Source organism: Leishmania martiniquensis, chromosome 36, assembly GCF_017916325.1.
Source record: "Leishmania martiniquensis isolate LSCM1 chromosome 36, whole genome shotgun sequence".
NCBI lineage: Eukaryota > Euglenozoa > Kinetoplastea > Trypanosomatida > Trypanosomatidae > Leishmania > Leishmania martiniquensis.
In genome coordinates, this window is record NC_090171.1 from 2,263,904 (window position 1) to 2,373,437 (window position 109,534).

The 109,534-nt window shown below is 58.2% G+C and overlaps 28 protein-coding genes across 28 annotated transcripts; all 28 read right to left on the reverse strand.

Moving 5' to 3' along the window:
• Positions 1 to 4,805: 4,805 nt before the first annotated feature.
• Positions 4,806 to 7,178, reverse strand: LSCM1_00621 (uncharacterized protein; the record flags this gene model as incomplete). Its single annotated transcript, XM_067318266.1, has 1 exon — positions 4,806 to 7,178. The coding sequence occupies one exon, from the start codon at positions 7,176 to 7,178 to the stop codon at positions 4,806 to 4,808; it is 2,373 nt and encodes a 790-aa protein (XP_067174371.1).
• Positions 7,179 to 8,043: 865 nt separating this feature from the next.
• On the reverse strand, positions 8,044 to 9,141 carry LSCM1_00622 (uncharacterized protein; the record flags this gene model as incomplete). The annotated part of the gene is made up of 1 exon (XM_067318267.1): positions 8,044 to 9,141. One exon carries the CDS (start codon positions 9,139 to 9,141, stop codon positions 8,044 to 8,046), a length of 1,098 nt encoding a protein of 365 aa, XP_067174372.1.
• Positions 9,142 to 10,187: 1,046 nt separating this feature from the next.
• LSCM1_00623 (uncharacterized protein) lies at positions 10,188 to 16,256 on the reverse strand (the record flags this gene model as incomplete). The annotated part of the gene is made up of 1 exon (XM_067318268.1): positions 10,188 to 16,256. One exon carries the CDS (start codon positions 16,254 to 16,256, stop codon positions 10,188 to 10,190), a length of 6,069 nt encoding a protein of 2,022 aa, XP_067174373.1.
• Positions 16,257 to 18,241: 1,985 nt separating this feature from the next.
• LSCM1_00624 (uncharacterized protein) lies at positions 18,242 to 19,495 on the reverse strand (the record flags this gene model as incomplete). The annotated part of the gene is made up of 1 exon (XM_067318269.1): positions 18,242 to 19,495. The coding sequence occupies one exon, from the start codon at positions 19,493 to 19,495 to the stop codon at positions 18,242 to 18,244; it is 1,254 nt and encodes a 417-aa protein (XP_067174374.1).
• A 3,516-nt stretch (positions 19,496 to 23,011) lies between these two features.
• On the reverse strand, positions 23,012 to 24,136 carry LSCM1_00625 (uncharacterized protein; the record flags this gene model as incomplete). Its single annotated transcript, XM_067318270.1, has 1 exon — positions 23,012 to 24,136. The coding sequence occupies one exon, from the start codon at positions 24,134 to 24,136 to the stop codon at positions 23,012 to 23,014; it is 1,125 nt and encodes a 374-aa protein (XP_067174375.1).
• A 6,200-nt stretch (positions 24,137 to 30,336) lies between these two features.
• On the reverse strand, positions 30,337 to 30,822 carry LSCM1_00626 (uncharacterized protein; the record flags this gene model as incomplete). The annotated part of the gene is made up of 1 exon (XM_067318271.1): positions 30,337 to 30,822. One exon carries the CDS (start codon positions 30,820 to 30,822, stop codon positions 30,337 to 30,339), a length of 486 nt encoding a protein of 161 aa, XP_067174376.1.
• Positions 30,823 to 31,822: 1,000 nt separating this feature from the next.
• On the reverse strand, positions 31,823 to 33,415 carry LSCM1_00627 (uncharacterized protein; the record flags this gene model as incomplete). Its single annotated transcript, XM_067318272.1, has 1 exon — positions 31,823 to 33,415. One exon carries the CDS (start codon positions 33,413 to 33,415, stop codon positions 31,823 to 31,825), a length of 1,593 nt encoding a protein of 530 aa, XP_067174377.1.
• Positions 33,416 to 34,484: 1,069 nt separating this feature from the next.
• LSCM1_00628 (uncharacterized protein) lies at positions 34,485 to 35,363 on the reverse strand (the record flags this gene model as incomplete). The annotated part of the gene is made up of 1 exon (XM_067318273.1): positions 34,485 to 35,363. One exon carries the CDS (start codon positions 35,361 to 35,363, stop codon positions 34,485 to 34,487), a length of 879 nt encoding a protein of 292 aa, XP_067174378.1.
• A 1,332-nt stretch (positions 35,364 to 36,695) lies between these two features.
• On the reverse strand, positions 36,696 to 38,612 carry LSCM1_00629 (uncharacterized protein; the record flags this gene model as incomplete). The annotated part of the gene is made up of 1 exon (XM_067318274.1): positions 36,696 to 38,612. The coding sequence occupies one exon, from the start codon at positions 38,610 to 38,612 to the stop codon at positions 36,696 to 36,698; it is 1,917 nt and encodes a 638-aa protein (XP_067174379.1).
• A 520-nt stretch (positions 38,613 to 39,132) lies between these two features.
• LSCM1_00630 (uncharacterized protein) lies at positions 39,133 to 40,302 on the reverse strand (the record flags this gene model as incomplete). The annotated part of the gene is made up of 1 exon (XM_067318275.1): positions 39,133 to 40,302. One exon carries the CDS (start codon positions 40,300 to 40,302, stop codon positions 39,133 to 39,135), a length of 1,170 nt encoding a protein of 389 aa, XP_067174380.1.
• A 6,696-nt stretch (positions 40,303 to 46,998) lies between these two features.
• LSCM1_00631 (uncharacterized protein) lies at positions 46,999 to 47,949 on the reverse strand (the record flags this gene model as incomplete). The annotated part of the gene is made up of 1 exon (XM_067318276.1): positions 46,999 to 47,949. One exon carries the CDS (start codon positions 47,947 to 47,949, stop codon positions 46,999 to 47,001), a length of 951 nt encoding a protein of 316 aa, XP_067174381.1.
• Positions 47,950 to 50,408: 2,459 nt separating this feature from the next.
• On the reverse strand, positions 50,409 to 52,298 carry LSCM1_00632 (uncharacterized protein; the record flags this gene model as incomplete). The annotated part of the gene is made up of 1 exon (XM_067318277.1): positions 50,409 to 52,298. The coding sequence occupies one exon, from the start codon at positions 52,296 to 52,298 to the stop codon at positions 50,409 to 50,411; it is 1,890 nt and encodes a 629-aa protein (XP_067174382.1).
• Positions 52,299 to 53,650: 1,352 nt separating this feature from the next.
• On the reverse strand, positions 53,651 to 55,501 carry LSCM1_00633 (uncharacterized protein; the record flags this gene model as incomplete). The annotated part of the gene is made up of 1 exon (XM_067318278.1): positions 53,651 to 55,501. The coding sequence occupies one exon, from the start codon at positions 55,499 to 55,501 to the stop codon at positions 53,651 to 53,653; it is 1,851 nt and encodes a 616-aa protein (XP_067174383.1).
• An 827-nt stretch (positions 55,502 to 56,328) lies between these two features.
• Positions 56,329 to 58,359, reverse strand: LSCM1_00634 (uncharacterized protein; the record flags this gene model as incomplete). The annotated part of the gene is made up of 1 exon (XM_067318279.1): positions 56,329 to 58,359. One exon carries the CDS (start codon positions 58,357 to 58,359, stop codon positions 56,329 to 56,331), a length of 2,031 nt encoding a protein of 676 aa, XP_067174384.1.
• A 5,130-nt stretch (positions 58,360 to 63,489) lies between these two features.
• Positions 63,490 to 65,412, reverse strand: LSCM1_00636 (uncharacterized protein; the record flags this gene model as incomplete). The annotated part of the gene is made up of 1 exon (XM_067318280.1): positions 63,490 to 65,412. One exon carries the CDS (start codon positions 65,410 to 65,412, stop codon positions 63,490 to 63,492), a length of 1,923 nt encoding a protein of 640 aa, XP_067174385.1.
• Positions 65,413 to 66,498: 1,086 nt separating this feature from the next.
• On the reverse strand, positions 66,499 to 67,305 carry LSCM1_00637 (uncharacterized protein; the record flags this gene model as incomplete). The annotated part of the gene is made up of 1 exon (XM_067318281.1): positions 66,499 to 67,305. One exon carries the CDS (start codon positions 67,303 to 67,305, stop codon positions 66,499 to 66,501), a length of 807 nt encoding a protein of 268 aa, XP_067174386.1.
• Positions 67,306 to 68,417: 1,112 nt separating this feature from the next.
• On the reverse strand, positions 68,418 to 75,344 carry LSCM1_00638 (uncharacterized protein; the record flags this gene model as incomplete). The annotated part of the gene is made up of 1 exon (XM_067318282.1): positions 68,418 to 75,344. The coding sequence occupies one exon, from the start codon at positions 75,342 to 75,344 to the stop codon at positions 68,418 to 68,420; it is 6,927 nt and encodes a 2,308-aa protein (XP_067174387.1).
• A 948-nt stretch (positions 75,345 to 76,292) lies between these two features.
• On the reverse strand, positions 76,293 to 79,226 carry LSCM1_00639 (uncharacterized protein; the record flags this gene model as incomplete). The annotated part of the gene is made up of 1 exon (XM_067318283.1): positions 76,293 to 79,226. The coding sequence occupies one exon, from the start codon at positions 79,224 to 79,226 to the stop codon at positions 76,293 to 76,295; it is 2,934 nt and encodes a 977-aa protein (XP_067174388.1).
• A 1,163-nt stretch (positions 79,227 to 80,389) lies between these two features.
• LSCM1_00640 (uncharacterized protein) lies at positions 80,390 to 81,385 on the reverse strand (the record flags this gene model as incomplete). Its single annotated transcript, XM_067318284.1, has 1 exon — positions 80,390 to 81,385. The coding sequence occupies one exon, from the start codon at positions 81,383 to 81,385 to the stop codon at positions 80,390 to 80,392; it is 996 nt and encodes a 331-aa protein (XP_067174389.1).
• Positions 81,386 to 83,056: 1,671 nt separating this feature from the next.
• LSCM1_00641 (uncharacterized protein) lies at positions 83,057 to 85,342 on the reverse strand (the record flags this gene model as incomplete). Its single annotated transcript, XM_067318285.1, has 1 exon — positions 83,057 to 85,342. The coding sequence occupies one exon, from the start codon at positions 85,340 to 85,342 to the stop codon at positions 83,057 to 83,059; it is 2,286 nt and encodes a 761-aa protein (XP_067174390.1).
• Positions 85,343 to 86,969: 1,627 nt separating this feature from the next.
• LSCM1_00642 (uncharacterized protein) lies at positions 86,970 to 87,410 on the reverse strand (the record flags this gene model as incomplete). The annotated part of the gene is made up of 1 exon (XM_067318286.1): positions 86,970 to 87,410. The coding sequence occupies one exon, from the start codon at positions 87,408 to 87,410 to the stop codon at positions 86,970 to 86,972; it is 441 nt and encodes a 146-aa protein (XP_067174391.1).
• A 1,142-nt stretch (positions 87,411 to 88,552) lies between these two features.
• LSCM1_00643 (uncharacterized protein) lies at positions 88,553 to 90,235 on the reverse strand (the record flags this gene model as incomplete). The annotated part of the gene is made up of 1 exon (XM_067318287.1): positions 88,553 to 90,235. The coding sequence occupies one exon, from the start codon at positions 90,233 to 90,235 to the stop codon at positions 88,553 to 88,555; it is 1,683 nt and encodes a 560-aa protein (XP_067174392.1).
• Positions 90,236 to 92,181: 1,946 nt separating this feature from the next.
• On the reverse strand, positions 92,182 to 93,483 carry LSCM1_00644 (uncharacterized protein; the record flags this gene model as incomplete). Its single annotated transcript, XM_067318288.1, has 1 exon — positions 92,182 to 93,483. One exon carries the CDS (start codon positions 93,481 to 93,483, stop codon positions 92,182 to 92,184), a length of 1,302 nt encoding a protein of 433 aa, XP_067174393.1.
• Positions 93,484 to 96,121: 2,638 nt separating this feature from the next.
• LSCM1_00645 (uncharacterized protein) lies at positions 96,122 to 97,717 on the reverse strand (the record flags this gene model as incomplete). The annotated part of the gene is made up of 1 exon (XM_067318289.1): positions 96,122 to 97,717. The coding sequence occupies one exon, from the start codon at positions 97,715 to 97,717 to the stop codon at positions 96,122 to 96,124; it is 1,596 nt and encodes a 531-aa protein (XP_067174394.1).
• A 2,598-nt stretch (positions 97,718 to 100,315) lies between these two features.
• On the reverse strand, positions 100,316 to 101,989 carry LSCM1_00646 (uncharacterized protein; the record flags this gene model as incomplete). The annotated part of the gene is made up of 1 exon (XM_067318290.1): positions 100,316 to 101,989. One exon carries the CDS (start codon positions 101,987 to 101,989, stop codon positions 100,316 to 100,318), a length of 1,674 nt encoding a protein of 557 aa, XP_067174395.1.
• Positions 101,990 to 104,223: 2,234 nt separating this feature from the next.
• LSCM1_00647 (uncharacterized protein) lies at positions 104,224 to 104,721 on the reverse strand (the record flags this gene model as incomplete). The annotated part of the gene is made up of 1 exon (XM_067318291.1): positions 104,224 to 104,721. The coding sequence occupies one exon, from the start codon at positions 104,719 to 104,721 to the stop codon at positions 104,224 to 104,226; it is 498 nt and encodes a 165-aa protein (XP_067174396.1).
• A 2,267-nt stretch (positions 104,722 to 106,988) lies between these two features.
• On the reverse strand, positions 106,989 to 107,342 carry LSCM1_00648 (uncharacterized protein; the record flags this gene model as incomplete). Its single annotated transcript, XM_067318292.1, has 1 exon — positions 106,989 to 107,342. The coding sequence occupies one exon, from the start codon at positions 107,340 to 107,342 to the stop codon at positions 106,989 to 106,991; it is 354 nt and encodes a 117-aa protein (XP_067174397.1).
• Positions 107,343 to 107,979: 637 nt separating this feature from the next.
• LSCM1_00649 (uncharacterized protein) lies at positions 107,980 to 108,948 on the reverse strand (the record flags this gene model as incomplete). Its single annotated transcript, XM_067318293.1, has 1 exon — positions 107,980 to 108,948. The coding sequence occupies one exon, from the start codon at positions 108,946 to 108,948 to the stop codon at positions 107,980 to 107,982; it is 969 nt and encodes a 322-aa protein (XP_067174398.1).
• Between the last annotated feature and the right edge of the window lie 586 nt (positions 108,949 to 109,534).

Sequence of the window (109,534 nt, forward strand, 5' to 3'; positions counted from 1 at the left end):
CGTATTGCTACAAGGCTGTTCGATCATGCACAGGCCAACGCACACACACACATAAATATATATGTACGTGTTGGCCTGTCTATTCTGTTGTTTAGAACAAGTAGGGTGTCATCATGCCTTTTCGACCAACGGCTGCTCCAGCCCGCTCATGCGTGCTTCCTGAAGAGCAGCGACACATACGCCCACACACATGCACCCAGAGACCCGCACATACGATTATGGTGACGCCCTGGGTGAGAGCGTGTAAGAAGTGAGACGGAGATGAGGTTCAAAGATGAAGTGCGTATAATAGCGAGGTAGGCGGTCGAGCAGCTGCGCAGAAGGTTCGAGATGCCAGCGCAAACGGAAGACGACAGAGTTACCGCTGTTAGGCGTCACGCCGTTCAGCGACTCCGCTGTGAACGATAGGCGCGCTATGCACGCGCAGCGAGAGCGGAAGGCAAGCCGGGCTCAGCCTTTTCCCAAACAGCGATGCTTAAAAAACCTCTCACGCTCTAAGGACGCTTTTTCTTTTAAAAATCGTTGCCTTTTTTCCTCCTCTTTTTTGGTGATACCCATCACTCTGTGTGAGACAAGTGCGTCCTCCCTTCAAGAAAAAACCTCAGTGAAAGCGCATGTGCAGCCAAATCGTGATATCCACACCCATGCACACGCACTCAGAGCGAAAGAGGCGCAGAACGGTTATCGGCCTTCATGCCTTTCTCTCTCTCGTGTGCGCGCGCGTGTGTGTGTATGTGCCCAATCAAGGAAACGCAAAATCACTAGCAGCGCCCTCATGGGGAAGGAGGCAACTTGACCAGGCAGGCCACCAACACAGCCAAAAAGAAAGGTTCGGGACGAAGAAGCCGGTGTGAGGAGGAGGTGGTGGGTGTTGGAGGGATGCCATGCACTCCGTCCGCCCACAGCATGAGGAAATGTAGTAAACAGCACATCCAAAAAGCGGCGATGGAACGCGTGAGGGACCACAAAACGACATAGACGAAGCGGTGCCTGGCCGTCCACGTGTGTGTGTGTGTGTCTGTCTGTGCTAGTGCAGGGAGCCCGCCACTCAGACTAACACTCAAACGAAGCGCTTAGCAGACAGAGTAGGCCGGAAAAAAAATCGCCACATCGCAATCGCATATTCAGCACACATCCCGGAGCGCGCGTCATTTCTGCCTAGTCTGCACAGGTCTCGTGGTAAGTCCCGCTGCCGCTTCCCTTTCGAATATATGCAGAGAGTGCATCGAGAAAGGAGCTGAGATTTGTGGCGCGCATACACAGGTGATGCACATGCGAAGGGGTTATCAGAAAATTGTACGGGGTTCTCTGTCGCAGGTCAGAGTCGTTTGAGAACGCCTCTTTCTCCAAAGCTGCAATACATGAGCGCACCTGTGCCGCTTGCTTCTCGGAGAGTTGACGTAAAGCCTTCGCCTTGGCTGGGGCATCCACCCCCGACACGGCGAACTCGTGACGCTGCCACCCAAGGAGGCGCGCCGTGTTCTCTGCGTCTTTGGAAACGCCTTCAACAAGGCAGTGCTGTTCGGAGCGGTGGTGCTCAGTTGCCTCCATCTTCTCAACATAGACCTGCTGGGGTGGCGTGGTGACAGACGCCTCCACGAGGCCGTAGCTGAAGGTGCCTCCCTGTCTCAGGGGGGCGGCGGCGCGGGCGAGGCTCGGAACCACGCGCTCTTCGCTACACTCGGTACCAAAGAAGAGTCCACAAAGACGGAGCAGGTCATCCAGCTCGATGTAGTCAAATCGCAGATGCGTCGTGAGACGCCCTGGACGAAGCAGAGCTGGGTCGAGCCGCTCCGGGTGGTCCACTATCATCGCCACGATCCGCTCCGGGTCCTCCACGGCGCCGTCGAGAACGTTCAGCAACGAGGAGAGATTGGACTTGTCCATTCCACCCTCTTGGCTCAAAAGCCATTCGTTCCATCCATGCGCCTCTGCCGCCAACGACGGTGGCGGGGCTCGTACGACCCGCCGCGTGATTACCTCTACGCTTTCCTGGGCCCTTGAGTGGGAGCGATAGCGGTGCGATGCTGACGCCGCAGTAACGCACTCCTTGCTGTGGCCGCTTTCTCCGGTCGCTTGCCCCGCGCCTCGAGTTGTCAGGCCGCGAGACCGCCGCACGCGCACGACATGCTCGCTGCCTCGCGCGCGCACAAGGTCGTCATTGGTGTTGACGTCCTCGAGGAGAAAGATGACTTTATTGCTGCTGAGGAGCTTCCACTCACTCGCGCTGCCCGCCTGCACGGGCTCAAAGAAGAAGATGTTGAAGAGCTGGTCGCTCCGGGTCAAGCGAGAGAGGGAAACGCGGACGATGTGGCGGCGGGTGTGGTATGCGAGAGCACGCACGAAGGAGCGCTTGCCTGTGCCGCGGGGACCATACAGCAGAAACCCGAGCTTGTGAGGGAAGCCCTGAATTGCGTAGCGTCCCTCTTTCTCCGCAAAGCGCTGAAGCAGCGCCTTGGCCTGCTCACGTTGTGGAAAGAAGACAGTGTCCAGCGTCGGCCCTAGGGTAAGCGGCACGCTGCGCACCATCATCTTTCCCCCTGCCACCGTGACGCGGAACATACGCAGCGTGTGGTTTTCCTGGTCGGCGTAGCCGTTGTCAAAGTAGAAGTTCATCGCGTCTTCCACAAAGTGCCGCAGCGCGGCGTCTGCTGCGGCGCCACCACCTGGGGAGCCATCTTTGCGCACGCGAAGAAACACACTGCGGCGCACCTCGGGGTCACAGTTCTTGGCACGCTGAGTCGCCATCCATGTACACACCTCGATTCTATCTTGATGCGTTGGCGTCCAGAAGGGGTGAATCGGCATCTTCACCGGCACCATCAGCGTCTCGTTTTCCCGAAAGGCGAACTGCTCCTCCTCGCTATCTGAGTAGCGATCGCCCCCCTCGTCCCTAGAGTAGAGGGAGAGCAGGTTGATCATGAACGATTTATTCCGCAGTTCCGCTGCGGTGAGCGGCTTGTCTCGCCAGAGCTTCTGCGTCACGTACACTATCACTGCCGTGCACAGGTGCTGCCCAGGGAGGTACGCGCTATCGTACGCCGTTTGAATGAGATCGGTAAGCTTCCAGTAGACGTATGCGTGCTGTGGAGGGCCACCGAGCGCGTACCAGAGCGCCACTTGGCGTATCGCGATGAAGCCGAACACGAAAAAAGCTACCGTGACCTCGAAAGAGAACGGCGAGTACGTTCCCAACAGCTTGCAGAGGACCTCGGCTAGCGCGTTCACGCGGGCTTCAAAGTCCCATAGCAAGGTGAGTAGGTGGCTGCCCTCCAGCGACGACCTCCACACAGGCGAGGGAACCACCTCAGCGCCCGACAGGGCCAACATGAAGAAAACGCCAAGCGTCAAGTCGATATGCTGTGAGAGAAATGGCCGACGGCACCTGCGACGAGCCGCACGGGCCACCAGAGAAGGCGTGGGCCGAGGGTGCCACTCACGCCGAGGGAGCCGGCAAACCTGTCCAGGTCCCGTTCCTTGCAGAAGAACGACGAGGGCTGGAGAAGGTGAGGGGCGCCGAAAACGTGAGGCTCGTACGCGTACGGATTTGAGGAGGAAAGGCGCAGAGGATAGATGGGAGGAGTTGAAGAGCACATGGGGAAAAAAGGCCCTGCCGAGCAGTCTCTGTGCCTGGTCGAAAGATCGCTCGTCCCTCTCGCATAACAGATGCGAGTGAGGGCGAGAAATGGTGAGCTGTACCTGCACACAACACCATGCTCGAAGTTGCCGAGAGGTACGTATTCGCTCCTATCCCCCTTCACGACCACGGAGCGCTGTGTGAATGATAGGAAGCAGCGTCTCCATGTGCATCGCCACTAGCGATGTTCAGAAAAGAAAGAGAGAGAGAAAGCGAGGATAGCCTTAAGCAAAGGGCAGGAGGGGGGTCCGTCAGTGTTCTGAAGAAGGCGGTTAAGGCTGCACCGCCATAGAGTGCGGAGTGGCTAAATCGATTACGCAGCTGACCTCGGAAAAGCACACGAGCGGTGGCATCACTCATTCTCTTTTATTTCCATCGTTCCGAGGCGCTATGTCACATGTGAAAGTTTTCCAAGAGGAGCTGGGCGATTTTTGTTCGACATGAAGCGCGCAGGCATGTCGAAGGAAACAGATGCAGGCATAATCAGCTCGATCGAGCCGCAGTCTACCTCGGGGGCGTGTCGAGTTAGACCCCACCGAAGCAAACAAAAAAAGAGATGTACTTTACATGGTATTGAAGATGGAGAAAAGGTGAAGAGAGGGGAGGGGTAGACGAGGAGTTCACTCATGCGCGTCCCGCTCGCCTTACGTGGACCGCTCCACAGAAATAGTGAAGCGACAAGTCCCTCAGCCACGCATACACATACCCACGCTTGGTCAGGGAGGCAAGTGAGCAGTTCCACTAGAAGTAAAGAACGAAAAACAAAAAGAACCTCACGAAAGCTTATGAACGCAGAGCGGGCAGTGCTACGTGAGGTAGTGTACATGCGCAGCTGCGCGCCTTCCGAGTCAAGGGACGTGAAGAAACAAAGCATGGTGAGAGTCGGTACAGGCTGCGACGTCATGGGTGCAGGAGCAAGGGAGCACGCGAGAAGCCGGAGACGGCTGGTCGTCTTTCTTCGTCTGCTGGCGAAGGAAGAAGTAGAGAGTGCAATAGTGTGGCCTAAAAACGTAGCGTCCGGATGACGACTGCTGTAGATGCACCAGCGCGTGCGTGCGCATTCCCCTCCCTCGAAAGATTCACCGAAAGAAGACGTCTGCCTGAAGGTCCACGTGAAGATAACCGTGCGGTGGCTAACAGACACATACCCATGGCAACGCAGGCCATCTCACATCTTCGCAATGGCAAGCATAATCATCGAGAACTGGGCGTAGTTGACCGTTCTGGCAGCGTCGTCATCCGCAAGCGGTGTTGGGGATTCAGTCCCTACGCTGACAGCGCCCCTCATCACCTGCAGGAAGGGTCGCAGAAAGCGCTTTACCCGGGAGCGGTCGAGAGGGACGCCGCAGCTGTCAAGCGGACACATGAGCCGGGTAGGTGAATAGCGGCGCCACTTTACAGAATCTCCAGTCCACTCCTCCAGCAAGAGATCCACCAAAGCCGAAACCGGCAGGACGTCTTTCTGCCGCGCAGCCGTGCAAAGCACCCTGAAGAGGGGATACATGGCGTCATCGCTAACCGTCACGCCGGCGGCCTTCGCTTGTGCAGCGATGTACGGTAGCTCAGTCGCCGCCACCCCCGCTGCACGCTCCGCTAATACGACCAGCTTCCTCTCCGCATTCTCCTTCAGAGGCACAACAAGCTGCGTCGACGAGTCTGGTTGCACAATCAGAGTGTTTGTCTGCACGTCGTTCGCGAGGGCTGACTCCACCGCAGCGCCCTCGTCGCCCGCTGCCTTCTCGCCGTCGTCCACAAAAGATAAGGTATTGCGAGCCCAACTCAACTCCTCGGCGACGGCTGCGTTGCGAATTACGTCGAGGATTTCGCAGCACCACATCGTAAAAGGTACGTTGGTGTAGCCCACCTCTCCGGTGCCTGTGGGGACAGCAACGTACTGGGAGCTCTTATACCCAGATGCGGACCTTCCGCCGCCGAGCTCTCTCACCGCCACGGTCACCTTCCAGACACGCCCGCTGCAGCGCAAAAAGCGCTCCACCGTTTCCATGACAACCTGACACACTAAAAAGAGAGCGTGACGGTAGCGCAGCTGCGCCTCCGACGCGCCGCAGGCCTCGTTGAGGCGACGTTCGCCCTCTGCGCAGCCGACATACTCGTCGTCATCCTCCTCGAAGAGAAGCTCGACGCACGGGGTGAGGAGTTCGACAGGGTCCACGTTGAGCAGCACGGCATGTACCTCATGTGCCTCGGCGCAAACAAGTCCTTTTAGGACCCACCGCCGCAGTCGCTCCGCTCCTGCGTTAGCGTACACCACCCCCCACGACTTGTTCCCTGCCTCGTCGTGTACCTCACCTCTTGGAAGGAATGAGGACACTTCGTTGCCGACCAAAAACGTCGACAACTCACGGTGCGTGGGCAGCAGCAGTAATCGCGCGCACGGCACATTCCTGCGCTCGAGTGAGAGAAGGGGGTGTGTGCTCTTGTGAGGATCTACACAGGCCTGAGACATGTCAGCAGCCTTCATGCGCGTCACCTGGAACTCGGAAAGATCCATTTCGCCGTCACGCCACGCCGAAAGTATGGCAGGGGTACTCTGAATCACGCCGATGCGTCTCCGAAGGCGCAGCCCTTCTCGCGTGTAGTAGAACGTCCACGGGTCCCTTGCCTGGATCCCGCTCGGTTCTGGCGCAACGGAGCCGCACACCGCCTCGGCACCATCGCCGTTCGTAACGTTTGCACAAACAGCGCCTGCAAAGTCCGCGGCCGTCCCCTCAGGGTTAAAGCGCTCAAGCACGTGAGCGAAGCACGTACACAGCTGCGATAGCGGCGAAGAAGCGCGCCACTCACGCGCCACCGCCTCTGGTACCACTGTGGGAGAAGAGTACGGTGCGGAGACCGACAAGGAGGAGGCGGCGGAAAGTAAGGGGTTGCACGCGCGCGTGGAGGCTGTGTGGGTGCGCCACTCGGTGTGGTAGTGGATGCCACGCTGGAGCTCCGCGTAATACGCGGCTGAAGAGGTGAGCACCGCTACAAGCTTGAAACGCGCCGATGCACTCGTGTTTGCATTGCCGGTCTCCTCCTCAGCGGAAACGTTTCGGAAAACGAGACGGAAGAGGGCTGCGGGGGCTTCGCCGCCGGGTACGTGGTCGTCAGTAGGAGCAGCAGGAAGCCGGTACACGATGAAGGTGTACTCCGGCAGAAGCGAGTGGTTGGCCACGTGGCTCTCCATGGCGTGTGCGAAAACCTGTTCGTACGAGGCGGCGATGCAGGCCCCCGAGTCGCCGCAGGACGGCGATACCGCCACCATCACTAGCTGCTCTTCTGGGTGCACCACCACGCCATACTGAAGCAGCTGCAGCTGCCGCAGCGACATGGTAGTGTGCAGCAGCGGATGATCAGCGTATATGCGGTGCACCGGGTGATTGAAAGGAACAGCGAACTCCGCGAGAACGAGTTCAAATCGCAGGTCCAGACGCGCAATGTCGTGAAGAACGACGTTTGCTGAACCCGGCCTCGTTGCCTTCTCCTCCGGGACCCACGAGAAAGGACTCAGCGGCGCGATCGACTGCTGCACAGACTCCATTGGTGTATGGGGGCGAGACTGAGTCGTTGTGACCGCTGCCCAGTGCGGCGAGTAAAAGAGTAGGCGCGTGAGGAAGGGACGGGAGGGGATGCGCACCTGAGCAGCGGATGTGACGACTGCGCTCGCATGTGTGCGAAGCGACAGTCAATAGGGCGCGGCAAAGAAAGGAAAAGGGGAGGTTTCGGAGAGACGAGCTTTTGGAGGTGAGGTAAAGCCCGGTTCCCCTCCGCTTTCCTCTGCTCGCAGAAATCTGCGAAGAAAAAAAAACTACGGAACATGTGCGCCTCAGGTGGCTACACAGCCCCCATCGACGAAAAATAGCGCCAACAACAAAAAGACCTCTCGTCGACGCGCGCAGCTGTCGAGGAAGCGACGTTTCCATGTCGTGCCCCCCTCCCTCCACGCACACACAATGCTGGCGAGAGAAAGAGAGGGAGTGGCAGATGCCACGCGATTGGGTGCTCCGACTCCTTCGTCGCGGGTACTCTTTTTTTCTGACCTTATGTTTTCGTATCGGGAAAGAGACGGGAGGGATGCTCGAATGCACCGCAAGACAACGCAACGGCATCCGCCGCACACCGCAAAAGAGTCCAAAGCCATCAGGTGCGTCTCCCTCAACACCCCCACCCTCTTCTCCCAAACGATAACACACAGACACACAAGCAGAGAAAGGGGGAGTAGAGGGGGGAGGGGGAAAGCGCTGTTCGAGTAATGGGTCATACACAAGAGGAAAGATGGAAGCAAGAGGCAGGAGGCAAGGCGCGGCGCGCTTCATTGGAAACAAAAAAAGAAAAGGCACTCGCCGTGTAACGTCGCTGGCAGTGACGCCTTCCTATGTGGGCCTCACGCTAGCTCCGTTCCGCCTTCATGACGTGCTCGTGTTGAAGATGTCAAAGGCAGCCCTGTAGAATATATCCACGTTTCGGTCAATCAGTGCTCGATTTTCGAGGTGCGACTGCTTCATCATCAGTACCAGCGTCAAGGAGCTCGGCAGCTCGCGGACGTAGATGCAGTCCTCGTTGCTCAGTTGAATGACCGCCGTAGCGCCGCGGTACAAGTCGGACTCGTCGGTGGCGCCTCCATCTCTGCTGCTAGAGGACAAGTCTGTGGCAGTGCCGTTGACCGCTTTCGCAGCCAAGGCGTGGGCCGAGTCCGCCGCAGGCTCCGTTTCCGCTGGCGCAGCGCTGTCTCGGCGCTGCTTGTAAATGCAACTCATCTTCACGACGACTTCAATGGCGTCGCTGCAGAGGTCGTACGTGCGGGATTTAAGGCGGTTGCGCTCGTCCACCGCGACGTAGATCTTCGAGTGACTGAGAAAGAGATACGCAAGATCGATGTTGCTGTTGGAGTTGAGCATCTGCAGGAGCTCTGCGATGTAGGGCGTCTTGGACTTGATGAGCTTCTGCACCACCAGTGAAAACGCCTGAAAAACGGAGTGGTCATAGATGGAGGTGAGGTTGAAGTTGAGACGCAGCGGCTGCACATTCTCCAGCAACTGCTTCGCCTCCTCCTCCACACGACGCTGCAGGCTCGCCAGCAAGTCGGCCTGGTGATCTTCGCTCAGAGCGTCAACTTTGTGAATAAACACCTCAACGCAGAGTTCGGGATTGTACCGATAGGCGGCGCTGATTGTGTCGAGCAATCGCGCACGGGCGTCTTCGATGAGCTCGCGGCAGTCGAGCACATAGACGATCGCACCGCAGTTCTCGAGCAGCTGACTCACATCGTAGCGACTGGCGTTGTTGGGGTCGAATGGGTCATTCTGGCCGGGAAAGTCCCACACTTCAAAATTTACAAAATCGTTCGAGTGCACTGTGCTCTTTTCTGGCTGCACGGTAGTCGCCAAGGTAACGGAGTCGTGGGGCTGCATACCTTCGAAGACGACCTTCTGGATGCTGCTTTTGCCCGACTTGCGGAGCCCCATGAGCAGCACCTTGGGCAGCGCCAGCATATGGTTGGACATGAGGCCTTGTTGCAGTATAAAGAGGAAACGCGTACGCAACTGCTAAAGCGTCGTCGTCCAGCAGCCCTACGATACCTCCCCACTCGTTCCCCCCTCGCCTCTCTCAGGCCCACAGACTTCGATACAGAGAGGCGCAGAGGGACGCTTGAGAAACACAAAATGATTTGCGCACGAAAAAGACGCCCTGTCGTGAGGTTCCGCACACACGGAGAAAAAAACGTTCAGAGCATCAGGGGAGGTTGGACGGCATTGCGGCGTCATGGTTCAGCGAGAGAAAGTGGAAGAGGGCGTACATCGAGGGGGGAGGTATGGGAAGCTCACGGTGATGACATTCAGGAAAATGCCTATTCATGTGTGCATTTAGGCATCGGAGGAAGGTTGCGCCGGCGAGGAGCCTCAGGAGACCAGCGAGAGGCAGGCGGGGCCTTCTCCTCTTCAGGTACTGCGAAGGCGCTCAGTGGAAGGAGTTCGAGAGAAGAGGAGTGTGCATGTGTGTGTGGGGGGGGGGCATGCAGCGCAAGTGCACTCACCCGTGCCCCTCATCCTATTTGCCTGCCTCATTGCCGACAGTTGTGCTGGGCTTCGCTGTCTTTCGCCACGCGCTGAAGCCGCAAGGGAGTGCGTCAGTGCACTTTCCTCGCACAGGAGCGAAGAGCCGCTCCCCCTCTCTCTGCCTCTTGATGCCCTCTTTTCTTTCACCCGCCCACACGCTGTCTTTCGATCCCCCCACGTTTGCCCTCGGGAGCGTTGAGAGTGCGCTGCGAGTGCCGCCTTTGCACTTTGGGGCTATTCCGCTTTCGTTAGTGCATTTATGTGCCTCCGGTGTGACGCGTCCCCCTACGATGGAGTCCGCCACATGACGTCATCGCGCATCGAACCATTCACATACACACACACACGGTGCTTCTTTGTGTCACCCAATCACCCACACAACAAGCGGTGAAGGCGGAACACACAACACACACACGCACGCCTACACCCGATAGGCGATCCTCCTCTCGTACGACAGAGAACAGACAAACACAGGCGTCCACACGCAACTACCTTCACAGGCACTCGATAAAATGCTGCAGCTGCGCAGTCTGTACGCGCACTACCCAACTTAGCTGTGGCCACCGCACTTCGGTGAGGTCTTTTAGGAGGCTTCGAAGTGTGCGAACGAGGCGCTCCGTCGAGTGTCGCACCTCCTGCACCACGGCTGCTGTGTAGAAAGCACCGGGTGCCGTTCTCGCGCTGCGGATCAAGTCCTGCACTGTGAGGGCGTAGGCCATTAAGGAGAGCTGCACAATTTCGAGGTGCACCGATAGCATGTCCTTTGCGACGTCGGCCTGGCCGTCGACGGTGAAGGAGTCATCAACGTCGGTTGCGGTGTCAGCATCGCCGGCAAGCGCTCCCCGGCTGGGGGACCGCGTCACGCTCGACTCACGCGACGCATAACCGGCGAGAGCCGCATCCGGAGATCGGTCGGTTCCACCACTGCCACCAGAGGCCGTCTCCGCAGTCACCTTTCGGAGAACCTGGAGCTCCCGCACCGCGAACTGGCGCAGTAGGTCGAGAGAGTACATGAGCGAGGTGGCTGAGGAGGCGGTGGCAACAGCGCCCTCGGTTCGGTTCAGAGCGCTCGATGTCTGCGTCGTCTGCCCCAGCAGCTCCATAGGAAACGCAAACGCCGCCAGCGCGGCACCGTCACGTGGAACAGCGTAAGATGGCTGTTTCAATAAGATCGCGAGCTCATTGCGTAGCACATACCTCTGGGCAACGGTGATGCGCTTGCCCTCACTGATCGCCGCGTCTGCGCTGGGCAGTGATGCGACGCATTGCCGCTGGAGGTGAAGCTGCCGGAAAAGCACAAAGCCTGCTTGAATGCACGGTGTGAGTGTCTCCAGGAGAACATTCTGCGCCGCCAGCACTGCTGCTAAGCGAGTGCACGCGTCCACCTCCTCGACCTCCCAGATGAGCAGTCGGCGACGGTCGGCTCCGCGTACACCGGCAAACGCGCTCAGTGCTGCAGCAAACCGCGGGGTACTCAGCAGTGCTGCTTTCAGCGATGGTGCCCAGCCTGACGCGACTGCGCTGTACGGCCCGCGAGCTGACATGATTGTGCACAGCAGGGAGAGCGTTGCGATCCAGCAAGCACTCCACCCCAGGCGCAAGTGCCGGTGTGCGGCGGTGTCGTACACTGAAGAGGCTGAAAACTGGCCTAGCGCCCGCAGAAAGCCCAGTACGACGTCTTCATCGACGAAGCCGACCGCTGCCGTCTGCCCGCCACAGTGAGCAATCACGCAGTTAACGCACTCAAGGGCTCGCACGAAGCGGAGGGCGTCAGCGTTGACCGGCTGTGTTGGCAGAACAAATTGTGCTAAGCGCGCCGCTGTCTGTACCAAGGTCGGTAGCAAGCGACTGATGAGTGTTACGTCGCTCACCCCCTCAGTGCGTGGCCGGCTGAAGACGCGCGTGCAGCCGTACACCAGCCTGTCCAACACTCTCAGCGTCTCTGACGTCCATGCTGATTGCTGCAGTATGCTGTGCAGGGTGATCTGCACGATTGACATCAATTCCTCCATCGCAGTGTAGGCGGCCAACGTGGCCGGCGGAAAAGCAGTGACAACCGGAAGCGCATCCTCAAGCACAAATGTATGGCGGCGATTCACTTTGACAAACGCCACCAGACGCCGCAGCACCTTCTGCATGACCGGGCACACCTCTGGCAGCTCTGCCACATCACCGACGAACGCGCTCTCCAAAATATTCGCAGCTGCCTTGGCGAGGCGCAGTTGCTGTTGCACCTGACGCGTGATCAGCGGGGCCAGCAGTGGCGGCCCCGCCTGACAGGACAGAAGAGCCTCCACGGCGCACTCTAGTAGTCGTTGAGTCCGCCTACCGAAAAGACCCGCTGTGCCCGTGTCGACGCCGCTGAGCCACAGCAGCTTCTCCAGCACCGTTGCCAAGTCCGCCATTGTGTCGAGCTGGGCGGCAAGGCTGTTGAGGCGGCGATCGTCACCGGTGCCGAGAAAAAAGCGCGTGGCGGAGGTGCCGACAGGGTAGAGCCGCCGAGGCGCTGCAGCAACATCGCTAACGTCGCCTGGGAGGGAGTGCAGGAAGGTTGTCGTGCTCCATAGCTCACCGGTGGCCTGGGCCGCAGAGGCGGCGGCAAGAGCCGTTGGCACGGGACAGCGGCGTCGCATGCTCGTCTGCGTTTCCCCCTGGAGAAGAATTTGGATGCTGTCGCGCTGATGACAACTTGCCAACTGCCCGGTTGAAATATTGGCGATCCTTCGGGGAAAGACAACACTGTCGCTGACGTTCGGGTGCTCGCCTAACGTCATGCTGGTAACCTGCCGTACGAGCCAGTTTGTCTGGTCGTCGTAGTCCACCTCGCGCCGCTCCGCATCGTAAACGCTGCACGCACGTTGCAGAGCAGCGGCTCCGCGACGCAAAAGCAGGTCCATCGAGTCAGTGAACGCAGAGAGCGCCTTGCTACGTACGGCCTGCAGTGGACGAGTCGCCGTCGTTCCAGGCGGCGACAGTGGCACCTGAGTCGACCGCCGCTGCTGCGTTGGTGAGGCGCTGGCGCCCTCTCGAGTCGACGCGGTGGCCTTGTTGCTGCCATTTACCTCTCCACCCCCACCGCTGCCATCACCGTTCTCCAGCGGGGATCCAGTCAACTTTGTCTTGGACAGCTCCACCGCGACTCGTGTATTCGCATAGGCAACACACGCCACCACGAGGGTCGCCTCCTCCCACTCGCCGCCTTTGCGGACAGCGCCGGCCTTTCTCGCGTCGTCGTCGTGGAACGGCACGAGCGACAGAATCTCGTGCATCGGAACGAGTCTCGTCATACCGCTGCACCGTAGAATGTTCAGCGCCAGTGCCTTCTCGTACAGGGCAGACTTGTCTGAGCGTATCGTTGCCAGCAGCAACTGCATGAGTGGTAAATCCGCTGGCTGTGTGACAGTGCTGCCGCCGTCGCTGATAACGTCATCCTCATAAGCGCCGCCGTCCTCGCCCACCTCACGCTTCTCTGGTCCAAACAGCGAGAGGAATAGCGCAGGACACCACATTGCCATTGCCTGCATCACCTCTAACCGCATGGCGTTCGATGGTGACCCCAGGTTCTCCCGCTGCACCTGCAGCAGCCGCTTCGTGAGAGCGACGACCTCACTTACGGAGAGGTTCGAGCGAAACACCTGAAGCATCGAGTCCGAGGTGCGTTGGAGGGCCGTCGTGTGCAGAGATGCCACAAAGAGCTCCGTCACCGCGTGATGAGCCGGTGCGAGAGAGTCTTCGCAAAGCAGCTGCAAGAGTACGTGTGCCACGCTGCGCAATCGATGGCCGCTACCACTTCCAAACACGTCCGCCGCGACGCTCCCGCCGCGCCCTCGAGGACCACAAGACACAGGGAAGACGGCCGTCGCGACGAGCGCCGGCACGCGATAGAGCAGCACGACCTTGTAGAGCAGCGAGGCAGCGGCGCACACTGAGCACCACGTCGACTGTCCGCCGGCCAACCAGAATCCTGTAGTATACGCCTCTGCCAATGTGTGGAGTGCCTCACTGAGACGGTCAATAACCTGTGGCAGCTGCGGAGCGGTCAACCCGCCAAAGAGCGCCACGTTTTCGGGAAGATCCTCCATCAGGGTGAAAATCGTGTGCACCAGCGTAGCCGCCGTCGCCGCACCTCCGCAAGAGTTACTGAAGGCTCCTGCCGGCAGCTCCGCAAGCAGCGAGACGAGACGACCAGGCTCTGCTGGTGACAACTCGTACGTGGCACGGCACAGATGCTGGTAGAGCTGCACACAAGAACGAAAATCAGTCTCCACATACTCGTTGTCTGACGTCAGCGCTAACCAGTGCGACGGCGCCAAAAGCTGCGCCATGATATCCACCAAACACTCGACTGCAGATGCGTAGCGCTGCAATAGGTTGTAGGCGAGCCGCTTCATCCTCAGCGAAGGGTTTGGGGCCCTAATGATGGTTGTCGCGACATGGCTCACAAGACTGACGAGATGGCTGGTGCCGGTCTCCTGCTCGAGCTCCTGCAGGGAGTGCGGGAAGTGACACATGAAGGCGCATAAAAGCGTCGCTGTAGATTCGCAGAGCAGACGTCTCTGCCGATCTTGCGGGCTACGGCTGTCAGTGGCGTGCGCCATGGCGGCGGTGAGGCTTGTGCGCAGCAGATCCATGCAGAGGGCAAACAGGTGACGACGCGTTCCCGACGCCGCAGCAGGCGGGTCTGCGGCTTCCGCTAGTTGCACTGGAGGAGCTTTCTTTTCTATCGCCGCGGCGCGATCGAAGTGAGGCAGGTGAAAGAACAGGCGGAGCTCTCCCAGGCTGCTCAACAGAGGCGGCAGCGCCGACGTCACGTACGCCAGAAGAGAAAGGTAGAAGATGAAGTTGCGGGGCGATTGCGGCTCCGCCTCGCACCGTGCCAGGAAGGATTCCGGGGTCTCATCACTCGCGTGCAGCTTGCCATCGCCCTCCGCATGGCAACCGCCAAGGTCCGTCGCGGAGGAGGTGCCTCTGCCCCACTCTTGCTCTCGCTCCGACAAGCCGGCGTCCATGCCGGTGCCTGCTGCACCAAGAACAGCACGGCATATAAGCGACTCTATCGCCGGCCCGAGCGTCCGCGCGGTGGGCGAGCCTTCTAGCGGATGGCAGCAAGAAAGCGCGCTTGCCGATCCTGCCAGGGCGGACTTGGATACGCTGGTTTCGGGCATTCGCAACGCCGTCGACTCCTCCTGTGCGTGAAGGCGCTGGAATCGACTGAGGGCGCGATGTAAAAAACTGACAAGGTTCACGTAGCTCTCTGAGAAAGATGTCCACGTCGTCCCATATATGCTCACCGCCCTGCTGATGTGGAGGAGGGCATCAGCGGTACAGCAGCACCACGCTACCTCGGACATGATAGAGAGGAGACTCTGAATCGCGTATCCATGCGCCCACGTACTGATCCGGTCGATGACCGAGACGACGCCGACGCCCCCTATGCCGCTGGCAACGTCAGCAGCGGCGTCATACAGTGTGGCCTTGCGCACCACCTCGAGTGCACGGCACTGCCACGCCTGCGCCATTTGTGGACATGCCGTCGGCAGAGCAGCCATGAAAGCCATGTGCGCTGGGTTTGCCTGAGCTGCAGCACCCACTTCGAGGTCCTGCAGCGCGTCCTCGAGAGCCTTGACAGATAGATGGGGCGCTTGAAGAATCCCGAAAGCGGTGAGAGAGGCTACGCTGTGACGCCGGTAGGCCGGCAAATTCCCCGCGGCCCTGACGAGTGCATCCCCCATGTCCCTGTTGACGGCGTACAAGGACACAAGAACGTCTTTGGTGGCTGCCAGGCAGGACGATACTTGAACGCTGGGGCCGGCTATCTTGGCGTGGTACGCAAGGAGCAGCAGAACGTCGCCGTAGAGCGATAGCGCCACCTCTTCACCTGATCGGGTGCCGGCATCGGACGCACCCCCACTGCAGAGCTGCCACAGTGTCCGCACTTGCTCGGCGGCTGTAGCGGCGAAGCGCCCGTCCGACAGCAACACCAGTAGGCGTGCGAAATTGCGCGAGCGCTGGTGCGCTCGGGGAGATCGCTGCAGAATCGCGCTCAGTACACTTAGGACTTTTATCAGGGAAGGTAGCTCGCCGGTCGACGACTGCCGCTGCGCTGACTCCTCGAGCAACTGCACAACACTGGCATGCTTTTGCCGCTTCGCACTGGACGGCTGAATTGGCGAAGACGTCGCCGCTCTCTTCAGTCTTGGCAGCAACAAGACGGAGCTGCTGCTTAGCGGATCGCTCAAGAGGGAGTAGGGAGCTGCCGCGAGTGTTTCGACCACGTAGTCGCTCTCGTCAGCAAGGTTCTCTAGCGCGTCGGTATTCGCAGGCCTTTCCGAAGGAGGGAAAAGCGCGAATCCGGCACTCGGTGCCCTGACGTCTCGACAGTTAAAGAGCCTCGCAAGCGACTCAAGGACACTGATTTCTGTGGGCGGTCTATCCGCGGACGGCGTGCTGGATGCATGTGGCTGCTTCGACGATGCCGAGAAGGGGCCCGATGCAGCACGAGAGGCTGCCTGTGATACGGCCAAGGATGCAAGCGGCTCAGCCGCGGATACCGAGGTGGCCATATCCTTCTCGGGGGGGGGGGCGGGGGAAGAATACAGGGCACGCTTCTCTCGAGAATTAATGCCAATCGGGTTCGGCAACGCAACGTACACGCAAGTGTGCACGCCTAATCTTTCCGCGAAGAATCCACAAATAGTGCCTCCGCGCAGGTGCTTTGAGCTTGTGATGCCCAACTTGAATTTCGCGGCCACCTGCTTGAAGTTATGTCGACTTTTACGTGTAGAGAGAATGTGGAAGTGCGTCTGTGTGTGTGTGTGTCCATGTATGGAATCAAATAAGGCTGTGCGCAGTCAGCCAGCATCCACACCGTCCCTTCCTGCCGTTTTATTGAGATGAGGCGCGATACGGCAAAGTTGAAAAATAAGACGAAGCTGCAGCGTCGCCCGTGTGTCAAGCACGGGCCCTTGCTGGAGTGTGCGCCGGTCTCGTCGTCTCGTGCCCTTCACGCAGTGTGTAACTTTCTCTCTTCGCATGCTCAAATGAAGCGGAGACGCCAAGTCAATCTCGAGCAACGGCAGGGGCAACAGAAAGATTTTGGATGGGCGTCTGTATGTGGCATCATGTGAGGCGGAGGGCATCATGGTGACGGCGAGGCAATAGGCACACAAGCCAACAAACAACAAACAAAGAGAGAGAGGCTCGCTTGCCTACACGGAGAGTGGGTAAGGGCTGCCGTGATCGTGACGACGAACGCACGCGCACACGCGCACCAGTGACATACCAGTAAGGGGCAGACGTGCGGATCCTCTGTGTCATTTTCGTTTACAAAGCGATGTATTAAACACGTTCTACTGCATACGATGTCGTTCACCGTTCTGCGCGGTACGTACTTTGCTGTTTACTTCACTCCCACCCACAGGCCCAAGCTCCAGCGCCAGTCCCCTCCCCTCTCTGTCCCACGTCAGGCGAGGCAGCCTTGCTGAGAAGCGAACCCCTCCGCCTGCGGCACGAGGAGTGCACATGCCACCCCTGCAGGAAAGAGCAGTCCGTACTCCTGGCACAGCCAAGCTACTTCCCATACCGGCACAGGGTCAAGCACCTACGATGGGGTGAGAGCAGATGGATATATTCCTACCTCTGTCCGGCGCTGGGCCATGTGTGGAGTGGCGTCGGCCAGCCGTTAACAAGTGCGCAGGGTTGCGCCATGTACACCATGGGCGGTGTGCCGCGGAGACACGGGCACACCTTCCTCTACTCTCGCACTGCCTCCTGGTGTGGGGGACACCTGAGACATTCCGAGGGGTGCCACCAGGTGGCGATTCACATAGGTAAGGCGGTCGTGACGGCGGAGAGATCCCCTTCAGATGGACCACGTCGCCGCATCGTAATACGCCGCGTTCCTACGGCTGCTTCGCACCACGAAATGAAGCCTGTGTGGCAGGCCGCGCGATGCAGAGTAGTTCGACGTCTCTGCTCTTTGTGGTGGAACTTGAACACAACAGAAAAGAGGCACCGCCGAACAGGCGCAAGTCTTGCCAGCGATGACAGCGCTCCAGCTGTGCTAGCATCAGCCTTGCAGGGAACGCTGGGCAGTGGCGCGCGCAGAGAGAGAGAGGCACACACACACACACACAGACACGCACTTACACAAGGAAGGAAGAGATGCATCCTCGTCAGTTGAATTCTGCGGGGCACGGCCATCTGGCACCGTTCATTTGTAGCGTGCATGCGCCCCTTTGGAGCACCTTTCACATGGGCCGTGAAAAGAATAAAGCGATGCATTGCAGCACCGCCTCTTCTTCGTTTACATGACTGCAGCCTTCACTGCACACCGAGTGGAGCAAGTAGCGAAGCTGCGGAACGGCCACGTCTCGCAACTTCTCTTCCGCCTCAGTGCAGACTAATGCAAGAGAGAGCCGGGGATACGAGCAGGCCAAGGGACCGGAAAAAAAAAATCTGCTGGCCATCACTCTCCAATCCTGCTCGCTCAGCTCTGTTTTCTTCTGCGTCACCACACAGGCGCCCAAGGCCGGCTTCGCGGGCTGCGCTAATCTGATACCTTCGGTTTAATCGCCATGATAGAGATACCCAGGTAGCGAGATATCTGAGTGAACGCGGAGAGAATCATATGACCGTACTGCAAGGCCGCGAAGACGGACAGCCCTGTCAGCGCCGAGCCGAGGCCCGTCTCTACAACCTTGTGCGACACCGAAGAGTCGCCAGCGTAGTGCAACACTGACGCCAATGCCGAGACACCGAAGAGGAGACCTATGTGCCAGTTCAATGTCTTGTACGGCATCATACTCAGCCGCGCCAGCGTCATACGCGTTACGGTGATGGACATGAGCAGACCGTAGCACATCTCCAGCGCAAACGGAAAGCGCCTCGTCAGACCGGGATACAAGACAAACACGTGAACCATCAGTGCTATCATGACGACGATCGGCGCGGCCGCGAGCATGGGCGTCATCTTGGAAGTGTGCACGGTGGGCCGCACTGCTACATGCATGACGTTCACGAGGATCGTGAAGGGACAGGAGATCAGAAAAAAGGTAAAGAGGACACTGCGGGCGGACTCAATGTGAACAACACCGTTGCAACCAGGAAAGAGCGAGGCCAAGGCGGGCGGGTACCCTACGTTGTACGGCCCCGCAATCGGCGTGTCCCAGATTGACTTGCCATAGAAACCCGTGATGATGTATAGGATGCAGTTGAGAATGATGCCCTCCGTTGGGCCATTTACGTAGCCGAGCTCGAATGTTCCTGTGCTGAACTGCTCCCATATGGTGGTGAATAGGCTAATGGATGAGAAGCTCATCAGCCAGAAGCGCTCCAACGGCGGCATGCCAGTCACAAGGCTTACATTGAGCAACGCGAACGGGGTAAGGAAGGCGTCGCAGCCGTGGTCGAAGAGCTCGCCGAGCGGGCTACCGGTGCCGGTGCGCCGTGCCTGCTTGCCGTCGATCGCGTCTAAGGTTTGGTAGGTGAAGAGCGCAATCGCGCCGTAGTAGAGGGCCCAGCTGGGGTACACACCCTCCTCGAAGAAGAAGTAATACAGCAGCAAGAGCGTTGAGGACATCCCGATGAGAAACCCGGTGAACGTGATGCAGTTCGGCGCGACCGTCATGGGCACAAGGTTCACGACAAAGCTCCAGTAGCGCTGCAGCACATACCGGCTCATAATAGAGAAGTCCGTGCCGGCGTACTTGTACCTCTTCAAGTTCGGCAAGTACGCTGGAGGGATGCACTCGTTGATGAGCGGGTTGAGGCTTTCATGGCGCACATCCCTCTTTGTGGGCATCTTTTCTGTTTTCGCTTCTTCTCTTTCTGGCGCTCAGCGTGTACGGCTGGCGGCAGAGACCGTGTTGACGGCACGGTCGGGAGCGAGAGGGAGACGAGGAATGCCCGAGGAAACCCAAGGCACCAGAAATGGGGAGCGGTGGGGGCAACTAGGGAGGACACGTATGCAACCCAAGAAGGGAGAAGGGCGTTCGTGTGCGTGTGCACGTGTGTCAATCTCGGTGCTTACTGCATGACACGCAAAACCAGCGTTGGTAATGGAAAGAAACGAACAGGGCGGCGGGGGATAGAGTGAGTGCGGGAGAGCGAAACAGAGTGAGCATGAGATGGGAGAGAGCTGTAGAGAGGGAGGGAGAGAGGGGGGCTGAAGAGGCGCGGCCGACAACGGCATGGGAAAAGGGAAGTACAGCCGTTGCGAAAGACAACGAAAGGAGACGAAACGACAGAGAGAGGCTCTGGCGCCTAACTGCTCCCACCCCCTCTCCCTCCCTTTCAATCCGAACGCAGCCACTCATATTTGCTCTCGCCAGCTAGAGGGTTTCTCCAGAGCGTGCCGGTGCGTTTGGCGCTCCTGCAGCGCGCGCTGTGATGCTCTTAGATAAAAGAAAAATTCACACCTTTGAATAGATGCCAGCTTCCTCTTTCCTGACCACAAAGCTAAGGATCAAAGCAACAGCTGCTTCTTTACGCGGAGTAATTGCTAGTGCCGCAGAATGTGCCTGCTGCGGGTGTGCGCGCCTGGAACCCTCCTCGGTCGTGAAGGAACCGGCTGTGACAACATGCACCTCGTATACGACTGCGCCACCGAAATCACCTCTACGCGTGACGCTACGAGAGACTGAAGGAATCAACGCACGACAAAACACTTGCACTGCTCACAACGCGTTGCCATCACACACACATATATATATGCATATATATATGTGCGTGTGGATGCGTTAGGCAGAGAGTATGAAACGAATAATACTAAAACGAAAAAAAGGAAAGAGTTGCGCAGTGAACCGCCACCACACACACACACGCACACACGTACACACAGTCACACTCACTCACTCAGAGCCGGCAGAAAGACCACAGATTCTAGCAGGCGACGTTACGAAAAAAAAGAGGACGGTAAAGCACATTTTTACCGCACGCCGAAATAATACCGGAGAAGTCACGAGAAGGGAGGAGAAACCTCAGGAAGACACGTGACAGTGTGCCATCGACCTCACATCTATCGTCGGCCTCCGCATGTGTATGCGAATCGTTTGAGGATGACGGCGCGCGAACCGCACAGGAGCCGTCACTCTCCGGCTGACCCTCTCACAGCGCACGCCTCCGATATTTCTACGGCAGAGTCGATCATGCCATGGATTGCGGTCCCGCACCTCCTCCTTCCGCTGACTCCGTCTTCTTCCTTGCAAAGGGGACGTGCTGCACTGAATTTTTTGTATTTATGTACATCGAAGAAAAATGTCTGCACCTCTCCAGCGTGGACGCACCGCGCACGTGCATGTCCAGGAAAGCTATGCGCATACAACTGCAGACCACCTGACCCTGCGGCAGCACGGCTGAATCCTCGGCCTGGAGGGCGAGCCGTCGGCCGCGGATTCGGGACGTGCGTGTCGTCGGAGCTTCTAATCCTTTCTTGTCCCTTCGTTCAGCACCTTGCTGCGTAATCGCCCCCACATGACCGCAGCTGGTGCGCATGGACGAATCCGCGCGGGGAGGCTAACGCGGCCCTACTCGAACGCAAAAAGCGACTGCGTCGGTCGCGCGGGTAGCAGAAGGGTGTGCTCGGGGAGGGGGAGCGCTGGATAAGCTGAAGCAGAAGAAAAGCCCGCTGAAGGTCAGCGCCCTCGGTGGCCATTGTCCGATGACGGTATACCCATTCGTCGCCCTGCGTCGCCTCCAGCCGCGGAATTCGATATTAGGCTGTGGGCACGGTTCCACATGAGCGTTGGGAGGACCTGGAGGTGTAATCCGGGGTCCCCTCATTTGGCAATGCTGCTGCCACCTGTGACCCCAAGCCCGCCCGGTCAGATGCGGCAGGCGCCGCCCACGCCGCGCCCGCATGCGTTGGGAGTGATTTGGCCGCGCCACGCGCCGCCTTTGCCATCCATCACTCTTGCCCTTCTCCCCTCTGGCCGCACTGCATGGGCGCAGTACGCTATGCCAGTCATGCTTGGCAGCGCGTGTGCGCATCGCTCGCCTTTCACGAACGGCGGGGCCCATTTCTCGACGAGCGACGCTCCCGAGAGGGGAATGAGGGAGGCAGGGAGGGGGGAGGGCAAAGGCTCATCTGAATGACTTGCTCTCGTGCGCCGCGATAGGAGGGGAAGGGGGGCGCTGCTGTGCGTCTGTGTCCGCAGAGGCATTTCGCCCTTCCTCCAGTTTGAATACTCCTGGGAAGAGAGGGCGTGTCCGTCTATGTTGAGGTGCTTGCACGACAGAGAGATCACTGACGCAGACACAACTTCAACTTTGCGCCTCTGCGACTTGTGATCCACTCCATACGTGTCGACGGTCACCTATCGTCTCCTAGACTGTCCCTGGATGATGCAGGAGGGGTCAGGCTTCCACACAGAGAGGGCTGCTGGACCTCGACACCGCGTCGAAAAACCTCAACGCCCACTATCACGGTCGTGAAGAGGGCTATGAACGCTAAAAGGCGCAACACAGGGCGGCACAAAGAAAAAAAGCACCTCACAAGTAGCCAAGCATGCGCATGCCCACCAAGACGGATGTATTCCTCCCCGCAGGTGGGCGTACACGTGGTGATCGCAAGGAGAAGCGGGCAAAGATGCGGCTGCACATCAGCAACCGCATGCACAAATATGCGAATAGCAAAGTACACAGAGGGTATGTGTGCCGACAGTGTCACCGAGGGGGAAAAAAAGGATGAGGGTGATCGCCGAATGCCGTGAAAACGTTCCCACGAAGTCAACGGCTGCAGACGGCGACCGCCGCATTCCGAAGGGCGGAACTACTTTTTTCTTTTCGATTTCTCTGTCCCACACGCGTTTGTTTTCCGCGCATCTGATGCGGTGGGGGATTCACCTTGCGTTCTCCCCTCCGCTTCCCTCTACGCGCCTCTTTTGAGTCCGCGCTTCCTTGCCGGATAATAATGACGGGCCGCTCCGGTAAAGAATTCGGAGAGAGAGAGGGCGGGGTGATCGGCTGCAGAAGCACAGGAAGGTTTGCTATCGTCGTCCATCGGTGTGTGTGCAGGTATGCGAGGGTGACGAGGAGGATGCATACATGAAAAATAACCTAGTCGACCACCATGTGCCCCTTGCCCACAGTCGAGACAGCGTAGCGTAGGTGTCAGTCGCGGGGAAAGGCGCTTCAGCGAACGCGTGCTCGGGGGCGATGCGGTTGAAAGAAGGCAGGCGATAGGGATACCTTCCGTAGTCGGAGGAGTGGGTGTTGCAACTTGCTCACCCTCCTCCGCTGTGTTTCCTTTTGCCTATCATCGACCGCTTTCAATCTCTCTCGCTCTCTTCTTCATGGTGCCTCTCCTCCGCCTTCTCGATCAAGACACGTCCTGCTGCTTCAGGCACTCCTTCGTGTCGCGCACCAACTTTGCCATATTCACCTCACAATGACGCTGCATCAGCTGCTCAAAGGAAACGATGTACGGCACGTTGATAGAGAGTATGGTATCAAACGTAATCCACGTGTTTAGCGGGCGCACACACACAATGGAGCTGTCCACGGCCTCTGACGTCTCCGCCGCGGAGGCCTCACTTGTATCGTCTGTCACAAAGATGATGTGCATGTTCTCCGGCGAGATGCGCAGCTGCTCGACAAGAAGACTGCGGATCTTCATGTAGCTCTTTGGCGTCAGCTTTGTTCCAACAAGCGAGGGATCAAAATATGCTGTAATGAATGGGTTTAAATCACCATACGGTGTGTGACCCATGACGACTTTCTGCGACGCTATGCTGCCCGTGCTGTAAAGGGCGATGCGGGTCTTCTCTGACATGGCTGGACTACCTGCATAGCGAAAAAATGCGTTCACATCGGGAAAAACCTGTGACTGTAGCTTCCCTTCTGCAAACACTTCAGTCCAGATTGCGGCCTGCACTGCCTTTACTGCATTGTGCGCGGACCCTCGTTTCACCTCTTCATGAAAGAAGGCACAGAATTCGTCGCAAGCCGCTCTGTTAGCGGCTGCGTCTTTCCATTCGAGAGCCCTACACGCCTCCAGTGCGTCCGAGAACGCCTTCGAGGCTCTGGTAGGCGTTTTCGCCGTGGGTGAGGCCGGCTGCTCGGTAGCCGCGATGAGGGCGTTCACTAATTCCTCATCGTTAGGGAAGTGCGCTGTCATAAAGCTCTCCACGCGGGCGTCTGCAAGGGGCACCATGAATTGCCGCACAAAGGGAAGCGGTGTAGTGGTCCCCTCAACGTCAAAGAGGAAGACGGTGAGAGACTCAGATATGGGCGTGACGGCGTCGTTCGGATCGTCGAGCGCCGGCAGGTAAATCTGCTTCGTCTCGAGGATTCCAAACAGGTCCGGAGTTGCTCCAGGCGCCTGATGTAACTTCTCTTGAATCATCGCGTTCAGCTCCTCATCATTGATGTCGGCAGGGACTGTTTGCGTTAAGCGTGCCAGCTCCAGCTGCGCCGAGAAGCAAAGAAGCGCGTTCCGCAACATGTTCCTATAGAAGGTGAGAAAACGAGAACGGGACTGCGGCCTCCCCCCTAACGATGCGCACTCCAAAAGGCTGCTGTCTCGAACCCTGCAGGCACCACCAGAAAAAGCCTCAGACAGGTTCCTCTCGGAAGAGAGAAAAAAAAAGAAGAGCGCCAGGGGCAGACGCAAGGGGAAAGTTCCAGAAGAGAAAGTTGCGCTGGCGTTACGACCGGAGAGACGTCTGAGCGGCCGGAAAAAGAAAAGGGTGTGGACTAGGTCGGTGGGACCAGAGCAGCACGAACACTGAGAACGTCGCACGCGTACCACAAGAAAGAGAGAGAGATGCGAGAGGGGGAGGGGGACTGAAGCACGCACCTGTACAATGGAGTAGATCAAGTTGCTCTCGCGATACGGGCCGACGGGGATGCCCGTGTCTACGTGTGTGCGCGCTGCTGCTGCTGCTAAGGGTGCAGGAGAGATGCCGTTATTCTGACAAAGAAAAAGAATTTAAGGGCAGCGGCTGATAGACGAAGATGAGAAGAGGAAAAAAACAAAGAAGAGCACCCCTCACGTTTGTATAGGAAAAGTGTATGCGTTGAGATGTGAAGAGCTCAGTCAAACACGTCTTCTTTGCTTCTTTGCAATCAGCCTTCAATGCGCGAAAGTCGGGATAAAAGCGAAAAAGAACCGGCAGCTGAAGCTGAAGGCGTATCGGTGGCTGATCGGCGCTAAAAAAAAAAGAAAAAATTACCACTGCAGGCGTTTGTTGTTTTAAAAAAAGCGCCAACGAGAGGAAAAGGGAGGAAAGTGGCTGAAGAGGCAAAAACACGTAAGATCAATCATGCGCGCGCGTGTGTGTGTGGATCATTCCTGACCTCGTACCCGTAAGATGACGAAGGAGGGAGGGAGGGAGAGGGTGGTGAGAAGTTCATGGTCTAGCGGAGAAGGCTCTACCCCCCATTCTCTATACTCTGGGGGAGCCGTGCTTCACGACCGTGTTGAGCCCGGCCACGCAGAGGGAAGAGAGAGAGATGTATGCCACTGGCACAAGAATGTGGCTTCATGTTCCTTGATGACGACGGCGAACGGGCAGGGACCCCCCTCTTTCTTGCCCCGCCATGTCTCGCCCTTCTCCCATCCCTCCTACTCAGGCTTTTTTTTGTGTCTTGAATGTGTAGCAGAGACTCGGGCCGTCTCCAGTCGAAGCGACCGCCTAGATGCACTGAGTCGTGACTTTGCGCGGAAGAACAGTCGTGAATGCATATACGACAGCCTTGGTTACAGGGCCAGGCCTTGCGGCCGTGACTGATTCTAGAGAGGGGCGACGCGTTACCGATGTATCAGCGCACTGCTGCTCACCACCGTGCTAGTGGCATGAGCGTCACAGAAAAAGCAGGGCAATTCCTCCAGCTACCGGTGCTGTCGATCCCTACGCTCACCGGCATATCGGAAACGCGTCGTCGCTCGCCATATAAAGACTGGAAGACTAACGCTGCCAGCGCTGTCCGCATCGTCTCTGGCCTCACGTCCAAGCCCCTTGGGCACGGTCTTCGCCGACACGCAGGGCCGCCCCCTCATTCCTCAGCGAAAGAGCTACCGCAAGTCCACGAAGGGAAAGACAGTGCCCGAGAAAACAGCATCTTCGGGCCCATTCGTGCCCCACACTCGTCCATCGCGACGTTCACTTGGTTGTGCGCCCGAGTACACTAGGCACACAAACGCACACGCCTCTGCGGTGTAGTGGCATGGCCCTTCCAGCCGGCGCTGCACCGGCCGCGGTCAGAGAATGAATCGCTGCCTGAGGTGTCCCTTCTCCTCTTCCGCCGCGCTGAAGAGCGAACCAATGAGAAGGCTCGGTGCTGCGCTCAGCTCACACATGTTTGCTGCAGCCACATCCGCTGCGCCTTCCCACTGCTCACCTCGCCACACAAAACCCGGCAAAAAGTAGCGCTGTCCGCTCGCATCACCTGAAGAGCGGAGAGGGGCGCCCCGGCGCTCCTCCTTCGTAGCTCACAGGTGCGTGCGGGCTCGTCCCGGGGCAGCGCGTGTAAAACGGCCAACATCATTACCCCGTCACTCAAGCACCCGCGCTCGCAGCCGCGGCACGCGCCCGCTTGGCTTCTCAGTGCTGGCGGCGACCGCGACGCCGCCGAGGGATCGCTTTTCGCGTTGGCCCAGTGCCCGCCGCGCTTGTGGAGCGCGCGCCGTGCACGGCACGCCTTCCGCGCCCTCTGTGAGCCGGGGCTTGCGGGCTCGTGCGCAACCCGAGCGCTCTGAAGCGCATCACCGTCGTCTGTGGCTGGGGCAGCACCGTAAGGCGATGGCCACGGTTGGCGCAGGATGGCAGGCTGGGGTATCCGTGCGGCGTGTGCGCACAGTGCGGCCGTCTGCGCTGGCGCCTCTCCCGAGACGGAGCCCAGCAACTCACCTAGATCAACGTAGCTGGCGAGCGCCTTGTACGCCGCTGCCAAGAGACGTGGAGAGCGGTCTTCTGCCGTCTGCAGCGCTTTGGTCCCCGCACGGGGGCTCGCGGAAGGCGAGGCAGGAGTGCGGCTCTCTGGGCGCCATCACTGCTCCGTTGCATACACTCGTGGGGCGCTTCGCTTTTCTCACCCTCGCCCGTTCCGCCAGGCGAAAACCATTCTGAGGCTCCGCCCCGCAGGCGCCTCCCGAAAAGCTCGCCTGTTTCGTGTGGTGTGCCCTATGCGCGCATCGGGGTGATCGCCTTCCCTTCTCTCGATTTGTAGGATGACCACACTGAGTTGCGACGACCTACTCGACCTGGACTGCTAAATGGGTTACCGCTAGCCGTCTGTGATGCCCGAAGCCATTCAAAGGCGCTTGGTTCTCACTGAAGTCGTTGGGCAGCAGTGTGGCTGTGCTGTCACTGCACAGGACGAGCCAACGTGCAGGATGGACACGCGTACGCCTCCTACTGAAGCGGAGACGGGCCGGTTCGGCTCTTGTGTGAGAGCGAGCACTCGAGAGTGAAATGTGTATCTTCCCATCATTGGGCATTGCTGGTGAAACGATTGCTGAATTCCTGTGGTGTAGAGATGACCTCATCTCCCAACAACAGCGGGGAGAGGAGAGGATCGAAGAAGATAGAGACAATGCGCTTCCACAATGCGCATACTGAAGCCTAGGTGTCTGTGAGTGTGTCTGTGTGTGAGTGCCGTTACGGTTACGCGTCTTACTTCTTTCTTTTTTCGTTCGGTTTAGGTAGCGGTCGGCATCTAGCACAAGAGGAAGGAGGGGGCGCGGCGGGCACCAGAGTTCATAAAAGCGTCATGCCGCTTAGCTGTGCTATGGGGGGCGGTGATATCTTGTTGTAGTCATGTGTGTAGACATGCGGCTCCGGAGAGGGTGTGGCTGGCGTGGTCGACAGCGCCTTCGCGCACAAGAGCGTCTCTTGCACAGAAGGAGCCATCAAAAGAAGTGAAGAGAAAAGCGGTGCCATGGAAAAAGAAAGAAACGGCACCGGCAGCCGAACGGGCTGATGGGGCGGAGGCGTCACGGTTTCCCAAAGATGATATATACATATACACATATAGAGAGAAAAAGGCCTATGCTCAAGCGACACACGTATGCGAGGCAAGAGGAACTGCGCGGGAAAGAGGAGGAGAAGGGGGAAGGAAGAGGGGGGAGGGATGAGTTGTTCACGTCTTCGGTCTTGGCAAGACTCGTTCTTCCTCTCGTGCACAGAGGCACCTTTGACATCTCCCTTTCTCACGGGGGTGGGGGTGAGGGGGGTCAATTTTTATTTGGTGCTCGTTGCTGCTTCTCCCAAGAGAAGGGCATACAGGCGTGGAGAAGAGAAGCTGCTTTAACGTGCGAGGGCATAGCTCGCTTCTAAAAAGGTATAAATCATGGTCGATCTCGGTGACTTGTGTGTGCCGCAGAACTGAGTGGACATTGTGAGCCGCGCGGGCGCATGCGTGAGAGAGAAGGGGAGAGAAAAAGAAGGGGATGTGGCCGTGCCAGCCTTGAGTGAGAGGGGCGCGCGCCTGCACATACAGAGAGCAGATGCCGAGGAGAAAAAGATTGCGCTTTCTTTGATGAGGGGAGCCGATCAGAATTGCGTTTCAGCACCGTCTCGTTGCGAAGGCCTCAACGATATCGGATGCCGGCGTTGGGCCCTGCCCATTGACTGACAGCGGTGTCGTTGCTTCTCCCTTCGTCAAACCACCGACGCGTCACATTTGCCAGAGCACACCTGCCGGTTCAACGAAGATAAACCATGCCGCGCGCAACCGTGTGCATGTGTGCCTTCCAGGTCGATTTCTTCACGCGTCAGCCGGGATGGTCGTTGCATTTTTTTTCCTTCCCGTTTCTCGTACGAGTTTGTCACTCTCGTCGAGGAGTCCACCAGCCACAAAGGAAAAAAAAAGAAGCGGATACCTCAATCTAACGCGGAAGGCACCTCTTGTGCGCCCATACAGAGGGGAAGAAACGTCACGCACACGCACACGCACACTCACGCAAATCTATACCTGAAATACAACAGAGGATGGCGCTGCCGCACCACGACGTCACCGGCGTGTGAGGAAGGGGAAGGAGGCGGAGTCGAGGAAGAGGCGTTGGAGATGCACCGGCGCAGTCGGTAGTGTCTATAAGAAAAAAAGATAAGAAGAGAAATGTCATAGGAATACACCCACACACATACGTCTGTACACAGGAATGCGTGAGCGAAGTATAGAGTCGGAGTGAGCGGGAGAGGAAAAAAAGGTTGTATAGGGGGCGTGCAAGAGTCCCACCAGGCAAACGAGCACGTCCCTTGAGGCAGAGCGCACCGTGGGGGAGAATGGTACGTATGGATAAGGTGCTCCGTGCATGAGCCTTTTCTAGCGAGTGCACTCCTCCGCCGCGGCTCTTCGTGGCCATGGTTCATGCTGGGGTCTACTTGAAAAAAAAAGCATGCTTCTGAACGCTTACCGCATCCGTCAACGAGCCAACGCATCGTGCATTGATCTTGTGACGTCCTCCTTGCATCCCGTTCACTTTATCTCAATGCATCTAGGAATTTTCTGCGCACCGGCACAGCCCATTTAAAGGCCCCGTCCTGACTTTTACTTCGCCCCCCCTCCTCGTCCCCCCCACGCAGAGAGGGGCAACCTCTTTCTCTAAGGGAAGCACGCCCGGGTGCTCACCAGCGCCAACAGCGCCACCGCACTCCACTCCGACCATGCCTGCATCGATCTTCTATGGAAACGTCTACTGAGCGCATGTGCGGTTCCCTCACGGCCTGCAAAGCGTAACAGATGTGATCGTTCGTTGCCGCTAGAGAAACACCGACAACAACGTTAAACAGTGGAGGGAGGGAGGGGCGTTGATAGTGGCGGTCGTCGTGGTGGAGAAAGAGGTGGTAGTCATGGTCGTCCTTGTCGCCTCTCAGCGTCTACGTACAAATACACGCGGACCCTACAGGAAGGGCGAAACACATCAGAGGAGGAGAAGTGTGTGTGTGTGTGTGTTGGGGGGGGTGGGCGGTACGTCAAGAAAATCGACCTCGACTTAGAACCAACAACAGCTACAAACGACAGTACCTAGGCCGACAAAGACATGGCGCGTATACGTATTCTTCGCGCGCGCCACATACGACGAGGCGAGCGTAGGGGTGAGCGAAAAGGGGGAGGAGGGATAGGGCACAGGAAACCGATCCTCTGAGGCACACGCTCGCCCCACAAGGGCAAGGACGTGACACCGTGCACTCAGAGAGAGAGGGGGGAGAGGGAGTGAGACAAAGGGGGGAGAGCTCTTACGCATACACCAGCGGTACATCGACGCTCGTGTTCAGTGGAAACTGAACACGAATAAGCCAAGATCGTCTAACAATCGTAACACAACGGCAGGCCATGAAGGGGTAAGTCAAAGGTGGCAATGCCAGTACACACGGACGAGCGCATATGGGGAGAGGAGGAGGTGGGGAGCATGTGGAGAGGCGGCACGCACGCCCCGACTCTAATGGCTTCCAACCTCGGTCCTAAAGAAGCCGCATATATATATATATATATATTACTGAAAGCGGAGAAACGACCGGTGAGGGGTGTGCGAGCACGCGAGAATGGGCCCGGGAGAGAAAAAAGGTGCGTGCGAGCGGGAAGCCAGCGATCCCACGGTTGCGAGTTGTCATGTCGTGTAGCTGCTTTCCGGAACGAAGGAGGGCAACGAGAAGGGATAGAAGAAAAAAAAAGCAGCAGCGAGGAGGGATACCGCCCCTCTCACGCCTTGTGGACAGTCGCTTTTTTAGGGGTGGTCTTTCCTTTGGCAGCCTTTGCGGCCTTTGGCTTTGCAGCGGCCTTTTTCACTGCTTTCTTGGCTGCGGTTACCTTTTTGGCGTTGGCCTCCGTCAATGCCTTGGCAACCTGCACCTCGAGCGGCTTGTGGAGTTCGTACAGCTGCGACAAGGCAGAAAATCGCTTACGGTAGTTGAGGCCCTTCACCACCTTGTAGTTCTGGCGCACAAACTCGGCGAACTCGGTCTTCCGCGGTGGCCTGGCGCGCTTCGCCTTGCGCAGGCTTGGGTGCACCTCTGCCCTTTTCTTCAGATCACGGCGCTGCTGCTGTGAAAGTTCCTTGTACATTTTGGAGAGCATTTTTCCGCGCTTCGCAATCGACACGCCTTCCAGCGCCGGGTTGTTCTTCTGGTCCATCAGAAAGATGGAGAACGGGCTGACGCCGCGGAGAAGGCGAGCCGCGCGGAGCATGGCGTGACGGCAAGAGGGGGGAACGAAAAGGTGACACGCCTGAGAATAAAACAAGAACGGAAAAGAGTTTAGAGGTGTTGAAAAAGTGCGCCCCTACAGGAGGAAAGTGGAAACAGCGGATGACGGCGAGGTCGTCAACGTTGTGTTTGGATGTGGATGCGCGCACGGAAAGGCAAAGTTCAACGATGATGAGCGAGGCTGTCAAAGGAGGAGCTGAGACGAAGCAGAGAGAGGATGTCGTGGCGGGAGAGGAGTAAGGGGGCACTGTGTCTCTGTCTCCTTGTGTATAGCGCCGGGGCAACGGCCGTGCGGTGTATGTATGTGTGTGTGTGCGCGCGCGACTGTGGAGGGGGTCGGGGCTTTCTGGTCAAAGCACCGCATCAAAAAGGCAAAGCAAACGTGCTGCTCGCCAACAGATCAGCGGCAGTTCAAGGGTGAGGGGTGCGCGAGTACTCCGTTGAGAACGCGCACACAGAGGGGGAGAAAGAAAGGAAGAGAAAAAGAGGGAGAAGGTCATCCAGAAGGTGGAAAGTGGAGCAGAAGCGATGACGATGACGCGGTCGACAACCCGTAAGCGAAGCACACTGACAGGCACCCGATATGAAGTGCTGTAACCTCACTTTTTTCCATGAAATCACACGCTGAATGTACTTTTTAGAAATATACAGACATATGCCATGACACTTGCTAGGAGGTAGGCAACCCATGTCAACCTCTCTGTCTCTGAGTTGGCCGTGACACACCCGCGCGGCAATTACACTTTGCGACTTCTCTATTTCTCTTTACGAGTACGCCGATGCCGACGTCGGTGGATATGTAGCGGGGCAGCAAAGAAGGGAGCCCATCGTAGGGTGTGAGCCGCGCCCGAGAGAGAGAGGCAGAGAATGAAAGTGGCCATCTCGCACTAGCCCCGCACTCCTAGACTCGAAAGAACCACAGCACACGCGGCACATCAGTGGCGGGATGCGTTCACTAGGATACGCACGCGCCACCCACACATCTAGGCTGCTGGGGCAGGACGCCTTCTGCACAGGGCTGCCTCGATGCGATGTGCGAGCTCGTGGGCATCGCGCATGGCACAGTGTAAGCCACCCTCAATGATACCCCAATTCTCTGCTAGCGAGTGATACCAGCAGCACCCCGTCTCCTGATTCATACGGCCGCTGCTGTGTGCATCGGTCGTGAAAGGCGCGCTCGGTCCGCGATTCACCTCCCCATCTTCGGCAGCAGCCGCCTCCAGCACACTCACGTCAAAGCAGTAAATGTCATCTGCCTTTGGTACCCATTTCCCCACCTCCGCCACCCCGTCCTCCTCGTGCGCGGCCGGATTGTGGCTGCACTGCCCCTGGAGGACAGCGGCGGCGTAAAGCCATCGTAACGCCTGCATGTCCATCAACGTCGGAGACGAAGGGTCACCTTTATTGATGAGAACCACCTTGGGATGGCGCACGAAATGGCGGTCGACGTGGCTAGCCTGGGAGTAATAGTCCGTGGTGAGGAACGCGGCATTGCGGTACGGGATGAGGTGTGTGTGGAAACATGTGTAGAGCACCGCCGCCTCATTTTCCGGGGAGAGCTTGCCAGGGTGGCAGAAGAAGTGCAGCGGCGCAATGGCCGGCGCGGACCCGCGCGCACACGTGCCCTTGATGGGCACAAACGCGTACTCGGCCGGCACTGGCACGCTGTTCTCTGCCACCGCGTATGCCTCAACGTCCACAGCAACGAAGATGACCCTTTCCCAGCCGCCAGCTTCGGCGACGCGGGCGAGGAAACGCTCCTTGCTACGCATGAGGTTGGCGGCGCCACGCGTCCATGCTCGTCGTGCAGGTTGCCGCGAAACGTTTTTAGCAAAAACCGATGATGCAGCCGCACGCGGAGCCCTTGCCCAAAACTTCACGTCAGCGGGTGTCGCGACACGCCAGCCGGGATGCAAGCTTTTCAGAACATCAAGCACCGCAGGGTCTATCGTTAGCGGCAGCGCCCACCCAACAGCCTCCGAGCGGTCGTACCCAGGCACGATATCTAGTCCCTCCCCACTGACGCTCGCCTGCTCGCTAAACAGTCCCTGGTGGGTGGCACGCAGGGTGGCGCGGTTGGCGGCCTTGTCGACCGGAATCAGAATGCAAGCGTCACGGTGGGCACAGAGAAAACGCGAGGCAGGCGACGGCTTGCCATCCTCGGCCCACGGCTCACTGCTTTCTGATGCGTGCGAGGTGGTGTTCATCACTGCTTCGCCGTTTAGCAGCGCTGAAGGCAACGAAGAAGTTTCACTATCATCTGCAACGCTGTCAGCGACCTGTTCGCCGGCAGGCATGTTGAGCAGCTCTGCCACGTCGTCAGCCGCCGGTAGCCGAGCGGAGAAAGACAATATGGCTTCGTCCTCTGCCTCTGGGGTGAGGTACTGGCACGGCAGATGAGTGCGGAAGAGGCCGTCATCGGCTTCGAAGACATACGCATAAGACTGGAACCAAGTGCCGAGCGTCTGCTCACGCAGCCGAATCTGATGTTCCACCACATCCGAGCTTTCTGCTTCGTCGCTACTGCCGCTGATGACTTCCTGCTCGTAATGTTCCATGTCACTCTCACTGTACATTTTTTCTTTCTTCTCGCACCTCTATACTCTACCGATTACTCTTTGTTTTAACTTTTCGGTCCACTTCATATGCACTCATAGATGGGCCTGCGGCTGCTTCGAGAGCACTGCAGGAAGAGGGGGTAGACGAAAACCCGAAAAGGGCTAGGATGAGCGGCGAAGTGACCAGTGGTACGCACACGCACACGCACACACAGGGAGAAGAAAACCCATAGAAACGACAACTCACCCGTGGCGCCAGATGAAAGCTAATGTAGGCCCTTCACTCTCCTTCTCTCCGGACATATATACTTGTGTAAGCATACCTTTCAGCACATCGAATGCGTGCGACAAAGTAGCGGCGGAGACCATAAAAAACGCGTTCGAGGCAGAAGAAGGTTGAGGGCGTGTCATTCGCCTGTCCACATGAGGGCAGTGTCGTGTGGATCGCCAGCCTCCCTTCGCCGACAGCGCTCAAGAAGCTTGCGAGGACACAAAGGGAGCTTAGGGGCGCCAGCAGAGCTCATGCAGAGAGCCTCTCCGACGAGGTGCAGCAGTGGTGCACGCTTTTCGTGAAAGCAAACACAACGCATACGCGAGAAGTGCCTTGTTCCCGCTGCCACGCCTACTTCCCCCTCCTCGGGCGTTCGCGTATTGCCCTCATCTCCTTCGAGTCACCCACATAAGATCGGGTCAGCAACGGAGAAAAAAAAACACAGTAATGGCGACGCTGCGGAACCGCGGCACCTCACCAAGACCGGGCAGCTCAGGTGCAGAGGCGCAGCAGAAGAAGGACTGCACAGAGAAAGGGGGAGAGCGACACTGAAGGCCTGCCATAGGTGCGTCTCCTCTGTTTGTGTTTCTTGTGGAGAAAATAAAACAAAACGGTCGTAATGTCAAGACCAGATGAGCGGGCGAGACTCGAGGACAGTGCGCGCTGGGGAAGACTGACTCGTTGCAGGAAGAAAATGCGTAACAGTTAGAGGCTGCTGAGAGGTGCTAGGAAGTACCCGCGACATGCGCGCTCCGTCAAGCTCCTTTTTTCCCTCCCCCCTCGCAATACCGCACCCCCGCACCGGAAGCCACCATATCACCTTCCCATTTTTGCAGCCTCGGTTGCCGCATCGCCGGCTGCAGATGCGGAGAGCATTTTCGTAATATTCTCAAAGGTGATGATTTGATTCCGCGTTGCTTCCACCTTTTCTTTCAGCGCATTGACCTTGGCGAGCTCCTTGTCTCGCTCAGCTCTACTCGTCGCTGCGCGGCGCCGCAGCATTTCGAGGTCGCTCTCTAGTGCCTTGAGGAGACGCGTGTCACGGTCTTTGTCTGACGAGGCAGACTCGTACACTTTTTTAGCCTCTTGCAGCTGAGCTTGAATCACAGCGAAGCGGGCGAGGAACTCGTCGACCTTCGCCTTGAGGTCTTCCTGTTCCGCCTTGGCGACTGCCAGCTGCTCTGTCTCTTCCTCCAACTGCTGCTGAAGCTTCGGCGCGCGGCGGAGGTTTTCCTCCTTCTTTTGATTGAGGGTCTCCATCTCGCCCTCGCGCTTTGCCACGAGCTCATCGAACTTCTCCTTGCCCGTGCTCGAGTGCTGATCGTAGATCTCCTGCTGCTTCAGAAGCAGCTCCTTGCGCGACTGTGCGTGCTGCTCGCGCTCTGCCAAAGCTCTCGACACTTCATCCACCTCGGCGATGCGCTTCTTGAGCTCGTCGGAGATTTGCTTCCGTTGCAGCTCATCTTCCTCCTTCACCGCCTTGAGCTTTGCCTCTGACCCGTCGTTTATCTTCTCGAGGGTCTCTTGCACGCTCCTCAACTTGGCCAGCTTCTCTTGCTCGACTTCCAGCCCCTTCCGGAGATCCTCCTCCTGCTTCAGCTTGCTGTCAAGGCCCCGCTGCGCTGTCTCTAGCGCAAGCTCGCGATCGTGAATGCGAAGCAGCTGCTTGACGAGTCGCTCGGAAAGTGCAGACATGCTGATGGAGAAGGACAAATGCGTCTGCGCGCCCCACCACCATCACCGCCGTATCCTTTTCGCGTTGTTGTCGCCCAACACAAGGCGAGAGCGGAAGACGAGTGGGCTTCGCCGCACACACGTACGAAAGGGAGAGGCGCAAAAAAGGGGGGGTGGAGCGGAGGAAGGGGGAGTCTAATCCTTTCTTTGCAACGCACTTGCGCCTCTACGGGATGGGGGATGGGAGGGGGGGTGATATCTCTGTGACGCGCTCTGAAGCGCGGGTCGCTGCTTTGTGGGCGGATATATCGATGCGTGTGCGAATCTGCGAGCCGGAGGAAGTTCTTCACTCTGTAATGGTGGGATGCCGACCGCCGACGCGAGGTAAGAAGAAGAAAAAGAAGGAGAAGAGAATTCGTGTAATGGTGCACAACATCAGTGCATGGGAGTCATCCATTGCAAACGTGAGGCGAGGGGCACTAAAAGGGGATGCGCATCGGCCTCCGCGCCTACTCTCTCTCTCTCTATTTAGGTGTGTGTACGCGCAAGAGCTGAGGGAGAAGCGGTCGCAGCGAGTGCCTGCGGCGAGTGTGTACATCCCAAGAGGTACAGTGTGTCCCCCGCCGCACATGCCACCCCCATCCTCGAACACGTTACATGTGCAGGCATGCCGACAAGGTGCCCTATAACGAATCGAATAAAAAGAAAAAGAGCCAGCCGTCACCACTTCACAAATGCATTACCGTTAGCGGGGGAGCCGACCAGTACGCGGGGAAAGCAAACGGCGCCGAGCAGACATGGGAAGAGCTAAGAGACGAGGACAGCGAGAGCCGACACTCAGGACTGCCGAGAACCATCATCCGCTTCTCACACGCGCTCATGCATGCGCGCAGTGGAGATGTGCAGAGGGCACTCTCACAATTCTTCCTCGGGCCTCTCCTGCCGCTCGGTTCCATCAACAGAGTTGCGGCCCTGTCATCCGAAGGTGACTTCTCCACGCCAGCGACCCGTGAGCACAGACGCGCCGGCCAGCGTGTCCGCACAAGCGACCGAAGAGCAACGCAATCGCGCCAGCGTGGAGGTCTGTTCCGTGCGAGGGAGAGAAGAGAGCGTAATGTAGCCTTGCCACACACCCACACGCACAGCGGAGGAGACACCAGACCAACGATAAAGCTGGCGTGCGACGCTCAAGAATGGTGATGGCAGTGTCCAGCGGTGCACGAGGTACACGGGAAAAAGGGGGAAAAAGTGGAGAGGGGAGGGGTCAGCCATGAAGGCGCAACAGCTACGCCATCGATCCAATCAGTTCCTCAAGCACGGGACAATGCAGCCGCCGTCATCCTTTTCGAGCCCTTAGGATGCCTCTCCCCCGAGACTCGCACCTCCGCCTTGAAATGAGTCACGCAGGTCTTCGGCTACGAACTTCTTGAAGTTTGCGCCGTCGCGGTTGGAGATTTCGGGGATCGTCAGGAAGACGATCTTGCGCGGGATTGTGGCGTCGAACATGTACAGCGTGACGTCGCCACTATAGTGCGATTGGACGTCCTTCGTAACTTTCTGCAGCATATTCTCGCAGACGCCGCACGGGAAGAGCGGGTTCGATTCCTTCATCAAGGAAGTTCCGTGCACAAATACCTCGCGCACACACCAGGTGGGTACCCCCAGCGAGGCAAGCTTGCCCATCGCATTCTGCTCGGAGCAGCGGGAGCCGCTTGGGGTACTGAGTTCGTAGTTGACTGCGATGACACCTCGCCGCATACACTGGCACCACGAGCCGCTCGGTATGCCCATCTCTTCAATGTCTGAGGGAATGGGTGCCGCGATGTACTCTTCATCTGTGTTGATTGGGTTGTCACCGTTGCGGTGGCAGTGGCACTTGTTTACATCCACAAAGGTAAGCACCGACGTGACGACCGGGCGTGTAGGGTCGTGCTTGCGCCAACTGCAGTGCGCGTGCGTGTGGCGGAAGTTCTGAATCATGCGGGTCACATTGCTGAAGAACGTGTTGGGTGGCTCCTTCTTCAGGTCAATGATGCTGAAGGCTTCGTCGGTGCCGTAGCGGGTGCGAATCAAAGCGCACGCGTCCATCACAAACGGGGCAACTTGCAGCTGCGAGAACGCAGACGCGGTCATGTTCAACAGGTCGCCGACGGTGCTCAAGAACCCTGGTAGTTTCACGGGGGCCTGGATGCGCGGGAACGCCATGAGCGCATTCTGAAGCAGCATCTTTGTGTCCAAGTCACGAAGTACCGAGAGCGTCAAGAATGCCTCGGCCCACGCTGACGGGATTCTGGAGGCCAGTGAGTCGAAGGCGGCGTTGCCCAGGACTTGCATGTCACCGACGGTACGAATGCCCTGTTCGTCGAGGAACTCATAGAAGGCCCGTTTCTCGTTGGGTGAGAGGGCGTCGTCTACTACATGGCGGCCCCACTCACGCAGGCTAATCTCTGACGCCTGCACCTGCTTGGGCGCCACTGGCTTATCGGCGTGAATGTAGAGACAGCTGATGCCGTTACGGCATGCTTTGTTGAAGCGGCACATTGTGGGCACCACAGCAGGCAGCACCTTTGCTGCCTTAAGGCCCAGGGCGAAGAAGTACCCGGCCGTCGGCTGTATCTGGTTCTGCGCTACACGCACGTTTTCACCGGCCTGGGCGACCGTGAGCGGCAGCCTCGGCAACGTTTCCAAACGCAGGCGCCACGCCCCAGGCTTGAAATGAATGCGCTCGCACGAACAGCCCAGCTTCTCGCACCCGAGGAAGCAACGATGCACCTTCTTGGGAGAAACGTAAAAGCGAATGGGCGGCGGTTGCACGTCCCGCTTGTGAAAAAGGTAAAACGAGACGCCGCTGCCGTAAGTGCTTGGCGCTGCTGCCGCATTGTGGGTTCCTGAAGACCCGATGCTGCCGCTGAGCGTGGGCGGCGACGCGCGGCTACGGTCGCTGGGAGACGGACAACGTTTTGTGGCCGGTGATCTCTCCAGGGGCGTTGCGGGCGACGCTGCAGGCGAGCGTAGGAAAGGGGACCGGTAAAACGCCTGCGGGCTTTCGGATGTTGCGGGACTTTGTGACCGAGTCGACAGCCCTTTCACCATCCGGTGCGTACTTCCCATCGAGCAGGCCGCAAAGGCGTCATCGTCGCAACGCAGCGACGCGTCGTCGACGTGGAGGGCGAGCACAACGTAAGACTGTGCCTGCTGCGCCTCCTTAAGGGGCAGATACCCCTTGTAGAAGCGGATGGAATTGAATGTTTGCGAGGCAATTTCAGACATGACTTGTGAGACGTGACGGGGGGAAGAGAGGGGGGCGGAGGACGTCCAACGAGAGAGAAGGGGAGAGAGAGAGAAGGCGGAGGGTGAGCGTGGCGGGTGCTGCTACCCTGAGAGGAGCGTCAAAGCAATGAGATCATTGAAAAAAAACAAGGTGCACGATCCCTCAATCTCTGGGAAGAGCTGACGAAGCAGATGCCCATGGCTCGGCGAAGACGCAGGCGAAAGATTGCGCATTCATGGTCGTCTATGGCTCATCGACACACGTACCTCTACTCCTGCTCCAAAGGGGGGGCGCCTTGGGCCGCCAACGCGTCAGCCGTTGCGCAGCTCTCCTCCTCTTTCATCGTGCGATTTGGCGCCTTGTGCTGAGCTGCGCAACATAGAAAGAGGGGGAGGGCAGTAGTGTAACCGCTTCGGGACAGCAGAGCACTCGTTGCGCTCTATCGTCCCGTATGCAGTTCCGAGGTTTGCGATGAGCCCACTGGCGTATGTGGGTGGGTGGGGGTGCGCATGGCGAGCCTCACTCCTGACGCCATCTAGCTCCGCTGCAGAATGCCTCGCCAAGGAGGTCGGCGTCGTAGTCAAATAAGGGATCCAGAACAAAAGCTTCCACGCAGCTGTCACAGTACTCAATGACCTCCTGCATCTGCGCAAATACATCCGTGCGGTATGCACTCAAAGAGGCTTTCCCGTGAGCATCCTTGCTCAAAGATGCGTCCTCCAGCCCAGGCAGCTCCACGCTCTCCGCAGAGGAGGTCAAGCTTGAGACAGTGCTCCCACCTCGACGCAGAGGCCGCTGCTCAGGTGCATGCAGTGTCACGTCGATCTCGCTAGCAGCCGTCGTTCGCCAACAGCACATTTTTTCACAGGAAGGTGCAGTCGGGTCTACTGGTTCCTCGGTATCGAGGCCAAGTATGCTGTCTAACGTTGGAAGGGTTCCAGGCGCGGGGTGGACGGATAGAAGATCACGCGCCTTCTCTGGAAGATTACCCATAGCCGCACGTGGAGCAGCGGCCGTATCGAAAAAGTTATCGAAGCTTGTGGGTACGTCCATAGCCCCCGTCCTAAGGAACGCAAGGAGACTGCCTGTGCGCGTGCCCTCCTCCAGCGCGATTGTTTCCACCTCCTCCTCTCCGCCATTCCAGGCCGCAGCCGACTGCGCTTCGACAGTTTCCGCGGATGCTGTGCCGTCACACAGCCTATGCCCTTTGTTGAAGGGGCGCTGATGGATCACAGAATAAGGTCCCTCCGCATTTCTCGGCGCGGTACTCGAGGGTTGACGCTCGGCGAGCGCACACTGCTCTGCACGCACCTCGTGACCTTGCAGGCGCTGACGCAGCTCTGCGACTGCAACCGCCAGCTTGCTCGGATCTGAGCGCTCCTTGGCTGCAATGGTGCTAAAAGCAGATCGGGTCCCCTCTTCGTCCTCGAGTCGAGCCAGCGCGGTCACCCTATCATCCTGGGTAAGCTGCAAGAAGCTCGCAACGAAGCTTACTGCGTTTTCCTCGCGACTGTTCATGAAAGCCTCCAGTGTCGCCTGGACCGTATCGCGAGGGGCCAGCGGATCACTGTGCACCACCCCCGGCCGCGGCACCAGGCCGACTGGTAGCTCCCAAGCTCTTTCGAGGCGCTGCGCCGCGTAAAAGCGCAGCGCAGCGCTGCTCACGCGGCTGTGCTCAGCCTCGGACATGGCACCAGCGCATGCATACGCCAAAGGAAGAAAGCGGCGGGGACACGCACGCGTTGAAAAGCTGCGTGGCGCAAAGTCGCTTTGGTGCGAATCGGACCTATTCCAGGGTCCACCTCAGTCCTCCGATCTCAGTATTGTGGGTGTGTGCTGGCGCTCCATCTGCATTGACGCTCAAGATGGCAAGGGAAGAGGAAGCCGGGGGGGGCGGGCGGGCGTTCCTCAATGAAGTATGCAGTACAGAAAGCGTAACAAAGTGCGTCAAACGGTGCGAGAGTGGTGAGAAAAGCAGCCATCGCCTGCCCACTGAAGGAAAGCCAACGCTGGCCGTGTACAGGCAATACATTTGTATCCATACGTCCTCTTTTTCCAACGCCTTCATCTCCTAACAACGTTAATGGGGTAGATGAGATGCGAAGCAGCGTCGCTTCCCGCTACTAGCCAACAGCACGCTGCGTGGCCTGCGTCGCACCACCTGAACACAGGTTACCGTGCATCTCTGAATGCGGACAAGCGATTGTGAAAGGGAGTTCCTAACAAAGATCTGCTGCCCCACCTGTCATTCACCCCTGTTTCAGCGAGGTGGCAGCGCGTCCGAGGTGGCCAGCCGCTTCACGTCTCAGTACATCGTGCATGAGAAAGAGGATACGCAAGGGGGGTTGGTGGAGGAAGTAGTAAGGGCTCATGCACTCAAGAAGAGCATGGCGCTCGTCACACAAAGCACAAAAGAAGTGAAGAGAGTACGAAAACCATAGCCAGCGCTACCATACCGCGGCGGAGGGGGGTGCGGTGCGGCAGTGATGGGGGAGGGGGGCACACGGATACCGGCCTCAGGACACCCCCTCCTTTAAAAAAGGATGGAGATGGATGAAAAACACACACACACACACGAACGGACAGACACACACCATGAGCGCGCGGGTACGCAGAGCCATGCACACAGGAGAGAGTACCCACCAGAGAGTCGCCTCTTTATACAGTAGTTCGATAGGCAGAGACTCGTCCCAACCACCAGTTGTCGAATGACTTCTTGCCCCACGCTGTCGCGTGTTGTTGCTTCCTCGCCTCGACACCCTTCCGCTTAGCCGTCACGACGATCACGACTATTGCCACTCTTTCTTTGGTGTGTGTGCATCCCCTTTTCCCATTCTTTTCTTCGCCCTCTGACTTTCGCTCCCACTTATCACGGTGAGCTACCGAGTGGAAAACGCAAAAAGAGAGCGAGAGAGAGAGGGGTCACACATAACAAAAGAGGGAGACCGCAGGAAAAAAAGGAAGACACTGACGGAGGCTGGCAGCGAGTGCAGGGGAGGGGAATGTGATGACACAGCAATAAGGCTGAGCAAGGGGCACGTATAGATCAGTATTGCTGCACGACGGCGCCAACGAGCACTAACAGAAGAACGACACCATCTGGATGTTGCAACCGAAGAATCCACACCCAGTCGGCGAAAGAGGGACAGCGGTTTAGGCAACCATGTCCACTGTAGGCCAATCATCAAAGACTCATAAGCACGAGGAGAGATCCTCTCGTGGCGCTGAGGGTGCGCCGTTTGAATGCAGCCGCGCCTGTACCGTTGTGGCCTTGTCTGCTCGTAAGGCCTGACGCTGCGCTGGCACGTCGCTCGCTGTCCGCTTTCATGCGCTTCAGCATCGCCAACCCTTCTGTGAAACTCCTTTTGCTTTAGGCTCGCCGCATTCCTTGAGCTTCAAAGCTGCTCGTCGCTCCACGCAGATGGGGACTCGTGGTGCCCCCCTCCCGCTTGGGTTGTTTCGTGAGTATTTCAGTCATCACTAGGCGTTGCGGTGATCGACATTCAAGCAGGCAAGAGAAAGACACAGCATGTGGAACACTAGCGAGGGGCAGAGGCACAGAGAGACAGAGATAGAGAGAGAGAGACAGACACACAGACGACACCGCCAGTTCTCCCAGAAGTGAGCTTTTGGCGGATGCCTTCCAACCACGTGCTCGTGATCCATGCCACGAACAAATTTACCCTGCTGCATTCGGGGCGTTCTCTTCTCTCCCCTGCCGCGATACACGTCATCGCCGTGGATCGTGCCCATGCGCTTCTTCACCGATTCCCAATACCCTTCGCGTCCGCGCGCGCTCGTGCCTCGCGCCAGCACGGTAGTCGACGCCACTGTCCCTGGTCCCTCGACATAGAATAAGAGCGGAGAAAAAAAAGAAAGATGAATATAAAAACAAAAAAGGAAAGAAGAAAACGAAACGAATTGGTAAGAGCCACGCAGACGAAGACAGACACACCTGGCAATGTCAAACAGAAGACGAAGAGAAAAAAAAGCAACAAAGCAGGCAGCGCCAAAGTAAGAGTAGTAAGGGGAAACAGAGATAGAGAGACTGAGACGGCCACAATAGACAGAGATGCGACGACGTATATCACTGAAACCCATGAGATGTGTAACGCAGCATACGCAGCGACACGACAGGAGAGAGGGATGGGGGGGAGCAGCAAAACACACACACACACATGCCAGCAAAGGAAAGAGACAACCAGATGGTCAGCATCAACACCGAACGCGTCACAAGTGGCAGACCGCTGGCAAAGCTCAAGCCCCAACCGTAAGCGAAGCAGTTCTTGTGTGAGGCGCCCCTTCTCAGCCATACGACACGCCAAGCGAGCTCTGCGTCAGCCCGGGCTGCCATAGGTCGATCCCCTTGGGCAACGCACCGAATCGGTGAACCGGGCACGCCCCTGCCTTAAACGCTGCTCACTTCTATGAGAAAAGAAAAGGTTGGGTGAGAAACGTTCAAGTCAAGCTAACACGTTGCGAATGATATGCATCGCACAAGCAGCCTTGGCGTCGCAGGTCTCTGCGATGCTATGCCGTTCCGCACCCAACTGCTGACATCCGCGGTGGGATATCACTTTTACTTCCCTTCCTGGTATGTGTCTGGCCCTGCGTCACCGCCCGAAATGGGTCGGCCTTGACAAGGATAAGGATACGGTTTGGGTTGCCTCATGGAGAGCTGGAGTGGTGGTGCCGGAGATACAACGCTGCGGTGCCCCCACATCATCAGAGGCACAATGGACAAGCGGAAAGAAGAAAAGAAGGCAAAGAAATCCGCGTGGGAAGCGGCGTTCTGGCCCAAACTTCATCATCGCCATCACGCACAAATCAAAGCAAAGAGAGGACTGAAATGAAGGGACGGGAACGTACGGGTGACATGCACCGATGCTCCAAGGACCACCACAGCCGCTGCCACCGACTACTGGTGGGGGCCGGTGCCATTGAAGAGCACACATGTATAGAAAAGCAGAGCAGAGAGAGAGGAAGCGAAGCGCCTCTCTGACCTTTGAGCGAAGAACGGAAAAGAATTCAGTTAAGTCCGCCCCCCCTCCCCCCTCTCCTCCCTCGTCAGAGAAGAAACGGTGAAGAGAGATACAAAGGGCAAAGAGAGGGGGAGGGGATGGCGATCTCGCCTTTGCTTTTCGGCCTTCAGTGTTCACTTTCGCACCTGTCAGCACCGGTGCAATGCTGACACAGAACGCGAAGGAGGCGTTGGTGAAGGTGGGCTGAGCAGCGGGCAGCGAGCCTGGACCTCAAGCCGGTCATGTGTCACGGGCACACGATGAATGGCGCACGCCCCGTGTGTCAATCGACGTACCTCAGCGAGCTCTCCCTTGTGCTCCTCGTCTGCCCTACCCCCACCAGAAGTACAGCTACGTGTGCTCGTGAATCGTCGCCCAAGCGCTCTCCAAGCCGAACTCCACGTACACAGGGCGGAGGTCACTGAGAGCCGCGCTTCATGCTGAGCGAAGGAAAGAGAAACGGGAAAACAGCGAAGGCAAAGTGTCCCAGCATCGCACGGTCAACAGTGGGAACGTGAGACGTGAAAAAAAACAAAAAAGGGGGCAGCCAAAAGGATGCGAAGTGTTTCTCGTCGTCGTCGAGGCATTACTCAAACAGCGAAATGAGCGAGAGAAGAAGCGACACAACGACTAAAGAAAGAAAATAAAAAATAAAAAGCGAAGCACACGTGACATACTCCGCTCAATGCCCCCTTACGAGGCGAGAGAGAGCGAGAGAACACAAAAATGTGGGGATCGGGTGCATCACACGTGCCACACGGCCATACATGGACCCCCTTCTTCTCCAAGCTGCTCTGCAAGATAGGATACGTCCAGAATGTCTCGTCCCTTTCGGAGTCCTCGCTTCTTCTATTCTACTCGCGCTTTTTTGTCGTTGTTCGCGGTCATTTTTTTTCGTGTGGTGGGAGATAGGACGTCGAGAAAGATTTGGCAGCATCTTATTTTGCAGCGAATCCGTTCCGCACAGAACACGGCCCCCACCACATAGTTGAAAGCACACCGTCACACTTCGAGCACCGCCGTTGCACGGCAGCTGATATCCTTGCCGAAACACAACGTCGACGGAAGAGAAAGAGAGGAAGAAAAGAAAGGAAGAGCAGGAGCCCTTCACTTTCGTTATCGCATCTCGACCGTTTCGGCTTCTTGTAGTGGACTTGGTAGGCCTTTGACAGAGGATGCCTCGTTGTTTCTCTTCTGTCAAAGGCGGATCACACATACACACACATACACACATTCACGGAATGATGCCCACTAATTAGATGCCATCTTTATCCAAAAAAAAAGGCGCGACTGGCAGACGGGGGAGTAATGCACTGCGAGTGCCTCTCAGGACGTCAAAGGGAGATAGAGAGAAGGGCAATACAAATAGAACAGCCGAGACGCGCGAATGCTAAGGGATGGTGCGTCAGGACACAGAGTTGAGTAGTGCGAAAGGAAGCGTGTGGGTGAGGGGGGGCCAACAGAAAAGAAAAAAGAAACAACGCACGCCATTGGCTTCGGGAGTTCCCTGTTTTTTTTTCCATCCTGTGGCACTGCGAACTGTTTGGGAGAGCTCTCAGAGTACAGGAAAGGAAAAATAGAAGATCCGCACCGGACAGCATCATGCACTTCATGTAATTTGGGAGGCGAGCGCGGAGGTGATGTTGCCGGGAGTCAGGGCGAGAAATAAGCACACGAGAAGTAGAGAGAGAGACAAGAAAAGAGGAGCACGCACACGCGACTCCGTATACCGAGCTTCATCGCTCCTGCGTAAAAACGTTCTCGTCTCCTATCTTGTGTGCTGTTCGCTGCACTTGCCTTGCCTCTTCTCACTCCTTTTCCGTGCCAATCGCATGTATATTTTCTCACTTTTTTTTTTGCGTCCTCTTCTTCTGCTGCTTTGCCACCGTCGCCTTTCGATTCTCCCCTGCCTCTTGTCCATTTCTAAAGACGTCGTGCTTGTGAATAAGTTCTTTTTGGTTTTCGTGTTTCCCATGCTGACGTCCCTCTTTTGGTATTTGTGTATGTGTGTCTGCGTAGACGGTTGCCTTTCTGCGTTCTTTTTCTTTTTTTCTTTTTTTTCTTTTTGATTGGTAAAACGAAGAAAAAGCCAATCGAAATAGAGCGCACAAACTGAAAAATAGTCCGCAAAAAAAAAAGAACGAACGTACATAGTAAACGCAAAAAAAAAAGAAATGCAATAAAACGCCCTGGAAAGATAAAAGAAGGGGCGAAAAGAGAAAAGGAGAGAGGAAGACGGAGGGGAATAGGGAGGGGGGAAGGGGAGGGAAGAGGGGAATCCGCAACAGAGCAAATAGGGGAGAAGAAAAAAACAAGCTGAAAAAGGTAAGAGAGATATCAAAGCACATTCGAAATACCCACACACACATAGAGAGAGAGAGCAGTGGTGCTCCCCCCTCTCTCTGTTTTTTTTCATTGCATACTTTTTGCCTTGTCGTTCCTTTTATTACTGTGTTTCTTGCAGTGGCTGTCAGCGCTAGTCTCGCGCTGCTTTTTTGAGAAACGGAGGAATCCAAGAGAGAGAGGGGGGAGGGGATGGAGAGAGGAGACGGCATCCTCAGACCAAAAAAAAAAAACTGACAAAGTTGAGAGGAGAAACAGAAGAACAAACAAAAAAACGGACAGGAGAAACATAAGCAAAGGGGAAGAAAACATATAGGACGGCGAAGAAAAAGGCGTGAAGCACACCAGGTGTGAACACACACACACACACGCTAAATAAAAATTGGGGCGATGTGAAGGGGTGGCGTAATAAAAAGGGGAAAAAGAGAGGTGTGTGTGAAGAGGACAAAGGAAGCGTCTCACGTACTCTCTCATTCCCTCTTGTTCACGGGCTCCGTTGGCCGTCTACAGCCAATTCTTCTTCGCCGCTATTGCTGATCCATCCCATTCACTGCTGCTCTTATTTGTTGTCGCCGCACGACCTACACCTTTGAATCTTTCTGTGAGTGGAGACGAGGAGAACGGAAAACTGAAAAAAAAGAGGCGGCGGAACGGTATTCTTAGGGAGGTCAGAGAAAGTGTGAATGACGTCAAAGAAGAAAAGAGAAGACGTCATCTCCGTTGAAACGACACATGGGAAAAAAATGCGGTAGCGTGACTTGTCTCAAAGGGAGAAAGGCAAGCGGAGAAATAGGAAGAGAGGGGGAGAGAGATGGAAACAAGCAAAGAAACGATGCTGCGTGAGAGCACGCACAGAGGCTTGTGCGTCTGGAGGATGTCATTGCTTCCTCCTTTCTTTTTTTCTTCTGTTGCCCGCTCACGCTCGCGGGTGCCGCGGAAAAAAACAATTGAGCGACCTCCAACGGCAAGAAAGGTGAACGGCAGCAATACGCGCATCATCCTCCGCGTTGTTTGAGTATTCTCACCGAGAGCCGCGCTCTTTAAGGTATGCGAGAAGCATCGCTGGTCGATCTGTCTGCATGACGCCGGCGCCGATGTGGTCCACGACGTAGCCCCAGTTGGCGTCCTTGTCGCGCAGCGCGTGATCGTCGCTGTAGCCGCCACAGGTGGTTGGCCAGATGGTGTTAATCCAGAGCGCCGCGCTGGATTCTTTGGCACTCTTCCGAATATACTGCAACACGTCGGCGTTTTCCTTGTGAAAGTTCACTTCGTACAGATCGTGGTTCTCGGCGAAGATGCGGTCGACGCTCTCGTATGTAGTTGTCTCTGTGACGTTCACAATAGGCATGAAAATAATGCGGTTGAGCACGTCCGTGGAGTACCGCTTGCACAGTTCATCGAAGGGGATCTCCGACTTTAAAATCGTCTGCTCCACCATGCCCGTCTTCACGAGGATTGGGTAGAGCTCATCCAGGTAGGCATCGGCTTTGTCCAGGTTGACAATAATGCGGTCCTTCGCGAGAAGCAGCACTTCCTCCACCGTCGGTACCGTGAACTCAGTCATGTTGCCAAGCCCATCCTTCAGACGCAACTCACGCACCTCGGCAAGGGTACGATCGCTGACTTTACCAGTACCGTTCGTCGTCCGATCCAGTGTCTCGTCGTGCATAAGGATAAGCGCGCCATCGCTCGTGCGCCAGACATCTACCTCGACAATGTCAGCACCCATTTGGATGCAGCTTTCCACGGCCTCAAGTGTGTTCTCTACGTAGTTGCGCCAGTCACCGCGGTGACAGGCGACGCAGACCGGGAAAGTGGAGTCAGGATAGTGGAGCGGGAGCCGCAAATGAGGGCGCCGGTTTACGGCATCTCGGATGAGCGACGGGTTGAGCAATTTGTTGTCGATCTGTCTTTCGCGAGGAGCACAGGCGCGCAGAAACCGCGGCTGAGACATAGCTGCTGTTGACGGCATTGCAACAAGGAAGGTTTCTGAGAGTCGATGCAGCGAAGTTAGGAAAAAATGACGTGAGAGAGCGGCCCAGACGCGAGGGTTTCGGCTCGGATAGGCGGCGGATGCGCTGTAATTGGCCTCAGTACGAAAAAGAGGAGAGGGGAGCGGCGTCTTTACCTTGGTGTACGAGAGGAGACTGCTGTGGGAAGGAGAAGGTGCTCGCGATGAGTGCGCTTCGTGGCTTCTTTTTCCTTGGTTCGGCGCGTTGGATTCACAGAGAGAGCGGCTCAGGAGGTATGTGAGCACGGCTTGCGTGACATTGCCTGTGCGAATGGTCGTCAAGGAAGCAGCACCGACGGAGAGAGAAGGTGCGCGGGAAGAGCGGGTGCGGGGAGGAGTGAGAGAGAAAGGATGGTGATGAAAGGGAAGACTTCAGGGCGCTGAGAAGAAAAATTTCGCGGGTGCGGGGTTGGGCAGCGTTCGTCAACGCAGTAAGGTGAGGTGGCGCCATCAAGCGCAACGGCATAACCAAGCGTATGTACGAAGGAGAGCGCGAAACAGGGGCGTACGTGAAGGTAGCGTGCATTTTCTGGCTAAGAAATACAACACAGCACCGCCAGAGGCGTGAGGCCCATGGTTGGATGTGCTTCTGCCGTGATGCGCCGCCCGAGCCCACGGCCAGCTGTAGAGCCCTCTCTCCCTTTCGAAAGAGGGATGCCGGATGCCGCTGAGGCCCGCCAAGGGCACCTTCCCACACGCGGCAGCCGAATAGACGCGAACGAACAAATATCTCTGTGTCTCAGAAGGGACATGCCCCACCGAGCGCCAGCACACAGTTAGCCTGCAGGTGTAGGATGGGCCAGTTGCTGAGTGACCTCTCTACCTGGACACTAAGAAAAGAAGTCTGCATGCTCTCCGGGTGAGGAGTGCGTGAAGCCGGGATGGGGTATCCAGACACATGCACGTCTCACGCGCGCACACACGAGCGCCGCAGGGAGGGTACACGAGCATAGGTGGAGTTAACGACTGAAGATGAGCGTGTATCGCCTCCCTCTCTCTGAGCGAACTTTTGTCGCTCACAAAGGTCCACACATTTATATACATATATGCACGCAGCTAGACATGCGTCTGAGCGCTAGGTGAATATGCAAGGATATTTTCGCCGCCACCGCCATGCCCTCACATACGTACCATGAAACCCGCAGAGACGCCTCCAGTACTCACACGCACGCGGACGCACCGTCCAACGTGGAAACGGAGTCCAATCAGCAAAAGGTCAAAGGAGGCGAAACAGCACACGAAAAAAAACGTCTACCTGCGCCATGGCGAATGCGAGCGGACAGCTAAACACACAGAGGGAGTCACTCATACGATCGCGTCGGGGCGTTCACAGATTTCGAGAATGAGCGAAGAAAAACGTTACACGGCCGCATAGCATCGACACCAATGCGTAGTGCACCCTCGCTGCGTTGATGCCCATCTGGCGAATGGCGCAGCACGTCAGCAATTCCTCCCTTTTGTTTTTCTTTTCCTCCGCCTATTCTTGACAATAAGGCGTCCTGCCAACCGATCGAAGTAAACGAAGACACATACAAAAATAAAAAAAAAAGAGCAGCAAAAACTCTAAGCACAATGCGGGAAGAGGTGAGGGCAACAAGGCAGCTCTCCACCCACCCCCAAAAGGGCAAATGGCACGAGCAGACACACACACACAGTGCGCCAGACTGGGACTTCGCTACCATCGCGCCAGGGAGGGGGCGAGCATGAAAGACTCGTGCGCGTGGAGTAGTAGGCGCGCCAGCAGGGAAAAATGACAGCAAGAAGGAAACTATGTGTTCCTCTGGCCTCCGCGCACTAGTTGCACCCGCCATGTCTTTCGCTCACCACCCCTCTCACCAACATATACGCACACAGGCATACTTTCATCCGCTGCCACCTCATATACTGCCTCGCTCGCCTTCTCTCGCATGCAGCACCCACCGCGTCATACCTCTCCTGAGATTAAACAGGATAAAGGAAAGAAGAGCGAAAAAAAAGGGGGCAAAGTGACGGCGATACAGTACACAAAAGTGAAACCGTACTTGCCAGATGCGCGATGAAGCGAGAAGACAGCGCAGCTTCTATCACCCCCGCACCCCCCCAGCTGCCCCTCTCTCTTTCTCTCTCTCTGACGTCCACCACTTCAGCGAGAAATGAAACAGACATCCATTTGCCGGAAGCGACGAGTCGTCAAGAGAGCCAGAGTCGACGAAGCGGGGGCAGTCGTACAATCTAGTATCTTTTTTTTGTAATTGTGGATGTATGTGCATGTTTATGTGTGTACGTGATCACAAATGCTTCACAATGGCACGCTCACATGTAGCCCCCGACGAGAGCACGGGTCATGCTCGCAGACAAGGGACGCGCTGATGATGTACTGCGCAACCCCCCCTCCCTCTCTCCACGCGAGAAAACCTTGCAGCATCTCTCAGCCCGCCTATCTAACGCTTCGCGTCTTTGGGGGCTGCAGAGGCTGAGGAGGCGCGAGACGAAAAAGAGCTGCTGCGCGTGTGAGAGGCGCTCTCACTACCGTCCGTGTACGCCGTCTCCTCATCCAAGTACGTCGTCTGGTCCGTGTAAAAGTAGCTCCCGGAGTAAGTGTCTTCCTCCTCGGTGTTCGACGTTCTCGTTCGATCGTCCATGTAGGTTGTGACCTCCGTGTACTCCACCGAGCTGGATATAGCACTCGCCCTCACGCCTGATAAGGCGGCTGCGGAGTAACGTTCAGGACTGAGGCCACGGTTTGACGAGCCCCCCGCTGCACGCTCGGTCGCGCGGCGCGAAGAACCCGCCACTGGGTCGTAGACGCGCCGCGACGTCGGCGTCGTGTGGCGCGACACCTCATAACTTCTCGAGCCGCCGCTCCTACTAACCGGCGCCATGTCGCTATACGTCGCCTCGCGGGCGTCGTCATCTCTGGGGCTGTCATCAGGCGCCTGTGGCCACGCCTGAGCGTCCTCCTCGTACACCGGCTCCTCTTCATCCGTCTCAAAGTCCTCATACTCCTCCTTGGCGTTTCGGTGATCAGCTTCAGCCGGAAAGGCGGAGAATGACGGCGACGCGGCATCCAAATCGGCCCAGCGCGGCTGCGATGTCAAGAGGCGCGCCGGAGCAGAGTCGGACGTGTCCGTGCCGCCCACGATCTGCACACCGTCCTCGTCCTTCTGCGGAGGCGTCCACAGGCTATTCACGCGGCGCTCTTCGCGACTGCAGCGACGGTAGAGGACGAGCAGCACAATCGTCGTTGCAATGAGGCAGAGAAAGATCCACACAAGGGTGAGGTAGACAGGAATCAGCGCATGGGCGAGGCGAACCCTCTTCCGGCCGCGCTCGATGCGCACAGCGACAAAGTAAAGAGAAACGAGCAGCATCCCGTTTGAAAAAAAGGAGCCGACTGTGTCGAACGCGACGCCGATCTCGGAGCGGACGCCGATGGTGTACTTCATCAAACTGCGCAGGCACGCCTCTACGACGCGGAGGCCGGCACGGATGCAGAAAGGGATGAAGACGATGTACCACGAGCGGTCTAGCTGTCCGTCAAGCTTGAAGCCAATGACCACCCACTGCGCGACGCCGCAGGCCATGTGGAGGAAGCCCATGACAAAGATTCCGTTGTAGATCACAGGACTCGGGCGGCTGTCGTTAACCTCCATCTGCCACCGCAGTCGCCTCGGCCAGCGCCAGATCAGCGACGTGGTATAGTAGAAGATGTCGCCCAAGATGGGCATGACCATATACAAGCGGTACCACCCCAACTTAGACGCCGGGTCATCGAAGATTTGGGTGCCGATCACAAAGGGGATACAGAAATAACATGCAGCTGCGAGGAAGTTGCCGACAGGGGACACGCGATCCACCTTGGGCATGCCTTCCCGGTATGTCCGTGCCGTGAGGACGTTCATCGCGACAGCGAGGATGGTGACCGCCACCATGATCGTGACAAAAGCCATAAGCGGCACCACAACTGTCTGCCAGCCCCACAAAATATCGCCGTCGTCCTTCGCTGCGAGGAAGGCGAAAAAGATAAGTAGCAGCGCCACTTCCACCAAGAGTACAAGCGCGTACAGCAGCACGGACCCGACAGCTCCGAGGACAGGGACAAACGGCCCCCACGCGCCGCTGGCGAGGAAGCCGTACGCATCCTCCCCTATGGAGTCGTACAGGTATTTGCGGCTGCGGTTGTACAAGATGAGATACGCCTCATAGTAATGGTGGCGCAGCGTCACCTTGCGGAAATTCCATTTCACCTGCCGCGCCGTCGTCGGCGGAATGAGGTCGAGGAGGTGGTAAAGCCTCCAGTTACGCTGCCGCGGCGGTTTATCGCAGCACATTAGTCTTCAACGACAGCAGTGATATATGGGGGCGGTGATACGAGGTACGCTCACGCGCGCACACAATGCACTGGCCTTCGCACAACGAGCCTTCACACCTCTTTTTTGCACAAGGATGTATGTGTCTCTTCGCGAGGCAGAAAAAAGGGGGAAGGTGTTTGTCACAGAAACAGAAGAAGCGAGGCGCAAGTGTACCAACTAGGGAAAGGGAGCAGGCAAAGGATGCTGTAGAAGGAGCAGAATCTGAACGGAAAAGAGACAGCTGGTGCAAACGTGCGCTGCTCGGTACAATAGGCAGCCCTGCACGAAGACGCTGAGAATGTCAATCAGATCAAGAAAGAAAAGGCCAAGATGAAAAAAGAGATGGAGGTCCTGCAGTCAGAAAGGCGGGGAAAGAAATGCTGGGTGACAATGTGATGCGCTTGGGTGTAGGCGTGGAGTGTCAGCACTAAACTAAAAAAAAACGGGGCAAGGGAGGAGGGCTGTGGCAGGGAGCGGTGGCAGCGACACTTTTCTCGGGATAGCCTCTTCAGCGCTTCATAATCCGCATGAACCCTTTCGACAGAAGACGACGAGAGAGAGTGTGTGTGTCGGCCTGACAGCCGTTGCGTACACGTTCTGCTCCGCTGAGGGACGGGGGGTGGCGTACCGCGAGAGGGTCAAAGCGCCGCGCGCCACGCCGGTGATGAGACACAGAGAAGGCGGGCGCAGCCGCACAGAAAAAAGAAAGCGAAGATAAACCAAAACACTCAGGCCCACTAAATTGCGGATGAAGCGCCGTTCCGTTGCCGATCCGACCGACAGGCAGGTTGAGAGGTATGCGAGATGTATGCGTGCGTGGCACTGTGATGCAAGAGGAAGGAGGGTGCAGAAGCAAGAGGTGATACGCATGCTTCTGCGGAGTGGCAGCGGAAGACCGCCCCAACCATACCACACACACGAGGAAAAAAAAGCACACGGCTCTCTAGCGACACTAAGAGACGGCCGTTGACAAGCGGTAGCCACCATCCCATCTCTAAAGAGAGAGAGAGTGCGCGCACGAGCTTCTGTTTGAGCTGCACACCACCATCACGACTGACTGTTGCCGGTTGGTTTGCTCGCGTTCTGTTCTTTTTTCGTTTCTTGCCACTTGAGAAGCGCGCCAGCGATGGAAAGAGCAAAAAAACGAAAAACGTTCTGAGAAGCGAAGGGGGTGGGGACTAAATGGGGAGCAGACGAAGGGGAAAAGGGAGGGTGCTCGACTCCTTCCATCCCAATCCGCCTTCTCTCACCTCTCCTCGAGTGTAACGCATTGCGTTCGATTCGAGGCGGCCATTCATCGACCAACAAGGCATGATCAGGGCACCAGGAAATCAGCGATATGCCTTGTACCGCTCCTGGGTCACAGGATGCTTCCACGTCGTTGACTTCTTGCCAGATTGAAGAAAAAAGTACTGCGTCGTGCGACGCGACAGCCCGTACTCCCAGCCGCCAGGAAGTGGCGGGAACGGGACATCTGGCGCGTGCGTCGCGGCCGTGGCGCTGGTACTGGGTGCCGCAACTGCACCATCGCCACTCGGCACAGGGTTGCTGGAGTTGTGATGAGACGATGCCGCAGCGAGGGGGGGCTGCTTGGTTGCTGCCTCGTCCATTGAAGCGGCCGAAGCTGCCGTGGTGTCGACAGTGCGTGCCCTCTCGCCCACGAAGCGCACAGGAAGCATAGATTGAGAGATGGCCTGCTGCCGCGCCCGCTGTGCCCTGGCGGCGTCCGCAAACTGAACGACACCGTACCGGATCGCATCCACCGTGCGTACCGTCTGCGCACGTAGAAAACCGTCGCACCACCGAAACATGTAGACAAAGGCGGCCTCGTCGATCTCAGGGGGAAGCGGCATCACCATGAGGGTATCCGCGCGTCTTGCCTCCTGCCATGCGCTTTCCGGCGGTGGGGTAACAGTGAACGTGGGTATGCCGGCAGTCACCCCAGCCTTCCTCGAGATGAGCACCGGTGGGACAAGTAGCCGCCACTGCTCGCAGGCGCGCAGGTGCACACCTCGGCACTGCCCACCAGCCTCGCACCTATCTGTGCCGCATTGAGGATCGAAGCTCGCGCAGACGTCGATGCCCGTGAAGTCGCCGACGCGGCGGTGTTGGAGATACGCCGCCAGCCCTGACGTTGGAAAGAGCCCTCCAGTCGACAGAACGCACCAGCCATAGGCGCTCTGCGCCAGAACGGTATCAGGGACGCCAGAGATGATCACGGCGGCTTCTGTCTTTGTGGCGTCAGTAGCGGCGGCGTTCATCTGGTAGATGTGCACCTGTACCCGTTGATCCTCCTCGGCAGTGTGCGGTTCCGTTACCGCTGATACAACGGGCAGCCGCTGAATACTCACGCGTGCCCACTTGGAGCGCCTTCCTGGCTGACACAGCAAGGCCGCACATAGGTCGGCAGCTTCAGCGCTCGAGAAGAACACGGTAGCCCACGCATATTCCTGCTCCTGCGGTGAAACACCTGGCGGCAGCGCGACCTGGTGGGGCGCTTCCAGCAGCACTCGCTCCACGTGGCTGGTCATGCGCACCGACTCGATCTCGTCCATCACCTGCTCCTTATTCAGTTGCCTGGCGGCTCGGAACACGCCGAGGCGTAACCCGGCGCGCACATCCATCTCACTGATGTCCTTGGCCGACGCGCTCAAGGTAGGCAGAGGCGGTGGCACGGCCCATGCGTCAGGTGGTGGGCGGGAAAAGACGGGGCCGTATCGCATCGCTGCGACAGGCGGCGCCGACGGAGCTGGAAAAATCGATGCCCCCTTTGGCGCCGATGGTTCCAGGGTGGAGACTCCTCCCATCGGCAACGAGTCATGTAGCCGCTGCTCCATCTCCTCCATGCGCCGGAGCTTGCGCGGCGCGCCTTCCGTGTCCTCAGGGTCACTGTCCCCTTCGTCCGAGTAGGCAGTCCCCCTGGACGCGGTGGTGGAGGTCGAGACGGATGCTGAGGTGGGCACGGCAGATGTGGCAGAGCAACCAGAGCCGTAATCGTCCGAGAGGTCTTCGCCAGATGCAGAAGAGGTGAAGTCGGACGACGTAGAGGCTGGTGTAGTCGTGTGCGATCCCTCACTTCGAGACAGCGACGAGTCGCAGCTCTCCTCCTCTTCGTCACTGCTGCTCCTCTTACCGCTTCCTTGGCTACCGCCACGAGACGCGCTCGGGGAGCGGCCCGACATCCGTTCTCTCACGGTGGATGCAAAAAAGGGGTCAGTGAATGGTGACTCTATGAAGCGATGAAAGCCTGTGAGTGAACGCACAGGCGCTTGTGTACTCCAGCCGGTGTGAGCTCCTTCGCTCACTACACGAAAAATAACAAGACAGAGCGCGCGCGCGCAAGAAGAAGCAGCAGCAGAAATCAAGAAGAGATCGCCTGCTGACGAGTGCTCTTGCACCACAGCCCTCACCCTCTGCATGCCAATCACACACCCCGCGCGGGGCTGCCACCATGCAGCGATGGCGGAAGCGGCCCTTCCGGGGGAGTGAGCAGGGGCAAAGGGAAGTGCATTCCTTCACCCTCGCTCTTGCGCGTCAGTAACGTTGGGGGAACGCAACGCTTGCCATCGTTGCTTCCGAATAAAGGCGAAAAGGGAGGGGGCGAAGGATGAGTGTGGCGCCCAGTAGCATTGCTGTTGCGGCCACGCACTCAGAATTCGATCGCCATTTCCTTCATCACAGATCTTCGTTCCCCCTTTCTTTTCGTTGTTGTCGCTGCTGCGTTTCTATCGGCTAAGGACTTCAACTGCCGCCATATCCCCCCTCCCCCGAGCGGGCCGCACTTGCACGGCAAAGAAGAAGTCATCGTCGCCAAGCAGCCCCACCCGGCGTGGGCTAAAAGCGAGCACACGTCCGCATAAACGTGCCCAGGCCCCTACACCGTGGGGCGCATATATATATATATTTACAAGAGGAAAGAAGAAACGAGCTGGTGGGACGGCGGACCCACGCTCTCTCTTCCCCTCTACAAAAAAAGCCCCTTCCGTCTCCCGCATGCGCATCCATAGATCTAAATGATAGGGCTGCATTCCACCGCACTTGAAAGCGAACGGCGGCGTCGGACGGCGCTCGTGTCCGGCGTGAAAGGGGTCATCACAGAGTTGTTGGCGTTGGACTTGGTCGGGCGCGGCGCTAAGGCGCGCCGCGAGACCGCTGATGCGAGCGAGTCTGCCCGGCTCACTGCGCTGCTCACAGAATATGATCGTTGGTGGATACTGGAGACGCTGTTGCAGCGGCTGCGTTCGCGTTCATGACGCCAACCGATCCATTCCTCTACGAGCGACGTCTGCGGCCGCGGCGCCTGCTGCTGGCGCTCGAGCCTGGCAAGCACCTCGGCAATGTACAGCTCGTGCTCGTCTGGTGGGCGTAGATCAGCTGGGAGATCGGCAAGGTTTGAGGTCAGAGGTGGTGGGCGCTGACGCATGGGTGTGCGTTCCCAACCACCGCGCGTGCCAGACGTCGCACGGACGTGGGTGCTGCGTTGGTCGGACACTCGTTGGCTCGAGTTCTCAGCGAAATGGTCAAAGTTGCTCAGCGGTGTGTTGGTGCGGCTGGCGTCCAGCGTGGCTCTTATCCCCGAGGTAACCGTGATGAAACGAGGTGGGGAGGAGCCGCCTCGGCGCGAAGAAGCGGACGCGTGCGTATGTGGTAGCGGGACTTCTTGCGAGGCGCGGTCGATGCCGACATACTGTTTTGGCGGCGTCGAGAAGCGCAGCGGCGTTTGCGCATGGGTGCCCCGCACGGCATACCTATTGAACGGATCGACACCGTGCGTCTCTTCTCGTGGCACGGTTTGTAGCGCGGTTGTGCTGTCTACGCCGGCCGCAGCACCACTAGAGATCAGCCCCGCGGATGGTCGACAAGACAGTGGCCTGTTGCTCAGAGGATGAGGATTGTCGCTTTCCTTCCGTCGTACCCGCACATCGAGTGCGGCTTGCTGCCCCGTAGGGTGATAGCGGAAGGGAATGGCGTACTCCTTCCACTCACCCGCGTGAGGCTTGAACTTCGCGGGGTCCAAAGAGAAGCCGGCAACCTGTCGCTTGTCCTCCCACACGGAGAACCGCAGCTTCTCTGCGCTGTCGGCTAGCTTGAGTGGGATGCGCAGCTGCTGCCCCTCGAGGTTCACCTCCTTGGGATTACAGCAGGCGATGCGCGTCGTGCTAAAGGTGGAGGAGCCGTAGCGAACCTTCATGCTGTAGCGACCACCAAGCAGCAGCGGTGCGGGATGATCAAGGTCGATGCTCTCTGTCTTGATGGCAACGCGCTCTAGCTCAATGTCCACGCTCTCCACCACAGCATAGTCACGTTGTGAGTGCGGCGAAGCTTGCCTGAGTGGTGGGGATCGTTGCGCGGTTGCGTTGCGCGTCTGCTGTGGCGGAGCCTCCTCCCTGGTCACCCCCTCAGCGACCTGGCGCAGCAGCCGCTCGCTACGTGGCGACGTCTTCAGTAGGCGGTCGCGCGACGGATTACGCTGCAGGACCATCTGACCGCGACTAGGGCTGTTGCTTCGCGGTGACCTCATCGCCGTTGAGGTCACCGTGTTGCTGCGCAGTGTCGCTCGTTCTTCTTCATCGATTTCATGCACACGCAAAGAGAAGAGGAGCTTCCCGGTGACCTCTCCGGCAGCATCTCGAAGCTTGATTGCGTAGTTCTTCATTGGTTTGTCAAAGTAAGGTGTTGGATCGAGGGAGCCTTTGGCTATGACGGGCAGGGGCCCAGCGGCGCTGTACTGCGACGGCCGAAAAGCAAATGTGATGACGTCCCGCTCGCCGTCCAAGATGAGCTGCTGCGGCTTCGGCGAAAATGTCAGTGCCATATCCGCACCAAGTGCCTTAAAATAGGTGTACTCTGTCGCGCCATCAACGCGGTGAGAAGCAAGGGCGCCACTCGAGGTGGGGTTGGCGCGTGGGGTGCGGCTCCAGGTGCAGCGGAAGGAGGCGACATCCGGAATTCGTCGCCCTTCCGCATCCTCCGAAAACAGTCCTGTGAAGGTTGAGACGTCGCACACAAAGCGGTACAGCACAACATCAAGCTGAATCATTGCGGCCCTCGAAGTGTGGAAGCGGGCGTGTAAGGGTGTGTGCGTGTATGTTAGGGAGAAGGGGGAATGATCTCCTAAACGCGTCGGCTTTTTTCTTTTTTTCGCTTTCTCTCGTTTAAGGCTCGTGTCGTTGCTGAGCCTTCCTGTGCAACAGCAGGGTGAAACGTGCGAGCGCCACTGGTGCGGATGTGAGGGACGAGACACCTTCCGTAGAGCAAAGGAGCCCGGTACGCCGATGAGCTTTTCACTGGTACAAATATATATGTTTGTATATATATGTCTCCATATATATATATATGTAACAAGACAGCTTACAGCAATCCCAACCACAGACAATCGAAGGTCAATGATAAGAGGAGGAAATAAACGAGCGGCGATAGAGGAACGGCCCCAATTGTGGGCGTGTGTGTGTGTGTTAGGGGGATGGGGGCGCCGTCGCAGCAGTGGGGCGATGGGCTCATACTTAGCGTGGTCAGCATCTGCGACGCATGTGTCAGCACAGGAGTCAACATCAGAGGCCACGCCTAGTACCGATTTTTCTGATTGTTGGAGCCGGTTCGACTCTTTTGGTGCATGTTTGTATGGCACTCTAACATGGGCAAGCCGTGAGGAAACCAAGACGCCTGAAACAGTTCAAAAGAATCTTCCCGTCTTGTTGGAGAGCGGATGAGGGATGTCGCCGCCGCCCTCGCGCGCGAGATCGGTCGACAAATCGGCATCCCTCTCCTCCTCCTCGCCCGTGTGCGCCTCGACAACAGTGTTCGAGCGATGTGCAGCAGGAAAGACGCACGAGTCTTCTTCGGCACTTCTGTGACGCCCATTCTCCTCCCTAGTGCCGTTCTCTTCGAGTGCTCGAGCAATAGGAGATGGAGAGCGGCTACCAAAAAGGCCCACGCCAGACTTGACTGACCCCGCAGTGACCGTTACACCATCGGTGGCGCAACGCCGACCCTCCATCGTGCCCTCGTTGACACAACGACTCACCGGACCGCTCGCATGTGTTATCAGAGAGGATGCAGTCACAGGAGACGGGCTCGTGTGCTGGAAGAAGTATGGAGGATTCTTCGCCGCCGCTAACCGTGGCGCCGCTCGCTGCCTCGCACGCTCCACCACTTGCCGGCCCGTATCGGATACCAGCGCCGTTACATCGGCAGGATATGCTGCGTCTCGAATCGTCCCAGCGCTCTTTGCATCGTGGAAAATCTGTGTCGCCTGCGCTCGGTGACCCTCGTGCCTCGGCGGCAGCAGTGGAGCATCGAGCTAGCATGAAGGCGTGTGCGAGAGATGGCAGCCGGCATGCGAGTATTTCACGACCGCGTCCATACACCGCTTGCGGAGGGCCAGGCGATTTGCTTCTCCCGCAACGTGCTGCTCCAGCTTGTCCACCTGCGCCTGCAGGGACTGCAACGTCCACTGGTCCACCTCAGCCTGCATGCTTTGTTCGCGGAGGAGATCGAGCTGCTGAAAAACATCGGAGAGAAGACGTTCCGTTTCGGCGCGGTAGTCGCCAAGAGTCTGCATCCACGTGGTTAGCTCTGCTGTGAAACTGGCGCGAGCCGCGCGCAGCGATTGCTGGGCGCGTAGGTTGTCACCGACACGTCGGCTCAAGTTTTCTAGAGTGCCGGTCGCAAGGCCAGCGTGGGCAGGCACCTGTGAGTTAGTTGCGGTTAGGCACCGTGACAGCTGCCCACGAATCGTCTGCTCCCATTCGGTGCGAATGGCCCTGACACTCTCCCGCTCCTGAGTAACCTGCGTGCGGCGTTGCTGCAACTGCGCGGCCCAGCCATGGCTCACCTCCTTGACATCAGAGATGCTTCGTCGCAATCCCTCACGGCTGAGCTGCAACGAGAGGAGCGAGCGCTGCCATTCTTCACTAATTCGCTCCACAGCTAAAGAAGAAGAGCGTGGCAGGTTTGCAGAGGCGTCGGCGCCGCCAGTGCAGCGGTGACCGGGAGCATCAGCGGCCCCCTGTGCGGACGAGGAGCAAGACTGTCGCTGCTGTTTGATGCGCAAAGACAGGGTAAGTTGTCCCATTCGAGCTCGCGCACGATCCATGTCACTACGCAGCGACTCTTGTGCTTGAGTGGTTGACGCCGGTCTCTGAGACGGAGCCCCAGAGGGTTTTCGCTGCATCTCGTGGCTGTCGCGCAACGCGCACAGCTCCCGCTCCGCACGCAAGCGAAACGCGCGGTGTTGAGCCTCCAGATCATCCTGGCGCGTCGATCGTTCCTTTTGCAGTGCGTCCTCCTGCGTGATGGCGATCGCACACTCCTGCTCCAGCCGCTGACGCAACTGTTGCTCCAGCATTTCACGGTTGCGTTCTGTGATGGACGCGAGCCGGCACTGGAATCCGGCGACGCGCTGACGGCGTTCAGTGTCATGGTGACGATGCGCTTTTTCAAAGGCGGCCTTGATGGCGCCAAAAGCGGCGTCTGCACGTTCTTGAAAGGTGCGGCGACACAGATCCTCGAATGCAGATGCCGCTGCCTCGGACTGTGCCCGGTGCGCTGCCAGCGCTCTTTCGCGCGCTGACACGTCGTTGGCAAAGATCTCGTCGCGCTGCCGCCGCGCAACAGCCAGGTGCTTACGGACACTCTCAGAGACTGCGTGACTGCATTGCAACGCCAGGCGTCGCTTCAGATGCTGCGCACCATCGCGCACATGATCCAGTAGAGCCTTCAGCGCGGAGTCCTGAAGGTCATCCTTCGCGTCACACGCAGCTGAGGCCTCCCATTCCGCGCGGAGGGCAGAATTGCGCGCCTGCTGATCCTGCACCGCTTGCGTCAGATCGTCTAGTTGCCGTTGGTGGTGTTGGACGCATTCGTCCCGGTACTCGCGCACCTCCTCCAGCGTGCCCCCGGGAGATCTACTCGAGAGGGCACTTTTACTGGCCACCTGCTCCCCTTCCGCCACCTCTATGGCCCTTTGCTGACGCATTGCAGCCTCCTTGATCCTGAGAGACGTAAGCCTACCCTCCAACTCTGACACCTCCACGGCGAGTGGATGGTGACCTTTCTGCAGTGAGTCTACGCCCTGCGCCGCCTCCTCCAGCTGCCGCTCCAGCTCAGAAAGTTCTTGACGGAGAGCAACCATGGGAGCCTGTTCCCTCTTTTCCTCCACACGGCATGAAGAAACAGCATCAGAGGCAGGGGCGGCAGTGGTGCTGTCACAGGGAAACGCGCCTGTCAGAGAGAAGGCCTGGGAGACTGCGGGCAAGTGATCCACATCGTCCCGCATAAAGGCTGGCACTGGTGTAGAGGACAGGGACGCCGGCCACACCGTCGGCCTCCGAGATGCGGCCAGATTATCGTGCGTGGCCACACCTTCAGCTGTTAGTCTTCTGTCTCGGGCGGGCAACTGTAGGTCCGCCCGAGGTCGCGCGCTGCTTGACGACGGTGATGTCTCGGCCACACACAAGAAAGCGAGCGGATCGCTCTCTGCCGCCTGTGCGACTGCGACGGCAGCTGCCGGTGGCTCGTGTAGAGCCGGTGTGGCGGCAGTCCCTGTCAACGGCGCGGCAGCGATGGGAGAGTGCGGCGCTGGTAGACTGGGGGACGCTTGGACGATAACAGGGAAGGCAGAGGGAGATGTGCTGCCATCCAGGTCGTCTAACCAGGAGGGAACACCTGCTTCCTGCGTTGCAGTGATTGAGACTCCAGAAGAGGGTGGGGAAGCAAGGTGAAGCCCTTTGCGTCGCCCCGCGACGGGCGCCGCCATGGAGCGCTGAATAAGCTGCTGTTGAAAACGGGAGGACGCAAAAGCGCTTTGGCAGGGCTTAGGTCGCCGCACAGGCGCGGAGACCCTGATCCTCCCACTCGAAAGGCTCCAAGTAAAACTAGGGGGCCTGCACTGGGCAGTGCGTGATGGGACAGGTTGCCAAGGGGAACCACGACGCCCCAAGTCATCTGCCACAGCACAGCCGCTGCTGAACGAGAGAGGAGGCGACCGCTAACGAAACCGTCATGAACGAACGAAAAGAAGCGATATTTCGCACGGCACTCCCGTCAGGTTGGTGTGCGCGCGTGCGCATTCACACACACACACACGTGAGAGCCAACGAGATCGAAACAAAGCGAAAACAAAACGAAAAAAAGCCGCCGCGGCGCGCAACGGTTGTGTTGAAGGGCGTTCTATTCACCGCCGCTGTTGTGAGACTCGGTGGAGGTGGTGGTCAGTAGCATCCGCGTAGACCTCGAAGACCCTGGAGGGAGGGCTCTGTGATGTGCGCGTAGGAGTGTTTGCTGGGATGGCAAAGAGCCCCCTCCCCGTTTGCTCCAGTAACGTTGACCTCCGCTATGAGGAGTTCGAGCAAGCGTGGCCGGGACCACAAGCCCGCAGCGCATGCGGTCTCGTCTTCTTTTCGGTTAATAACGGTGGCGGATTAGACATAGCAACGGGAGGGAAGACGTTAACGAGGCGACATTGCAGAGTAAAGCAGATTGCAGAGAGAGCGGCGGCCACTGAACAGCAAAGGGGGGAAGGGAGGCATTCTGTTCCAATCAGCAACACGACGAACGGCTGCCCGCAACGATTTTGCTTAGGCTTCTCGGCCACGGTGTCTGTTCGAGATCTGTGCCGGCGACGCCGCTAATGTCGTCCACAATGACGAAGCGCGGTCTCTCCTTCAAAGAGAAGTTCAAGTTGAGAGGGAAGGTGGGTAGCCGGGCTAATGCTCTGATGCACCCTCTCTCCAGCAGGACTCACAAAAACGATTCTGACATACACGTAAGCGCGCACACACACAAATATATATATATATTTGTAGGTGCACGTAGCAGCGGGGCGCTTACAGAATGGCGGTATGTACATGCACAACGTGGGCCAGTATCCTGTGATGCCACACACACACACACACACATGCACGGATCTCTTTACCTCTATATAATAGGAAGTGACCATGGGAGAGACGATTCGGCATGGAAGGAATACACACAAACGCACAGAGAGGGGCAGAAAAGAAACCTCTCCTTGAAAGGAGAGCTGTACATGCGATAAGCAGAGAGAGCGAGTAGACCGCACCAACAGAAAAGGGAAAGACAGCCTAAAGCACACGGCACACTAACGATGAAAGGCGGGGTGGCGGTGGGGGGAGAAGGAGTGAAAAAAGAGGCACCTCCAACTCGCGTGCCTCTATTGCTGTGTCAGAAATATCAGAGACTCACCGCTCACTTCTGCGGCAGAGACACGCCACTCTTCCCTCGGCGCGACGGCGTCGGCCTTCGTCGCTGATAGGACGCTTTCTTGGGTCTCGCGTTGCGTCATCGTTGCCTGTCGCCGACCCTCGTGTCGGATGCGTTTTAGCAGCAGTTGAATGACGCGCTCCTTGTCCACCCACCGAAGCTCACTCACATCCACCCTTTTCACGTCTCTCCACGTCGGCGCGTTGGGCAGCTTCTGCAGGAACGGGAGGTCGTTCATCACAGCCGTGTCCGATCCACTGAACACCTCCGATGGTGTCGGGGAGAGAGCGCGATCACCCTCTCTTCCAGTCGTTGTTCCAAGTCGAAAAGGGGCGCGGCCTCCTGAAGAGGCGCCTTGTGTCCTATTTTGTTCCAATGATGGAGTAACCACCGCGCAGCGGTCCCCTGCTAAGGATGAGAGATGCGACAACTCACGCCCGCTACTACGCAAGTAGGGAGGCGCTGCATGGGGTAGCGCAACGAGGGTGCCGCTCTCTTTGGTGCTGTCCGCGTATGGGGAGGATTTCGCATTCGACGACGACGCATCGTGCGGGGGCGCTGCAACGATCCGTTTGGGAAAACCCTTTCGATCTACAGTCCAGCACACCAGAGATGATGACGTCAAGAGCGGAGGACTGGCGCCATTCGTCAGCAGAAGCCGTTCCGGTCTCTCCAGTCGTAGCAATGACGAGTTGGTGTGCGCAGGTAAAACGCTTTTTGCGTTTGCGGCGCACGCTGCCGGCCTACTCTCCAATAGCTGCTGCCGGCGCTCCTCGATGACGCCTTGACGCACCTCCTCCAGGGCTGCATAAAAGAAGGCCTCAAGTTCGGTGCGCTGCGCTAGCACGTTACCCGCTGCGCTCCGCAGCTGCGCTAGCTCGCGCTGGAGCCGCAGTGCGTCTCGCCGTGCCGCATCACGCTCCCGCGTTAGTGACTGAATCGCAGCCTGGCGGGCCTTTTCTTCCGCATTGTGCTTCTTCTCATATTCATTGACAGCGGTGTTGAGAGCGTCCTCAGTGGCTTTCACCTGCCGGCGCAATGAGGCGATCTCGTCTTTTTGTGTGACACTGCGCTCGAGCAGCTGGCGTGCCGCGCTGCCGTGGAGGTCTGTCTCACGCTTCAGGCGCACGTACTGCTCGTACAGATCTTCGTATTCTGCGCGCAGCGTTGTCACCTCTCTCGCCAGTATCATCTTTTCCTTCAGAAGGTCAAAGTTCTTTGCGTGCACCTCCTTTGTGTGAGGGTCCAGCAGCTCCGTCGCCTTCGCGTGCACGTCGGCTTCGTAGGTGTTTGCGAGTTGCTCCTCCATGGAGCGGTATCTGACCCGGCTCTCCAGCATTTCCAGGCGAGCGTGCCTCATCCCATTCTCGTGCTGCTGCGCTTCCGCTTCACACGCCTTCTTCAGCGAGTGCAGCTCAGCCGATGTGTCAGCGCGCTGATCCAGGGTGGTAAGCGCGTTGTGGAGTTGGCTGCTAAGCTCCTGGACGGTGCGGCGCAGGTGAGCGATTTCGTTGTCCTTTGCACGCATCGCACGCTGTTGCACCGCGGCCGCAGAGCCCTCGCTCGTATTGCCGGCGGACTCTTTGCGCGCACCAGGCGTTGCTTGATCGCTTCCAGGCGAGTGCGATACTGTGGCTGCCGTGTCGATCAAGGGCGCGCTGCTTGGCGGCGTGGGCGAAGTTACCCCATCACCTTCAGCTGGGCTACTGGCTACCGTTGAAGAGTCTAGTCGAGAGGGAATGGAGGAAAGGGCGTCAGCACGCTGCAGTGCTTGGGTCAGGCGACGCTCGAAGCGAGAATGGTCCGCCGAAGTCTTTCCTGCCACCCCCGCGGCGGTGGCGTCGCCGGTGCTGCCGGAAAGGTTTGCAAGCATTAGTCCGTGTACCAGGTCCCTCTTTGCTATCTTGAGAGAAGGAGTATCAGAGGGCGAGGTCCACGTACCACTGCCGCCGACGTCGTCGCCGTGTGCCTGGGCAGGAGTGAGACGCCGTACGTGTGTTTCCTTCTGCCTGTTTAATTTGTCACATTTCCTCACGATGGGCCGGAAAGGGCCGTTGGTGCGCCACACACACACACACACAATTGCGCAGAGCATCGGTTGGGAGGGGGGAAGGAGGAAGAGGTTTTCACAAGAGGGGAGGGCGAAAGTGCGATGGAAGACGAATGAGATGACAAAAGCAGTCGCGTGATGGCCGTTCAAGTCGCTGGTGTCGGCACACGCGGGGAGATCGTGATGATGCGAAGGGAGGAAACGAAGGTCAGAGGGATGGGACAGGCACCATCTCCGCGACGGGATCACAGATACCCTTGCTGCCCCTTTCGCATGTGGTCTCTCCTCCCCCTGCTCACCTAACACTCTTTAACACGGCGCGTGACTTTCAAAAAGAGAGCCCTTGTGTAACTGCATCGTTCTTTTTGCTTTCCTTGGCTGCCTTTGAGAGACCTCCCGTCTTTGCGCATCGCACCTCACCGCCAATGAGATGCGAGGCTGCGGCGGCACACCGTATAGCACATACCCGCATACCCAGGCATGCATGCACCCTTGGAAGGGAGAGGGGGAAGGTTGAGAAAAGGCGATCAACGAGAGACCGCCATAGCCACCGCCCTACATGTGTGCTATCGGAGTAGACGACGAAGACACACCCGCTCACGTGCTTCCTTTAAAAAAGAGGGAGGGGACAGTCACCTCAACCTCGCACTTGAACCATCGGCGTTCCAGCAGAAAGCAAACGGCGAGAAGCGGCGGCGGGGGGGGGGAGATGAAGAAGCCGCGAATCCAATCGCAACGAGGCGCCAGCGGCGCCCCACACAGCACCTGTCCGCCGGACGTATCGTACAAGGCGTGAAAGAGAGATCCAACTTTTCGTCGCCCCGGATCGTCAGGCGACGGACAGCGGCCGCGGAGACGGAGAAGCCGCTCCGATGTATCAGGGTCACTTCGACTACCTGCGCGTCTCCTCTATACAAGTTTACCCTCCCTCATCTTCTGCCCCTCCTCTGCTACGAAGCGCTTGGCCCGCGCCAAGACGTTCTCGTCGCGGCTGTTGAAGAGCGTCTGATCCTCGCGCTCGGAGGCGGAGTTGTACACTGGATTCATGGCAATGCAGTCGTAGTGGTTGCCTGTGTAGACGAGAAACGCGCGAACGGGGTAGCCCATGTCTGTGCCGAAGCGCTGAATGGTGACCGATTGCAGGTCCAAAGCAAAGATCTCCGTCTTGTACAGAAAGGACAGTATCTCTAGCTCGATGGCGCCGCCCCATGTGTCTTTCTCCGAAAGCCATGACGCGTAGGCGAGTGGATCCATGCCCAGCGTGTTCACGTTGAACATCTCTGGGTGATCCAGTACGGCCTTCACGCACTCCTGTCGAACCAGCGGCCCCTCGGTGCGGCTCTTGTTGCGCAGGACGTAGGCGCAAGCGTGGAAGAGGCAGCTGTTGTCTGCTGGGCACTTCCGACGCGTGAAGTGGGCTCGCTCAGACGCGGGGGGCACATACTGCTCTCCTGTATTGCCGAGCTGCACTTTGCCTTCTCCTTCCTGGATAATTAGCATCTCGTTTGGGCGCAGTTTCAGAAAACTTAGAGGGGTGTCCGCGCTCAGCTCTACCGCCTTGGGGGGAAAGCCAGCGAGCACGCGGAGCTGCTCGAGCGCCACCGCCGATTTCTGCGACAGCACCGCAGCGGCCTCACCCCAGGTTCCGCTAGAGCTCAGCTCTACCTGTTCGGGCGTACTGCTCTTTGGTGTACGAATACGTACGGTAATGGACATTCTGAGCAGCGCCTATGTGTGCGGGTATGTGCGTGCGAGAGGTGAGAAGGAGCTTGAGGGGGAGTGGTGTAGGTATGCGTGCGTTGCACACACACACACTACGCTGCCCGAGGCGCTGTGATCGCGGGGTCCTTCGGTGAAAGCAAGAAATGCAAAAAAAATTCAGAATACGCTCAGCGGAAAGATTGCTCTTGGGGCACCCTCGGTGGCGCACGAGAAGCGGAGGTGAGGGAAAGGAGTGAGGCGGGGGGGGGTGTCACCCGCGTGCGGGCGCGCGAGAGAGAGGGAGGAAACGGTGAGCAAGGAGGGATGCGACGCGTCTAGATTACATCTTGTGCGCCGCTGGCACAAATACGGCAGCGCCAACGCCCCAGCAACTGCTTTTCTAGCCGGCCTGCTGTGGGGTGACGCTCAACGGCTTCCGTGACTCGCACAGCGCTGTTGCCCAGTCAGCTGGGCGCAAATTCATAGAGAGAAGCAGGCACGGCCAGTAGCTATGCTGACGCTCGACGGGGAAAGAGAAGGGGGAGGAGGGAGAGCTCAACTTGCTTGCTGGTCTCACATTTCCTCCTCTTTGATTTGAATGTTGGCAGTTTTGTCGAAGGGCCCCTCTGTACAGGCGAGGGGGTCGAGGGAGAGCGAGCAAATACATGGGAGCGAGGTATGGTACATCAGGGTCTCCCTCACCGGGCGCCCCTCCCCCTCCCCTGCGCTTCCTGCATGGCACCCCATTCGAAGGCGGACGCGATGGCACAAAGATGGGCCCACCCACCGAGCGGATGTAGCCAGGCCGAGTCGTGTCACAAAAGCCATCGCAGAAGAAAGATAGGCGAGGAGGGGGGCGGTTGCCCAAAACAGCATGGGCATCACCGATAAACACAGGAGGTACGCACACGCGAAAATATCCATGTAACTCCACACCACACACACACGCACACCGGTAGAGGCGATGGTGGAAGGCAGTCCACGACACATCCTCCAGCCTCATCACCTATTCCTGCCCCATACCTCACCAACAGCTAGGCTGGTTCGGGATCATGGAAGCATGCATGAAGTGCACGGACACAGAAACCGCCGTACAGAAGCCTCCAGGACTCGTCTACGAAGTGCCGTCATGCGGCAGAGTCAGCGGGGTGTGGCAGCCGGTTGAAGCGGCGCATGTCCCCTGTGTCCAGCATGGACTCATCGAAAATGGCACAGTACTCACGGTTAGAAGCCGCGGCAATGGCGGCGCCCGCCGCCGCCTTTTCTTTGCCCTTCGCTTCTAACGGCGGTGAAGGTGTATGCCGATAGAGTGTTGCGCGTCGTTGGAACTTCTCGAAAGAGCGGCGGTATGCCTTCCCCTCAAATTCGCTGACGGAGGCCGGGTCGCGGTGTGCTTTGAGGTACAAGGCGATGTACTTGAGGGCGGACTCTTCAACGGAGAGGCCGGGGTAAATCGGGCGCTCTCGCGCTACCGCAAGCAGGGCCAGCGCTACTGGATCGTACAGCTGCCGCTGGATGTACTCCTCGTGATCGACAATGTCCGATGGAAGGGTGCCTGTGGGCAGAGGGCGCCGCAGCACCTGCGGCAGATGAGCACCATTGATGTATTGCCAAGGGCGGCGCAGGAACCGCGCCATGTGCTCCACGTTCAGCAGCGCGTACAGTTTCCCGTCGTACTCCACTACGCAGTCAGGCGATCCCTTTTTGGCGACCGGCTGAATAACACCTCGCATCCCGCGAAACTCACGAGTATCGTACAGCAGCACCGGGCAGCAGCCCTCCAGTTCCAGGCGCGCCTCCTCCACTGGAGAGGTCGCGATGATGGGGAAGTGCTTTGGCATAGGTTTGGACTTGGAGAGATCTGTCACCGACGTGGGGTCCTTGAGGAATCGCTCCAGGTAGTCCTCGGAGCTGAAGAAGTAGTGCTGCTTCAGGTAGATCGCCCCCCAACGCAAGTCCACCTCATTCGTTGCCGGCAGCGAGAACAGCCCCAGTGTAGCGACCGCCGCTGCGTCCACAGTCAGCGCGCGTACGCTGCGCACAAGGTCGTCGTGTTCGAGCCACTCGTACGGGCAGAAGGCGCCGAACTCAGAGAGGTGGCGGTGCACGCAGCTGTAAACTTGGGGGGAGTTGTACAGCTGGGCAGGGAAGGCGCGGCGCTCCCGAAGAGCGAAGTCCTGCATCTGCAGAACGTACCTTTCCACACCGTGAACGGCCGCGACAAGGTTGCTGGCGTCGAGGGGGACGCTAGGCCTGGGTAGTGGCAGGCGCAAGGCCGCGTGATGCTCCAACGCGGAAACGGCTGCGCTCCGCCCGTCAGAGTTTTCGGTGCTTCCCGGTGAGTCGCCCCCCGCAACTATCACCTTGACGATAGGCGCAGCGCACGCAACTCGCAAAAGATTCTCCGTGAAGGACGCACTGTTAGGCAGGTTGTGCAGCACTGCCCCACTACTCTTGACCTCGGCCGTCGATAGGTAGAGAGTGAGCAGTATCTGTGCGAGAGCGGCGTTGGCTCTGCCCTGCTGAGCCGCCAGCATGCAGTCAAGCTTCAGCGCGTGCCAGTGCGGGTGCACTGCCCCCCAGGCGAGTAGCGCGGAAACAGACATGCACTTCACCCGGAGGTTGTACGCGATGGAGTCGGACAGCACGCGCTGCTTGTCACCGCCCGTCTCCGTGGCGTAGCGGTCGTCCTTCTCGTACACTGCCACGACAGGCTGCTGAAGCAGTGGCGGGTTCGGTGGCGGCTGACGCATGTACGGCCATGGATCGCGCACAAAACAGAGCAGTGCGTCGTCGTTCTCGAAGAAATAAAGGCGGTTGTGCACGCGTGCCGCTCGCATGGCTGCCTCTCGCTGCAGCCGCCGCTTTTTCCTCTCCACCACTTCGCGCAGCTCCTCCACCTCGTCTGAGAGCACGTCGCTCAGCTCCTCCGGTTCCTCCAAGTCTTCGTCTTTGCCGCTCCCGGCGACGCCAACATCGCCGGCGCCGTAGAGTCCTCGACCACTCTCCCACTGCTGCTGCTGCTGCTCCGCACCGACACGCACGCCAGCAGGCTTCCAGGCGCACTTCGTTTGCGGGCCTTCTTGTCGACACCGAAACAGGCGCACGGGGTCCTCGTAGCCGAACGACGAAAGATCGCAACCACCCGCCGTCAAGCGCGCTTGCGCGTCGTCGAAACGCAGTACCTCCGGCACATAGAAGAGTGAAGCGCGGTCGCGCAGGTGGCGTCCGAGTGCCTCGACCACAGCCCGGCGCACCGTCTCCTTCGCGGCCCTGCCATCAACCTGCACCACGTCGACCAGTCGTTCCTCAATGCTATCAGTGAATTCGCCCAGTGCCTCTTCCTGTGCCTCATAATCGTCGTCCGAGCCCTGCTGCCCATCCCCTTTGACGGCGGAAACATCCGTTGCGTCAGGTTCGCCATCGGTGGCGCCGCTCTGCGGGCCGCCTGTGTGGCCCTGTGCCTCTGCCTCATCTTCTGCGTCAGACGAGGAGTCGACGTCATTCACCCCAATGTGCCGACGACGCCACTTGCGCAGTGCCTTCTCGCGGCGTCGCTGCAGCCAAGCAGCGATTCGGGCGACTTGCGTGACCTCCTTGCGAGCTTCCTCCTTCGCGGCGATCTCGCGCAGGCTGGCGTCCTCGACTTCCCTGCGCTGCTGTGCCGCGCGCAGGGCGCTCCGCTGCGCGAAGGTCTTTTCCTCAATGTTGAGGCGCACCACCACTTCCGGGACGCAGCCCTCGTCGAAGAGAACGTCTAGGTCGCTGTCCGAGAACGGCGGGCAGATCATCACGTAACCGAGCGTATTGAAGGGACGGAAGCGGGTCACGCAGCTGGCAATCCGCAGGTACGCCTCATTCAGGCGCGCCTGCTTGTCCTCTGGGTCCTCTGGCTCGAACTCAAGCTTCTCCTGCAGCTCCGCCTCTTTGGCCTCGTTCCAGTCATCCTCGTCTTCGCTGTCCTCCTCGTCCAACTCCACGTTGCTGCGCATGGCACGCTCTTCCTCGCGCTGCTCGCGTTCCTGCAATAAGCGCTCCGCCTGCGCCCTCGCCTTGAGCTTCACCTTTTCCTCCTTTGCCTTTTCGCGCAGCTCCTCTTGCAGCATGTGAGCGCGGCCGACGTGAGGATTCGTATCTTTGCTATCCTGAGGGATGTAAACGCCACGCACCATCCCACCACCTGGCGTGAGGGCGGCCTCGATACACTCCTCGAAGAATTGGCGGTCATACACAAAGAAGGGCACACAATAGGCCTCCTGAAGCCCAGCCGCGAGCGTCTTTTTCCCGGCGTACGCCGACCCCACCAACCACATGCGCGGTGGCAGCGTCTCCGGCGGAAGCTCGCCAACGTAGCGCTGCGGACAGCGCGCGAACGCGTCGCGGGCCTGCTGGGTGGCGAACACGTAAAGGCCGTCCACAAAGCGTAGGCAGAGGTCCACCCGACCGCGCACGAGGATGCCGTGCTCGCGCAGCGTGACGGGACAGTAGTTGAGGCGCGATCCGAACTGGTGGAGAAAGCGACGCATCGGCCGGGTGAGGGGGTGGCGCGGCGACCGCGGCACTTGCGGCGCCGCGTCCCCATCAGGGTTCAAGAGCGCCGCCTCCTCAGCCTCCTCCTCGGCTTCCTCGTCGGCGGCGTCCTCATCTTCCTCGCCCAGCGCTTCGTCCACGGTGGCCTCGCTCGCTTGGATGGCGAGCGGGTCCAGCAGCTGCGTCACCTCTGCAATCACTTCATGCACAACGGGGGTCTGGGGCAAGGTACTGAAGAGAACGTTAAATGATTTCTGCTGCCGCGGGCTTAGGCTGCTACTATCTGACCTCTCGAAGTGTCGATCGTGCCTAGGACCTTCTTTCAATAGCTCAAGCAGCTCTGAGAGGACTGGCGCTCCGCTCGAACCTGTATCAGCCCTCTCCGCTTCCTCGTCTTCCCCGTTGCCCTCTTTGACGGTCGCCGTGGGTGAGGCGACCGCGGGGCGCAGAACCACCACTGTTTCTGGTAGCAGATGGCTGTCCCGCAACTCGCGAAAAAAGTCTGTCTGCAAATCCGCCGACGTCACTGCCGAGAGCAGCACTGGAAGGGTCCCCGACGCCTTTTCCTTGGCAGCGCGAATCTGCATAGCCCTCTCCTCAGCGATGTCCTTTGGATTCTCGAAGGCCAACGCGCGAGGAGCGCCTCGGCGCGCATCACCGGTGGCCGTGGGGCTGCCCAGCTGTCGCTGTGGTGCCTGCGACGGAAAAGAAGTAGTCGTCTTTTCTGCCCGCTTCTTGAGCTTCGGCTTGGTGGGCAGCAGCTTTCCCTTGTTTTTTTTTGCCTGGGCCTTGGCCGCCAGCTCCTGGCGCTCCGCTCGCGCTTTGCGGGTCTCATCGTCAGCCTTTTTCCGATCCATGCTCGATCTGTGACGTGCCTGCAGAAGCGCCTGCCGCGGCTCGAGCAGCTTCGCGAATTCAGAAACAGTATATGGAGTTAGGTTAAGCTTCCCTGCCACCTCTGCCACGACCTGTTGCATGGCCTCTACCATGGAAGTCGTTGAGTGGACTAGGGTGTCATCCGCCACCACGAGTACCGGCCTCCGGTCAGGAGAGCAGTGCTGACGTAGGTACTTGACGGGAAAGTCCATGAACGCGGTCCGCTTGCTCGCGGAGGCAAAGCAGTAGTAGCAGCCGCGGTAAGCGCAGGCGTAGCAGGTCGCACCCTCTATCAGCACCTTGTCCTCCAACGCCGTCACAGGGCAATAGCGTTTCCACACAGGTGAGAGGGATAGCCCCGCCTCCCTCGCTGCCTCCTCTACAGCACGGCCCCGCTCCTCCTCTACGGCGACCGAGGTGGCCAGCTCGTTTCCGTCGTCGTCGCCCTCGCCCATCGCTGCCACATCAATCAATGCCGGCTCGTTGCACGGATACAAGCGAAACACGTGCGCAATGTAGGACGTCACCTGCCCGGTGCTGGCGGACGCGATAGGGTCCACGACCACGTAGTGGCTCAAGCTCTTGGCAAACTCTATGTGCTTCCGCCAGCAAGAGATCCAGTCCTGCTCCCCCAGTGAAGGAGAGAAGGCAGCGCCCTCGGCGACTGAAAAGGAGGGCTGAACACCCGCCTCGGTGCGGCCATCGCGGATGAGCGCCGAAAGTCGCATGCGCACCTCCGCCGCCTTCCTCTCCGCCTTCACAAGTGGCATCGTCGCCGGGTCCTCTGACTTCTCGGCGGCGTCCCCCCAGTCGCGCTCGGCATCTGCGCTTTCCTCCTCCTCTTCCAGAGCCTGCAGAATGTCTTGTGCCTCCGCCGCCTGTTGGCGGGCCTGCTCCAACTCGGCAGCTGACGGTGCTGCCTTTCCGGTCGCGCCCTCGAGCTCGATCAGGTGCGCTAAAATCTTCTCGCAGCCCTCTCGCATTTGTGCCTTCTCCAGGGCCCTTGCCTTCTCTGCTTCGTCCTTCACAAATGCATCCCAAGCCTGCCGTGACGCCGCTGCAGCGGCGTCCATCCTCCCCCTCGCGCGCTCCTCATACACACGCGCCACGGCAGTGCACACCTCCACGACGTAGTCTGGCCGCGCTGTCTCGGACAACTCCAGCGCCCGCACAAAGTTTTCGTCGAATGCGTCGGCGGTGTCTGCTGTGAAAGACATGGTGTCGCTAAACACGTAGCCGCGGTACTCGGCACGCGCGCTTCTCATGGAGTCCTGCAAGAGCCGCACCTGCATCTTCATCGGAACCGCTGTGCGTTGTGCGAGGCACGCGGAGAGCTCCTCGGCCACCTCACCCTTCTCTGAACTGCTCAGAGCAGCTACGGCCAGTTCAAGCACGTTCAGGTGAACGCAGTGGAGCTCCTCGGCGAGTTGCCGGCCAACCTCGCTCTTGCCGATGCCCGCAGGGCCAACGAGCAGGATGCGCGGGGACCGATGACGATGGTAGTGCTCCACTTCCTGCTGCACAGCGCGTAGTTCGTCCGGCATATAAAGCGTGACCGGGCTCGTCAGGTTTCGGCGCCAGTTCGGTAGCGTCACCTCATCCGGATGAAGGAAAAACGCGGCATTCACGTGTTCATTTTGCGGCGCCCCATTTGCACCACTGTGCTCGCCCGGCTTCGCCAAGGCCTTCTCGGTGCGATGCACCAGCTCCTGTAAATACGCTGCTGCGTCGCGGCGCTGCGCATAAACCGCACACATCTCCTCGCATGCTAGCTGAAACTGGGTCACCACGAGCTGGCCACGTGGGTCACAGTAGCGATGGTACACATCGTCCGCCGCCGCGTTAGACCTCGGCATGTTTGTGTTGCTGAAGTGCAGCCTGTAGAACCAGTGAAAAAATATGCGGAACTGTGGCAGCGAGAGGCTGGAGGGGTTTGGGCCATCACTGAGCTGGAGCCTCTCAAAGAGGGTGTCGTATACCGCCGGATACGAGCGCGGGGGGAGTAGTTCGATATAGTCCGTCACTGGCGCCTCCAAGTAGACCGGCGCCGCCGTGCGTTGAATAGTAAGCACCTCCGCCGGCTGCAACAAGTTGTGCGGCGCCTCGTCGTTCACCACGCAATCGACTAGCTCGGTGTTGAATTCTATCCACAGCCGCTGCTCTTCCTCGTTCTCCTGCGCGGCTATCATATCGGGCATCCACCGAGTCGGCACGCTCCCCAAAAAAGCGGCGAAGTCGCCCTTGGTATAGACCTCTGGCAGCGCTGTTCGCCCTGCTGCGCTGCCCGCCTCATCGCCGTTGGCGTTGACAAGAGACGGCGAGCGTAGCACCTCCTCTACAGCGGCCTCGGTGTCACGATCGATAGCATTGCCGTGCAGGGCGAGGTAGACGCACGACACCACGAGCGCCATTTCTGCTCGCGGCAGGACGACGGAGGCTGTGTCTCTATGTACATCAGTGCGCGCACTATCGTCTGCCCCCTCCGTCTGCTGCGATGGCAAGGTGCCCCCCTCCTCTGAGACCTCAGCGCACATGTGCTGCTGTTTCTTCACAGAAGGGAGGGCGCACCAGAGCCGCTCCCACACATCCTCGATAGTGACGAGAGAGGAAGCCTCAGTGACCACCGCGGCTGTCGAGGATTTTTTCATGATGCTCCACGCGGCAAATACGACGAAAAAAATATATATAATGATATCAACAGCGCTAAGAAGTAAAAAGCGTGCGGCGGGCTGTGCGCTCACATTTCAAAAAAATGAACAGACAGGTCCGTGACGATAGCCCGTCTCACCTCAGATAAGCCGAAGGGTGCGATGGCCGCAGATATACCCCTACGCACTCTGCCGTCTTTCTTTTGCAAACGAACTTCACGTGCGTGCAACGGAAAACTCGTCGGTGCCGACGCCGTGTGTGTATGTGTGTGTGTTTGTGTGTGTGTGTACAAAGGGGCAGCAGGTGAGGGGTCCACTTTTCGGTATGCGCCTCGTGCTTCACCTTCCCTCTTTGTTGTCTAGTAGAGGTGAGGGGCGCTCTCCGCGTTCTAAACTGCTGCGGCCGAGTGGCACCTCTGCCGCCAGGCATGAGGAGGAGGAGAGTGCCGAGAAGTCATAAGACATCCCAAGAAAACAGGCGTAGAAATGGTTGATAGTAGGCGAAAAGAGCGCAAAACGGCAAGCGGAGAGGGAAGGAAAAGAGTGCGGAGAAAGGGGAGGGAGTGGAGGCAAGGGAAGCGCGAGATACTTTGCCCTCCCTACGAATCCAAGTGGATTTCAGCGAGAGGGCAGACCTTGTGGGGTAGCCACAGTGTCGCCTTACTTACGCTCACCCGAACTCTGACATGGAAGAGCGTCCCCCTCCCCCACCACCTCGAAAAGATGGCTCGAGGTGAGCCACCGAAGAGGAGAAGGGGGAAGGAGAAAAAACAGTGAGGGACGAAGTGGTCAGGTCATCAGCACTATATGATCACTTGCGACGCCGCGACAAAGAGTTGGATCGGCTCCGCCTGCGCGCCACATGCACCGCTCGCCATCTCGCTTCAGCCTCCCCCGCCTCTGCCTTTCGAGGCCGTGAAACACAAAATCACCCGCGACTTTGGTGCGCTACGCATCAACGTCAGGGGGCTCGGGAATATCAGCGCCCTGAATCCACTCGGCGCGGCGAAGCAGGCAAAACGCTGGCGCAAACAAGTCCGCGGCCGCTACTGAGGGCAGGCTGAGCGGCGGGGCCTGCACCACTTCCAACATAGCGCGGGCATCGATCCATAGCTGAATCGTCATCTTGTCACGGTCCGTCGCTGTCTCCATAGTGACGCGCTGCCCACTGACCGGCGATGCGGCACCGCCGCTGACTTCCTCAGCGTTGCCTGCAGTGGCATCTGTCGTTGTAGGCGACGCGGCGAAGCCCTCTTTCCTGCGGCGCAGCTTCTCCCAGCTCTCCTCCGTCTTCTTTGCCGTGAGTAGCGTTTCCCTGGCCAGTGCCACAAAGTTCGCTAGAACTGCTTGCAGTATCTCCGCCACACCTTCCTGAAGCGCTGCCTCAGTAAACCCGCTCCGCTGTGCCTCCTCGGCAAACTTCTGCAGTGGCTGTAGAGCAGGAGCAATATACCACGACGCTGCAGACGGTATCATCTTGCGCGTATGGGAGTAAGCTGAACGAACGGACTTTAGGTTTTGAAGGGACATTACCGCTGAGTCGGTGATATGTCGCAAAAGTTCCGCTTTTGCCTGCTGCAAAAACTGACCACACACAGACGCGCTGGCGAAGTGCAGGACGTCTGTCACCAGGGCCACTGTACTGCGCTCGCCTACAGGTGCACCAGTCGCTATGTCTATCTTGTCAACCAACGCACGCCCGGAATCTGCTGCCAGACGCCCGAGGATGACCTGTTGCAGCTGGCCCGTCAAAAAGGTGCGCAGCGCGTGCGCATCCGCGATCGCTTGCAGCAGTGTGTCGTGCATCCCACTTGCAACAGTCCCACCGTTTTCTGATGCTGATGCAGTCGCTGGCCTCTCCACATCGAACCTCGCGTCGCCATGGGCCGGCGCCGTCATGGTCAAAGCCTCTTGCACTCGCGTCAGCACACGGTAGCAGGACGCGACAGTCTGACGCAGAAACCACGGCGTGCACGGCAGCAGAAACACAGAAGATGAGAAGAGGCGTAGCAGCTGCTGATGCACGATGTAGAAGAGCCGGAAGTGGTAGTCGCTGTTCGTCGCCGAGGGGAGCCGGTCGAGTGAGGAGGAGACGGACTGCAGCGCCTTATCCACCTCACTCACGCGTAGAGCGGCATAGACATTGAGGTTCCATTTGTGAATCCACAAGACGACATCCGGCGATTCACGCAAGACGGCCAGCTCCTCCAGATCTACGCAGGAGCCCTCGACCATTGCGAGCAGTTCATAAGCTGCCTTATACTTCACTTGGAAGCTGTTCGGGATGCCGACCTCGTAAAGCGAGGGCAGCTTCTTCACCATTGTTTCGCTCACAATAGGCCACACGATGGTCGCAGTTGGGTGCAAGCAGGCCCCGTAGTGTTCGCGCAGCAGCGGCAACAGCGGCAAAAAAGTGCTCTGAAGCACTTCTTTCATCTGCTTGAGAAGCGCCACCGTCCCCTCGACACTCTGCCGAGCTTGTGTTGCGGCTTTCCACGAAACAACCGCCTCCAGCGGCGGTCGCAGCACAGTGTTGCGGAACACCGCGGCAAACTGTTTCATCTCTCCTGCCTGTGCATAGAGCTTAATGACGCGGCCGAGAAGCTGCCGAGAAATAGGCGAGCATCGTGTCACGGGCACGGGCGAGGTCGATGCATTACCGGCCGTGGGAGACGGACACGCATTCAAGGCAGCACCACCGTTCTCTGTGCTGGAGCTGAAGAGAAGCTGACTGGTATGGACCAGCACGACCTCCAAGACGCCCAGCACTGATCGCTCGGCAGCTGCGACGTACGATACGGCCTCCACCTTTTCTTGCTGGCGCGACGGCAACGAACCAAGTCGCTGGCAGATCTCCTTGAGCTCCTGAAAGAGCAACACGACGTCCTCGAGCACATCGAGCGCAGCATCAGAAAGCCGGGTGTCGGGTGCGATCGAAAAGTTAGCCTTACCCGATACCGCGCCGCTTTTGTTACTTCCGTCGCGCGATGTCATTGCCAATGGAAACTTGGACGCACTACTGCCAGTTGTTCCCGTACCAGAGACGCCGCTGCATGCTGTTGGCGCCGCGTGATCGACGGTAATGTTCAGCAATTCGGCCAGGTCGTCAAGCTGATAGGCAACTGTCTCGTAGACCACCATGCATTTCAGGTACATGGCGTCGAAGGCGCGCTCCATCTCAGCGACGCAGGCCGCCTCCACTTTCTCCTTTACCCTCTGCGACGTACTCGCTAGCTGGCCAACAACGGTAGATAGCTTCTCCATCGCTGCGGTGAGGGGGCGCTCCATGTAGGAGAGCTCGTCGCGCATCCCCACAAGGTGCCCTGATACATTCACGAACGCCGTGTGCACCTCCGTGTTCACGCACTGCGCGATCTTGTTCTCCAGATACTCCTCATAGGCGTGCAAGTCTTGAGACAGGGAGGAGAGAGGGACGCCATGCTGCACCTTTCCGTTCACAAACGCTAGCGGATCGTAGGCTGGGAGTCCGCGCGGGCAGCGTCGGCGTCGCGCGTGCTCGTCGCCGTTCGCTGCGTCTGATGGAGAGGAAAGCACTGAGGATTCACTGCTGGGCGAGCTGTCATAGCTGTCGGCGGCGGCATCCTCATCTACAACGATGCCAAACTCGTGCTCTGCGAAGCATAGCTGAATGAGCTGAAGCTGCTGCTTCAGTAGCTCGGCGTCGGCCTCCGCATTATCCACAGTGTCGGGTGGTGGTGGTGTCGGTGCCGCACCATCGACATCGGAAGCGGACAACATGAGCGGTCCCTTCACATCGTTAGCGGCGGCATGTGGGGGACATGTCTCCGGGCAGCTGGCACCACCTCTACTCGGATGCCCGTCTCCCTGCAGCGGAGCGGCTGGAGTGGAGCTACAGCTCATGGCTGCCCGCGGTTTCGAAGACGCTCCAATGGAAAGAGAAAAAACGGGGAAGAGGAGGGAAGGGGGGAGCACGGCCGTGCGAATTCACTGGAGTGTGTGTCTGCGGGTGAGATCCAACGGCCTAAGTGAGAAGTGCTGCACCCACACCCACACACACAGAGAGAGAGAAAGAGGGAATTATTCCAGTCGAGCCGCCTCACATGCACGTGTACCGGGCGATGGCTGTACGGGATACGCTCGGCGACGCTAATGATGAGTACACCAGTAGTCCCCACGCGCAGAACTCGCTACGCCGAGGAAAGGGAAAAGGCGGGGGAGAGTACACGAGGGTGTGTGCGTAGGCGGAGGGAAGTGGGTGAGTCAATGCATCGTTGCGGGGGATCAAAGATACACGCAGAGAGATGAAAAGAAAAAGCGAAGAACGAGAAGAGCATGGAATTCGAGGGAGGAGACGTGACCGTGGTAAGGGAAGCGCATGTGACGCATATCACTTCCGCGAGTTGAGCAGGCGCGTCCACCTCGCACCTCCAGACGAGTTGTGCGAAAAAAGGAAGGGTAGACAAAGGAGCAGCTTCCTTATTCACGAGCAGATGAGGCGAGTGGTTGCCGGCGTCAAGCGACAAAAAAAATCCAACATGAATTAGGCAATCCGCACTGACGATGAAAACGGAAGTGGCGGCGGCTAAGGAGCCTCCTTCGTCTGCCCCGGTGCCCCCTTGCCGTCGCTGACGCACACGATAGCGTTCCTCCTTTTCTTTCCCTGACTACTGTGGATACCGAACATCCCGCACACGCACGCGCGTGCCAAGCGGGGCAGCACTGACCGTTGAGAGGCAGGGGTCCAGCTTCGTCCTCTGTGTGCACAGCCGAGTGGGCTGTCTCACCCTCGTAGAGCAACATGACAGAACAACCCAAGAACACGCACACGATGGCACCACAGGACTACCCCTTCCCTCTCCCCCCACCCGCAACCTGGAGACGAGAACGCACAGCGCCGCTGTCACGTTTAAGGGCGCGGCAGGAGTGGCACAAGAAAAGGGGGGCCTACACAAACTACAAGCGCGCCACCCCACAGGGTCATTGTCGTGGCAGCCGTACGCCGCTCACTGGTGCGGTATGCACACTACCCGCCCCGCCCCACCGCTGCCAGAACAATCTCTCAACTACTGTGAGGCAGCGTCGCCGTTGGGAGCTTGAGCAGCTGCTTTGATCTTCTCCATGTGGGTTCGCCAAGCCTCACCCGAGTCGACGCCGCTCTGAAATGCCTCCCGTTCCTCCTGGTGGCGCACCTCGCGCAGCCAGGTGAGGTTTCCACGCACGTTCTCGAGGCTGCGCGGCTCATACACGGCTTTCCCGAACTGCCAATCCAGATGGTGCATGCGCTCCCACTCCCGAACGACGGCGTCTCGATTGTCGGTTGGCAGGGCGTGCACGAAGCCCAGTTGTGGCTGCAGCGGGTGCGACCGCATCACTTCCCGCGCCGCCTCTGGAATTTCGCTCGGCGGTGGCTTTCGAGCGACCGTGACATGCGTCAGGACAAAGTCGATGACGTTGGCCACGCTTTTCAACTCCAGACGGTCGACGGACGTGGGCACGAGGCGGAAGACGCCTTCGACTACCTCGTCCAGCACGCGTTCGCGCAGTGTTTCCTCCTCAAACACAAAGTTCTCGATGATGCGCCGCTCCGGCAGGTCAGTAAGCGGCCTGCCCTCGAAGTCTAGCCGGCGTAGCTCGTAGCCGTCGCGCTGCGTCTCGGCGAAAATGACCTCCGTAAGCTTATCCACGAGGTAGCTTCGAATTTCATCGTCACTCATACTCAGCACCACGCCGGCAAACTCCTCATCCCAGGAAGTGGGCCGAATGCCCCGGGGGCTTGGTGGTACGTAGTCGTCTGGCGCGACATTCGGCAGCCATGGGTATTGTGTGTGCCACCACTTCCACGCATACGCCGACGTGCCGCGAGTGAGGCCGACACCTTCGGGATTGAAGCGCTCTACGTAGGGCTGAGGCCGGTGAGAATGGCTCTGATCCCATTTCGTGATGCCCTGCGCCTCGCGCTGCCAGCGGTTCAGCTCTTTATACCTCTGCATGTGCGGACGGCCCTTCCGCAGCACATTTTTGTGCTGCGACTTGAGCAGCGCCGCAGTGCGGTGCTGCATGCGGCCGCGGCGGTGTGTTACGTCAGTCGCCCTGTACGCAGCCTTCGATAGGACAAGAGGGAGTAATGTAAGCAGAGATCGCTACACTTTGTTCTGCTCTGAAGCCGCGGAGGCAGCGGCGTACGCGGAGTTGGGCGACGTGTGAGAAGACGGAGGAGAAAAGCAACGCACGAAAAGAGAAACGGTGCAGAGGGCATATAGATTGGAAAGATTCGCGCCCCTCATGAGACGCGATGGAGGGGCAGCGGGCGGCGAAGCACGCAGGTGTCCGGCTTACACCTGCAGCCTATGCTGTCAAGAGAGGCCTTTGTTTTTTTTTTGATTCCGTATCCTCGGTGCCATCCGCCCTTCACACGGGTAGACAGTCATGAAGCCAAAGCCCTCGAAGAGATGGGCCCTCGACACGGTAAACCCAAGCTTCTCGCACGCCGATGGCATAGCAGTAGCGACCCCGCCTGATAAAAAAAAGGAGGCGCACATCATCTCCCACACGACAAAGTACGGCGCGCGCCGACGCTGTCGCTCTTCTTCGACATTCGGCGGCACTCTCTTCTCTTTCAGTTTTCTTTTCTTTTCATCTTCACTTGAACATCAGCATTTACTATGTTACGGGTCTTAGGAAGACTTACGCCGTAAGCGAAAGCACACACGTGTAGGCACACACAGACACACATTTACAACGACAGGAATGTCATGCCTTTTTCTTCCTTTTTTGTGGGAAGGGGGGAGGGAAGGGGGAAGGCTGTGTTTATCTTCCTTTCTCTGCTCTGTCGCTTCGGCCTCGGATCCCTTGCGGCGCGGAGGGCCGTGCAAGGCCAGTTGCGGTAACGGGGAGTACCGCACACACGGAGAAGGCGGAAAGGACAAAGCGCATGGGCTAGCGAGAGAGACATATGCACATACACCCTAACACAAACACACACTTATACCGGCCGACAGACAGACTGACAGGCACGTAGAGATGGGGACGATTCGGTATCAGAGGAGGAATCGGAAGAGAATGGCGCCACCGAATGCTGTCGAGGGCGCTCCAAGATGCATCCTGTAAAGAAACCACTGTTGTCTTCCACCCCACCACACCGCGTTCGTTTCCTACACGCAGCACCTTCTCCCGACCCGAAGGCGACATGACCCTCGCGCTGGTGACCCTGTCTTGCTGCGCTGGCCGGATTGATCCAACTGCGCGGGAAGAGGCGGGATGGGCGGAGGAGGGCGAACGTGACCGGCAGGGACGTGCTCTAGTCAACTGAACACGATATATATATATATGTGTCTGTGTGTGTGTGTGTGCACGCTTGCGCGTGTATGTGTGTACGCGCGCATAAGCTCGACGAGGCGGAACGCACGAAGTCGCCCCCACCAAATAAACGAGAAAAGGAAGAAGAGATGACACAATCACAGACAGACAGACACACACAGACAGGCACACAGAGACAGACACACACACACACAAGGGAAGAAAAAAACTTGAAAAGACGCAAGCAAAGATGAAAAGAGAAGCATCAAATTCGGTGGTGTAGGCAACTGCGGGAGAGGAAAGGGGGCCTCGGAGTGTGCCCGAACGGGGATGTCTGTGAGCACCGCAGCAGAGCGCACTGCCTGACTGTTCCATGCCAAAAGAAAAACGAAACACAGAAAAGAAGGGGAGGCCGTACGCGGGTGTTCAGGCGGCTATGCCGTGCCGGGGAACATCTGCTCCATCTCATCCACAAACATCTTGTACTTTTCGTTCGTTCTGTTCTCTCGAATCCACGCCTGGGCCTCGGTATCGTTGAGGTATCCCTGCTGCGTGAGCTCCATCATAAAGTCAGACGCAATGTCCTTCATGAAGGGTCGCTGCTTGATGGAGGCAATGCAGCTGAGAATGTCGCTGCCGGCGGGCTTGTCACCGGGGTGAGTCTCCTGCCACTTGCTCAGCATAGACGTCCACACCTCCAGGAAGTCCTCTTCCCACTCCATCTGCGCGCCATCCAGCGGCACGTACAGCGCGTCGAGGTAGTTTGCTGAGCGAGCCATGATGTTGCTCACCATCGAGAGGAAGTCCATCGACTCGGTGGCCGTCACGCACGCCACGAAGCGGCTGTAGACCTTGGGAAAGTCCTCCTTGATATTGTACGCCACGGCGTTCGTCAAGCACCACGCGTAGCCGCGAGACAGCTCCTTCATGTCGAACATGCCGCTGTTCAGCGAGTTCATGAATAGCTTGCGGTCCTCTTCGGCAGACGTCTCCGTGACCTTCTTCACAATGACGTACACGGCACACATGCGGCACATGTGCGCGGCGTCCTGCGGCACCGCCTCCACAATCGCCTTGCCAGCAGCGGCCCAGTCCCCGTCCGTGTGCGCATCGCGAATGCAGCTCAGGATGCGCGAGCTGAGGTCGTCGTCAACGCACTTCGGCGGTGTCGCCAACGTCATGAGCTTTCGGTCCTCATCGCTCATCTGCGAACCGGATGCCGCAGCGGGATGTGGTGCCATGGGAGGCGGCGTCATACCCTCGCCAGGGAAGGGCGGCGGAGGTGCTGAGAAGGGCGGTGGCGGCATCATGTAGTCGTTATTCACCGGGAACTGGCTGAGGTCGTTGTAGCTCACGACACGGTCCTGGCGTAGGCTGCCTGGTCCACCACCGCGGCCGAACTTCTCGTCTCCTCGGTCCGCTATGCTCGGGGGACGTGGCATGCCACGGATGCTGCCGGCGTTCACACCGCTCATGCCCGAGCCGCGGCTGCCAGCGTGCTGCTGCTGCCACGTTCCGCCGCCGCCGCCGAAGTTGTTCGCCGATGAATTACGGTGCATATGCTCGCTTGATCCGCTGAAGCCGCCAGTGCTGTTATGAGTCCCCGCGTGGGTGCTCGAGCGGTGATTGGAGCGCTCGCTGTTGCCTGTGTTGTTGCTGTCGTCCGCGCCGCCGCCCGAGGAGCCCTGCGCTGGGCTCTCCTTTGGCTTCCATCCCTCGTTGCGCCACTCCAGCAGGTTCTGAATGAGAAACCGGATACGGCGCGAAAAGCGGGGGTCGTTCATGGATGAGTTTAGCGCACGCCAGATGGTGTCGTGCGGATGTGCAGCGGCAGCCGCGTCTTTGGGCACGTGGTTTAGCGCCATGCCGGCATTTTCGTCGAACCGTTTGCCGATGACGTTCATCAAGCTTACCATCATCTCGAGGTCGGCGTCCGTGGTAACCAGCTTCGGGCTTGGTATAAAGCCCAGCACAAGTGCCGTCGAGCACACGGCCAGAATCACGCGGTGCGAGATGAGGGAGCGCATGTACAGCTCGCCAACGAACTTGATGTTCGCCATGTTCCGCTTGCGCAGCTGCTCCTCGGCCTCCGCATTGCTCGTCGGCGGCTGGTTCACGAAGCTGTCGTGGAACTCTTGGCAACGCTTCACCAGCGCGTTGCGCACACGGCCGTTCACGTTCTTTTGCTCTTCGTCCCCCGTGTGCTGCGCCGCCATGAGCTGGCCAAGCTCAGAGTTGGGGTTCCCGGCGGCTTCTGCGACAAGGTCTTGCTCGTACACCTTGATGCGTTGGCACAGTTGCGCGTAGACGCCTGAAAAGACCGGCTCCGCGACAGCTTTGTTGAAGATGATATCTACCGCCCCCTTCAGCACCAACGGGTTCAGCACCAAATCCGGCGACAGTGCCTCCTCCACGACAGCGTCAAAGTTCTTATCGGTGAGTTTGTTCAGAGAGCCCTGCACGCGGCGCAGCTCGCGCTCCGATGCATCCATATCCTTCTTATCACGCACTCGAAAGCCATTTTCGGACCTCACGAGCTTTGGTATTTCTGCCTTGCGCTGCTTTTCCAGCCGTGCCGTGAGCAGCACGCGCTCCAACGAGAAGTTGGGCTCAGGAATGGCGGTCCACGTATCGCGGAAAGCGAGGATGTCGGCAAGCGTCATCTGGTTCTTTACCTTCTCCTCCTTCTGAGGGACGATGCCACGCAGATTGAACAGCATGGTTGTGGGCGGCGATGTTCTTCGTTGTGTTTGCAATGTGTTGTTCGGGATAAGGACTAGCGAGTGTCGAGCCACGCGCAGCGTGTGGCGCTGAGGCGGATGGGGTGTATATCTAACGTTTCGTTTCGTATCACCAATGTGCACGCTCAATGCAATGTTGTCACGCTTTTCTTTTCCTGCGGGGGAAGAGTACGGGAATATGTCCCGTTCTTTCTTTTCTGTAGCGTTGCCAAGGAGGAAAGACGTTGATACCACCACCAGCAGCGGTAGCGACAGCAGCGGGGGACAAGGAGGGTGACGTTTCAAAGATGAAAGCCTTCGGGGCAAGAGATGGAGTGACGGGTCGGGTGACAATGACGATGGGTGGCTTGGGGGGGGGAGTGGGGAGGAGTCCAACAACTGCACCGCGCAGCGATGCTGAAGGGCAGGAAAAGGAGAAAAAGAGTGGCAGCACTCAAGAGGAGCACCAGCACATCAATGTCCCTGTCTCGTCGCGCAGTTTATGAATCGACAAGCAATCGAACTGGTTGTCTCCCAGGTCAACAGAGAGAGAGGGGGGGAGAGCGGCTGGACAAAGCGAATGAGCACTACACACACTGCACACCAACACACATGTAAAACAAAGAGGAAACGACACCGAATGACTTCCTCAGAACGCATCGCGCGAGCAGAAGCCGAAAGACATGCGAGCAACAGAGAAAAAAACAGCAAAAAAGGCCCCACGGTGAAAGGCGGCGGATGCACGCGCAGCCGTGAAGTCATCCTCGACAAGCAGAAGAACAGAAGGAAAGAGAAGAGAGATCGAGGAAGTGCAGCAGGGCACGAGACAGTGCGCAGCGCCAATTCGATAGGGCCACCGCATAGGCAGTGGTTTGCCGTCTAGGAGTGGAGGTATCCAACAAGGAGCCTCCTCGCGCTTTCCAAATGTCTTCACAAGAGTGACTAATGATGAGAAGCGCCGTAGATTCTATGTGGGCACACACACACACCCGTCCCCCCCTTGCTCATAGGTAGAGAGGCACACACACACACATCTAGACATAGAGACATGTATATATATACACACATATAGATGTGTATGTGCGTATGTGTAGGTACACCAACGGCATTTCTTTCATCGATTCGTCATACGAAGTCCCTTCACCCTTCATTGTTTTGCTTCCAGGGGCACGGGAGCGCCCCGCGGTTAAAGCCACACGTGCGTCGTGCGATGCAAAGGGGAGAACCACTGGGGCAGTGGACAGCCCGAGAGCAGAAGCTTTGTGAAGCAGGGAGGTGAGGGCAGCGGCACCAGCAAACGCAGCCTCGATGAGCATTTGGGTAGCAGAAAAGAACAAGACAGAAAAATGGACAAAGAATACGCCAACATCTTCACAATCCAGCGAGCAACACGCCGTCGTCACGGCGATGATAGCTGCGTCAGTGGCACATTCACCATCCGGCACGGGCGGTGAGGAAGGGAGAAGAAAAAGACGATAGTGATGCCACTCGCCTTCCACGTCCGACTGACCATTTTACGTCGCTCAGCTTAACTTCCCGAGCTCTGTCGCGCGACTGGCGCGCGCTTCACCGAATACGAGATAACCGCCCTTGCGTCTGACGAGAGGAGCACCCGTGGGCACGCCGGCTACGGCAGTAGTGGTGGCTGACAAATGATTAAGTGCAGTGCGCTGATGGCGTCAGCGGCGGCAGCACGAGTCATACGTGCCTCGACAATGGACGGTGTCGGGTGCGACGTCAGGTGTTCGAGTCGGTAGGCAGCCGTTGTCGCGGACTCGACCCCAAGCAGTACGTCGTGGTGTAAGCGGTTTGTGGGAATGGGTGGAGATCCTGAAAGTTGGCCGGCGCGCGGGCGAGCGGGTGGCTGCAGCGCAGTAGCACCTTTTGACAACGCAGCCAAGTATGAGCGCTGCTGCTCAACCACATGCGCGCGTGCCGAGAACTCGGCAGTGACCGAATCGTACAGCTCCTCTGGAGAAGGCAGATCGAAAATGCGTACAATAGGTGCGTCGGCGCACCGCGGCGACCGTTTCCTGCGCGCCTGGGGCGGGGGTGGCGAGGGATTCATCGTCCTACGCGGAACCAAAAAGGAGCCTGATCTTCTTCAACCCCGCACAAAGTGATCAGGCACAGTAGAAGGCGTACAGGCGAGCAGAGGGTTTCTTCTACCTTCGCGTTGATGGCACCCGCATGAGGCTCGGACCTTTCATCTTGCGAGGGATGCAAAGAAAAAAAAGGGTAATGTAGTTTTTGGGTGGCGAACAAGGCGAGCGTTCGGCGGTAGCGTCTGAGCAGTACTTCAGCGAGACGGACACGAAAAGGGGATGGAGGAGACGCTCTCAAAGTTAATCAGGTTCATCCACACACGTGCGCCGCATCGCCCCCGCCCTTTTTTCCTTTTCGCTTCTGCTGCCCTCCTCTCCACCCAATTTCTCCTCATCGCATCGATGGCGCCGATATGATACGCGCACACGCAGACCACGCCCGTCGTTGTCGTTTGTGAAAGGGGGGAGGAGGAGAGGGCAATAACGGCTACCCTCTTCGAAAAAAAAGAAAAAAAAAAGAAACAGCGCAGGCAATGTGCGTATAAGAGGCGCCGCCGCCATCACCCCCTTTCCTGTGAAAGGGACACTCTCTGGGTGACCCCCTTCGCCGCCGCGCCACCTCTCTTTTGCAGCGTCGGCGTCCCTCATCGTCTTCAGCGCTCGCCCACGACGAGTTGCCTACCGTCCCTGTTTTTTTTGCTGTGTTTTTCCTGGTGCTCTTTTCCTTGACAAGAGAGGGAACTTCAGCTCGTCCCGTCACCCTGGACGGGAGGCACGATTTAGACACCACCAGTCTGTAAAGCCGCACATCGCACGCCGAAAAAGCGTCAGAAAATCGGCCACGAACTGAGAAGAGGGGGGAGTGAAGGAAGGAAGTGACATCTACGCGACGGCATGCTTCGGATCCGTTATGCGAGGGGGTAAGCCGCAGATGGGAATTGCCCAAGAAGCAAGCACGCACATGGGCGAGGGGAAAATGTGAAGAATGGCGCCAAGACGAGGCAACAGCGACGCTAGGCACGGTGATACAAAGGGGAAGAACAGAAAACGAGTGGACGCGCATGGGCATGGCACGCGGCCGCACGCACGCACACACACACACACGCCAAGTGCAGCCACAACACTAACACCCAATGTGGATGTCTTCCTTGTTCTCTGCAGCAGGTCAGTCTCGATGAATGGGCCCCACCATCTCCCAGTACTCATCACCATATCGATTCAGCTCCGCCGTCTTGAACTTCACACGGTGCGCGCGGCGAAGCAGCTCGTGTGCATCCTTGTTATCCTGAAGCCCTTTGAGCGCAGGCAGCATATCCTCGAACGACAGCGTCAAGAGGTGAGGCTCCTCCCATTTCATTAGAGCGATACCAGTGCGAAAGATGATCTTCCATCCCTCTGAGAAAAAGATGTCCCACACTCGCAGCAGCGCCCGGAAGGGAAAGTGAGACACAAACAGCGTCAGAAACCACTTTGACGCGAAGAAAGAGGGCTGAATGTCCAGCTCGTCGAGCCGCTTCGACAATCGCGGTAGCAGTCGCGCAAGGAGACGCTTCAGCTGGTAAAAGAACTGCTGCAGCAGCGGAAATCCAGGTCGGAACAGCTCCCGCATCTTGTACCGCTCGTTGTACATCATCTCGTGCAAGGCCCAGAAGGACTCCTCCTCTGACATTTGCGTAGACAGAGCTGCGACGAGGAAACCCATGCCCTGCACGTAGCCCACCTCCGGATCACAACCGGCGTAAGCGTGCAGGACGTTGCGCAGAAACGTTTGCCCAACGCCACCGGCTTCCTGGAAGAGAATGTGGGTGGGAAATGTCCGGGCAAGATCGCGCGAGATGATCGCGTCAACCTCCTTGTCCGACAGCTTCTTGTCTCGAAGCGCCACATAGACGCCGCTGTTCTCTTCAGAGTTCAGCTGGTGAAACGAGCCCATGAGCAGCTGCCACGCAACACCTCGGAAGCGGCTTGGGATACCTTTGCGGCACCGCTCTTTCAGCTTCGCGTGCATTTTCGTGTTCGTCTTGTTCCAGTCGGCCGCCATGTTGGCCCACTTGATTTCTCGCCGGACCACCTGCTTCCCATCAATACGGCGAATGTACTTCCCCTCCCTCTCCTTGGAGCTCTCCTCGATCACGAACCCAAATTCGTCTACCAACTGCTGCTCAGCATCTTGCTCCTCAAGCTCGGCGGCGCTGTCGTTGCCGAGATGCAAGTGCTGCCCTTCAGCGTCTACCGTCTCCAGTTTGTCGCTATCGGACTCATCTTCCGTGTCCGAGTCGCTGCCACCTGTCGGTGCCGCATGCAGCTGGCTCCTGCGCAGCTGCCCACGGAGATCTGCGCTCACCGTCACGTGCACGGTTTCCGGCATCCGCGACGTTGCACACGATGATGCGTTTCGCGGCACGGCAGTCATGGAAGCTGCTGGCGCACCGGATTCCTCTAGCGTGTGAATGGCCGGGCTGATGGGCTCCAGGAGCCTCTCCTCATCCAGGTCCGCAACCAGCAAGGGCGAGGAAACCAGCTGAACGACCTGCTCAGGACCGTCTAACTCATCGGACGACTTCTTTGGCAGCGCGGCACTCTTCGGCGGTGGCTGCGAGGGCGGACGTGCCCGCACGTTTACAGGCCGCTGCGCTGTGCCGCCGCGCGTAGGGAGGGCCGTAGTGGTAGAAGCCCCACGCGTGGACGCTGCCGCAGCGGTCCCCTGTCCACTGGCAGAGGCCGCATCTACCGTGAGCGGCTTGTGGCCTTCGCGAGTGGCACAGCTACCGACGGAGGAGCTCTTGTCCAAATCCTGCGATGCGGCCTCGTCCTCGGCGCAGCCCGCGAAAACGCTTTCGTCGTCCATAGCGAGCCCGGCGGCGAGCCCCACGTGAAACGGTTCCACGGCGAAGCGGCGAGCCCCAGCAAAAATAGAAGACGTCAGAGAGGAAGCAATAGCGACTGAAAGAATGTGCGAGCAGCACCGCTGTGGCTGATGAGCTCTTCTTTCGAGACACTTGCGTTGTTTGGCTAGTGTGTGTGTGACGCGCCTGTGCACTTGTGCGTGTGATGCGGGCGTGCAGCGTAAACGCTGCGCGAGCACAATTGTGTGTCAGCAGCTCTCTCCACCTTTACGCAGCAATTGACTGGCGAAGCGGAAAGGGGGAGGGGGCAGGGGCGAGAAGAGGGGGAAGGCTGACGTCGCGAATAGGGAGAGAGACCCCGCCTCTCCTTCTGATTCTCGTGCAGGAGAGCAGGCAGCGGCTTCTGTACGCACGTCCACTCGTGAAGGGACTCCTTTAACGAACAAGCAGTGAGAGTGCGAGAGGTATCGCGCCCCAGGCGACAGGTGGCACTGCGTACGCGTCGCCACCGCCGAGCCCCGGCCTCGTGTGCTGAGAGAGAAAAAGAGAGCCAAAATACCACGACACAGACACACAAATAAAGCTGAAAAGGCGTCAAATCAAGCGGATCGAAGGTTTTCGTTTTTCTTTTCGGAAGGCGTGCGGCGCACAAGCTTCCTCCCTACGCACCTTTTCAGGGCCGAGTGCTCCGCTCTGAGAATAAAGACGGAGAAGAGCACACATGAAGAGAAAGGAGTTACGAGAGGGAAAAAATGACAGAGATATGGGAAGGGGGACGGGGAGTCGCAGGAGAGGAGAACGATGGGCAACAGCGCATATAGGGTTGCACGAAACCTCCCGAGTGAGAGACGAGAGAGGAAACAGTGAAGGGGAGCCGGCTAGGTGGCGAAGAGAGTGAAGAAGGGGAGGAGGCACCGCGGCAGCGGCGAGTCTCTCCCCCTCTCCTTCAGAGTTGTTTTGCACGTCTCGGCGTATGGTGGCGTCAAGGAAGCTCTTGGATTGCACGCACCACATTCCATTTCACGCGCGATGCGGACGCCGTAGCTAGTTGTGTCGTCGTTGTCGCCGCCTTCGTTTACGTTGACATGGGCGCCCTCTGCACCCCTCTCCTTTTCCGTCGTCGCAGCCCTCCCTCCACGCCCTCGGAGTGGCGACAGGGCAGAGGGAAGGCGCGCAAAGGTCAGCTAAGCAGCGAATCGGCAAAAAAAGAGGGAAGAAAATCGCTCCCGCCACTCATACGACCTTCACTCATGCAGCTCAGAGAGGGGGGAAGGCGGCCGGCAGACAACCACATAGTAATGCATCGCCGGCCCATGGCAGGCCACTCTGGTGCCCATCTGGCCCGCCCCCCTTTCCGCTCCACCCGCGGGCTTTACTGAGGGCGCGCACATCAGCGAAAAATGATGCAGGGGAGGGAGGGCGGCTTCAGGGCTGGAAGAGAGGGGGGAGGGGGGAGGCGCAGAAGGTCGGCAAGCTCACGCACGAAGAAGCGGCAAGCAAAGAAGGGGCAACACCTCAACGTAAACGGAATAGGAAGCAATACTGAGCAGCAAAGTGGAAACGGCTAAGCAGAAGAAAACAGAGCGAAGGCAACGACCGCCGCAATCGTGTGTGTGCGTGTGTGCCGTCCTGTCTGGATCTCGGTGAAAAAGACGGTTGCACTCACTCATATGCCTTACACCTCTGCCCCGCGGTGCCTCACCTGCACCGCTTCGCCAACGCACGCCGAAGGGGGAGGGAGAAGTGAGGTGATAACTGACGGCGGAAGTGGAAACAGCAGAAGGGCCAAGGGAGCCGTTATGGGCACAGGGACAGAAGATTATGCACATGGTATCCGTGCGCGCATCTGCGTACGCACATCCGTGGGCTTGCCTACCGCCTACGTGATCTACTCACCAGCACGACAACCTTTGAGAGACACGTCCCTTTTTCCCCCTGCACTTTTGTTCTACCCCGATTGCGCCTTGTACTGCGCCGTTAACTCCTTCACATAGGCACTTTTGAAACGGATCCTGAGCGCGGCCTTGAGCAGGTGAGCCGGCCGTTTCGACTCCTGGATGCTCTTGAGCGCCAGCAAGAGCTCTGTCTCTGTCTTGAGTGATAGCAGCCGCTGCTCTTCGATCTTGAGCAGCGCCAGTGCGACACGGTAGACCGGCTTCCACCCTTCGCAGAGAAACATGTCCCATATGCGGGATGCGAGACCGAAGTTGAAGTAGTAGGTGAAGACAGTCATGAACCAGTGCACAGCGTAGAAGTACGGTTGTACCTGATGCCGATTGTGCAGTTGATCGTACAGTTTGGGCATCTTCTGCTGCATCAGCGCCTCGAAGACGTAGAACATACACTGCAGCTGCGGAAAGGAGGGGGAGAAGATGCCCTTCATGCTGTACTTCTCCTCTTCCATGAGAGCGACGAAGGCCCAAAAGACGTCCTCCTCCTCCTCCACCTGAAGGATGAGGGTGGCAGCGATGAAGCCCATGCCCTGGCAGTACCCCACGTTGGTGTTGTAGTTTGCGTAGGCGTGCAAAATGCCCCGCAGTAGCTGCTGCCCCTGGCTCGACTCCCCCGCGCAGAAAAGGCGGTTCGTCGGGAAGGTGCGATGAAGATCACGCTCGATGACATCCTCCAAATCTCTCGACGTTAGCGGCTGACTGCGAAGGCGCGTGTAGAGTCCCGGGTTGTCGTCCCGCATCTGCCGACTCTGCAGTAGCCGCTGCCACACAAGGCACCGCAGCGACTGAGGTATGCCGCGCCTACAGTACTTCTTCAGCTTTACAGGCGCCACTGCTTCCCAGTTGTTGACGATATGCTGCCACTTTTGAAGACAGGCGCGGCTCTCTTGGTTGCTGCGGCGCTCGCAGTCCTCTGTGGCTTTCTCCTCCTCCGTGACGCGGAAGCCGAACATGTCGTGATGCTCATAGGGGATCGGGTAGTGCTCGCTTACATCTTTCATTTCCTGTCTAGAGAGGACGTGGGCGGTGTCCTGCTTCGCGGATGGCTCGGGAATCTTCGCCGCGCCGTTGTGGCCACCATCCATAGTGTGTGAGACGATCCTCTCCTTCTTCTCGCTGCCTTTGTCTGCGGGGCCGTAGTTCACGCGCCCTGTGGTAAAGGTGATGGTGGCCGGTGATGACCCGCGGCGCAGTCCTACTTCCTCAGCATGAGGGAGGATGACAGTGCTTGCCTTCAACATCGTCGCTGAGGCGCCGGTGGTGGCTATCACAGGGGTGGCGGTCGTGACACCCTTCATGATCGTAATCACTGGTCAGCAACAAAGCGAGACGAAACGGAGGAAGAAGAGGCAAAAGCTGTTCGGCGGCAGCGCAGCCTACACTAATGTTTACAGAAAGGCGTCCTCACCTCAGCTGGAGGGGGCGGGAAGGGGGGCTGTTCTGCGGAAGTGAGGAAAAAGAAACGGGCATACATCAGTGAGAATATTCCCGCAAATCGTTGTGCGTGACAGAGGTGCTGGGCGAATCGGGCCTGCTTTCTGCCGTGCAGACGAAGCCCACAGTGTCACTCCTCAGATGGCACCACGACAGCGACGCTTAAAGGGCCTGCAGTTAGCTGCGCACGCCGCTTGTCGTTTATTCTCGGCGGCGGTAACCTTTGTGAGCCCGGCCTAATCTTTGCGTAGGTCGGTGTGTATGCGCATGGGTGGATGTACGCTTGGTGAGAGGGTTGGTTAGTGAGGTGTGCACCAGAACAAAACGCCGTTTCAAGGGCAACCACATGTTCGCACGAGAGAACGAGGAAACGAATTGTACGCAGCCGTGACGAGAGGCAAAAAAGTGCAGAGGGCAGATGAGAGGTGTAAGGAGAAGGACAGAAGCACGGAGACAGCGACGAGAGAGCAGAGGCCAAGAGGCCACACATGAAAGGGACTCCACGTTTGCATGTCGAGAAATGCGACGGGGAAGGAAGGGAGGCGGATGTGAAGAGACTCGTAAAAGAGGAGAGGGGGGTGGGCAACACCCCGTGCGCTACAGCGCAGCACCCGAGCCGGGCGTGTCGGCGTCGTCGTCTGTGTTTTTTTTGAGGTACGTGATACACACTAGAGAGCTGCTGCAGGTAATCGTAAACGAGCATCGTCACGGCTTCGTCCTCTTCCTTGACAGTGGCTGGTGCGGTACTTTCGTGCACAAGGCTCTCACCAGCTTCTCATATCCCTAGTGTCGGCACACGAAGCCAGTTCCCGGTGCGTTGAAGCAAGAGCTTCACCTGTGGCAGCGAAGCCTCGCGCAGCGCCGGTGTGAGCATGGCAGCTGAAACCGGTGAAGCAGTGGCTGCAATGCAGCACACCAAAAGGCGGTGTAGAGCGAGCCAGACGAAAACAAAGCGCAGTCTTCAGGGACTCAGACAAAGGGGCAGCTGAGCGCTTCTCGAGAAACCTTTGGGCGGCGCCTGGGCGTACACTCCTGCATCGGCGGTGGCAGCGGGCACGGGCGCTGTCAGCTTCCCAAGGGCGGACGTGCGCTTCCAATTCATCGCAGCTCGTGCAAGAAGTACCGCGATAGCGCCCCCCCATGCACTCGCTCCAGCATCGACGCTGGCCATGCACTCCTCTCACCATGAAGGAGCCTATGCCGCCGGGGTGTACGGGTGTGTGTCTCTGCTAGAAGGGCGGTAGCGGGATAAGGAGTCTGTCCGTCTGCCACTCCGTGACGTGGGAGAGCTCCAGCGGCACCCCGCACAGAGCTCCGCCAACCCTCATGAGGGGAAGACGGGACAAACTGTAAGAACCGAAGATGCAGCCGAGTTGAAGGAAGTCGTGACGATGCAAACGCGCTGAGAGAGAGACGCGACAGTCGAAGGATACATGCCAAGCAGACGACTGCGCAGTACCGGCACCTTCAGCAGCGAAGGAAGTGGGAGCCCGAGAGGAGGCGCGCGAGAGAAAGCGGCACACACATAAAAAAGAAAAAAGAATGACGGGACAGTCTCAACGCGATCACGGCAGGGCTCACCCTCAGCCCCACCCCCTCCCCCTACCCTCCTCGCCGCTCCATCTGGATTTTCCACACACGAGGCAGCGGCGTCGTTGGCACCCGTGGCGCACGCCTCAGGGTTCCTCTTTCCCTGCGTGATAGGGTCGCCCGCTTTGCTTTTTGCTTTCTCTTATTTTTTTTCGTTGAATCACAGTGTTAGTTACGCGCTGCTACACCCCCTTTTTTTGCCAGTTTCCGCTGCAGAGTTTCGAGTCCCTTGACTGGCGCCCGGCGGGACCACGGGCGAAAGGCGTGAAGACGACGATGCAGCACTGCGTACGAGAGATCGAAAGACGGTGGGGAGGCGGGGAGGGGCGGGGGGCACAGTTTCCCCTTCTCTCCTTCGCTCTGCTGGTGTCGGAGTATGCGACTCCTCCAGGGCTTCGAGAGAAGGGCGCGCGTGGGCATGTCTCGGCATACCCAGGGGAGCCCCCTCCCCCACACACACACACACCCGAGCCGAACTAGCTCATCAACCACCTTTCTAATACACAGTTACATGGCAGGCACAGGATCACCCGAGGAGTGTCATCGAAACCGACGACACGTCGCCCTAGCGGCAACTGTGAAGCGTATATTCAAAAAGAACTCTGTAAGAAACAAGAAGAGGAGCGGCCACGCGACACCGACCGCTCTCCTGTGGCGTACCCTTTACGTAGGAAGAAAAGGCAAGCGAACACAAAGAGAAAACGACGACGTCAAGGCTCGCCCGTTACAGTCCTGCCAGCAGCCGCCCACCTACCCATGGACCATGCATTCAACGACAACGCACAGAGGTGAGTTCGCACCCTGACAGAAGCAGCCACAACGAAGTGGCTTCGCCTTTCACAGCAGCCATCGGTGCCACCGCAAAAAAAAAGGGAGAGGCCACCGTCTTTGACTTTATGCCGCCTGCCCCTATCACGAGCTGCCGCTTACACGCAGGTTTGCGTTCGTGCCTTGCGCCTCCAGTCGCAGAGCATCCTTCATACGGCCGCTGAAGATGCCGTAATTGCGCTTCAGATTGTCTATCTTGGTCTTGATGAGGTTCTTCATGACACCTTTCGACAGGTGACCCTCGCTTACCAGCCACGGAGCGGCGTGGCGCACCATGTTAAAGTCCGGGTTCAGATTCATGATGAACGACTCGAGTACGAGCACCGCGAAGAGTAGCGACACGTAGGCGGGGTCCATCTGCACATTGTTCTTGCGAATGCTCTCGAAGACAGACTGCAAAATGTTCGTGACGGCATTTTCGTCGTTGCGCGTGGGGCGGAAGTGCTTAAAGAGATCACCCAGGTCGCGGCGGAAGACCTCAGGTTCGGCGTAAGGCTGACGGTCGGACATGGCGAGAAGACTGTCCGCGCACTGCTGTGGATCCCAGCGCACAAACGACTCCAGCATATTGTGCGTGATGGCGCCCTCGTGCTCGGTAAGCTGCTGGCATAGTCCGACGTCGATCATGGTTACTGTTGGCTCATGCGGGTCACTTGTACAGTCGATGAGAATGTTGCCCGGATGCATGTCGCCGTGAATGAAGTTGTCGCGCAGAAGCATCTTGCACCACGTGTTGAGCCCTTTATTCGCCAGCACATCGCGAGCGTGGGGTGGCAGCGACGCAAGGAACTCTGGGTTTGCCGGTTTGCCTTCGCAGAAGGTCTCCACCAACATCCGCTGTGTCGACAAGAGAGGCTCGGGGAACTCAACGTAGCGCTCCGAGTTGAAGTTCTCGCGGAAGCGGATAAGGTTTTGCGCCTCCATGCGGAAGTCGAGCTGCGCGGCCAGGTGAGTCGTGAACGCCAAGGAGAGCGACGGAAGGCGGTAGCGGCCGAGATGAGGGAGCCAAGCGTCCAGCTTCTTCGCGAGCGTGTTGAGAATCGTGAAGTCTAGCACGATGTTCTCAATGATGGCCGGGTGCATGACTTTAATGACAACCTTACGCTTGGAATTCTTCAGCTTCGCGAGATGCACCTGGCCAATAGAGCCGGAGCCGACCGTCTTGGGCTCGATGGATTCAAAGACTGTGAAGGGGTCGCACTGGAGCTCCTCACCCAAGATGCGCAGCGTGTCCTCGTACGGATGGACATCGACCTCATTGTACAAACGCTTAAAGACATTTCGAAATTCAGGGGCGAACAGATCCTCGCGTGCACAGCTCCATTGCCCAATTTTAATGAAGACGGGGCCTGCGCGCTGGACCGCCGATAGCAGCATCTCCAGCCACCGATCCCGCCACTCTTCGCGCAGGGACATGATGAAATACAGAGCCGCAACCGGAATGAAGATGAGCGCCAGCTCCACCAACCGCCAGCACACAGCGATGCGCGACGGGCGCAATACCACACGGCCCTCCAAGATAAGGTTGCCTTGCTCGTCCACGAGCGGCTTCAGCACTTGTGGCGGCGGCCGAGTCCGTTCTCGATACTGAACATACACCGCTAGGCAGCCCGCACTGGCGGCAGGGACGCCAAGCACTGTCAACGCCACCTTGCCCATCCGAGAGCGCCAGATCTTCATCTTTGAGCGCCAGCTAAGTAACAACCTCCGAAAAACGAGAGGAGGCAGCCCGCAAGTAGAAGCGCCCCTACATGTATCATCAAACCAAGAGCGAAGCGCGCACACGTCACCGTTAGCAAGGGTAGGTGAAGGTGGCGGTGGTGGATGAGATGCGCACTCCAAGCACCAAGTGGTGAAAAAAGGGCCGACCCTGCAGCTTCCTCCTCGTTGTTCACGTTCAGGTCCCGCCAACTCGTCTCAGGACAGAGAGCTGGCGCAGAGAAAGGAAGCGGTGAAGGACTCAAGACGGTGAAAGCAAAGATGGACGCGAAACTCAGTGAGTAAGCGAGTATGAGACACTCTTCTTCGAATACACGCGCCACATCCGACAGAACCCTCTCGCCCTGTCGAAGGGCCGTCGCCTGGTGCAAAGCAGTGCCGCACATGCGGCACAGCGAGCGCGCTCCCTCAGTCATCGGAGCACGACCTCCCCTTCAGCCTCACAGCCCCTCTCCCGATGCCGGTCGTCACGCGCTGCTACGCCCCTCCCCTCCCCAACCCTCGGGGTGCGGCTCAGACTGACCAGACCAGGGTCCAGCCGGAGAGCTGGGTGGCAGGCGCTCCCGTCACGCTGACGCTCTCGCCATCACGTCAGCGATACATGCGTGCTCGCCACCGCCGTTCGCTCCGCCGCAACGTCGAGCAGGACCTGGTCCCCCGACACCCGCAGCGATGACTCACTCTCAGGGTCGCGTGCATACGGCGTAGCGACCCTGAGAGTGAGTAGCAGAGGTGAGCCGGCATTTGGCAGGGGACAGGGAGACTGCTGGGCCTCCGGCACAGAGAGTGGGGGGCAGTGGCGCCCTGACGTACCTCGCAGAGGTATCCCTCCACATCGGGGTGATGAGGGGAGCTGCCTCCGCCCTTTTTTTTTCTTTTCCCAAGACGGTTCCTTCGCGGACGCACTGCACGAAAAGGAAGCATTCGCGCGTCGGGTGGACAAGTGAACGTGCATGGGAGCGTGAGAAGAAACGCATGCTATTGAATGCGGCGGGTGGCCAATATATATATATTCGATGTGCGCATGCGTGTGTTTGATGGGGGAAGGAGGGTGATTGCACCCATAAATGCTTGCCGTGGGTGTGAAGGAGTATAGGTGCCGAGGGCGAGGATAAGAACAACAAATGGCATTCGAAGCGGCAACGCCTCCTACCTAACGTTGCTTTCGCGCCTTCACCACCATCCCCCATCCTTGACCGCTACAGTCTGCCCAACTTCCACCAATCCCCGCACACACGTCGTCTTCAACACCATCCACCAAGTGGCCATGGAAGGTAGTCCGTGCGCCATGTCGCGCGGCGCGGGTCGGTGACGCGTTCGTTTATGTATCAGTTCTTTAAAGGGGAACAGAAGAGGGGGAGCGAGAGAGAGAGAGACGCAGACGGGCACAGGCGCGCCCGAGGAAAAAAAACAGGCACCGACAGATAGACAGACTAACCAGCGAAAACACACCAACAAGTGAAAAAAGGGGGAAAAGAGATGCAAACAAAAAAAGATACGCGTACATGAGAGAATGACGACAACAGCCAAACCAAACGGACAGCGAAAGTGAGAGGAAGACAACAGAAACAAAACGGTGGAGAGGGGAAGAGGCGCCGTGGCGCACACCCGCACACGGGGGAAGGAGAGAGGGAGAAAGATATACACAAGAGGAGACGGCAGACAGGGCGAGCGAGCGGTGCTGGGGTCCAGAAGGCAAGGGACCTCGCCAGGCTCGGCAAGGGCCGCAACACAACCATGAGTGCATAACCGGCAGCAGCAAACGGAGATAGAGTTGTTCACCGGCCTTGGCCATCCCGCAAACTCGCTCTCGTACACAAAGCGACGCAGAACGAGATGCGAATCATGTGAAAGACAGGGAGAAGGGCAGCAAGGCCATCACGATCCCAGAGGGGGGAGAGAGCCAGCACACACAGGCACACACACAGACGCACAAGCAGACGCCTCGTCCTTATCGATACAAACCGATACACAGATACGGAGCGTACTTCACAGACACGCACACACACACAACATGAAAGAGACACGGGGGAGATGAAAAAGGAAGGCCTTTCGGAGGGCAAACGCCGTAGACATCATCCATGAAGCCATACTCGCAGAGGCGTGGGCACGTCGGAGGAAGGGGGGAGGGTGCGAGTGGCGGCACGTTCCAATAAACGGCATAAAAACGCGCCGCTTACCCATTATTTCGCGCACGAGATGTGATTCTTTCCAGCCAACAACAAAGACCGTAGAGGATTTTCGCTTGAGATGAAAAAGGCGTCGCACTTCGCAACATGTGCGGAAAAGGATGGGAGAGAGGGAGAGAGAGACGTGGAACGCATCCAGCGTCAGAGAGCCATGGTAGCCGTCTTCCAACAAGTAGTCGCCACGTTTAGTGTCTCGTAGGCTGCTGTAGCCTACGGTGGCTTGCCTCCTCATCAGCACACTGTGTCGGTCTTGCATCTCTTGATGAATCTCAAGAGGGTTACAGGCGGAGGAAAGCGCCGAGGAAATTACCGATCACACACACATGCACACAACCTTTTCAGAGGGCGACCTCCTGAGACCATCTCTTCTCTACAGACTCCACGTAATCTTTGACATCCATTCCGCGGCCTTCTCTTGGTTGCCCTGGGCCAGCTCGAGGAAAACCTCCAATATGCAGTAGGCGAACATCGTATCGCGCTCTGGCGTGTACTCGGCCGCACCCGCCGGTGCCACCTCGTACATCTTGCGCATCAGCGATTCCATGATCGAGTGCGCCTGATTCCACGAGCCCGTGAGGATGTGCGAGATGGTCAAGTTCACAAAAAGAGCTTCTATGCGGCTACGCTGTGCAGCGTCAAGCGGGTCGCTGCTCGAGCTGGTGACAAGCGAAGACAGCGAGGCTCGGCGAAGAACCTTCATAGCCCGGTCCGGGTCGTTCAGGTGAACGAGAGCCTCCACTACGTAGATCAGCAACGTCGCATGCAGGTTCGATGGCAAAGGGTGGCGCTCATGAGCATTCAGCAGCTCCTGACCGGCTTCCGCTGCCGCCATGTAGTTGCGGCGGCTCAGCTCAAGAGCCATCCAATAGAGCATGGCGTACTGCAGGAGAGCCTCTTCGTGGGGGAACGCCTCCACCACGCTACTGAATGTGTGGCCCTTGGGCACTAGCAGGAAGAGGGCATTCTGGACGGCCGCCGAGGCGATATGCTCCACGGCAGTCTTCTCCGCCGTGTCTCTTGACGACTCGATCGCCGCCGGTCCAGGAACGCTCGTTGCACTGGGCAGGAGCATGAACTCAAAGTTGGAGTACACCTTACCACTTTGTAGCATCGCGCTGAAGGTGTTCTGCTGTTGCTCGTAATCTGCACGGCGCTGCTTGCGGGCTTCCTGCTGCACACACGACACTGCTGCCTCCGCGTAGCGCACCCAGAAGATAGCGGACGCCTTCATCGATTCCTGCAGGGCGAGGAACGCATGCAGGGCGCCTTCGTAGTCCTCCCGAAGCAGTGCGCACAGGCCCACGTTGTACTGGATCGGGTGGAGGAAATGCTGCCCTGCTGGCTTCGACGCGGCCGCCTTCTCCGCCTTGGCAAAGCACAGACTTGCCACGTTCAGCTTCTCCTCTGAGAGGGAAAAGACGCCTAAGTTGTTCAGATACACGGCCTGCTTCGCCGGATCGTTTTCAACGTTTGCGAACACATCATGGAGTCCGCTGGAGTCAGCAAAGGCCGCCTCCACCAACTTCATCAGCTCTGGCAGCACACGCACTTTCTCCATCTTAGAAGCGAGCACGCTCTGGACCAGCTCTTCGTCGTGGCGGCTCGACATGCGGCTCGTGGCCTTGCGCAACGGCCTCGTGAGGGTGTGGAACAAGCAGAGGCTGTACACTACCGTCGGTAACGCTATGTCCTGCGCGTTCTCCAGAATACGGCGCAGCAGCAGCATTGCCTCGTGCGTCTGACCACTGCGGGCGTAGAGAACAGCTTGGTTGTACACTGCCGTTTCGTGGCCCTCATACTGAAGCATCAGGCCTGGTGCCTTCATGTTTGGATCCTCGCCGCTGCCATCCGCGCTGGCACGCAGCGCGGCCAAGGCCTGCTCACTCGTCAGCTGGTGTTGCAGATAGCGGGCAACCACTAAGTTGTGCTGCACTTTCATATCTTCCTGCGGCATCCCTCGAAGAATCTTCTCTACTTCGCCATAGTTGCCGGCGGAGAAGGCTGTTTTGGCGTCAGCCAGCTGCTTCTTCACTACCTCAGTCATTGGATACGAAAGGGCGACAGAAGGCGCGAGGTTCGGGAGCGAACGGGCGTGAGTGAGCCGAAACCAGCAGACGGGCGAGGGCAGAGACACAGAAGCAGACCGAATCGGCAAATGTCACTGCGGAACAAATGGGGGTGAATGAGCGGAGAAGGCGAGAGGGAAGGCGAGGTGCTAAAACAACGAGACAGACGAAAAAGGGATCAATAAGGCCAAGATGCGGAGCCAGCGCGCGAGTCAAGAAAGCGCAGTCGCCGAAAAAGAGGGGGAGAGGATATGTGTGTGCGAGAGAGAGAGAGACAGAGAGAGGCAGAGTGCGCGCACGCGTGCAGGGGCAGACACCGGCAGGAGCAAAGAAGACGCGCGCCCAAGAAGCACTCGCTTAACCTAATGAGGTACGGGGAGGGAGGGAGGGAGACCGTGCGTCGCTTTGGAGCAGAAGGGTCAAACCTCAGAAAAGGAAGGGAGTCGGGGGGGACGCGCCCAGACCAAAACAGGAGAGGGTGTGAGGGGGTAAAAGGAGGCGAAGGGGCACCCGCCTGACGGCCTACAGTGTGTTGTTCACGAGAGAGGGTGTGGAGTGGGGTGGGGTGCCAGAAGGCGTGCGGGAGCCCGAGTGCCTTCGCATGCCAATTCGTCCGAAAGAGAAAGAGACCTTCTTTGGGTGTGCGCTATGTCGCTCTCCCGCCGTGGGCGGGGTGCACACCTGCTCGATGGCGCTAACGATGCCGAAGCCCAAGAACGATTGTTTGAGGAAAAACCACGTGCGGTGTGCTCCGACTAAACGCCGCAAAACCGAAACTGTGAGCGACGCGCACGCCAACGTTACTGTCGCTCGAAATGCTCCGAAAGCTAAGGTGGTAAAAGATGGGGAAAAGACAGCAAAAGGCGCCTCGTACACAGAGAGGTACGCGAACAAGTTGAGCGATACAGTCAGGTGAAAGTATGCAGTGACAACGTAAACCTGCTGTCAATCTGGGGAGTCGTGTGCGCCGGCAAGGGCGTGTGCAGGAGGAGGGCGAGGTGCTAGGAAAGATTACAGGGACGAGCGGCCGCTACGTCGATCCCGTCTTTTTTTCTTTAGGCACCCCGGAAGGAATCAGGAATCAGCGTAGAGGTGAACAAGCCGAAAATGGAGAGGGCAAGAGAAAATGAAGACAGGAAGAGCAGGGCGAGAGAGAGTGTGTGTGCGTGTGTGTGTCCGTGCACAAACCCAGCGAGGCTGCACAAGTTCCTAGGGCTCCCTTCCAAGCACGTGTGCTTATGCGCGCGTGCGTTATAATTTTTTTTGCTTGTGTCTTTGGCAGCCGATTCGATGAATGGTGGCAAGGAGGGTGAAGTTGTATCTCTGTGTGTCTCTGTCCCTGTGAAAAGTGGCGGTGGTGTTTGTTAAGGGAGGTGCAGACGCCGACGTGCTAATCTCGAATGCCCTTCTCTTCTTTCGGGCTCCCTTTTCGTTGGAGTGTCTGTGTGTGTGTGTGTGTGTAACGATGATGAGCTGCGCGTGTGCGTCGACGCTCAAGGATGACGTGCGACCCCACCAGGAACGGGTCGAGAACAATATGAGAGAGAGTGAATGTGATAGAGGTAATGCGTCTCGAAGGGTGTGGTGATTTTGTTCGTGGCTTCATCGAAGCTGCAACCGTGATGCGGAAGCCGGAACACGCTACGCGACTCCTCTCTACAAAGCAGCGCCAAACTCCTTCCGTCCGCAGGCAGCAGATGCGGTCAGCATCGGCAGGGCTCACCTTTACGCGCGCGCTCTCGCAGCGCTACCGGCCTCTCCCTAAAGGCGCTCTTTCCCCCTTCTCGCCATAGTGCAGCCTCTTTGGGGGGAGCCCCCGTAGGATACCCCTGGGCCATCGCGACTCCTCCATGTGTCCATGCCTCAGTGCTTGTGTGTGTGTTTTTCTTGTTTTCGTCCCCTTTCTCACAAAGAGGCAGTCTTCCAGACACAGGAGCACTGTTGGGGATTCTCTTCATGAGCCCGGTGGCGCCACCGCCGCTTGCGAGTAACCTCTTTGGTGCGCATATGAAGGTCGTGTGTTTGCCTCATGACGTGACCGAGGCACGTACCGAGACACAGAGGCATAGCAGCAACCCCTCGCGTGATGCACGCATAGCCTTTTCTGATAAGTACATCATCAGCAGAGGACGAATAGTTGTGGTTGTCAGCATGAGTGCACCTGCACACATATGGAGACACCATTCGCTCGGAAAAAAAAACGTCGCCTCGATCACTTGTCTGACTTCAACATCTTTATGAACTCCTCACGGGAAATGCGGTCGTCTCGGTCGAGCACGTCGCACTCACGAATAAGTTCGTGCAGCACATCCTCTGGGATGTCCTCGCCCACCTCCGCCGCTACCCGCTTCAGGTCATCGAGAGAGATAAACTCTGACTTGCCTTCTGTGAAGAGCGGAAAGGCAAGGTCCAACTCGTCGTCGTTTTCCTCGGAAAAAAAGCGCTGGCGCATGACAGCCTCAAACTCACTGAGCACCAGGTTGCTAGAGACGCCGCCACGATCCATCTCCGACACAAGCTTGCGCACCGCGTCCTTGTCGGGTTCGTACCCGAGCGCGCGCAAGGCCACCTTCAGGTCGTTTGGCGTCACCGTGTTTACGCCCTTTACATCCAGAACGCGAAACGCCTCCTCTATATCCCGCTTCTGCTGGTCTGTCAAGTCGCGAGGCAATCGGCAGCCATCCGCGGTGGAGAACGCTGTGTTGATCATGGATGCAAGAGGCGAGGACGTTGATATGCGCAGTACCCAGATCGCCCCCAGTCGCAGATTGCCACACAAAGCTTTCGCGAAGGTACGAAAATGAAAGGCAGAAACGTTGAACCGGACTTCCACGGTTACTGGATGATCTCTCGAAAGCACGGCGGTGGCAGATCCTATGCCTCCAAGCACTAGACGAGTGCCTCCGTCACACACATGTATGTGTGTGTATAATGACATGATCGCACAAGACGAGTATCAGCGGCACAGCGGAAGGTACAAAAGAGGGGGGAAGCACACAAACAGAAGAGGGCGGCAGAGGTGCATGCGAGAGGTCGCAAGGATCCAATGGAAACTAAAAGACGCCCTGTCGAGCATCGATGCCGCGTGAGCTCTCGAACCGTGGCAGACCACTGCACCTACTCGTTTGAGCGGTGGCGTAGCACCCACGCATCTGCGCGGAGCCCTACGCGTCCGGTGACGGGGGACGACGGCGGTTTGCTGCGAAGGCAGCGAGTCGAGTTGGCATCTGTAAGGGTGAGTTCGCCGCGACGTGGGCGGCATTTCTCTATTTGAATAGGAAATACACGAAAGCGAGGGGCGCACAAATAGGAAGCGAAACCGCTAAAAAGGAAAGACATCGCACACATACGTGGCAGCTGCACTGACCAAAAGTCAGGCACACACAGGGGAAGAAAAGTCGCAGTGGGGGGAGGGAGGAGGAAGCGGGAGGAGCTGTCGAGGGGGCCGCCTCCGTTCGTGAGTGATACCTGATGGTGGTTGGAAAGGAAAGAAACACGCGCATGCGATGCGTTTTTGCTCACGGCCTCTCACAAGATGGTAGTGACATCCGCCACAGCTGAGCGGCGCGCTCCGCCTCGGGTAAATGAGGGCGAAAACAAAAGGGGGGACAAAACGGGGAGCACAAGAGAGGAGAACCTTCCCGACACACACAAAGAAAAGCCTTCCTCTTCTCTGCGAAATCGACTATGGATAGTGATGCGTAAGAGGACTGTTCGGTGTGCTCAAAGAAGAGCTTATGGGGTTGGAGGGGGGACGCGTGTGACCAGAGAAGGCAATACTACGCTGTATAGGCGTGTCGATGTCATCCAGGCGGGACCACGTACGATTGGGCTTTCCCCGCGAGGAATCATTGAACAAAAGGGTCACTCGTTTCGACTTCTCAGATACAGATCATCGCCACATGATGTGCGCGTGCACACGGGCCTGTAGCCATGCACTCGACTCTCTCGCCCTCCTCCCTGTGCGCGCGCGGAGACGGGGACATGCAATGCTGCAGCGGTCAGCCTACAGAAACGCACCTGAGAGCGGAGATGTCTTCGGGGGAGTCGAGTTGACGTAGACCACGTGGCGCCGAACATGCGGGCAAGTGAAAAGAGTTGTTCACGGAAGTACGAAGGAGAGGACAATGCACCAGTTCTCTCACAGGTCCTTGATGAGCGGCATCGCAAGTACAGATACCCGCTTTCGTTTGTTTGTTTTTTGTGTGTGATGACATATTGCTGCCGCTGCTGCTGTCATGCCGATAGGCGGACCCGCATCCTTGAACGCGCGCCTCCACGGCAGGAACACCGCCAACAACAGCTCCAGCAACAACAACACCCGAGGAGTTGCACGTACACACACACGTGATGTGAGTGCAGGTGAGATGCTCTGCAAGAATAGAACTAACCGCGTTTGTGCGTGGATCGGGCGTACGAGCTCGTGTACTTCCTCGTCTCCTAAATCGTGTCCCCTCCTGCCCTCCATCTCCGCAACGCCTCCCGCTTTTCGTTGCCATGACTGCGCTGCGGATTTCGCTTTTGTTCGATGGATATCAACGCATATGTTAATATATAAATATATGTATATATATTTATATATTTATATCCGCACACATACGTAAGCGCAGTGGCTTCCCCCTCTGGGTCTCTTTCCTGCACCCGCAGCGCCCATGGCTGAGCAGCTGAGAGAAGGGCGCAGCATCTTGAGCAGGGGGAGGCGGAGGACACACACAAGAGCGAAGACGCGTTCACACCCTCACGAGGACGAGGGCACACACACGGTAACAGTTCTTTCGTACCAAGGCCCGCAACGCATAAGGTGCGAGCCAGAGAGAAAGCTGAAGCGCAGGCTGCCTGTAGGGCAGGAACGCCGTCGGGCTCGAGCAGTGCCCCAACGTGTGACCAAGTCGGCCCGACGAGCCCTTCGCTGCGCTTCGACTCCCTTCAGCAGGCACACTTATTTTGTCGCGTTCGTATCTCACCTGCTTAACTCCGTCATCCAGAGGCGCAGCCTCCAGAAATCGGTGGCTTTGGCAGTGTATGTACATTGCCGCCGCGGCGGTTGGTAGCGGCAGCCCAATCGCTATTCCTTCCGCCGCCAAGCGCCTGACCACCGCCACCGCGGCGGTTGAGCATCGCCCGAAGCGAGCCCAATATACCCCCACCGATGGCTGGCGCATTTGCCGCACGAGGCGCCGGATGTTGATATTCCTCTACGACCTCCATCACTGGTCGTGTCGTGAAGAGCGTTTGAACAAAGAGGGAAAGCATCGCCCATAGCGCGAGAAGAAAGCCCCGCACGGTGAATGGCTTCTTCTCCACGACACGGCCATTGTGAATGTACGCCATCTATGATATCACCTCAAGAACTGCGGTATGAGTGCCAGGCATCAACACCCGTCCCTCGACACACGCCACGATGATTAGGGACAGTGTAGCACGACAGCGAGGGAGTCGGACGCCCCGAGGCAAGACGGAGGGCATGGATCGCACGCGAGATGGGGAGAGGAGGCGAAGAAAGCGGAAGCCGTTGAGCACAAAAGGATTCCCACTCGGAAAGATGGCATCGGAGTACCGCACAGGTAGGAACCTGAGAACCAAGAAGCACGCGAGAGGGGAAGGAGAGGGTCTGCGCAAACGAGGCGACGCCGCAGGCTGCCCCCAAGCCGTCACAGCAACGTCGCATACCGATACGGAGGGAAGCGAAGAAGGGGCCTTCCGCAGGCGTTCGGCTGCCATTTTACAGCACAGTTATATATATATTTATACTCGCACAGACTGACAGACAGGCAGAGTGCCACTCCATCTGTAGAGTGCTCTTTCACTTCACGAATTGACCTTTGGCCGTTTCTTCTTTTCGCTTCCTTGCGCGGCAGCTCTTACGCCGCGTCCGCACGAGGGAGCATTCGCAGCAGAAAATGTATGTCAACGGTCACACAAAGAAATCCTTTTGCAAGGCTACGCTAGCAACTTCACGCGCACTCCCTCACAAAATTGTTCGTCGCAGCGCCGCCGAGGGGTCTCCACGCGCGAGCGACTCTAGCAGCACACACGCTCGGCAGAGGCGCTGACTCGTCAAGTAGCCACACTTTTTGCACGGCTTGGGTGCGCTTGTCGGCACCGCCTCCTGCGCCTGCACCTCCAGGTGCTCTCCACTGTAGACGGTGTCTGCGATGCTGCGGGGCCGCACAGCTTCCAACTCCTTCACGAGCGCCCGAGCAGTGCCTCGAAAAGCCTCCTTGGCGTAGGTGCACTCAGTGGTGAAGTAGTCGAGCTCTTTGAAGTGCGCGTAGAGCACAATCTCCTTCTCGTAGGCATACTTGAGTGGCTTCACACGTGGCAAGATGCCCTCGCCGGCGCTGACGGCACTCGTGCAGCGAGACAGCCGCGGCGCATCGGAGCGAAGGACATTCATGAGAATGGTCTCTGCCATGTCGTCGGCGTTATGGCCCGTCGCGATCTTGTCTGCCTTGATGAGGGCCGCCCCCCTTTCCAGGGCCTGGCGCCGGAAGACGCCGCAGAACGTGCAGTTGTTGCGCAGTCCAACAACGCGCACAATGTCGTCCATCGTCCAACCGAAGATGTCGCGGTACGACAAGATGTGCAGGGGCAGACCGTAGAAGGCTGAGTTTCGCTTCACGGTTTCAAGGCTGTCGTCGCGGTAGCCGACGATGCCTTCATCGATGCTGACCAGCTCAATGCGAATGCCGTACTTGTGTCGTTTATTGAGCGTGTCCAGCAGATGCAGCAGAACAGTACTGTCTTTGCCGCCGCTCGCTCCGCAAGCGACCACATCACCAGGCGCAAAGAGGCGCTCCGCTTGAATGGTCTCGTGGATCTCAGCCTCGAAGACGGCAAAGAAGCACTGACGGCACAGAAGCCGTCCGTCGCGCGGCCGCTTCACCGCAGCCCGCTCCACGCTGCACCTGCTACACAGAAGCTTCGGTGTTGGCATCAATGTGCTACGCCGACCCACTGTGTGGCCTGCGAGGAAGTGAAATGCGGTGCAGAGGAAAAGGAGGAGCCCGCCTTGAGCCCTTCCGCACAGAAAACGCAGCGGGCCTCACTAGAAAGCGTCGAATGCGGCACAGCCGACATGAGGCGAAGGGCGCGTTTGAGTTGTGGGGCAGCGATGCGGCCGAGTCTCCACACGGGGGGTGCCGTGTGAACCATTTCAGGCAGAACAAAAAAAAGGGTAAGAGAATTTGGTAAGTAAAGGAGAAAGTGCAGGCAACAGCACGTGCGAGGGACGAGAAGAGCGATGTAGGCATCACAGCAATCAGCTGAGGCGCGCGAGGCCGCCCACACCTTCCCGTTGTCGCTGTACCCGCTCCCAGGAACGTCTACGCTGTGTCGTCTGCAAACGCCTCAACCTCTGTTCTAGAAAATGTGCATCTTTTCGCACTAGACGCAGATGTCCCCCGACCTCGACGCTGTTAGAGAGCCATTCCCCTTCCCCCACTGAGCACGTGCGGGACATCGGGCTCTCAAAGCGACCGGTGTCCCCGTCCCACCCACTGCTACCTCCACGGCGAGTGCCG